The following is a 142,734-nucleotide window of genomic DNA, read 5'->3' as shown; positions in this document are numbered from 1 at the left end:
TAAGTAACAAAGAGCAGGGATGAAGTCAGAGGGCTTGAATGGGCAGGATGACTTTGAGCAAGTCAGCCTCTCTAGGCCTCAGTTTCCTCATCTGTCAAATAAAAGGGTTGGACCAGATGTTCTTGAAGGTCCCTTCTAATTCTATATTGTATTATTCCAATAGCCTGTTAGACTTGGGCCAGTTTCTGAAAAAAGCGATCCTTCGGGGAAATGTCACTTCTGGGGGTGGAATAATCAATAGAAATAAAGATAGGTTTACAAAATTCAAAGCTGGCCAAACCTCAGTTGACCAATTCGCGAGAGTGTCTCAAAAAGATGAAAAGCAAATAAGAATTCCAAAAAGAATAAGAAACTGGGCCAAGTCCCCATGGCAGAGCACAAAATACTAGCATGGGGCTGAAGAAACCCAACCAGAAAGCCAGTGGAAGAACGCAGTTGCTCCACTTTTGCATGAGATCAATGACTGGAAAAATCATTTGTAGCCTCATCTCCTGAGAAAGCATCTCCTGTGATAGGAAGAGAGGAATTTAAGGAGAGGCAGCATGAGCTTGTCTGAGGATTGCTTTCTTCTACCTGATAACTGAGGTTTTAACTGAGCCATCTCCAACCCGGGCATGACAGAACAGAACAAGGTGCCAGTAACCAGATAGAGGTTTACTAATTACTCCATTAACTATGTCTAGGAGCAGCTAGGTGGTGCAGTGAACAGAGCACCAATCTTGGAGTCAGGAAGACCGGAGTTCAAATCCAGCCTTGGACACTGAATAATTAACTAGCTGTGTGACCTTGGGCAAACCACTTAGCCCCATTTGCCTTGCAAAAAAAAAAAAACCCTAAAAAAGAAAGAGAAAAATCACCCCACTGCCTTGCAAAAAAAAAAAAATTAACTCCATCTAGTTCAGCCCTTTTAGTTTTCAGATGAGGAAACTAAGGCCTTGAGAGGTTGACTTGCTCAAGGTCATATTGCTAAGTCACCGAACCCATTTGCTCATCATGAGATCAGTCCATTCCTTGAAGCTCCTACTAGCTAAAGGAGAATATATACATGCATTTGGGGGGCTTGAGTGATCTCCCCAAAACAAGCCTACTGTGCAGGATAAAACAACAATGACATCCCTTGTGACCATCCAAGGCAGGATCTTATGAGAATGACAAGCTGAACATATAGTTTTAGGAAGAACAGTACGGTACAGTTTATATTGCGTCACTTCACTTATCCCAAGCAAGCACAGTTTAAGGCAGGACCTGTCATGAATAAAATAATTACTACTTTGTTTTCAAAAACAAAGAAAAGGATCTCTGGAAATTAAATTATTACTGTCAAATTCATTATACATGTCATACTAGTTAATATAAAAATTATAGCTCTTGGCATTCCCTCCTTTTCGTCAATAAGGGAATGATGATTTTGATTTTAATTTATCTAAGTATCTAATTAGATTTGATTTATTTATATAATTATCTAAGAGATTTGATATTGATTTAGAAAACTTCTTGATTATAGAAAGGAAAAAGAGATCGTTATCCTGCGATGGATGAAAAACTCTCTTAATTCTGTTTGATTCTTATCTGACAGTCAGTTATGTCTGTTACAGGGTGACAACGCAAGGCTCAAGAACCACCAGGGAGGGGATTTTTCTTTTCCAGAAAGGAAATAGCATTCAGGGGAAATAGAGTCAAGAAGATCCTGCCTAGGACATGTCCCAGGTCATTCTCATAAGCTTTCCTAGGCACAGAATCCACCTTAGATGTCCTCAGACTATTGCACATGCCATTCTCTTTTACTGGTTTTATGACAATTCAGACAACCATTCTAGTAATTAAAACAAAACACATTACAATCCCAAGAATTTTATCCTTAGATTTAATCTTTAAAAAACTTACAATTAAAACTGTAAAACTCAAATAATATCTTTAATAAAAATTTAAAAAAACAACAAAAAAACTTACAATTAATTACAATTCAAAACTTGAGTATATTTAGGGGAAACTGCTACTTTCATGAATCATTAAAACTTGGTGAACAGCAGCAAGGAGAAAGAAAAGCCCTAGTTCATTGATGGGGGAAGTGCCAGCTTCAGCCTATGTCCGGTTACTTGGGTCCATGGTCTACATCAGATGCTGGCTTCTTCTTGGCCTGGGAGTCTTGGGAACAGCAGTCCTCCTCAGATATCGGCTGCTTTGGACCCCATTTGATTTTCAAGGTCAGGTCACCTGTGAGTTCCACAATCCAAGTGGGTGGGTGGTACTGCCCTTTTAGGGGGTGCCCAGTGGATTCAGAGTTCTATGCCCCAGAGCTTGGCAACAATGGGGTGGTGAGCAGGACTTCAATGGGATCTACTCCTACATCCAAGGAGTGTTTTTGTAGACCCAATTCCTGGATTGGATCAGGGGCTGGGACTCAGTTGGGCTTTCAAAAGAATGGGACTGTGATGCCACTTGAAAAGTCTCTCATATTTCCTATGCCAACCCAATTCTCCTGAGAGAGTCTAGCAAGGGAGGTCTTAAGTATCCTCTTTCAACCATTCCTGAGGATTGGGGGTGACGGGCACAATAGAAGTTCTGTGTGATTGGCCAAGATGGAAGCAGCTCCTGTGAAATGGGTACCACTATCACTGTAGTTCTTTAGGAACCCCCCCCCCCATAATGTCCTTTCTTCTTTCTTTCATTTTAAAAATTCTGAACCTCAACACCAAAAAAAAGAATTCATTTCCATTACACAGCTGCATGCAAAAAGAATGCTTCTCCACAAAACTCTGCACCTCCATTTTCTATCAAAGGTCTTGTTCTGGGGCTTCCTAGGGGAACTCTCCGCTTTCCAGATACATGCCTTGCAAGCTCCCTATGTCCTGTCTCTAGTCCTGCTGGGGTAGGCTGATTATTTGCCCACGTCCCTGCTTCTTAGTGGGACTCACTATAGGATGGGGCTCAGGGGGTCTCCTAAAATTCTCTTGTAGAGACTGGGGTTGAAAGGGGCCTTAGGGACTCCACCCAACCCCTTATCTTACACATGAGGCCACAGAACTGAAATGACTTGCCCCACTAGGGTATCAGAGTGCACAAAGAGCCAGACCCAGAGGCAGGAAGCTCAAAAGCAACTTCGGACTCTTACTAGCAAGTTTGACCCTAGATAAGACTTTCAACAGTTTCCCCACCTATATAATGGGAACAATAAGAACACTTCCCCCCCCCAGTGAGAATCAGCTGAGCTAATGATTGTAAAGGGCTATAAAAAGAGATAATAATCCCTATTTTGTGAGATTTAAATGAGACACGAGACGTAAGGCCCTTTGTAACCCTAAAAACCATGTAAATGTCAGCTGTAGTTCTATTAAGCAGAGTCTAAAACAGAAGCCAGATCATGGCAAAGCCCACCACAAGGTCCTCAATCTGAGGGTTCTTTACCAAGGGTCCACTATGTATAGATTTCCCATCAATTTGAATGAGGAAAAAACTCCAAACCTCACATCTTAATTTTTACTAACTTCTGGATGACTTTGTAATCTTCCGCATTTTATCATTTAAAGCCATTCATCTAAGGTCAGATCCAAGGCCTTTACCAAGTCACTCAACCTTGTCTACTTTAGTTTCCTCATCTGAAAAATGAGCTGGAGAAGGAAATGACAAATCAGTCAGTATCTTTGCCAAGAAAACCTCAAATGGGGTCTTGACTAAACAAAGAGAGAGAATAAATATGAGGGAGGGAGGACACTAGCCAATGGGAGGAACAAGAAAGGTTTGGATGGAAGGTTGCACAATTAGAAGGGCAACTAAGAACAGATTGGCCTAAGCAGAGGCATCCAGACCTGAAGGAGCTAAGATTTAGCTCCTAGGCTGAATGCCACCTGCTCATTGGTACCTGAAATTCCCTATTTAGATATAGTTTGTGCTTTGCCACATCCTTACACCTGAAGCTCCACACACGATGAATAGGCCAAGCTGAAGGAGTATTGTTAGTGCTGATCTAGCATAGAGAGGGGGACGAGGGAGGATCACAGCAAACACAGCTGAGGGGGTGGCAAGAGGAATCTTAAACCCCCTGGGAATGTCAGAGAAGACAAGGATAAAGACTAGGGGCAGCTAGGTGGTGCAGTGGATAGAGCACCGGCCCTGGAGTCAGGAGGACCTGAGTTCAAATCCAGCCTCCGACACTTAATCATTACCTGTGTGGCTTTGGGCAAGTCACTTAACCCCATTGCCTAACCAAAAGAAAAGTTGTAGAAAAGGAAAGACTGTGTTGTCATACCAAGCACATGTCAATAATCCCTATCACATGTATTACTGGATACTTTTAAAACATTGTTAGAATTACTCCAGGACCTTAATTTACAAGAATTCATGGAGTGGTATAAGTAGTGGCATGTGATGAGGAATATCTAAGGTCCATAAAAGGAAAAATGAAGGTTCTTTGCCAAATTAGCAGAACAATTAACAGAATGATCAAAATAACTTAGAGAAGGGAGACAATTTGAAAAGACATAAGAATCCTAATCCATGGGCTTGTCTCTATTATAATAATGATGCCATCATCAGAGAAGGGATGCCTTCTTAGCAGAGGTGGTGGCCCTGGTGCATCTACTAAGGCATATATCATCAGATGCCAATATGTGGATTTGTTTTACTTGAATGTGTTCATTTGTTATAAGGGAAAATTCTTGAAGGTCATTATCATTGGAAAATGATGATACAAGTAAAGAACAGGGGCAGCTAGGTGATGTAGTGGATGGAGCACTGTTACTGAAGTCAGGAGGACCTGAGTTCAAATCTGTCTTCATATACTTACTAGCTGTGTGATTCTGGTCAAATCACTTATCCCTGAATACCTCCAAAACAAAGAGCATCAATAAACATTTTAAGAGAAAAAATGCAATATTTACAATTAAGAGATGGGAATTAAGAGGAGGGAAGGAAGGAAGGAAGGAAGGAAGGAAGGAAGGAAGGAAGGAAGGAAGGAAGGAAGGAAGAAGGAAGGAAAGAAGGAAGGAAGGAATGGAGGAAGGAGGAAAGGAAGGGAGGAAGGGAGGAAGGAGGGAAGGAAGGGAGGAAGGAAGGAAAGAAGGAAGGAAGGAAAGAAGGAAGGAAGGAAGAAGGAAGGAAAGAAGGAAGGAATGGAGGAAGGAGGGAAGGAAGGGAGGAAGGAAGGGAGGAAGGAAGGGAGGGAGGGAGGGAGGGAGGGAGGGAGGGAGGGAGGGAGGGAGGGAGGGAGGAGCCCTGGCAGCATAGTGTCACTCCTATGGGAACTTTCTCTGGGAGTTTCCCAGGCAGGGAAATTATCTTCTACATTTCAATAGCTCCTTCTGCAGGAGCATTCCAGCTCAGCTATATTTGGTTAAATTTTTAATGTTAACATTTATGCTTCAGAAATCAGTAAATGTTACAAATCAAGGCTTGATTGATTGACTTAGGAAAGTAATGAAGAAAATGGTCATGATGCAGGTTTCACTTAAAAGTGTATCTTGGAGATCTGCTTGTTAAATATTACAAGCACACCCCTGCCTTCAAATCTTGACTAAGATCTCTGAGAGGATATTTGTGCAAAGTTATACAGTTAGTTTGTGTCAGGGGCAGAACTTGAACCCAAGTCTTCCTGGGTCTCAGGCTGACACCCACCCACTATACCAGACTACCTCTGGTGTCCAGAATGGAGAAGTGATAGTGTCCTGCTCTGGTCATGGCTGCTGCCCAGGAATCACATTCTGGAAATATCCACCTGAGTACCTGGTGCCAGCTCCATCACTGACTTCCTGGGTGACCATAAATGAACGTGACCTCAATTTCCCCTTCTATAAAATGAGGGTGTTGGACTCAACAGCCTCTCCCCACTTGAGGTCCGTGATCTGATCATGAGAGGGCTGCTGAGAGGCCTCTTTGCTGTTGGATTCTCTGTTTCTGTGCTTTCTCATTACTTTTTTGGTAAAGAATTCCAACCCAGTCATCCAACCACCAACTTACAGGGGTTTGAAAGAATGTAAAGTGCTAAGCAGTGATCAGCCTGGGTTTGTAAAGAGCAGATTCTGTCAGGCAATTTTATGACAGACAGACTGACAGACAGACAGCGAGCCTGTGCAGTAAGAAAACTTGGTGACTATGAACATAGCTTATGTGTGTGATGTACAAAGCGCTTTCATCCATATTACCTATTTCTTCTTCCTCAAAGGCCGGTGGATCAGATGAAGCAGCTCTACTAGAAAAGGCAGCATGGGATACCAGAGAAAGAACTGACCTGAAGGCCAGGAAGATTTGGCGTCAAGTCCTTCTCACTAGCTGAGTGACCCTGGGCAAGTCACTTCCCTTCTCCCTGCTCTGGGCAGCTCTCTAAGATTGAGGTGCTGACCTGTATTGGTAAAGGGGTTTTCCTCACACAGAAGCCTAGAGAAGTTACATGACTGGTTAAAGATCACAGATTTCACAGGTGACCCTGGGTAGGATTTGAACCCAATTTCACTGTTTTCAAGTTCAAAGTTCTTTTCCTAGAATTTGTAAAAAATCTGACTTTGTTAGGTTCTAAATTCCATATTGACCATAGACTTGGCTTCCTAATTATGCTTTCATTAAATAATATTTGGATTCATTTGCATTCTCTGTGCATGCAATGGATGTAAGGGGAAAGGAAAGGAGGTTGAGGAAGAGGGAGAGAATTGACTTTGTGGTGAGGACCCAGTCAGGAGTGAGAGTCAGCTTGGGTTTCACCAAGCCGATGGATGCCTGACTCTACCTCTCTGCCTCTCATTTCCTCTACCATTTTCCATCTGTCTTCTGTCTTGCCTTTGGTCATCAGTTTCTCAGGTGCTTCTAATTATACACCACATCTTGCGTCAAATTATTCTTTTGATTTATCTATCTCATATGCACTTTCTTTCATTTCAGGCTTTCCATATTTCCCTGGGCATCCTGCCCTGAATCCTTCCTTCCGAAGGTGTAGTCATTTCTCAGAGGTCTTCAGATTTGTGGGCTTCCCTGTAATGGACTTGACTCTAGCCTCGCTGCTCATCTAAATCTCCTAGGATGATTTATCCGACACATAGCCCCGTTGCCACATGCTTTGCAGAGGCCTCCTTTGTGAGGAGAAAGGGAGGGAGGGAGGGAAGGAAGGTGTTGCCTCATAATCATGTGAAGACAGTTGAGGAAAGAAGAAAGAACCTTAATCTAAAGGCAGAGGTTGGGTCCAAATCCTGGTTCTGCCATCCGAATGACCTTGACCAAATTGATTTCTCTCTTCATGACCCCATTTGGGGCTTTCTTGGCAGAGATACTTAAAGGGTTTGCCATTTCCTTCTCCTGCTCATTTTACAAATAAGGAGCTCTCAGGGTGAAGTGACTTGCCCAGGGTCACCCAGCTAGTAAGAGTTTGAGGTCAGATTTGAATTCATGAACATGAGTTTTCTTGACTTCAGGCCCAACCCAGCTGCCCCCCCAATGAAACTTGTCTTTCTGGGCCTCCTGGTAAGTGTCCCTAACTCTGTCCTCTAGGACCAAACAAAACCAATCCACTCTTTCTACCACCCACTTGAAGGCAACTACAGCAAACCTCCTAAGTCTTCTCTAGGTCTTCAGTAACCAGGCTGAGACATTTTGTAAAATGCTCCAGAAGGAAAAGGAACAATATTCCTTATCAGAGGAAAGGATACTCATCCAGCTCCTGGGGGGGGGGGGGGAGTTAGTGCCTGAGCCCCTACATGAGGTCTGACACGCTCTTGGGGAGGGAGAAACTTTAAAAGACTATAGATTCTGCTGAAATGCAGAGGAAGTCAGCTCCTCCACTCATCCCTGATCTCTGACTTGGCTCCCTGGAGATGCTTCATCTATTCCTCTTGGGTGAGACTAGGGCCTCTCTCTTGACTAGGGTTGAGATCTCAACCCATTCTTGGGAGCTTTCTGGCATATGATGATCTATCAAATTTTTTTCTGTTTGTTTTTTATGCTGTTGGTGGGGAAAAAAAGATAATCAGAGGATGGTGGGAGGACCACATGTGAGCTAAGGGCCCCCTTCTTAACAGTGACCAGGAAAGTGGTTTTTGATTCAAACACCTAAAAATCACATCCTATGACCAGAGATAATTGAGGAGGCAGAGAAATAAAATTCTAGCCTTTGGTTATCCATCATTTCTCAAGTGTTTCTAATCATACACCACCTCTTGGGTCCATGAAGGAAAGAGTGACGGGCTGGGACCTTCTCCTGCTTCTCTCCAGGCGGACATTTCAGTCTCAAGGGAGAGGGGACCTGACCTCCCCTTCCCTGGCTTTTGTCTTCTCCTGCCCTGGTCCCTGCCTGGCTCCATTTAGGCCTGAATTCTTCCCTTGTGCTGGTTCCAAGCCGCCTGAACGGAAGCCTCTTGTTCCACGTATCAGCTGTCTGAGTCTTTGGTAAACATCTCCTTTGAGTCCTGTAATGGTCAGAACAGACCGTGCCCCATGGGGAGGGCTTTACATTTCTCCCTTTTAAATGTCATCTTATTAGATTCAGCTCATTAGTTGAGAATTTGAAAAGATCTTGGATCCCAATTCTTCTCTAGGACAGCATGTGAGCTCTCTTCTGGAGCTCTGTGCTATTTGCAAATGTGAGGAGCATGCCAAATGGGAGCAACTGGCCTGCCCACACCCAAGGATCCAATGAAATAGCTTTCATGAAAGGTCATTGTAAACCATCCTGTGCTATAGGAACACAAAGCAGATGATCTCTGTATGGCAATCGGGGACTTGGTCGGTGCCTGCCATGAAGCCACTCTACATAGGCCAGGGGTTCTTAATTAACCCTTTTAGTACCACGGACCTCTTTGGGGCCTCCTCATCAGAATCACGGATTTTTAAATAACTGAAAGAAATGCTACATTTCAGTGAGAAGCTATTAAAATGAGGATTTCATTTTTGCTTTTATCCTCTGAAATGACCAGTCCCTGCTACCAATGAATGAGGATTTGGTCATTGGGGTCCTGGGATGTTCTTACTTTCTAGTTCTACTGAAGGGAGTGGCAGCTGCTTCTTTACCCCGATAATTGGAAAAACCAGATGAGAGGATCAGAACGGGTACCTAGGGAATCCTGAGAACATTTGGGTGAGAGCAAATGCATCCAGTTGGGCAAAGGTGGAGCTGTCCCAGAGCCCTGGCAGAGTGGGGAGGAAGAAAGGAAGGAGAGATGATGAAAACTGGGGTCCAGTCCATCTGAGTGAGGCCCGCGTGAATGCGAGCCCTGCCCAGGTCTAGATGGGCACATCCACCATTAGCACTACAAGTGATTTTAAACCAAGGGAAACAGAGACAAGTTCATTTTCATCCAGAAATGCAGAAACTATCCTTGTCCCAATGCAACAGAACATTAAGACATCAGTGTGTGACCCTAGGGCTGGAAGACTTGGGTTCAAGTCCTACCTTAGACTCACAAGACTGATCAACCATAGGGAAGGTATTTCCCTTCTTGAGACCCCAGGAAAAGCTATAGGATTATGAGTTGTTGCATTAATGAAGAAAGTTTCCAGTCAGTCAATAAATACTTAATGTTTGTGAGACCCTGGTTTAAGCACTGAGAAAACAAAGAAAGGCAAAAGCCCTCAAGAAGCTCCCCCTCCAATGGGCAAGATGGCATGTGCATAGATGGGTCTACTCTGTAAGATTTGGCTATCTGGCTAGCAGGTTAAAGTCTACAGTGGGCTTTGCGGAAATCAGATTGTTTGGCATCTTCTGCCCTTGTTTCCAGAGAGGGAGGGACCTAGGATGCAGACTATTGTATGGACTAGATATGCTGCTGTTTTATAGATTTATTTTATTCTTTTTTAGAAGATCTGTTTTGCTGAGTAGGAGAAGAGGAGAAGGAGCTTTGGAAATGAAGGGGATATAAAAGGAATCAATACATTTTTAAAAATTCTAAATTCCAAAAAGAAAATAAATTATATTGGATCCATCTGACAGGTATGATTATCCTGATCATGAGAGTGAGAAAATTATCTTAAGGAAGTGACTTGACTTGTCCATAGCCATAGGTAGTGTAAGGCAGGATTAGAATTCACATCTTTGCAGATGCCAAGTCCAGAGTCTTCCCTGTGACTCTTGCCTCTCTTCAGCTACATTAACAACCAACCCATAAGCATAATGAAGCACTTGATGTGCCAGTCCCCATGCTAAGTCCTGGGAATGCCAAAAATAAAGCAAAACTGGGGCAGCTACATGGCGCAGTGGATAAAGCACCAGCCTTGGATTCAGAAGGACTTGAGTTCAAATCCAGTCTAAGACACTTAATAATTATCTAGTTGTGTGGCCTTGGGCAAGCCACTTAACCCCATTTGCCTTGCAAAGACCTAAAAAAAATAATAATAAAGCAAAACCCATCTCTGTTCTCTGGGAGTTTTCACCATGCTATAGTGGACAGGGCTATGGACTGGAGTCAGCAGAATCTGGGTTCAAATCCCACCTGGGATGCTTTCTGACTGTGTGATCCTGGACAAATCATTTAACATGTCTGGGCCTTGGCTCCTACATCTGTAAAATGAAGAGGTTGGCCTCTGGGACTTCTGTTACGATCTCTCTGGGCCTCAGTTTCCTCATCTGTGAAATGAGAAGGTTGGCTCCCACAGCTAAAGAGAGATGTAAGAGGTATAGCTGCTAGTAGCAACCAAAGACTTCCACTGGCAATGGTATCTGAGGCTCAATGTTTCCAAACCCCATCTTAAAGTTTCCTCTCATTATGAAAATGCCCCAGCATGAAAGCCTGGGGGTCATCCAGTGGGAGCCCAGTCCAAGAGGAACTGAGAAGGCATCATTCTCTCATCCACCTCGGGCTCCTGCTCAGGTCTCCCTGGGAATCCTGGAGCCCTGACTTCCACAGAACCAGAAGGTACATCCTTGGGTCATCCCTATGGACCTAGGGCTGCTACCGCTGGACCCAGGAGAATGGGATGCTCTGGCTCCATCATCCAAGATACCTGTTCAGATGGCACCTGATTCATGAGGCTCCTTCCAGGCCCAAGCAGCTCCCAGCCTTGGGTTTGAGAGTCACTAACATGAAGGGGGAGTTCTCAAGATTTCAGCTGCAAGGTCAGAATTTCTCTGGAGGAAAAAAATGCTTACTTGAAGAAGAGGAAACTTGCATTCTCATCTTTGGGTCTGAGACCTCCAATATGTCTCATACTCCACGTTCTAGAGGGCAGACAAGTGTCTGACAGAGTCAGCAAGGCTTGGGCTGGGATCCCACCTGAGCCACTCACAAGCTATGAGACTTGGGGCCCAGCAGAGGCCCTCCCTGGACCTTGGTTTCCACATCTGTCAAATGGTCCCTTTCAGCTCTGCAACTAGGTTGCACTTCCCAGACCTATAAAATGAAAAGGTTGGACTCAAGGGCCTCCGAGGTCTCCCCCAGCCAGAGATCTCAGAGCCAGGAGCCACATAACATCTATGGCTCCATCACAGGTTCACTCTATGGATCAGTCAGGCGAGTCACTTCATTTCCCAGGCTCATCCTTTGTAAGCAAGCTCCCTCATCCTCCCTCCACTCTTTGTCAGCAGGAGAGAGAGAGAGAGAGAGAGAGAGAGAGAGAGAGAGAGAGAGAGAGAGGAGGGAGATAGAGAGGGAGAGGAGAAGAGAGAGAGAAGAGAGAGAGAAGGAGGGAGGAAAGAAGGGAGAGACAGACAGACAGACAGAAGTCAGAGACAGTGAGTTCTTGAAAGATCTATCACAATGGATAGAGCACTGGCCCTGGAGTCAGGAGGACCTGAATTCAAATCTGGCTTCAGACAATAATTACCTAGCTATGTGACCTTGGGCAAGTCACTTAACCCCATTGCCTTGCAAAAAACAAAACAAAACAAAACAAAGCAAACAGAAAGAAAACTGTCATTGATCATACAGATATTCCCTCCAAACAACCCTATTATAACAAGAGAGCCAACAAGAACCTATATAAGTAGGCATATTTGATGTATTTGCTAGCTGGTTAGCTAAATGGATGGATAGATGGATGAAAATAGATAGATAGATAAAGCAAATAGAAAACAATTATTACTAATTATAATATCACTAAATACAAGCTAGCAGGAGAAACAAAGCTCAAACTGTTGAAGAAATCAGGATGGGCCCAGGGGTGTGTGTGATTCTTTGAGCCATTCCCAAGATATTTCCTGCCTAGTGTCATCTGCTTTCATCCAATGACCCAGAGTCCCTATGGCTCTTTTAAACTGACTGAAAATTTATTCAAAAAAGTTTATTTTGTTCCTAATTGATGCAATTAAGACTCCTGGACTCTCTATGCTTATACTGGTGGCACACCCCCACCCTTAAGCAGCTATCTGCTCTCCCTATTGCCATCAAAAGCAGAGTAGCTGAGAGATTCTTACCTCACCTTAATGATAATCTCATCCTTCAAAAAGCTGGAGGAAGAAAAGAGGTTATTCTGAACTTGATTTTCACCAACCAGGATGATTGCAGGGTTACAAAAAAAACAGGAGCAAATGGAGTACTTGGAATCTGTGATAAAGGAGACCATTTGGAGTAAATGACTACTTGGAATCTGTGATAAAAGAGAGGAAAGTCCAACAGTGTCTGAAAACCACATTCAATTTTTAGGTAGATTTCAAAAAGTTTAGAGAAAAATTAGGTAGGATCCCATGGTCCCAGACTTTACAAGGAAAGTTAGCCCAGGAGGGATGGAAAGAACTCAAGATTTAAGTTAGGAAGAACCATGAGGATGAAAAGGTGGATTGTCTAAAGAAAATGATGTGAATTCACAAGAATCTCACTGACTTCAGTTTATTAACAGATATGTGTAGGGCACCCTTTAGGGCTCCTTTTGATTCCAACCTAAACCTTCCTTGACAGGTTGAATGCCCAGAGAGAACTGATTATTTCTCCCCTTAGGGTTCTAGGGGCAACCCTGAGTGGTTGGGGCTGTATGATTACTCATAAGCTCACTCCTGGAATGCTTCCCATTAATTATCAAATCACCAAAATTAAGTAGCTTTTAGAAGGAGGTATTTATTATTAACTCAAGCCAGAAAACTTGGTCCAGAAGCATCACCCTCTCCTACAAGTAACAGAACATGAGATATCAGTGAGTGACTTTAGAGTTGGAAGACCTGGGCTCAAGTCCTACCTTAGACAAGACTGATCAACCATAAGGAAGGTATCTCCCTTCTTGGGACCCCAGGAAAATCTGCAGGATGATAAATTGTTGTATTAATGATTGCATTAATCACCTTGGAGAGAAATTTACCATGAAAGATCCCATTTGATCATCAACATTGAGAAATAGGTGCTATTACTATTCTGATTTTACAGTTAGGGAAACTGAGGCAGGCAGCAGTTAAGGTGACTTGCCCAGGATCACACAAGTAAATACAGAGTAGTTCAAGGGAAACTGGACAGACACACTCTTCTGCCATCCTAGAGTCTTCATGGAGTTCCCCTGAGGTCTCTGGGGAGCTGAAGATAAAAACGTGGCCTTCAGCACCAAGGACACTGCTCTGGATGGTGCTAAGTCCACATCTTCTGACCTTTCCCAGCGAACCTGGTCAGCCTCTGTTGGGTGAGTGGGGAAGGGGGTGGAGAAAGAATTTCTCATCTGCTCCCCCAAGCTATTCCCTCAAAGGAGTTTGGCTCGAATTGCTCCTACTAGGCTGGTCAGCTCTTGGAACGTAGCACCCTGAACAGACATACTGCTTTATCCAGGTCCCACGGAGCATAATTGATTTTCTTCAACCAATCACATTTCCTGTGAGATCTTTTCTCTTAAATCAAATTCATACCTAGTTTACACCTTTGATTGATTTGTTATTATACCTAATAAAGATATCAGAGCAAACTGCCTCTTGTCAGTTAAATTCATTAAAGGCTGAGGGGTGTGAAAATTAATGAAGATGGAAGCAAAGACTGATAATAGAGGGTGAATGCAAAATTATGAGACTGCAGTAATGATATCAGGATCACTAAAGCTCAAAATGAGTTAAAGCAAAAACCAGAGTGGGGGAAGTGTTTTGTGACACTTTGGTGAGAGAAGTATTAAAAAAAAGAAATAGGAAGACTGCTCAGGATGGATGGGCCAATGATCCTGGGTGACAGAGAGAAAGCAGAACTATCTCAGCTCCTATTTGAGCGTGGTTTTATCTGCCAAAGAGAATGATTTTTTGGACTGGATAGGCCATAACAAAAATGGTTAATGGGGAATTGAAACCCAAGATAAGTAAGGAAATAGCAAGAGAGCATCTGATGCCTCGATAAGTCCCCATTATCAGTCCAGGGGGAACATTCTAGGGGAATGAATAGACTGGTGGATGTGAGTGATGAGCTACTACTGTTCAATGACTATCAAAAGACTAAAGAGAAAAAAGGTGCCATAAGACCAGAAAAGGACAAATGTTGTCCCAATTTTCAAAAAAGGGAAGAAAATGCCATCTGAAAGCTGAGGCTGGGCTTTTTAACTTGACTTCAATTTTTGGTACATTTCTAGAAGGTATTATTAAAGAGATAGTTGGAAAACAGCTATAAAAGGAATCAGTAATCACAGAGACAGGATGACTTTATCCAGGACAGATTATTATGCCAAACTATCTTCACTCCTTTTTTTGACAAGGTTATCAGACATATGGGGAGGGAAGTAGATTCTATGGAGTGTTTTTAAAAACACTTATTCTGAACTTGAATACTCAAAAAAAGAGAATTTATAGCTCTATTTCTTACTATTTTAAAATTAATATTAATAATGATAATATTAAATATTATTTATAATAAACAAATGTATGATTTATTGTTATAATTATACATTTGTTATAAATAAATACTAAAATAGTGATAAATAAAATCTTACATGTCACTTTCAAAACTAACCTGCTTTTCTGTACTTCCTCTGGAAGTTTCTTCTGTTTTCTCTGGTTCTCTTTTTTCAGATTCTCTATTGCTATCCTGAACTCTTCTTCCCTCCACTTCTTTCTTTCAAAGATAGTGAAAGAAAGAAAAGACCGTGGAAACAAAAGTCTGGTCAAACAAAACATGTGACTAACTTAGATTTTACCAAGCATAGGAGAAAATCTCTCATGTTCTCTTTGGAAACCTTAGGGAAAGATAATGCCTTTTTAAGGAGAATTCAGAAGTATTTGAACTAAAAAATAAAGATCAATTGTCCAATGTCACCTTGGAGAGAAATTTACCATAAAAGAAAGATATCATTTGATCATCACAACAACATTGAGAAATAGGTGCTATTATTATTCTGATTTTACAGTTGAGGAAACAGGCAGACAGCAGTTAAGGTGACTTGCCCAGGGTCACACAGCACCTGGATTTGAGCCCAGGTCTATTCTGACTTCAAACCCAGTATTCTCTCCACAACACCAACACTTGCCTCTAATAATAGCACCTACAGGGAGCTATCTCTTCTGTAATGAGATGTTGAACATTTTTATCAATGGCTTAGATTAAGGCTTAGATCCTTACTTATCAAGTTTCCGAGTTTCCCAGATCTAGGAGGAGTTAATGACAAGCTATGTGACAGAAGAATGTTTGCAGGGGATATGGTTTTGGGTCAAGTTGAACCAGCTGGTGTCAGAGACTCCTTCCAGGCTCAAGCTCCGATGACTCTATGCCCCACCTAAAAAAACCAGACATCAGTCCATACACCAAGCCCTCCACATTATAGCTTTGGAGAAGAGAGAGTCCCCACCTTACCACCATGATCCACTTAAGGGGAGGATTTAATGAAAGCTGCCTTTGGTTGGCACTTTAAAAGGAATAAATCTGAACTTACTTGTGAAAAGAGGTTATTTCTGGAGGCCTCTGAACTAAAAAAAAAAATGCTACTTTAAGTAATTTTGCATCCAGACCAGGACTTGGTATATGGTAGGTGTTTAATAAATGCTTATTGGTTGAATTAATAATAGCTCCCATTTAGATAACCCTTCTGTACCTTAGGGAGTCTGAGTCTCACAACCCTTTGAGATAAGTAGGGTAAATACTTTTTTCTCATTTAGGGAAACTGTGTGGCCCTGGGCAAGTCACACTAAGACTGACTTTAGGTCATTAGCTCATAAATAGTGAAGCCTAAATTCTAGCAATGTCTCTCTGCTTTGGGGTAGTTGGGGACAGGGTCTAGACCTGTGATGTTATCCAAGTAACTCTCAGTGACCAAATTCCACCTCCCTATGGCCAAGAATTAAGAACTGACCCATTCCAATTTAGCCTGACGGATTCTTGGAATGTGGAGAAGAATAGCTGTCCTTCAGTATTAAAGAGGACCACACCATCCACGTGATGGGTAGTGTGACTTGCACAGTTACGTTTATTATATTGAGGTGCACTGTGCAAGGCAGCCTTCTCACTTGTCTTTTCCAAGCCATCCACCCAACAGTCTGGTCTGATAGGAAACAGGACTATGGTGATGGTCTGGATGCTATGGGAGAGACTCTCAACCTTTGAAACGGTTTCTCTTCCTCGCATATCAGTAAGGAACCTCAGTGCACCCTCAACACTACACAACCAGGAGGCAATTCAGTACATCCAAACCTGTCTCTCCATGGACTAATGGTTAGGACAGCTTTGGGACACCCACTTTCAACCATGCTGCCCCTGGAACCCAAAGAGGTTGGTTTCCTGGAGCCACTTAATCAGATAGGCATCGATTACAGTCAGAACCACAGTGGGATCTGATTGTCTTTGAACTTCTGTGTTTCATTCTTGATTAATGAAAACAATGACTGATCTGGAGCCAAATCACAAGGACAATATGTGGGCCCTGAAGTCAGGGCTGTGTCACTTTAACCTCTACTGTATCTTAAAACCTATTGCAATCGTATTTCTCTGAGATAGATCTGAGCCTCAGCTCCCTCATCTGTAAAATGGGAATAATTATTGCTTTCCTATAATCATCAAAAGGTATAATAATCATATATGGTATGACATATTTATAATTATATAAAAATAATTATTTATATAGAAAGTATAATAACCTTATAACTTATAAAGTGCTTCCATCCAAACGATGCAAGTATTATCATCATTGTGCTAAAGACACAGTCCTGTTGAGGTCACTGGGACTTGCCCAAGCTCAAACCCCAGTCTTCTGATTGCAAGTCTCATTCTCTGGATCACCTGGATCACATTTGAAGGGATGACTCACACTAATTCATTCAGGGATTTGGGAGGTATTGAAATTTGAAATGGGGGAGGGAGACAGTCCTAAGCTGTGCTTTTCTAATCACTCATTTTAATTTCTATTTCTAATTACTATGTAGTCTATGGCATTAGTGTTTCTAATAGCCACTGGGAAAAAATAATACTAGAAGGGCATTGGTAGAGGGAATTTTGTTACTGGAAGTTCCCTACACTAATGAGATCACAGATCCAGACTCCTCTCCCCCATCTCTCAAGAAGAAAATAAATGCACTACCAGAGTTTACTCTGCTAATTTGCTAAGTAGCACACACTACACACAATGAATTCTTATTCATATATTCATCCATTCTTTTCCACCACCACCCCCTCCAGCAACTTGTTGGGGTGGGCAGGGAAATGTTTAATAACAGGTTCTCTGACAAACAATGTATGTAGGTCACATTTTTATGTTAAATCTGCATTATTAACATTTTTCTCCATCACTTCCTTAAGTCTAGACAATAAACAAAATAATAAATCAAGCCCTGATCTGCAGCCCAAATCTGCAGATTTTGGAAGTATAAATGCCCACATCAAAAATTTAACAATTGGCCCTCAAGGGTGGACTCCAGCTGTCTCCAAGACACCCTTGGCTCTTTGCCAGCCATCAGACCTCATTTCATCCTTCTTCCTCCTTTCAAAATGCTCCTTAGCCATGTAGCTCTGGGCAAGTCACTAGATCTCTCTGTAAAATGGTAACCCCACAGGGGTCTGTAAAATACTCTACAAACACCTTAAAGCATGATATATATAAACGTAGATACGTTGGGGTTCACACCCCCAAAATATTGGGGTTTGGCATAGAATATCTGAGAAAGAATTCATGAGATGCAGGTTCCCTTCCAAGTGAGAAGGCATTTTACTGGGCACTGGGATGGCCCAGTGGACTGAGAGTTGGGAGATACTCAAGCAGAGAGATATGACATGTTCTCATTTATATAGGGAGAGAAGAGGGAAGAAGAGAGAAAAAATTATCTCAGATAAATAATTACATCTGTTTGTCTGGATGTCAGAAGTTGACTCCACCAAGGGACAGTTAGACCTTATAATTAAGTTAAGGGTTTGAGGGTGCGAAAGAAGACCCCAGGTGCTGATAATAAGTGATTACGTCTCTAGGCTCAGACTCAGACCCTCAAGTAAAATGTAAAAGGGCAAAGATGACCGTAAGCAGTGGGCATAGATAATGGGTAACCCAAAGACAAAAAAAGGACTAGGGCAAAAGACTTCAGAGCCAATAATTAAATCATAGCTAGAATCTAGCAAGGACCCAGGAAGGGCACTCAGAGTAGATCTGAATGTTGGGGAGGGGGCTTATTAATTGGGACCCTCTTCAAACATTATTACCATCAAAATCTATGCTGATTTGTTAAAAAATCATTTTCCCTGCAGTTCAAATAAGTTGTTCCTTGTGTTACCTTAGCCATAACTGGGACCCTCAAATGGGATTCTGCCTCAAAGCACCAAAATTTAGTGGGAAGTGAAGGATAATTATTTGCAATTTACTATTTTGTTGAATTTCAGGCAACACCTTCACTCCTTCAGTAGCATAAAAACAATTGAGCTTAGCACCTACTTAGAAGGAACCATTAGTTAAACGACCAGATGGTGCACTCTCTCACCCTTGTAGCCACTAACCAGATTGGCCCCAACTCATCCCCTTTTCTTCCCCCACCCCATTCCATGGCAGCCTCCCCAACGGTGTCTTGGGTTTTCCGAATGATTCTGTCTTCTCCATATTGGACTCACCATCTCTCACCCTCAAAGTGCTACAAGGTCTATTCTCTCATTCAGCTGAATTTGTCTTAATCATTTCTTGTGTTGTTTTATGTCATAAATTACAAAGTTTATTTCTGCCATTCTCTGGGGAACATCACAATTCTTAGTATGTTTCTGGTGTTACTTCTTTCCAGGATAATTTTCTTGTTTAGCTTCTCTATCCCTGGGAATAAAATCTCCGTCCTTGGTCAAAGGGCTTTTGGTCACCGGCAACATGGAGGAGACAAAGGCTCATCGAGTCATGGGATCATTGATTTAGGACCAGAAGGGACTTGAGAGATTGTCTAGGCTGGGAATTCTTAGCATATTTTTGTGTTGTGGATACCTTTGACAATATGACAAAAACCTACAGGCTCCTTCTCAGAATCATGTTTTTAAAAACACAAAAATTTACATGATCCCAAAGCAAACCAATTATTTTGAAACAGTCTATTAAAAAGGGAGACTTTAATCATGTGCAATCTAGTGGCGGGTCTAATAGCTAGAGTCATTTCAAAGTATTTGGTATTTCAAAGCAAATGGGATTGCCAGATAGCTGCAACAATTATAATGTGATAGGAAAATGTGTTCTTTCTGTTGGTGACAAAGAGTACAAGGACTCCTAATAGTCCTGAGGTGGTTGCCTAAATTCATAATTGTAGGAAATGCTGAATTTCAATTAGAGATTGGACTTTTTTCCCCAAGTTCATGGACCCCCATGCTAACAACTCCTGATCTTGTCCAAGTGATTGATTTTATTGATGAGGAAAAAGAGGTCCAAAAAGGATGAATGACTTGCCAAGGCCAAGGTCGCCTTTGAAACGGACATTCATCTGGAGTCACTTGGGTTTTATTTTATTGGGGGGGTGGGGCAGGGTTGGCCTACATCCTTTTTAGACCCAGTGTCTGGTTTCTTTCAGAGTCTGGCTTATGAAAGGTAATTGTGCACTTAAAAACCAGTGGCTGTTAGCCAGATTTTTTTCTGATGTGTTTTTTCAAACTCACGTATGAATAAAGGGTGACACGAAATAGTGTACTATTATCATTTTTCCCTCTATGCAGTTATCAGTCAAATTTCTCTGTATTCCCGATTCTCAGCATCTACTTTGACAGTATGACAAAAACCAGTTCAAAGGACAACCAGTTGGCAGAAGGCCAGTCTGATCTTTTCCATGGCTTCTTCCTCACCCCCCCACATACGATCTCGTTTCTTCTGTGGTTGCTGTTGGCCCTCCCTTTTCAAAGAGGATTGATGATATTGTGGGTTGATGTGTTGGCCTGATCATGAACTGGATTTGTAGTTGTTGTTTGCGCTTTGTTTTCAAAGAAGACCATGACATCAGGGAAGTGAAGGCATGGCTGGGATTGGAGTAAGGGAGGGCTGTGTCAAGTCCCCAGCCTCACTTTCTCCTTTTGAGCCATCTGGGTCCAGTGGCCAGATGGGAATTGGATTTAAGTGAGGCTGAGTTGCACAAAAGTCATCAACCTCACTCTCTTCTGGTCATCAAAATCCAGTAGCAAGAATAATCCAGGGTGCAGCGATGCCCATGTCATCTTTGATATCTTTCCAAGCTCTAGGCTCTCCCACCCTTCATAGCCATTGGAACAAATTGCTCTCTTCCACCCATGCCACTGGGGAAAGTCTTCACATGTTTGGAGTATCCCCAGTGGTTCCTCTTCTGCCACTTAACTGAAACACTTGGCATCAGCAAGAACCTTCTAAATGCTAAATCCCAACCCTGTTTTTCTTACTCCTCACCTTTGTTTTATCTAAAACACTAGAAACGTGCCAATCCTTTTCTTGAAATGCTTTCCTTGCCTTGATGTCCATGGTGCCAGGCTCTTATGGAGTAAGAATAAACTGATTGTTTTATTCTTTGTATTTCTAATCCCAGGAACCAATCTGGTGCTTCTCATAGATAGGCATTTCATTAATGTTTTTTTGATTTTCCTCTTACTTCTCTGACCACTTCTCTGTTTCCTCCCTGCCCTTGCCCTTCCTCACATCTCTCATAGTCCTCTGTATTGCCTGTCACTTTATGACCTTCTGGTAGCAGGATTATAAATAAATGATAGAAAGAAAAAAGAAAAATGGATGATAAGTGAATGGATGATTGATATGTAAATAGAAATAGATAATTGATAGAACAGATAGATGATTGATAGAAAGATAGAGAATCCATAAAATAGAAAGATAATTTTGCTAGAAAGAGGATAGAATGTTAGTATGTACTAAGAATTGTGCTAAGTATCGATATAAGGAAACCAAGGCAGTCCCTAACCTCGATGACTTAGCGATATTCTAAAGGGAGAAGCAACATATCCAGAAGATCTAGAAAGGAGGAAGACTTGAGATTTTATGTGGGAGCTATTTTGGAGATGCCCCTAAAAGTGAGATAGAAGCTGGATCCTAATAAGATTCAGAGAAAAGGGGTTCAGCTGGGTGGATAGAGCACCAGCCCTGGAGTCAGGAGGAACTGAGTTCAAATTCGACCTCAGACACTTAACAATTGCCTAGCTGTGTGACCTTGGACAAGTCATTTGCCTTAAATAAAATTTTAAAAAAAGATTCCGTGAACGTTCACTTTTCAGAGGCCAGTGTGGTTGGAGGGGTAGAGACCAAGTTTCTGGTAGGGAGGATGTGAATTATAATATTCACTTGCATCATAGTTATTTGATTATCTCTTAAATCTCCCTCTAGGAAAAGGACTATGGCTTAATTTAACTTTTGTCACATGGAACAGGTCATTGCATTTAGTGCAGACTTAAAGAATGTGTTATGAAAGAACGAATGAATGAATAAATGAAAGAAGGAAGGAAGGAAGAATGGCAAGTAGCTGGGAAGCAATCCATTTTCAGTGCTTGGGAGATATGTTCACCCGATTCTGCCCTGTTTTTAAATATGATCTAGTGTTACAGCTCTTATGGTCCATTGAAATCCTAATTCTCAGTGATGAATTCAAGGCCGGTCTGTCTCCACAGGGACTCATTTGGATGCGGAATGCGGACGATTTTCAAAGCTAAGAAAAAGCCTGAAAGATGTTTTCTCTGCAGTGCCTCCCACAAGGTGGGCATCCTGAGATTAGCCCTTCAGAATGGTGGAGCTTAGGAAGGGGCAAACAAGCGGAACAAATGCTTGCTCAACATTTTTCCCAGGCCCCTAATTTATTCCGCAGGCCGTGATATTAATAACTCTGTAGAGCAGAGTGGGATAGGGTTATCTGTCAAAAGAAATTTGGGCTTGGAAGTTGTTGTTCAGTCATTTTTCAGTCCTGTCCACCTCTTCTGACTCCCACTTGGGGTTTTCTTGGGCTGGGATACCAGAGTGGGTTGCCATTGTCTTCTCTGGCTCGTTTTATAAATGAGGAAACTGAGGCAAACAGGGTATAATGACTTGCCCAAGGTCACACAGTCAGGTCTTCCTGACTCCAGGCCAGGAACTCTATCCACTGAACCACCTAGCTGCTTTGACAGGTATAAGATCAAGACCAAGAAGCATTTATTAAGCCCCTACTATGTCCCATGCCCTGAGTTAAAATCTGGGGATGGGAATAGAAGCAGAATGAAAGACAGACCCTGCCTTGGAGGGAGCTATTGGGGGAGCTGAAAGGGAGAGGGGGAGAGGCTCAGAAAGATAAAGGGACCCAGGATAGGAGAAGCCCAGGAATGCTCAGAAGAGCTGTCCAGAGAAGAATGAAAAGTGGGTGATTACAACAGAAAAACGCAATTCAGGAAAGATTGTGAAAGCTCTCCATCCTGCCCACTTCTGTTCTACATACCTACAGATAGCATAGGGACTGTGATTTCCTTGGTGTAGGAACTCCCACTGGGGAGGAAACTCCCTCATCTGATGCAGATGTCAGGACCAGGACCACTGAGAGACAGTATCAGAGGCAGCACTTGAACCCAAGTGCAAGGCGTCACTTCTCTGTTGCTGGTGTTTGCACATAGGATAAATCCAATGGGTAAACAAAGTCAGTGAGTGGATGCCATCACTTGGGGATAGTAGAAATGGGTTTGGTGGAGGTGAGACTCAGCTCTCACCTGGAAGGTAGGCAGGACTCTTAATCCTGGAGGAAGGAGGGTGAAGCAAAGCAAACATACTAATTGGAAAAGAGCCTTGAGTGAGCAGACCCAGTTCTAGTGTGGTCCCAATAATTAACTAATTAACAGTCCACTAATTAATGACCTCAGCATCCAGTTTCTTGGATCTTCAGTTTCCTCCTCTGTGGAATAGAGGAAGGGTACAGCTAGATGACTCCCAAAATCCCTTCCCACAATGTCCTGGGCAGGGGTGTGCTGGTAAATGTTTAATAATCAACTCTCCAATAATGTATTCTCTGTCTCAACACATTAGAAAGTTTCATCTGCAAGAACATTTTTTCCATTATTTTCTTAAGTTCAGACAATAAGCAAAACAATAAATCATGCCCTGCTTTGTAGCATTTGGCCATTTCCAAGGGATAAATAATGAAAATTTAACAATTAGCTCTCAGAAGCTGCCTACTGGTCCTGTGTCTAAAGAAAATTAACCAGCTAATTAGGCACACAAGATAATGGCTAAAATTAGGAGAGGTCAAAATTCATGATTAATGTCAATTCAGAATCTTTGCTACTGCGAATGAACCATGAAGAAAGGCACCAAGGGCCAAAATGTTTGAGCAGGAATCCGGAGCCAAGGGCTGAAACCCTTGTCTGGTATCTATCTGATCGACTTGGCTCAGCTGGTGGTTCACTCCCTTTACAGGCAAACAGTGGGGCATCTCTCCTTCCAGGTACCTCCACTCCCCCATGGACACCCAAGACAAAGCTAACGCATCATGCATGGGCCAAGCCAAAAAGAGAAGTGAAATTTGACCCCCCCCCCCCACCATGGACAAATAGGTCCTCTTGGATCTTCAACCCTGACTCAGTTTGGTATCCATAAAGGAAACTTCAGTGAGGCTAGGCTCTTGTACCCAAGCAGATGCATTGGAATTGGGGTTAGGAGAAGGTGGGAGGTGGAAGAGAAATATGCATGTATCCATATTATTAATAGTCAGCATTGACATAGCACCTTACTGCTGGCAAAGAGTTTTACCAATATTTCATATTTCATGCTTTACAAATATGATTTTGAATTCTGAGATAATTATCATGATTAGTCCTCACTTTATAGTTGAAGCATGCAAAAGCGAAATGATTTGCCCAAGGTCACAAAGCTTTTAAATGTCTGAGGCTGGATTTGGCTAGGACCATCTATTAATGTGGAATACTACACAGAAAAATGGATGAAGGATTTCAACATTTCAAGGCATATGTGTTCCTGCTATGGACATTCTCTCCGTTGTTGTAAAGCAAATCTAATCTTTGACCTCTTGTACTGGGTGAGTCTTGTTTTTATTCCTTTGCTGAGACTCCACAGAAGATTCACTCAATGAACTAGAGGCCTTTCTATGGTGGTTTTGAGGGTATCAGCAGTGTTTTGCCCCCACCCCAGGTATTCATTCTTTCCTTTTGTCCCATGTCCTGTCGACCTTTTTGGCTGGCTGCATTATTTTCTCAAAGATCTTTCTGACACCAATTCTTTTGCAGATCATCTTTGCAAATGTGCTGCAGTCTATTAGCACATATTCTTACTTTGTGTGTCTGTGTGTGTGTCTGTGTGTGTGTGTGCAATTTAAATAGGAAACTACAGTAGGTCACTAGAAAAGAGATTTATTATAACCAGCAACCCTAAAGTGCAGTGATTTTTATTAATTGTTTTGAGGTGCTTTGTGAGTTGTTTTTAAAAAATCTAATTTAATTTTAATTTTTAATTTAATAACTAAATATCTAATTCTCTGCCTTCTTGGGGCAAAATGAAAATTGCAGAATTCCTTAAAAAAATGAAAAAACAGCTTGAGGTGGAGGGAAGAGAAGGAGGGTAGAAAAGAAATATACAGTATAAACATCACAAAGGGGGAAAAAAAAGAAGCAACTCTTTAATGGACATGGTCCAGCTCCATATTAGACTGGTTTTTAAAGGTCTCTAGTGGATGTGCAGTTCTACCAAAAGCAAAATTATTACTAGATCTCAAATTGAATGGGTTTGTAAAGATCAGGAAATCCAAACTTTGTTCCACAGTTGAGGGGACTTCCTTGGGATCACCCCAAGCTCTCACAACTGAAGAATATTTAAATCCAGTCATGGATCTGAGTTCAAAGCTCTGCTCAGTCGTTTACTCCCTGTAACCTTGGGCCAGTCCTTTCCCCTCCATGGTCCTCAGTTTCCCACTGGGTGGGACCTGGGGGCTGCTGGGGTCCCTTCTGGTCGGATCCCCTGGTCTCCACTTATCCTGGCTCCTGGTTTTGTCTAGGCCTCACCCCTGGCTGCCCGACCTGATCCTCCCCCCCATCGGTGGCTCTTCCAACAGCCCCCTTCCCAATTACTCCATCCTGGTGTTCTCCTTGGACCTTGTCCCTTTCCGGTATGACTGACCAGCCGCTTGGACAACCCGCCTTAGCTCCCCTCGGATCACCTGACAGTGGCTGGAGATGGAATGTCATCCTGCCACCTAATCACAGGCTCTGACTAGGCACCTGAACCTGGGCCTGGTGGCAGAACCAGGACAGAAACCAGGTCTCCGGAGCGCCTGGGCTGGGGCTGTTTCTGTCCCTGGATCAGCTGATAAGCAAATTCTTCTCATTAGCGCTGTCTTGGGCTTTTGGGGGCTTCCAGAATGCTGACACTTGCACCTTGTGGAGTGAAGAACAAAGAACAAAGTATAGATTGTGAGTTATTTATTGCCCAAAAAGGGGAGGGGGGAGAGAAGTTTCTAGGAACTCTAACGAAACTCAGAAGAGAAAAATTGGAAGCAGAAAAGGGTCTGTGTGTGTGTGTGTGTGTGTGTGTGTGTGTGTGTGTGTGTGTCTGTAAACAGAGATCAATGTTTCTATATGGTATTAACTAACTTAACAAAGATATTTTGGCCATTTAGCTTAATCAACTGGACCAACACTCTGCCCACCCATCTAGGGTGTTTTATATGAGTAATAGGCTATCTCCTCTGGCTCTGGAACCATTTACTACTTCCAGGATTTGGAGTACTATTTGTGGGTAATCATTTTTCCAAATGTGCAACTTATGAGCCCCTACCCAATGGCCAACATGTTTCTAAACACATAAATAATAATGGTTCACATTTATATAATGTCTTGTGGTTTGGAGAGAGCCCTTTACATATTTTATTTCATTTCATCCTCACACAACTCAGCATTTTAGTTGATAGCATTGCCCCCAATATATAGATGAGGGAGCTGAGGGTGAGGGGGTGAGGGAGTTTAACTAACTTGAGAATCACAAAGACAATAAGGACCGAGGCAGGATCCAAACTCAGTCTTCCTGACTCCAAGTCTAGTGTTTTATTCAGCTGCCAATGAAATGTTTAATCACATCATGAAGTGAGATTAATCAAAAGGAAAGGAGTTGATAATGACCTAAAGATAAGACAACCAGGGAGTTGCAGTGCCATGAAACAGCCAGATGTCCAACCATTCAAGAGAAGGACACTTGACCTAAACTCTCAGGAAGGTTGGAAGGCATTGTAGAGGGAGCAGTAGTCTCGGCTCATTCACGTCCCTTGGAGTTTCAGGTAGCTAGGTGGTCGAGGGGACAGAGCATTGGCCTTGGAGTCAGGAGGAACTGAGTTCAAATCTGACCTCAGACACTAAGTAGCCGTGTGGCTTTGAGCAAGTCACTTAACCCTGACCGCCTCACCTCCAGGGCCATCTCCAGTCGTCCTGCACCATATCTGGCCACTGGACCCAGGTGACTCTGGAGGAGAAAGTGAGGCTGGTGACTTAGCATGGCCTCCCTCCCTCCAATTCAATTCACTTGCTTGTCAAGGCATCATCTCCTAATGTCATGGTCTTCTTTGAAAAGGAAAGACAAACACGAGTCTCAGGCAGCTATTAGTATATGTCATCTTTTAACACTAGGGCTCTGACCCACAGGACCAGTCAGCTCCACCTTCCCCATTTCTTATGTTCTCTCCACACTGCGAGAGGTAAAATTCTTAGACCAGCACCAGAACTAATGTTATCAATAATCAAGAACAAAAATCAGAGGTTTGAAGATGATCAGATACTGCCATCGTTCAGGCCATAAATGATGCCCACCAGGGATCTGGTGGTAATATTCCCATGACCCTCTGAGGCAGCTTCTGGGAACAAAGTCTTTGGACTCAGGGGGAGTATGGTTGCAAGGCTGAATAGAATAAACCCTCATGAGACAAGGTAGAGTTGTATCCAACTGATGAAGATTTGTCGCCTAGTAGGAGTCTACCCATAGTTCCACATATTGGTTGAACATACTGATTAAGACTTGTCTCTTAGTATGAAGGATGCGTCTTCTTGGGTGAGGATCCAAAGGGGTGCAGCTATAGCTGTGGAATGCTGACTGAATGTCACATAGTCAAAACCCTAAGCCTGACAATACCACAGCACCGAGAAGCCTACACCTAGAAGGTCAAGGTCTCCCCTTGCATCCAGGCCAATACGTCCCATTCCCACCATATCAGTCATAGTTCCTATGGTTCTGGAAGAGTTCCTGAGAATAGTGTCTTTGCACAACAGCTTCACATGTTAATACAAACTGCTTCCATGACGATCATCTATTTCTTCAAGAACAAAGGACCACAGCAAACACAGCCCCTTTCAAACTACCAGTTTCCCTCCTCAGTCTTTCATCTCCTTTTTTCTGATAGCCTCTCTGAGTTGTGATTCTCCCATATCTTACTTTCTCACTTGAAATATTCATCACCCTTTAAAAAATGGGAATAAAACACTAGACTTGGAGTCAGGAACATTGAGTTTGGATTCTTGTTTTTATTGTCTTTGTGAGTCTCAACAAGTTAGTTAAACTCCCTCACCCCCTCACCCTCAGCTCCCTCATCTATAAATTGGGGGCAATGCTATCAACTAAAATGCTGAGTTGTGTGAGGATGAAATGAAATAAAATATGTAAAGGGCTCTCCAAACCACAAGACATTATATAATGTCTTGCTGGAAACTGCTAAACCCAAACATAGGCTTCCAAAATTCATCAGGGAATCTGTCCCTGGACCTACACACACATAATAAATAATGACATCTGCTTGTGTAAAAGGACCCAGTGAACAGTATCATACAGATTTTAAAGAGGAAAATGTGCCTCATTTCCTCTAAAATCTACATAAATTAAATAAATGCCCATCGATTGTTAACTCAAGGCCACCATCTTGACACTGCATAGTGGTGTGATATCCTGCCCTGCTTCCACTTCCCAACTCTCCGGAGTATTGACTTTGTAGCTGTAAATGCTATATCCAAGTCACTCTGCCACATTTATAGTCTATATATGCTGGACCTGGAGTCAGGAAGATCATAGTGAATCCTTCCTCAGGCACTTACTGCTCCTGGGATCCTGTCAGCCTCAGTTTCTTCATCTGTAAAAGGGGATAATAATAGGATATACTTCACAGGATTGTTGTGGGGATCAAATGAGATAATTTATGCAAAGTGCTTTGCATATTTTAAAACACTATGTAAATGCAATTATTAAAACACAAATAAAATATTTTACCAGTGAGATATAAGGAGGAAAAAGCTTCTTCTTCAAATTTCTAATTTTCTTTCCTCTCTAGTTTAAAAAAAAAAGGTAAAATTTCACACAGTTACAAAATCAATGAGAAAATAAATTAGGTGGATGCCGTAGAAGGTTGGGAAGTGGCGGTCCAATGGGAAAGTATCCAAAGCAACAATTCTGCAGTGTCAGGATGGTGGCCTTGGACATTTATTGAGCACCTCCTCTGATCCAGACACTGCACTGTGCACTGGTTTTATTCTCAAGGGGGGAGCATCAGCCTAAACGACCCCCTATGGGATACTGATAATAAATTGACTGACATTTATACAACAATGCATGGTATATGCACCAGGTGTTTTCATCCCAACAGCCCTGGAAGATAGGTTGTGATGGAGGTAGGATTATTATTTCATAGATAAAGAAACTGAGGCCTAGGAATATTAGAAGTCATAGCACCTGGGTTTCTTAGGACCTTGGCTCTGCCAGTCTCTTAAAATGATGAGGAGGATGTGTTGAGGTGTTAGGAGGCACCTCCTTTTCCAAAGCTCTGCAGAACTTGGTGCTCCCCTCTGGATGATCTCCCTCCTCATTGCCTTGCTCTGACCAGCACCAGGTGCCCTCTGAGCTCAGACAGGTTCTGGTCATGGAACTGCTACGAGTCCTCATCATCAGGGCCATGGCTCCCTGTGCAGCCTCTGGTGTAAGCCTTGAGATCTGGCCACCCTAAAGCAGCCCCCCTACCACAGGCAGGACCCCAGTTCCCCTCCTTGCTTGAAAGCCAATTCCCTCACCTACAATTAAACTTCTGTTGATCCCTAACTCCCCCGTCTCTGATCCTCTCGGTTTGGCTCTGGCTGTCCACGGTTAGAGGTCAGTTTGGTTGGGTGGACTCGAAGGTCCTGCCATCTCTAAACCGCTCATCCTCTATGACACTATTTGAAGGTCATTTGAATGGTAGAGATGAGAGGGAGAGCCAGTACAGCCTGGGGTTTAAAGCCCTTCGTGGCCAGATTCCAGTCTTTTCCAGGTGCCCAACAGATCAAATCCTGGACCTGCAGTCAGTTAGTTGTGGTTCAGTCATTTTTAAGTCCCATCCAGTCTTCATGACCCCATTGGGGGCTCCCTTGGTCAAGGTGTTGGAGTGGTTTGTCATTTCCTTTTCTAGCTTATTTTTCAAATGAGAAACCCAGGACAAACAGGGTGACACGACTGGCCCAGGCTCACCCAGCTAAGAAGTGGAAGATGAGCTTTCCTGACTTCGGGCTTGGTGTTCTAACCACTGACCCACCGAGTCACAAGACCCGAGTTCAAATCCAGCCTTAGACACTTACTAGCTTTATGTCACTTAGCTTTTCTCCAAGAGTGGCACCCACGGCCTAGGGTAGTGGTGAAAAAAAAATGAGATATCATTAGTAAAGGGTGTAGCAGTAAAAGGCACAAACAGGCTCTTGAGTTTTAAAAATGATTTAACTTACTCTGCCAAAAAGACTTATTTTCTTCTTCTTCTCCCTTCCTGCTTTCTCTTACTTCCCTGCTCTCTATGTCCGAGCCCCTTTGTCTATTTTAGGTTCTCCCTATTGCATTTTCCATCTTGTGCCTTTGTTTCCCTCTTCTCTTCTGCCTCTTCAGAGCCTTCCAAGGCTCAGCTCCAATGTCAGCTCCTGGAGAAGCTTCCTCCATTCCCGATTATTACTGGTCCCTCGTCTTCAAATGATCTTGTCCTGATTTTGATTTACCAAGTCGCCCTCCCTCCATAACCTAGCTCTGGGGGGCCAGGGAAAACTCATCCCTTGGATTTGATCCCCCCCCCACTCCCTCTGCACAGAGGTGATAAGTCTTGGTGTCGTTGTTGGTCTTTGGAGACCCATGTGAATCCTCATTCATATTTTAAATCAATCCTTTTTTGGGGTACCCTGGCCCAGAGAGGAGGGTGATGGAAGGAGGCCCAGAGGAGGCTGGGCAGGGGTCGGGAGAGATCTGCTTAAGACTGAATTCCCCATTCAGGTGTGCTTGGTTGCAAAACCCAGACAGGAAAAGTTGAATTAAAATTGATTTTTCAAATTGAATCCTATTTTGAATGAGCTCGGGGAGTTTGCTGGGAATCCTTTCGTTAAATAAAAAAAAACCTTTTTATATCTGATCTAGTATAATCATTGCTAGATTTATCTGTTGCCTCCATTCAGGCTATCCGTTAATGGGTTTTCTTATTATATTGACTGTTCCTAGGTCATTTTTTCCTCCTGTTCTCCCAGGCTGGTAGAGCGTCCCATAGGCGCCTCAATAAATATTTCTAGTAGTAGCATCTTGACATCTCATTTCCATTTCCAAAAGCTGCATTTTACACGTTTCCTTTCCTAGAGGCATCGACTGCCTCTTTTTACGGTAAGGAAGATAGAAGTGTCTATCATCTTAGCCTTTCAGGTTTTTCTGAAGAACACAGGGCAATATTTATTTTGTCTAGATACAATATGAGAAAGACAAAGCCGGGAAGAGAGAGACTGAGAGATCGCAGCAGAGAGACTGGAAGGAGAGAGACATGGAGGGAATCAAAGAGAGTGGGAAGAAGACTGCAAGGCTCTTTCAATTATTCAGCAAGCACTTATTAAACCTCGGTTCTATATGACAAGTGTTCTGCTAACCACTGGAACTACAAAGCCAAACCATCAACAAAACCAGCCTCGTGCTACAAAAGGCTTCTCTTCTGTTGGGGAGATAGCGTGCTCCCCAAGGGAAGAGAAACCTTTTGAAGAATGAGGCTGTTTTCATAAATGTATATCAGGATTAAATGCAAAATAAAGAGCAGGTGGCTTGGAGAGGGGGCAGAGTGGAGGCCGTCTGGGGGTCTCCAGCGGGCCCATCCACAGGTGCCTATGGAGCCACAGAGCAAGGACAATGATAAAATGGCCTTGGGGTCTTGGGGCCATGATGGGGGGGTCCATTTTTGGATTTCAAGGGGTCTATGATCTTGGATGGGAAAATAAAAGTTACATTTTTCATTTCAATAGAATTGGCTTCCTTTGCACTTTCTGCATTCGGATTCTCCTTTCTTCCTCCCTCCCTTTCTTCTCTTTATTTCTCCTTCTTTCCCATTCTGGGAATGCGTCTTGAGGCCTCTCTCAATGACCACAAGGTCCAAGACACACACCAAGGAGGAGAACCCTGATCTGAGGCAGTCCTGCTTTTACAAAGGTCACCCGGACCGGACGAGAACCAGGGCTCCCGATGGCCAGTCCAGGCTCTCCATCTCCAGGACCAAAAGCCTCCAGACATTATCCGAGGCCTGCCTTCTGACCCCCAACCCCACCACTGAGGAGCCAGCTGGGTTGGCATGGCACAGTACTTGCCACAGGAGCTGCTGGGGAGGGGGCTTCCTCTCTCCGGGCCCCTGACGCCTTCCAGCCCCATGGCTCAGAAGCTGCTGGTGGTCTGCCAGTGGGCCAGGGTCACCCGCATGACCCTGGCCCCGAGGCCGCCCCTCTGCTCTACAGTTGGTGGACAAAGCCCCCCGCTTCTAGCTTCCAACGTATGAGTTTACTGAGGGCTTGTCCAGCCTTTCTGGGCCTCAGCTCCCTCCTCAACTACATAAGGGGGCTGGTCTAAAGGGACCTCCAAACTCCTCTTTTTCAACGATGAAAAACCAGAAGTCCCTGAATCTGAACCTAGTTCTTGGAGCCCCATCTAGCGGTTGTGTGTTAGAGCTGCATGGGCTCTTGTGGGGGGCGGAACTTCATTAATCCTGCCTGGAGGGGGTGGCTAGGTGGCACCGTGGATAGAGCACCGGCCCTGGGGTCAGGAGGACCCAAGTTCAAATCCGACCTCAGACAATAATGACCTAGCTGTGCGGCCTTGGGCAAGCCACTTAATACCATTTGCATTGCAAAAAAAAAACTAAAAAAAAAAATCCTTCCTGGAAAAGAAATGGGGCTTTGGAATGGAGGGTGGGGAATGGGGAGCCGAGGGGGGCAAGAAGGGGAGGAAGAAAGAGAGGAAGAGAAAAAGAAGGGGATGAAGGGAAGGAAGGAAGGAGAAATAAAGAGAAGAAGAGAGGGAGGGAGGAGGAAGGAGGAAGAAAGAGAAGGAAAGGAGGAAAAGAGGGAGGGGAAGTAGCTTGAAGGGATCTTTTTTTGTTTTAGAATTAAAAGAAGACATGCCTCTCCATGAATTCATATGTGCGTCATTGAGGATCACCTGGGGGAGAAAAGAAAAAGGCCCCCCCATATACACAGCAGCCCCTTGCCCAGACTGACCTCCTAGGACACTTTGAAAGAAAAGCCAAGCTGTATGTGAGCACCCCTGGGTAACGGGCCGACATAACCCTGCTAACCCAACTGGAAGAGTTCTCAAAGGTGGGGTGCCAATCACAATTCTGAGTCGCAAACATATTGAAACTCTAGTAGGGCCTCATCCCTAAAGGAAGTCATTTGTAAATCGATCAGCAAGGATTTATGAAATGTTTACTGTGAGTCAGACAAGGAGGAGACTCAAAGACAAGCACCCCAGTCTCTGTTCTCCAGGCCTGCACACATTAAGTAGAAACAAAAGAAGCATAAATCTGTAGTTTGGGGGAAGAGGTCCCTTGGGCTGGGCTCTGAGAGGGAGCCCGGCCTGGGCATGGGGACCTTCCCCTGGGCAGAGGCAGCAGATGAAAGATGGGGTGTTTCGTGTGAGGTTGACCAGCCAGGCCCCCAAAGTCTGAGAAGGGGAGGAAGGCTCAATACCCTTCACTTTGTAAATCCGGTTTTGGGGATCTACTGCTTTCAAACTGGAACCCACCCGGTCTCCCTTACAATGAGGGAGTTGTGGGCTCTGAGAGGTCTAAGATGACGGCATGTCACTCACACCGGCTCCAATGAATGTTTGCAGACAGACCTACAGACTCCAAATATCCTGAGCCGGAGATGGGCAGCTCAGAGGGAGGCATGGGGCCTTATTTACGAGGTGATGGGTGAGCTGCCTGGGTCATTCGAGCTCCCCTGGCGTGCTGCAGCCAATCTAGATGGGGTCCTCCGACTGACCCAGACTGGGCTTGGCATGTGGCCAATCTGGCAGACCACCCCCCCCATGGGTAGTTCAGTCCAATCAACCAATCAATCACCTTGCAATTCAGCAGAAACAGTAGAAGGCCCCAACTGGGGGATGGGGGGGAGGGAATAGGCTCCTTAACAAGGAGGCCAAAGAAAAGCCACAATAGGTAGCATTGATGCAGATGGCAAAGGGTATCTCATGTGGCACAATCACACAATGAGGCATTATCCCCTTTTACAGATAACCAAGTAATTAATTAAGTTAGAGTCAGGATTTGAACCCAGATCCATGGATTCCAGATAAAACTTTTTCTACTGTCCTACCGGACCTCTGACTTCATAACACCACACAACACAAGACAACAAATGTGTATTAAATGTCTACTCTCATGAGAGTGGAGTGTGCTGCAGAATCGATGCTTTTGAATTGCTTGACTAGAGAAGGCTCTGGAGTGTCCCCTGGACTTAAAGAAATTCATTTAAACTATTCATGGGAAGGTCAAATACTGAAGCTGAAGCTTAAATCCTTGGTCACATAATGAGAAGATGGGACTCATTACAAAAGATCCTGGTGCTGGAAATGGTGGGGGGACCAAAAGAGAAGGGTCTGAGAGCTGGGGGGGGGGCATCCTGGATACAGTGAAGATAAGCCTGAACAGACTGGGTGCAGGATTAAAGGGCCTGGTGGGCTGGGGTCTCTGAGGTCACCAAGAGTCGAGCATGACTGGACACCAGCTGGCTGGGAAATGGAAGGCAGAGAGGATGAGGACAGTCCCCTTCTGGCTTCTGGGACTCTATGGGGAGCCCTCACAAGACATGTGAGGAGAGCGTGAATGGCATCCTGGAAGAGGGGGTCTCCTCATTATAAAATGAGGGTTTGGGACGGAGTGAGTTCTAAGGATTTCTTGACTCACTTAATGACATTTGATTTAACAAAAGACTGAGATGACAAATTTATAGATGACACACAGCTAGGAAGATAGGAATGATAATCACATTTCTATATGACTAAGATTTGCAAAGTATTTTACAAATCTCTCGTTTTCTTCTGCAGGGACAGGCTAGAATACTAGACTAGATAATTATGATTAGATATAATAGGGGTAAATGTAAAGTCTGATCCTTGGGTTCAAAAAATCAGTTTTACAAATGTAAGGGTGACTCTGGGCCAGTCATTTAGCTTCCCAACACATCCCCTCCCACCCGGCTCCAAGATCTGAAGACCTCCAAGATCATCCAGAATAGAGCCAATATGCATTGGTAGAGAAAGTTACCTGACTGAGGAGCTCCCCACACCAAAAACCAGAGGGATGGGCTCTTCCCTCCCCAAAGAAAAATCTCAGAAAAAGATTGAGGGTGGGGGCCATGCTAGTGTACTACTGGCTGCTCTATGCAGGGGTGTACTAGAACCCACTCATACTGGGAAGCCAGTTGTTAAATTTTCAACATAAGCATTGCACCTTGTTAACTAGCAATAAGGACTTGCTAGATGACTTTGTTTCTTGTCAAGACTTAAGAAAATGATGGGGGGAAATACTAACAACATAGAATAAACTGAAAATTATGTCCTGCAAACATTCGGAGGAGGGAGTCAGTTATTGAATATTTACTAGGCGTTGGAAAGCTTAGCAGAGGGTTTGAGTTTAGGCTGCATTAGGAAATTCGGGGCTTTGGGAAATAAAAAGGTGACTGTCCCCCTGGCCTCTGGCCACAGTCGGGGTCACCTCTGGTGCCTCGCTTTTAGGAAGCTGAAGGAGGGCTTCAAGCTTATGTGAGGGCTGGCTGAAGGCAATGAGGTCATGCGACCTGAGAAGAGAAAGTGGGGAAGGCGAAAGAGGATGGGACAGGAGAGAAGAGCCGTCGTTAATGGAGGGCCCAGACATTCAGAGCTGAAGGACCAGATTCATCCTAAGGACCCCAGAGGTCATAATCGGACAGTGGACGTGGGAAAGAGGCCTCAATTTAGACTTGAAGGTGGACAAGCTTGCTGTGGAGGGGGCTGCCCCAGAGGAGTGGCCGCCTCAACATGTTCTTTTCACCCTCCACCAATTAAGAAAAGACCATTAAAAAATGTGTTCTTTTCAGTTGCAAAAGTAAGTTCTGTGAGATATTTTAATTTAGAAATATGTTAATAACTTCAGGCTGTTTTTGTTTAAATTTTCCCTTTATGCCCCCCCCCCTTATAATGTGTTATTCCTTCTTTGAGACAGCATGGTGCAGGAGTTACACAGCCAGAATTGCTGAGAGAAGAGACGGAAGGCAACAGAGCAAGACCCAGAGACAGATGGATTAAGAGACTGGGAGACAAAAATAGAGATGATGAGACAGTCAGAGAACAGAGAGAGATTGTGACAGAACTGGAGACACATAGATAGACCTACAGACGGACAAAAAGACAGACAGAGAGAGAGACAGAGACAGACAGAGACAGAGACAGAGTGAGTTGTGTTCTGTTCAGATCCTCTCTAGGACGCATTAGCCCCCTCGCGAGTCTCTAAGACCGTAAGGTCCCTAATTGGATTGGAGGACCGAGTTCCTCTCTTAGGTCCCAGGGGTGCACACATACGTGTGTTGTCCGAGTGAATGGCCTCCCTCTTGTTGCGGGTTACAATGCAAGTTGATTCTCAAGCACCAAGACTTTCTCTTCACTTGATTCCTTTCATGGCTCAGCCTGAAAGAAGGGAACAGACCCCAGTGACTAAGGGGGGCTTGAGGAGGGGGGCTGCCTTGGCCAGAGTCTCTCCCAACTGAAGGGGGGTCCCTCCTTCTAGTCAGCTCTGACATGCCCTTGAGGGACATCTGCCAATGTATTGAGTTATGTCCAAGTGAGTGGCTACTGGTCAAATGAGCCGATAATCCTCCAGGAATCTGATCCTACCCGAAGGCTGTGCCTTTGGTACCAGTGGCAACATGTGGAAACATGACCTTGTAATCAAGTCGAGTGAGAACAGAGTTCCGGGTGGAATCAAGGTACAATCAGCCAAGGAATTCAAGACCTGGTGGATGCCTTTGTTTTTGTTGACTTGGGGGAAGTAGGAGGGATGGGCAGGCCCCAAGTCAGACTAAAGCAGGAAGTTTGCAGAGGAGGGGAATTATTTTCCCCAGGAAACTAGCCTCAACTTTGACAATGGATCAGCCAGAGGGTGACTTTTTTTTTCCCTTTAATAGGCCTTCAACCGAAGGATCATTTCGGAGTGAATCGAAAGAGGAAAGACCTCCAAAAACTAAAACTAAAAATACCAGGCTTTGGGAGCTGTTCAGCATAATGGAGTTCTTTTTTACAGGGTATCTTGGGCTTATTTTGTAGAGGCAGAGGGGAAAAATCTCAGAAATGATTTCAAAATTAAAAAAAAGATAAAAAATACATCTTTGAGTTAATGAGCAATAATAAGCAAAATGAAAAAGAAGAAAGTTCACTGGTTTCTCATTCTCTTGATAGAGTTTTGGCACTAAATCAGCTGGTGAAAAGCCTATAGCATTCAATATTCCATATCTACAGTATTCAATATAGGAGACAGAGACAAAAACAGAGAACAGAGATGGAGGCAGAGAAAGAGAGTTGGCCTCTGAACCAGGAAAGACCTCCATTCAAGTCCTCCTTCTCTGGAATCCAATTCACCTGCATGCCATGGCAACCCCTCCTCTTTGAGAAGAGGACGAACACCAAATGGAATAAAGAGCTATGAGGAATAATAATGAGGTCAGGTCGACTCCTGAGAAGTTATTTCATGGTCCATGGCTGGTATAGTAGAGAGAGCGGCAGTGATTTTCTGTTGGTGCTAGTCCAAGTTTTTATTTTGGGTTGATTTGGCTTAGTGTGAATATCATCATTCTTTTACACTGATGTGCTTCTCATTCAAGAACCAGAGAACTGGAAGACAAGTCATATTTAATGGGAATTATCAAGTTCACAGGCTCTTAGGCAAGTTCTCAGCTTAATACAAACATCAAAAATAACTCCTCCACAATGAGAAACTTTTAAGAACAGCCCTGAAAATGTGAGACACAAAAGAATTCCTGAAAGTAGTGTAGTAACAAGAGATCTCTCCTAGAGCCAATGTGGCACAAGATCACAGAGATATCTCAACTTTGAGAAGAAAGAGGAAAGGAGAGACAAAGGCAAAAGGAGAGTGAAAGGTAGGAGGAGGTGGAGAAGGGAAAGGAAGAGGAAGGGAGGAAGGAAAATGGAGAGAAAATGCAGAGGAAGATGGAGATGGAGTCAGGAAGATCAAGAGGAACAGAGGAAGAAAATTGGAGAAAAGATATGACTGGCTCCCCAAGCTATTAGAAAAAGAAAGCCATGCTTCTCTATTTTCCACCAAGAAGGAGAGAAGTCTGCATCCTCCTTTTCATCAGGAAACCAAAAGGGATCATGGAACCATAGGTTTAGAGCTGTAAGAGACTAGGTTTTCAGATGAGAAAATGGAGAGTTAAGCTAGGGTCCTCAACACAAGAAGAGAGAGAACCGGGTCTCCTTCATAATCCTCAAAGATTTCAGAATCAGAGGGGACCTCGGAGATCATGACCAAGAATCCCCTCTACAAAATGTCAAACAGGTGGAGACCTCCACCAAAGGAGACTCCCTCCTTCCCTCGGCTGCCCATTCCTGAATGCCACCACCAGGGCTCCTATTTCTGCCCTTAACAAAGCCAACCCCCTCCCTGGTCCAATTGATGGGTTTTCAAATACCTGAAAATATCAAAAATGCTCCTTTTGTTGCCAAGAGGGACAATTAGGGAGGGAATCTCCAAACTCTGACTCAGGGTGGTAAGAAAGGCATAAACTTTAATTCACGGGCTGCACAAACCATTTACAAGCTACTACCAAAAGTTCACAAATTAGGTTCTTCAAGAAGCAACAAGATACAAAAACCTAATAAAAAAAATAAAGTAAAACAAGAAGCAACAAGATAGTAAGATTCAGTATTGCTGTGAAATAAAGGGAAAGAGAGACTCAAAGTGCAAGCCGATAGCAGAAGTGGAGGGAAAGAAGGGCTAAAGGGAAGGCAGGACACCAGTGATCCCTAAGGAGGGAGAGGACACTAACTGGGTGAAGAAGGAGAGTTTCTAAGAAGAGAATAAAGTGAAAAGAGAAGGTGGAGCAATGACAAAGAAGAAAGCAATGTCAAAGAAGAAAGCCAGGTTAAAAAAAGGAAAGGAAAGGAAATGGCCACAAGGCAGTGACTGGGCTTTGAACAACAGAGATCGAGAGCATGGAGCTAAGACCACCCTGGTCCAGAAACATGCAGCTGAGATCCCGTGGATCCAGACCAGAGGAAGGAAGGGGAGGGGGGGAAGAAACCAGAACCATTCTGCCAGGAGGAGAGAGAGAGAGAGAGAGAGAGAGAGAGAGAGAGAGAGAGAGAGAGGAAGGGATGACTCCCTAAGAACGCCCTCTTGGCAGGTGGAGCGAGTGGCATTTAGGGCCTTGCCTAACACCTGGCAGACGTGTGGCTTCCCACTGCAGAAGTCACAGGGGTAGTCCCCCTAGGAGCAGCTAAAGTCTGATGTAGGGCACCATGCATGCTCCTGCCCCAAGGGTGTGTCCAAGGAAAGACTTCCTTTAGAAGTCCAAAATGGCTTAAGAAATGGGGTTCACGGGGCGGCTAGGTGGTGCAGTGGATAAAGCACCAGCCCTGGAGTCAGGAGCACCTGAGTTCAAATGTGGCCTCAGACACTTAATAATTACCTAGCTGCATGGCCTTGGGCAAGCCACTTAACCCCATTTGCCTTGCAAAAACTAAAAAAAAAAATAGGGTTCACAAAGAGCCAGAATGGAGGACCCCCACAGTGTGCTTCCAATACAGAAAGATGACAAGGTTTCTCTGGGCAGGGAGATCCCCTGCTTGCTTTGCTCTAGATTCTTCTTCCTAGACTAACATTCCCAGCACCTTCACTGCCTGGCTCTTTCCAGGCTCTTTCCCATTCTGGCTACGAGTCTCTGGTCACTCCCTCGCTAGTGAATGTTCTTCCCAAAGTGTGGCATCCAGAAGTGACCACCATACACTGTTCCTGCTGCCGGTTGTCCAATGCAATGTGCTCTACATAGCCGGGGTCCCAGAAATCCTCCTGAGGATGAGGATGTGTGCAAATAGTCTGGACATTGGAAAGGACTTCTCATTTACATGCATTTGCCTCCATTTTTAGATGTGCTCTAAGTTTTTTACTCATTCTTCACACCAGTCAGATGGGTGGTCTGTGGATCCATATGGTGTCACAAGAAAAGAGCCCTTCCTTCCAGGGTTGGTGTGAGGATCAATTCAGAGAATATTTGTCAAAAGAGTGTGGTTATTGTCATTGAGAATGACTCTATTTGGAGTTTTCTTGGCAGAGATACTGGGGTGGTTCGCCCCACTTTATAGATGAGGAAACTGAGGCAAACAGGGTGAAGTGACTTGCCCAGGGTCACACAACTGGAAAGTGTCTGAGGCCGGATGAGTCTTCCTGAAGATGAGTCTTCCTGACTCCAGGGGCCCAGCACCAGACACCCGGCTGCCCAAAGTGCCTAGTGTTTATTAAAGATTAAAATCCTTCCTCCCGTGTGATATTGTCAGAATTGTCCTTCAGAACAGGTGAGGCAGGGACAAGTTTTTCATGGGCAGCCTACTCCTTCTAGAGCTGTTCATAATTATTGGTGTAACCAGAAAACCTTTTTCTAGGGGACACAGAGACACTGGTTTGGTTTTTGCCAGCATGGACCCATTGATAAAAACCTATTTCTTTCTTGAAAGCAAAATTGCTCCAAACACAGCTGCTTGCCTGGAAAAGGCTTATTTCCCCTCATTCCCACACATGCACACACACAGCTCCTCCTACACTAGTGGTGACACCCTCTGTTACATATCCCCTGGAAAGGAGGCTTTTGACAATGATGAAATAATTTTTCCACTTTACACAAAATGTGTTTAAAGGAGTCAGATGGCTAGTCTGTGGACCCATATGTTTAAAACTCTATGGAAAGCAGGAGCTTCAAGTTGATGAGTTGGTCCAAACATTCTGGGGGAAAAATTGGAATTATGGGAGAAAAATTACTAAACTTTACACCCTTTGAACCAGAAATCTCTCTGCTAGGCAGAATGTTTTTTCTTATTTTAATGACACTTTTAATTTCACCAGTGTAGGAGGTCCTCAGTGACGAATTCCCTCCACCAGGGCAGTTCAGAACCTTCTACAAGTTAGTCTTACAAAGTTTCCTTAGTGCACTGGGAGGCTAAATGACTTACTTGCCTGGGGTCACACAGCTGATGTTTTTCAGAAATTGGACTTGAACTGATATCTTCTGACTACAAGGCCAGTTCTATATTTTAAAGGTTAGGCTATCTCTTTCCCACTACCCTACAGAAATAAAGCCCCTCCATGTCAAAATGTTCTCCTGTACTTTTTGTGATAATAAAATGTGAAAAAGTGTAACATATACATCTAATGAATATTGTCGTGCCAAAAAAGCCAATGAAGATAAAGAATTTAACAAATGAGATGATTTGTATGAATGGACAGATAGAAAGAAGCAGGACAAGGGAAACAATATATAATGACTAATATTGTACATTTTTAAAGTTACAGTATGTGTATCGATTGCTATTTTTATTTTTGCATTTTATCTGTCTTTATCAAAAAAATTAATAGATCCCAAGGACAACCAAAGATAAATACAATGACTAGTGTGGAGTCCAAAGGTTGGATTGTAATGGACACTAATGATATGGACAGTGGCAGATATAGTAGCTGTCTTGATCAGTTTTACTTGGATGTTTTTCATTATTCTGAAAGAAGAAGTCTTTGAATGGCAAGTAAGAGGAGGAGAGGGAAGAGAATAAAGAAAAATTTTAGTGATGTAAAACACATGAAGACATTACCAAAAATTAGAGAAGAGAGTGAAGAGGGAAAAGGAAAAGAAAAAAGAAAGAAAGGGAGAGAAGGGAAAGGGGAAATGAGAAGAGGAAAAAGGGGGAGAGAAAGCAAAAGGGAGAAGAAAAGAGGGTAAGAGAAGGGAAATGGGAAAAGAGGAGAGAAGAGAGAAAGAAAGGAAAGGGGAGGGGTGGCTAGGTGGCGCAGTGGATAAAGCACCGGCCCTGGAGTCAGGAGGACCTGAGTTCAAATGTGATCTCAGACACAATAATTACCTAGCTGTGTGGTCTTGGGCAAGCCACTTAAGCCCATTTGCCTTGCAAAAACCTAAAAAAAAAAAAAAAAAGGAAAGAGGAGAAGAGAAAAGAAAAAAGAGAAGGGAAGAGGAGAAAAGAGAACAGGAGAGAGAGGGAGAAGAGGGAGAGAAGAAAGAGGGAAAAGCAAATTCAGCCTCCAATTGTGAGTCCAAGACCTGCCTTTGACAGTACTGGGTGTGTGGCTACACAAGATCCTTAACATGTATGTCACTGCTCTTGGCAACTTTCTAAGGTTGAAGTTTTCACATTTTTTTGTGTGTAATGGACACCTTTAATAATCTGGTGAAGCCTATGAGCCCTTTCTCAGAATATTGCATTTAGTAAAGGGAGTTTCCTCACATGAACATTCCCTACAGCAATGAAATAGTCCCTAAGCCTTTCCCCCCATAGATTTAGGAAGCAAACAGATCCTTGACATGGGGTTTTCTGATGGTTTTCTGGGTCTCAGTAGTTCATGTTCATTTCTGAAACAAGGGCGATACTTCATGGATGAAATAAGAGACAGAAAATTCATTATATCCTCCAGTAAGCTAGAAGGGATGGGCATGCACACCTAGAAACACTTTCCTCTTCCAAATATGTGCTTTTCCTCTAGAAGTCATCCCCGTTACTCTGCCCCTTAGAAAACTTGGCTAAAGGCATTTAAAGAGTCATAAATTTTGTTGAAAAGAGATAATACTCAAAATCTTCAGGAAGATCCAATAAAGACCCCTAGCAAATGTGTTAGAGAGATGGCTTAAGCCCCCAGGGATGGGAGGCTTCAAACAGACTTCACCCCAAGTTGGTATGTCACACAAAGTTAACTTCCAGTGGGAAGTGAGACATAGCTGCTTTCATATCCAGAAATGAGTCTGAACAGGGAGATGGCACATCCAAGTAAACATCCAAGTGCTGCTGAGGTTGGGTGGGGGGAGCCTGTTTCATACTCAAATAGAGAGAGGAAATGTGTCGCTGCTTCATCTGTAGCCCATTTCATGTGCTAGCAAAAAGAGCTCTCCCCAACACCACCACTCTTCCCCTTGGGTAATTTTCTCCCTCCTGTTCCCAATGCCTTTATTTGTGAACTGAGAGGTTTTTTATGTTTGGATATAAATGAATGTAGTATGTAGTGTATTACACACATCTGTTCAAGAAATCTTGCAGAATGTGGATGTTACAGTAAAAATCATGCACAAGATTAAAAACAAGACCTAAATATGGAACTCTTAAAAGAGAAATAGATGTATTGACTGGGATCACTGAGAGGTTCAAAACATGCACCAATGCCCCTGGCTTGGACACCAAAGTAATATTTGCTGCCAGATACAAAGTGAGTGAGAGCACATGCCTTAGGCAAAGGAAGTACTCTTACCTCCCCAAGTTTATTCCACTGTGATGATATTGTGGCACCAGGATCTTCATGATAAGCAACCAGGGTCATTTCCAGTCTTCAGTTGGGTGGTCAGTCTAATACCTCTTCTCTCCCACACTTTCTTTGGGAGCCTCCCAAATACTGAGCTAACTCTGGCAATACGAGTGTCAACCTCATTGTCAATGTGGACCTCCTTAGAAAGGGCACTGCCAAGGGAAGCAAACTTGTCCTCAGTACTCAAAACTTCTCCATATCTAGCAACTGGACCCAGATGTCTCCAGAGGAGAAAGTGAGGCTGGTGACTTAGCACAACACACCCCATCACTCAAGTCCAAGTCACTTACTTGTCATGGCATAACCTTCCTGATGTCTGAGAACAAAGGGCAAACACCATCATATCATCATCATCATCACCCTCACTTGTGCTGGCACAGCTGTGGTTCACTTCCAGGATACTCATAACAGAATGATGCCATTCTGGCTTTGGACTTGAGCTAACTACAAGTGTGGCTTCTGAGGAATGGAGGTACCAGTGGCTCCTTGGGGCAAACACTGTGGTTGCAGGGTTTCAGGTACACAGGATAAGATGGCTCAGGATGCACCTGCAGGGGTTGGTGATGCGCTATTGTTCCAAGGGTTAGTCCATTATTCATAATGTATGTAGTTGCAGATCGCCCTGTCCTATAGGTAGAGTTTTGCAAAAGGGCTCCTCTTTCTGGAGCCTGGGTTGGTGGTGCAGGAAGAGTAGTGTAAACCACTTGTCTTGTAGTCACTGGCTGGTGTGGTTGGAGCTGTAGGAACTAAGTATACAGTTGTTTGGGATGGTCCACTTGTGGGCACCCCCCACCCGCTGCAAAGGGGCATGCTGCTAGGGTTGTAATGGACCAGACTCACTGCTGATACAGGCATATGATTTAGCTGGTTTTTTCTTTTGATCTTGTGAAGTCCCAACTTCATTATACAATATGAGATCCATGATGTGTCTTGAGTCACTGCCATGACTTTTCCACTTGATGGTGGATTCTCGGTTGCTCTTTTATTCATAGAAGCATCTGTGGTTTTGTCAGTCTGGTTCCCAACTCTAGATGGAACTGTAGTATCGCTAGGCTTAGCGGCAGAAGCTAGACCAAATGCAGAAGAATTTCCATCTGGATGGAACTTTGCTGGGCTAAATTAGACAGTCCTGAAGGACCTGCTGCAGGTCAAGAAGGAGATAGGCTGTGAATTGGTTTTACTGGGGTTTGTGAGGGGGCTGGATTTTTGGTAAGACCACTGACTGCAGACTGACTTTGCAAAGAAATAAATTTAGTATTGTCAGACTGTTGATTAGTGACTGGTGCCCCCGAGTAACCCAGTGGGAACTGAGGGTGGGAAGATACAGCAACAGATTAGTTGATTGATTGGTTGGTTGATTGGGTCTTGTCCTTCATCATCAAAGAGGACCAAAACAACATTATAATGTTTGAGACAAATGACAGTATGTCTGACTGTGAATGATCAGCCCAGTGTGAGCCCAGAACACTCTACCACAGGTCGGGCACAAACAGCCCATGTGAACATCTGGGGTGGGAACTCTAAACTTACATATGCCACATTTCCTTTGAGCTGCTTCCATTCTGCCTTCCACATGGAGCACAGCCCCCTCACTGATGAGGGACCACCATGCTAGGTGGTCCTGTGCCAGGACATGCTGTACAATCAATTCTAAAGTTCTTCAATGAGACCTTCAGAGTGTCTCAGTACCGCTTCTTCTGACCCCCTTGGGAGCATTTGCCCCGTATGAATTCTCCATAGAATAGTCTTCTTGGCAAGTCTACCTCTGGCATTCTAACAACATGTCCAGTCCATCATAGTTGCACTCTCTGCAATAATGTTGGAATGACAGGCAGTGTAGCTCAAAAAAGGACCTCAGTGAATGCTTCTTCTTCTGCCAGGTGATATTCAGAATCTTCCTAAGACAATTTAAATGGAAGTGCTTCAGTTTCCTGACTGTCCGAGTTTCACAGGCATATAGCAATGAGGTCAGCACTATGGCTCTGTAGACCTTCTGTTTGGTGGTCAGTCTAATACCCCTTCTCTCCCATACCTTCTTCTAAGAGCCTTCCAAATAAGTTAGTTCTGACAATGCAGTTGTCAGCCTTGTTGTCAATGTGAACCTCCCTGGAAAGGACACTGCCAAGGGAAGTAGACATGTCCAGAGTACTCAAAACTTCTCCATTTGCAGTCATCAATGGATCCACATATGGATGTTGGGGCTCTGACTGATGGAGCACCTGGGATTTCTTGGTGTTCATTGTTAGACCAAAATGAGCACAAGTAGCAAAGAAGTGATCCATGCTTTGTTGTATCTCAGTTTCAGAGGCCTCACTGATGTACAGTCATCTGCAAACAGAAGATCCTACACCAACCCTCCCTCCACTTTGGTCTTGGCTACTGAGGCAGCTAGGTGGTACAGTGTGGGGCAGCTAGCTGGTGCAGTGGATAGAGTGCTGGCCCTGGAGTCAGGAGTACCTGAGTTCAAATCCAGCCTCAGACACTTAATAATTACCTAGCTGTGTGGCCTTGGGCAAGCTACTTAACCCCAATGCCTTGCAAAAATCAAAAACAAAAACTCAAGTTGAATTTACCATCCCTGTGGTAGCTGACCTTGAGGCTGTGTTTATCCTCAGTGAAAGTGTTTGATAACATGGCTGAGAACATCATGTTCAGAATCATGGGAGCAAGGACACATCCTTCTTTTACTCCACTGAAAATCTCAAGAACATCATCTACTATCCAGAATTCAGGCATACAGCTGTCATGAAGTTGATGGACAATACTGATGAACTTCTCTGGGTAACCAAATTTTGACATAATTTTCCATAAACCCTCACGACTGATGGTATCAAAGGCCTTGATCAGATCTAAAAAATGTATACAGACCTCTGTTCTGTTCCTGGCATTTTTCCTGGAATTATCAGGCAACAAACACTATTTCGACTGCTCCTCTAACCTTTTGGAAGCCACACTGGCTCTCAGGGAGGTAACCAACTTCCAGATGAATGTCAGGTTGGTGCAGGAAGAACTAATGCCATCAGAGGCTATTGGAGTTTGAGATTTAGGTTGACCACTGACCACTATCTGGAGGCTGGCTGGAGACACATTGGCAGGGTTTTGAAAAAGGGAGTTTAAGAGAAACCTAAACTAGACTCCAACATCTGTCTCAGTGTGATAGCATTTCAATAAGTGCAATCATTAATGCCGACAACTTCATTTGCAGATGACTTCCCTGGTGATTCAGGTGGATTTGATGTATTTTCTTGTCTTTCCCTAAGGTCGTCTCTGGGTCAACCTGGTTATTTTAAACCTGCAATTTGGTAAGAATAGTTTAAGCTTCTAATCATATTCAATCTTTTCTTTTTCATGAACATTTTCAAGTCTGCTAGCGTCTTATCAAACACTGAGTTTTTCTTCTAAAAGCTGTTGTACAACCTTTTGGAGTTTCTGGTTAATGACTCTTGCTACTATAGTCTTTACTTGGAGTTATGCTCCATACTCCTCTTCCAAATTCTCATGTTTAGATAGCACATTTTGCATATCTTCTTATTTGTACCATTTTCTGGACAATAATTAATTTTTTCCATACTTTTCTTCTTTATGAGCTTGCTTTTCTTCTAATTCTGAATCCTTCATTTGTTTGTTTGTTTGTTTGTTTCTCTTTCTACTGGGGAACTCGATTCACTTGTCAGGACAACATCAACATCCTTTTTATCAGAAGCTTTCTCTTCACCAGAGAGTACCAAGAAAGCTAGCTACTCTCTCGTTTGGATGGAACTTAAGAGAATTTTCCAATTTTTCTCTGAAATCTGGGTTTTTCTCTTCAAGTGAATGAAAGAAGTTTTAGAAAAGCTAAGTTCATCTTCAGCAGAAACCAGTTTTTCCAAATTGGGAATAATTTCATCTTCTCTATAGTCTATGTTGTCTAAACTTTTCTTATTTTTAGCATCTTGAACATTTCTACCACTGTTTTCTGGAAGATCTGGAGATTGGTCATCTTCACTCTTTGCATCTTTGCTTATTTCCATACTGCTAGATATTAGTTTCTTTAAAACTGCCTCTGGGGGCGGCTAGGTGGCGTAGTGGATAAAGCACCAGCCTTGGAGTCAGGAGGACAGGAGTTCAAAATCAGCCTCAGACACTTGTCACTTACTAGCCGTGTGACCCTGGGCAAGTCACTTAAACATGGTCATCTCCAATTGTCCTGATTCCTATCTGGTCCCTGAGCCCAGGTTGCTCTGGAAGAGAAAGTAAGATTGTCACAGCTTCCCCTCACTCATATTCAATTCATGGGCTTGTCAAGGCATTATCACCCTGATATCATAGTCTTCTTTGAGAATGAAAAATTAAAAAAAAAACTATAGTTTTGTCCTCAAGTGGGTTTTCTCTCTCTCTCTTTGCCCGATTTTCATCATCTGTTCTATGTGTTTCAAGGCTGTCGTCTTTATTTCAATTAGGAACTGTTACCAATTTCAGGGACAGAGTCTTTTTCTGATTCATCAATTATAATTTTAGGAGATCCTGAATCATCATCATCATCTTCTCTTGCATCAATAGTTAAGAAATTAAGGGGGGATTCCTTCAATTCAGATTTCTTTTCTTCAAGATCCAAAGAAACATTTTCTATGTCATTCACCTCTTTGCCATCAATACAGTTGCTATTGGCTAATGGTGAATTTAAGCCAGAATCACCATTTCCATGTTTGCCATCTAAACAGTTTGTAGCATCTCTTTGACCTTGTATACTACTTCAAGTTGTAATGGCTCACTCACTTTGTTTGGGGGCTTACAAACGTTTTTCTGAGGTTCTTCTGTACTTTCCATTTTGAATCGCCATCAGGGGACTGACAACTAATGTTGTTCTTCAAGAATTCTCTGTTCTAATGCCTTGTCTGGATCTGCCTGGTGTTCTCTGACCCAGGGACCTTCGGAGATATTCTCTGCTTTGCCTTTCTTTCTTCAAAGAGCTCACAGAAATATTTATAACCTTGTTGGCTCTTTCTGTCCTGCTGTTCCAAGTTGTCTACTGGATAGGCTGTCTTTGATTCAAAGAGTCCCATGTAGGAAGTTGATGTCTACACATTGGCTCATCAGCTTCTGCCTCCATTTCTCAATGGCACAGGATTTTGCTCATTTATTTTAAAAAATAGTTGAGATGGTCCATTCTTTTGTCCAAATTGATGTAGCAGTAGCATTGAACAAGGGCCTCTCTATTTTTTATTTAAAAGGGAGGTCTTCCATTCAGTTCCAACCGTACTTATTAATCTCCTACAACATGCAAGTTACTAAATTTGGCTCCTGGGAAATTACACATGCCCTCTGAGAGCTTACATCACCATAATTAACATTTTTAATTGTGACTAATGAGAGACTGAATGTGGAAATGAGGAAAGGAAAAAAGGTTTATACTTACAATTTATAAAGACCTAGGGCTTATGAGACACTATCCTAAGCACTTTACAATTATTCTCTCATTTAATCCTCACCATCACCTTGGGAAGGGGGTGCTGTTATTCTCCTCATTTTACAGTTGAAGAAACTGAGACTGACAGAGGAGCTTGCCCAGGGTCACACAGCTAGTAAGGAGGTGAAATCTGGACTTGGGTCTTCCTGACTCCAGACCCCCCAACACTTTATCTGATGTACTACTGCTTAAAAAAAAAAGTTCCTATGGTTTTATATGGTTCACATTTATAGCAAAGATTTGCAAAATACACTGCATACATTGTCTCTCATTTGATCTTCACAGAAAGACTGTGAAACAATACAGATCTATGTGCAGCACATGTAGAGCCCGTGTTAGATTTCTTTCTGTTGGGGAAGGGGGAGAGAAGGGAGGGAGGGAGGAAGGGAGAAAAATGTAAAACTCAAAACTGCAAAAAAAAAAAGATTAGTGAATACTTCTATTGCATGCTGCTAGAGAAACAAATAAATAAAATATTAATTAAAAAAAGAAACTCTGTGAAGTAGATACCATTTTTTATTCCCATTTTACAGTTGCAGAAACTATGGGGTTAAAGGAAAGTTCACACAAACAGTACATGTCTTGGAGAGGATTTGAAAACTGGCCTGATTTCAATTTCACTGCTTTATTTGTATCTGTGTGTATGTGTGAGAGTGTGTATATATGTGTGTGTGCTGTATCTGTGCCTGTGTGTGTCTGTGATGTATGTGTGTATATACATATATATGTGTGTGTCTGTGTATGGCATGCCTGTCTGTGTGTGTGTGGGGGGTGTCTGTGGTATGTGTCTGTGTATGTGATGTGTGTGGCATGTCTGTGTGTGGCATGTTTCTGTGTGGTATTTGTGTGTGGTGTGTCTTTGTGTGTAGTATGTGTCTGTGTATGTGGTATGTGTCTTGTGTGGTATGTGAGTATATGTGTGGTATGTGTCTCTGTGTGATGTATATGACATGTCTCTGTGTGTGGTATTTGTCTATGTGTGTAGTATGTGTCTGTGTGTGGTATGTGAGTGTGTGTGACACTACTCGCTGTGTGACCCTGAACAAGTCACTTCACCCTGCTTACCTCTATTTCCTCAAGTAGAAAAGGAGCGAGAGAAGGAAATGGCAAATCCCTGTGGTACCTTTTGTCTTAGGGTCATGAAGAGTCAGACACGATTGAACCCCAAATAAACATATATTTTGGGGGTGTAGTTTGCATCCATCCCAGGATCCAGGTCGGACGGTGCCCCTCAAACCTGGGGTCCTGCTTCCCACCAGCCCTGCGGTGGCCATCCAGAGCCTCGGCCCAGAAGGGCTGCTCCCTGGCTCGGGATCCTCCAGGGTCTGCACCCCTGCACCCCCCAGGACTACTGAAGATGACAGACAGGCCTGGCCTTGCCCCCCAGAGGCCTGGGGGCCATGCAGAGCAGGACCCTCAGAGGCGAGGGTCTGAGGCCAGTGCCATAGTGATAAACCCTAATTCCAGAGGCCCAGAGGGGAAGCCGCACCCACCTCTGCCCAGACGAGGGGTCCTCTGGGCCCCAGGATGAAGCCCCGGGGCAGCTGCCCGACTCTGCTTGCTTCCCTTTTGCAGTGAGGATGGCAGGGAGAGGCCGGCCAGAGTGCCAAGGAGAGTTGGGACTTGGGGACCCCCACCCTGGCCCACCAGGCCCGCAGAGAAGCTTCTCCATTCCAAAGGCCAGAAGACCCCCCTCTCCCTGCAGGCTGGAGCCCAGGGAACAGCGGAAGCAAGAGGGAAGTGGGGGTGGGGGTCACCTTCCTAGGGATGAGGCCTACCAGGGAGGGAGAAAGGAGGCGCTCCCAGGGAAGGGGGGAGCCGAACCCCACTCCTCGGCCCTCAGAAGGCCCGGAGCAGCCCGAGGCAAGGGCTGCCCCAGGAACCCCCTTCCCTGCTCCTCCCTCTCTCCTCCCTCCCTTTTCCTCCTCCCTTCCCTCCTTCCTTCCCCTTTTCTCCTCTCCTTCCCTCATCCTTTCCCCTCCCTCCCCTCCCCCCGGCCGGGCCCCTTGGCTGCCAGGGATGGCCGGGCACAGTTGGCTCGGGCTCCTTGGCATGCCCTCTCCCATCCCCAAGCAAAGGAATTACAGGCTTCGGCTGGGTAAAAGGCCAAGCGGCCTCTGCCCTGGGAGAGCTTCTGGTCTAGCCAGAGAGACAGCAAGTAAATAGTGATCTGGGGCCCCCCCAAGAAAGAAGGGGGCCTTGGGGGCAATCCGGGGATGCCAGTGTGGCCCGCCCTAAGGGCCTGGGGGGCGAAAGGGGCCCCAGTCTGCCAAGGGAGGAAGGGGCGGCCCAGGCCACACAGAGCCCTCGGCCCATGGGTGGCTCCTCAGGCTCCCGGTAGATGGCGCCAGGGTCCCTTGCGGTCAGCCCTGGGCTCATCCTCTATCAGCCCTCCCTTGGGTTTGTCCTCTTGCCAACCCCCCAATCCTTAGGAACTGCCACCCCCATTTCTCCCTTCCTGTCGCTGCCCCTGGGGATCTCTGCAGGGCTCCCTGTCTCAAGTACTGAGCCCAGATTTCCTGGAGCTCCCTGGCCAGGGAAGTGGAGGGAGGAGCCCCAGGAAACCCATCCGTCTTCCCCTGCACCGAGAAGGCCCCCGCTCCAGCTGGGTTCCTTCTCCTGCTACGTGGACAACGAGGAGCTCCAACGTTCCCCTCCCGGGGTTCTGCCTGGATCCCCGAGGAATCCTTCTAAAAACCCCCTTGGTTCCCCTCCTTTTCAGGGGTTCTTCAGGGGCTCCAGTCAGGACTATGGACACCTCAGAATAATCAGCTATCCTGAAAAACAAGTCCTTGGACCCCAGGTTAAGGAGCCCTAGAAGCTGCCCATGCTTTCTCCCTATCTCAGCCTTTCTTATCTGAGGAAAGGGTGCATCTGTCCCCTGTCCCCACGCTCCATATAAGCTCCTTTAAAAGGAAGGGACCTTTTGTCCATACCCCCAATAATTAGCCAAGAACCTTACATATGAGGGGTGTTTAATAAATACAACCTGAATCGAGCTTTCAGAGTTAGACTAGTGATATAGTCCTGGGCAAATCTGCCTGGAAAATGTTACCTAGAAAACGGGGGTGACAAGAGCTCCGGGGTGGTTGTGAAGCTAAAACGAGATCATTTTTGTGAAGCTTCAGCCTCTGCATACTGTCCATGACCGTTGTTGTCACCGTTGTTCTATCTAGCCATCTAGAGGATGCCAGGGAGTGGGCAGGGCCTTAACTTGTGCCATTCAGCCAGTGGGTTCCATGCTCTACTGGGGGGGAGCAGAGTCTAGAATGGCTCAAGTCTGGAACTGAGTGAATAAGAAGGAGATGGCGCTATGGAGGGGGCATACAGCTAGTGGGGAGGAAGGCGGCGTAAACGGTTCTTGAGGTTCCAACAACCATTTGGACAGAGGCGTTCCGGAGGTGAAGCAAGACGAAGGCTAGGCCAGGGTTCTGCACAAGTCTGTAGAAGTCATCATCGAACCTTTAGGTTAGACACTATGATCAAGGAGCCTATGAAGGGAAGAGACCACGCAGGCTCGATGAAGCTGGCCCCCTCAGCCAAGTCCAGAACTTGTCTGGAAGCGACGGATGGATCCGTCAGAGCCGCTAGAACTGGAAAAGCTGCCCCAGTGTTCCCAACGCTGGGCACCCAGTGGACTTTGCCAACCAGGAAATACTCCAAGACTTTCCTGCCCTGTTTAAGGCAAGGGACGGATTGGAAATTTCTCCCAAGTGAGTTGCTGGGAACACTTCTATAGTGGTCAGTCTCCACATAACAGTTTTATGGGAAATAATAGGAAGGGGGAACATGTGACACAGGCCTGACCATGATGTCTGTGGAGTCAGTACCCAGTCTACCCCTTGGTGACCTGGAACCATGAATAAAAGGGAGGGAGTGGGTATTTGGGAGGGGAAGGAGAGAGAGAGAAATCCTCAGCTCCCAGACACTCCAGTTCTCTGGATTCCCAGGATCCAAGAACCAATTAACCTGGGTAAAGTGTTACTAAAAGTGCAATGGGGTTGGAAGCAAGGTTACCTGGTTATGTCTGGGTGTGTCGATCTCTTGGCAGAAGGAAGTTTAGAAGTGAAAAGAAGTGGTTTGAAGATTAATGCATGAAAATGGTGGTAGGAACTAGTTCCTGGAAGATATGAGGAGGTATAAAGGCAAAGTTATTAGAAAGGGAATTTACTTGGGACAGTAGGACTTCCTTAGATCTAGGAGTAAAGGAGGGAATGACCTATAAAAGTTAACAGGTGTTGAGGTACAGATTTGGGGAGTAATGGGAACTGATGAGGGTCAAGATTTTCTGAGTGACTTGGAACTATGCCCAAAGGGCAACAAAAATGTGCATCCCCTATGATCCAGCAATTCCACTACTGGGTCTACACCCTGAAGAATGATGAAAAAGGGTAAAAACATCACTTGTACAAAAAGATTCCTAGCAGCCCTGTTTGCGGCGGCAAAAAACTGGAAATTGAGTGAAATGTCCTTCCACTGGGGAATGGCTTAGCAACCTGCGGTCTATGTATGTCATGGAACACTACAGTTCTATTAGAAACCAGGAGGGACGGGAATTCAGGGAAGCCTGGAGGGATTTGCATGAACTGATGCTGAGCAAGATGAGCAGAACCAGAAGAACACTGTCCACCCTAACAGCAACATGGGGGTGAGGATCAACTTTGATGGACTCGCTCAGTCCATCAGTGCAAGAATCAGGGACAATTTGGGGCTGTCTGCACTGGAGAATACCATCTGTATCCAGAGAAAGAACTGTGGAGTTTGAACAAAGACCAAGGACTATTCCCTTTAATTTAGAAAAAAAAAATCTGCTATCTCCTTGTCTGATCTTGCTCTCTCTTATACTTTACGTTTCTTCCTTAAGGATATGATTTCTCTCTCATCACACTCAATTTGGATCCATGTAGACCAGGGAAACAGTGTAGAGACGGACAAATTGCCTTGTTGTGGGGGGGGGGGAGTAAGATTAAGAGAGAAATTGTAAAACTCAAAATCTTCATTTTTACTGAGGAAAAAAAGAGATTTTCTGAGTAAATTAAGAGGCAGCTAAAAGAGGAAGTTGGGGTGAAGAATCTGAAGGTGTGGAGAGGAGTGAGCTTTGAAACAACTAGTGAGGATCCCATGATGAGTGGAAGCTCTGCCAGGGTGAGGATCCAACTGGGGGAAGGGAACAGGAATTGGGGTGGCATTCTGAGACTGGAGAGGAGGAAGCCAACGGGAGGGCCTGACAGCCCCCAGCGTCTCAACCAAACAGGACAGCTGGGGAGCCGAGGACCCCCCAGGGCCTTGTTGAACAGGCTAAGTGGGGGCCGAGGAAGTGGGGAGAGCAGGGGAGAGGACGGGGTGAGGACCTGGGAGGTTGCTTGGGAGGACGGTCAAGTTTGGGAGGGAAAGACCGGAGACTAGGTGAAGGAGGTCCCTGGGATGGGGGAGACGTCCCTCATGGCAGTGCAGAGGAGAGGGCCCATGTGGGAGGCGGTACCCCAAGGGGAGCAAAGGGCACGGGCACCTGGCTCCAGTCTGGAGCCTGACAAAGAAGGGGGCTTGGCAGGAAGCCAACCCGTGCCAGGGCCAAGAGGCTCTGGGGGGACTTGCAGGGTGGGGGTGAAGAAAAGGCCCTGCTTGGGGACGGGCCCCAGGGGGCCCCCCAGACTCGGACCCTGGGGTCCTGGGGGGACCTCAGAAAGGGGGTTGAGAGACCCAAGGGTGCCAGGAGTGGGGGTGCGGGGGCACGCCCCAGAAGAGAAGGGTCCCCCTGGGGATAGAGGGGGCTGGGGTGCCTCGAAGCAGAAGGGGGGTCACTATTGACTTGGTTTAAAGCTCAGCGCGCTCCCCTGCGGGAGGGGGGACGCTCTTGCCCCCCATTTTCCCCCCGAACCCCAGAGTGGCCCAGGGCGGAGACTGAGGCAGAGGTTCCGGGGCCCTGGAGAGACTCGCAGCTTTTGGGGCGCCCTCAGGAGGGGAGGAGGGCGAGGGGCCCAGCTTTACGTCCCCCCCGGGACGGCGCCCTTCCCCCAGCCTCCTCCTCCTCCCCCCGCCCGCGGGGCCGGGGCCGGTGCGCAGGCGCGGCACGGGGGCGCGCACGGCGGCCGGGCGCGCGCACGCGGCGGCCTCCGAGCTCCTCGCAGCCCCGTGCTCATCCGGGGCCCCGCCGGCCCCCGGCCCGTCCGCGGCCAATCGCGGCCCTCGGGGGCGGGGCTCGGGCGTCGGCTCACGCGGTGGGAGGACGGGGGCCACCGCCCCGGCGCCCCCCTAGCGAAAGCCGGGGGGCGCGGGCCGGGGGCGCGGGCCGGGGGGCGCGGGCCGGGGGGCGCGGGCCGGGGGGCGCGGGCCGTGGGGCGCGGGGGGCCCGGGCCGGCCCCCCCAGGCCAGGCGCCGCCCCGGCTCCGCGGCCCCGCCCTGACGCCGGTTGCCGGGTGTAGTAAACACACTTCAGAAACGTGACGGGCCGGGGGTCACGTGGCCGCGCCGGCGCCCAATGAGCGCCCGGGGGCGGGGCGCGGGCCGCTGACGCGTCCGCCCCAGCGCGAGCCGCCGGAGTCCGAGCCGGAGCCGCCGCCGCCGCAGGGAGCCCCGGAGCCGGCCTCGGGCACAGCCGGGCGCGAGCCGAGGCGCCCCCCGCCCCCCGCCGCCGCCCCCCGCCGGGCCGGCCGGACACGTGACCCCCGGCCGCGCCGCCTCCCCTCCCCCCCCGGCCCGGGGAGCGATGCGGCCCCGCCGGGCGGCCGCGGGCCTCGCGGGGTCCTAGAGCCCGCCGGAGCAGGGCCGCGCGGGCCGGGATGGGCGTCAACGCCGTGCACTGGTTCCGCAAGGGGCTGCGGCTCCACGACAACCCCGCGCTGCGGGAGTGCATCCAGGGCGCCGACACCGTGCGCTGCGTCTACATCCTGGACCCCTGGTTCGCAGGCTCCTCCAACGTGGGCATCAACAGGTGGAGGTGAGGGCGCCCGACCCCCGAGCCCGGCCCCCGAGCCCCGGACAGTCTGGGGCCCGGCCCCGCATGTCCGCGTGTGGCCCGGCCCCCCGAGCCCCGGACAGCCTGGGGCCCGGCCCCGCGGGTCCGCGTGTGGCCCGGCCCCCCGGGCCCCGGACAGTCTGGGGCCCGGCCCCGCGGGTCCGCGTGTGGCCCGGCCCCGCATGTCCGTGTGTGTCCCGGCCCCCCGGGCCCCGGACAGTCTGGGGCCCGGCCCCGCGGGTCCGCGTGTGGCCCGGCCCCGCATGTCCCTGTGTGGCCCGGCCCCCCGGGCCCCTACAGTCTGGGGCCCGGCCCCGCGGGTCCGCGTGTGGCCCGGCCCCCCGAGCCCCGGACAGTCTGGGGCCCGGCCCCGCGTGTCCCTGTGTGGCCCGGCCCCCCGAGCCCCGGACAGTCTGGGGCCCGGCCCCGCGGGTCCGCGTGTAGCCCGGCCCCGCATGTCCCTGTGTGGCCCGGCCCCGCATGTCCCTGTGTGGCCCGGCCCCCCGGGCCCCGGACAGTCTGGGGCCCGGCCCCGCGGGTCCCTGTGTGGCCCGGCCCCGCATGTCCCTGTGTGGCCCGGCCCCCCGATCCCAGGCCTCTGCTCCCCTCCCAGGACAGTCTGGGGCCCGGCCCCCCAGGCCCATATATGGTATGGGCCCCCCAGCCGGCTTCTCTCCTTGGACAGTCTGGGGTTCAGCCCCCCCAGATCCATATATGGTATGGACCCCCGAGCCTCGGTTCCTGTCCTTGGACAGTCTGGGGTTCGGCCCCCCTAGATCCCCATGCAGTAGGTCCCCCCAGCCGGCTTCTCTCCTGGACTAAGTGCTCTGCAGACTGTGAGCCTCAGCCCTGTCCCTGGAGGGGTGGCTGTCCCGGGGGCCCTAAGGGCCCCCATCCTCTGTAAAGCGAGCAGTGGCAGGTGGCTTCCGGCTCTGAGTGTGGGGTTTCTGAGGGGGTGATGCAGGTGCAACATTTTGCAAACTTTACACCCCCCCATGATGGTGGTGGTCCTTAGGGCTTACGGGGAGGGGGGAGAGTTTGGAGGGATTGGGGGTTCCTGCCCAGGCCAGCCTCTGATACCTCTGATTACCAGGAAGGTGAGCCCCTCCTTCCCCCCAAAGGATTTGACAGGGGCTCCCTGGTGGGGAGGGCAAAGAGGCTCTCCTTAAGGGGTGGGGGTTGTGGCCCCATTTTGGAGGAGGGGTTTCCTGTGATGACACCCAGTGTCTGGAGTGAGAAGACCTGAGTTCAGATCTCACTTGTGGCTGGCTGACTGCTTAGCCTCCCTTCTCTCTGGTACAGCCGGCAGACTTGGACCTCTTAGGTCTTGATGGCAGGGAGGTTTGTAGCTCTGATTTGGGGGGAGAACCTCTAGGCCACAGAGGGAGAGGGGGCCCCAGTGACCACTCCCCATCATTTGACAGATGAGGATCACCAGGGGGTGATCAGGCTGGGCGGACCCTCTGTCGGCTTCCTTAAACAGGTGGCTCAGAGGTTTGCAGAGGAACCCCCGATTCCAGCCCTCTTTAGCCCCTTTTTGATCACTGAGGAACTTGAAGCCAAGGGCTGTCGGGTGATCTGCTCAGGGTCCCCCAGCTTGGAAGGGCCAGGCCTGGGGTTCTAGCCTGGACAGCCCAATGCCTGGTTCCCAAGGAAGTTTGCCCATTTATAAGGCTCCAGGAAGGAGGACTGCTCCTTAGAAAGTCAAGGGAAGCAGTCCTTCCCTCCTGTCTTCTCTCACCCCTCACATCTTGGCTGCTTTCTGGGGATTGGAGCAAGACAAGGTTCCCCCCCATCCAGCTCCTGGGACTCTGCCCTGGGCACACCCTGGCCCACAGCTGCGCAAGGGGACCGCTGACACTTGGGATCTCTCCCCCATTGAGGCAGCTGGGGGGGGGTGCCACTCAGCTCGCCTTGCTCCGCCTTGTGGCTGAGGAGATGAGAACACGAGGACTTTCTAGGGAGAAACCTGAGCGGGTCCAGCCTCCCCGTCTGCCCCCTGAAATACCGCCTCTAGCTCAGCCCCTCTCTCCACCTCCTTCCCTGGGTGATGATGAAGAGGAGGTGCAGAGGGGATGCTCACCTCAAAACAGTTCCGTGGGGGCTTATTCCTCTAGTCAAAAGAAAACCCCTTTCAAATGGCCAGGCAGAAGAGTCTTAACATCTTCATTGTGCAGGGGGAGGCAGCTGCCACAGAGTAGGAGGAATGCCAGATTTAGTGTCCCAAAACGTGAGTTCAAGTTCTGCCTGTCTCTTCCCAGTGTACCTCCTTAGGTACAGGAGTGGGTTTTGAATACAGTAGGTGCTATAACAGTGTCGAGTGTGATTTGTGATTTGACTTTAGGCTTACCTAATATCCTTAGTTTCCCCATCTGTAAACTGAGGATTCCAAGAGGTGAAATTTGCTCCCCAGAGTGCTGAGGCCGGTGCTTTATAACCCTTTGCCTGCTAGATTTATTGATAAAGGTTCCTCTGATGGCCCATTGTGACGTGGGGGTAGCCCTGAGCTCTGGGAGGCTGTGCCAGCAGAACATTATCTCTTGCGGGCCCTTTGAGCTCCAGGTGTCCAAAGACCAGAGACTTTAGAGACGTTAGGTGGGCCGACGATGTTGCAGGAGAGACACAGGGAAGGAGCTGCTGACCCTAGTCCCTGAGGTGTTGGAGAGATGAGCAGTGACCCCTGGGGGGAAGGGAGGCCCCTCCACTCACACACAGATCCTGTTGAGGTGGTAGTGGGTTTTTGTTGTGTTTTTTTGTTTTTAGGTTTTTGCAAGACAAATGGGGTTAAGTGGCTTGCTCAAGGCCACACAGCTAGGTCTTTATGAAGTGTCTGAGGCCACATTTGAACTCAGGTCCTCCTGACTCCAGGGCCAGTGCTTTATCCACTGCACCACTTAGCCACCCCGAGGTGGTAGTGTTTTAATTGTCATCACCTTCAAGGACAGTGTTATTAGCTACATAAAGATTGTGGGAGGATGGAGCCTTCTGAGACAAGAGGGAAGAAGGTTTTCCTGGGGTTAATGATTCACGCAGCAGTTTCCCAAGCCTGCAGACTAAGGTCCATGCAGCCGTTCACGTTCTTTCCATGATCCTGCTTCCCTGGTCACTTCTCTGGCCTCTCCCTCTGAGCCCTGCCCTCCGGCCAGGCTGGCCGGCTGCTTCAGTGACCCTCACTCAGCCTCTTCTCTCCCCCCCCAGCACTTCTTGGACCAAGCTCGTCCACCTGCTGGCTCAATGAATTCTCTTGGTGACTTCACCATTCAGTCTACCTTGAGGGTCCTGTGGTTCACATAGATTTCGTTCTCAGATCCTGTAGATTCTTCCATTGGGGTTTTTGACTCTCTCCTTTTCTCTCTCTCTCTCTCTCTCTCTCTCTCTCTCTCTCTCTCTCTCTCTCTCTCTCTCAAGCTACCAGCCTGGACTAGACAAAAGCTTCCTAAGAGACCCCTGCCCAGTCTCCTCATCCCCCTCGACCCTGGCATCAGGCCCATCTTCTCTGTCTCTGGGTTGCTCTAGGTGCTGTCATGCTGTGAAACACCCCAGTAACAGACTGAGGAAACTTCAGACCCCCTACCAACTGGCATCACCCACCTCACCAGGCTCAACCTGTACCTGAAGCTCTGGAGCACCCCCAAGGGGTCCTTGTCCACATTGATCCTTAGACCAAGGATTCCACAAACTCCATCCTTGAAAACTCAGCTCACATAGCAACTCCCCCAGCCCATCCAAGGTCATGAACTTGAGGGGTTATTTGGGGTCTCACCTGAGCCCCAGTGTCTTGTCTTATTGGGTTAGCTCTTTGTTGATATGGCCTAGCCCCCCACCAGACTGGAAGCTCTGGAGGACACAAACTAGCTCTGGTCAAAACTTTGGATTCCAAGGCAGCTAGGTAGCAAAGTGGATAGAGCACTGGCCCTGGAGTCAGGAGTACCTGAGTTCAAATCCAGCCTCAGACACTTAATGATTACCTAGCTGGGAGGTCTTGGGCAAGTCACTTAACCTCGTTTGCCTTGCAAAAAAAATTTTAACAACCTAAAAAAAAAAAGCTTTGGGTTTCCCCAGCACAGTGCATTTATGGTGCTGCTCACAGTCAGTCCTTCACACAGCTCCAATCCAAGTCATGTTTCTGCCTGCACCTACATGTCTGGTCTCCAGGGCCTGCTGTGCAGTCTGCGGTTTCACTTTAAAGATCCTTTATTACACTGACTGATGCAGGAGGTGTGCATGGGGTTTTATTTTTTTGCCAGAGTGGGGAGGATATTTCAACACAGGCCAAAAGTTAACTCAGCCTCTTGATTATTCAGAGATTGGAGAGTTGCCTGGGGAGGATTTTCCTTCTAAGATCTAATAAATTAAAAGGTGTGTCTTCTGGACCAAACTGGCCTTGAACCTGTGGATGGCCGGACTCACATAGAGTAGGCTAGAAATAGGAGAGGCACTAATCAAAGAGAAGTTTAATTTCAAAGTGAGGGATGAGGCAGGTGGGCCAGGGACCCAGCAAGCCCGACCCCAGGGGGTGCTTATCCAAGCTTGTCCGGTGCTCAAGAGCTCAGAAAACACCTGGTGCTGGTCAAATGATGGGTTTACCAGAGGGTGAGCGCAGAGGCCGGTGGTTCTGCCAGGCTTGGGGCCCAGCTTTCTGGGCCTTGGCTCTGGAGAACAGGGCACCTCCTGTAGTTTACCAACAAAGGCACCATTAGAAGATGGGCAGCAATAGTCAGGGTGGGAGCTGCTGAATATTTTAAAAGTTTAAGATTTATATAACAGAGATTTAAGGTAAAGGTTGTCTCCCTTTATTTAGGGATCTTGATATGTTCAGTGACTAGATCAAGACACAAACATTAGTTCAGAATTTTCAGACTGGAAACTGTCTTTAGTAGTCTTCAAAATCGGGTTCTTGGGCGGCTAGGTGGCGTAGTGGATAAAGCACCGGCCCTGGAGTCAGGAGTACCTGGGTTCAAATCCAGCCTCAGACACTTCATAATTACCTAGCTGTGTGGCCTTGGGCAAGCCACTTAACCCCATTTGCCTTGCAAAAACCTAAAAAAAAAATCAGGTTCTTTCTGGAGTCAAGCGATGGCATTGAAAAATGTAGTCTGAAGAAGTCGTCTATGAGTGGCTTTCTCATTTTACAGCATTTGTCTATAGCAAATTATTCTGGGTTTTGTTTTGTTTTGGTTTGTTTTTTTGCTTTTTGAGAGGAGAGAGAACAAACAATTTGACAAGCTAATTTTTTGGACTGGATTTATTGCTTCAACATGTTCTAAAGTCATCTTTGAAATAACAACATGATGAGACAGGAACAGCTGAGATGAACACAGACAGACTACTGATTGAAGAACTGGTCAGGATGTATTTTTGTTCCATTTTCCACCTTTTGGATCCTGAGTCTCTTTACAAACAAAGGTGGCTGTGTCATGGGTAGGGCTGGAGAAGCCTTCCCTCCCTCTCTGGCCCATAAGGCATCCATCCTGCCTCTCTCTTAGGAGCTGACCACCTGATGATGCTCAACATGTTGCAAAGGTAGATTCGAGTTTGAGAAAAAAAAAGTTAAGGGGAAAATGTCTTTTTCCTAAAGGACTAACATAATGTCAAGTTGATGGCTCATGGAAGATGTGCCTGATACCTGCCTGAGCAAAAACGGCTCCGGTCGGCACAATGAGGTTGAAAAGTAGGAAGGAAAATTTCCTAGTAGCCCATCATGGCAATTTGCTTTGGATTTGACTTTGACGGGATACCCTGTGCTGCTTGCTTGCTTGCTCTATTTTTCTTAAACTATTTGTGATCATGAAAATACTTTTCAACACCAAATGGATGACCATTGGAATGCTACTTGCAAGACAACTTTGGTACGGCTTTAAACATGCTTCATATTTCAAAAATATAGCTTAGGCAATTTGGAAAGTTTTGTTAGAATGTTGATTATAATAAATGAGCAAATTATTGAGTGTAGTAAATGAGATTATAACAAATAGGAGCAATCATCCTTTTGTACAGAAAAAAGAAAAAATTTTAAAGTTGAGTATTGGTTATCTTTAATCTGTATTTCTACCCAACTTTTTATCATATGCTCTTCCCTTGTCCTTACAAAATAAATAACATTTCCTTTAAAAATACTTGTTCACTAAGACCACATGTATAGTTTTGCATCTTTAATGCTATGACCTAAAGGTTTACAAAAACTTTTTAAAAGTGGGCTATCTAGGTGGCTTAGTGGATAGAGCACTGGCCCTGGAGTGAGGAGGACTGGAGTTCAAGACTGGCCCCAGACACATAATACTTACCTAGCTGTGTGACCTTGGGCAAGTCAGTTAACCCCATTGCCTTGCAAAAACAAAAAAAAGTATTATACCCATAAACTTCAATCCAAGGGGCTAGAAGACACGGCACACTGGACTGGGGCTGGTAATAACTGGGACTCAGAAGCCAGTCAAGCTCGATGTCCAGCCAAGGGGAGCCGCTTTAATGGAAGGGAACTGCCCAGTGGCAAAAGCTGAAGTTGATACTCAAATCAACTGAGTAAGAACTTAAAAATCCAAAGAGAGATTGTAGTAAGTGATTCTCCCCTGGAACATCATAAAAAGTCAACCAGGAGATTACCAGGTAGAGTGGATAGACAAGCCAGGGAAACCGGTAAACTTCTGCGCTTTGTTTTTGAAGGCAGCAAGAGTGAGGGGTTCCCCCTGAGAAAGCCCCACTTAGGGGCTTTGTGGGTTGAAAATCCACAGGAGAGGGGCAGCAAGGTGGCACAGTGGATAGAGAGCAGACCCTGGAATCAGGAGGACCTGAGTTCAAATCCAGCCTCAGACATTTAGTAACTACCTACCTGTGTGACCTTGGGCAAGTCACTTAACCCCACTGCTTTGCAACAAAACAAAAATGAAAACAAAAAAAAGAAAACCCACAGGAGGAAGCAAAGACAAACAGTTTAGTCAGGTAGCTCAACCTCAGAGATAATGAGGGTTCAATCCCAGACCACCACAGTAATGCAAATATTTCAATAAGGCCAGTGCATATAAAAATCATGTTTATGCTTTACTGTGGTCTTTTAAGTGTGTTATATCTTAAAGATATCTTTAATATCTTAAAAAAATGTATTTGCTTTAATTAAAAAATACCTAAAAAATGCTAACCATCATCTGAGCCTTCAGTAAATCATAATCTTTTTGCTGGTGGAGGGTCTTGCCTTGATGTTGATGACTGCTGGTTGATAAAGGAATTGGATGTTGAAGATAGGAATGGCTGTAGCAATTTCTTAAAATAAGGCAACAATGAAGTTTGTCACATCAGTCGACTCTTTCACGAAACACTTTTCTATAGCATGTGTCTGATAGAATTTTATCTACAATAGAACTTTCAGAGTTAGAGTCAGTCCCCCTCAAACCCTTTCTTACTTTTATCAACTAAGTTTATATAGTATTCATCAATATTGTTGGGTCTCAAGGAATAGAAAGACAGGAACAGAGAGAAAGAACTAGGAGAATGACGGTCAGCGGAGCAGTCAGAATACACAAACCTTTCATCCGTTAAGTTCGTCATCTTACATGGGTGTGGTTTGGGACACCCCAAAACAATTTTAATAGTAACATCAAAGATCACCATGATAGATATGAGGATAATGGTGAGCACATGCTTTTGGGAAAATGGCACTGATAGACTATCTGCAAAGCCCAACACACCAGGAGAGCCCATGTGCCCAGAGCCTCAGCCCATGCTATTCTTAGATGCTGTATAGGGCTCTAAGGACCCAGCTCTTGGGATCTCAGAGATCCAAGAAGTTAGAGGTCAGTGCAACAAGTCTAGAGAACCAAGGGCAAAACCAGGCAGGACCAATGGCTTCCACTCAAAAGCACAGCTCAGGCCAGTTCCTCGGGAACTAAAACTGGAAAGATGAGTAAATCATGGAAAACTGTAGATCCAGAAGGCCCAAAAAACCAGGCTAGAAGAAATAATAATTTCCTAAGTGAAAGAAATGCATTTTCTGCAAGAATGCTATATGAGGACCCTAAGAAGAAAATGAAGAGATAAAAAGTGAAACTAAAACTATGGAGGAAAGAATTAGAACAAGATTAAATAGCTTAGAAGAGAAAATAGTATATCCTACCCAAGAAATGACCTCCCAAAACCAGAACAGATCTTACAGAAACCAGTGCCTCCAGGGATAAAGCAAAAAAATGTTGAACAAAATAAAAAAAAATCAGAACCAGAAGACAATAGAATATAGCTGATACCAAAAATAACTGCCTGGGAAACAGATTCAGAAAAAAAAAAGATAATTTAAGGATCATCAAACTCCCTGAAAATGATGATAAAACAAAACAAAAAGACTGAACATTACATTTCAAGAAATCCTAAGTGAAAAATTTTCCAGATCTTTTAGATTCAAAGTTTTAAGTAAAGATAGACTCTACCAATAACTGGCCACCCACCTCTCCCCAAAAAGGGAAAGTCCCAGGAATGTCACTGTCAAAACCAGAACTCCCACAGCAGAGGAGAAATCACTGCAGATATTCAGAAAGGATTTAGAATACACTGGATGAACCTCAAGATTCAGTCAAGACTTTGCAGCTTCTACAATAAAGAGAGTAGGTCTTGGAATACATAATGCCAAAAAGCAAACGTTAGGGGCTTACAAACAAGAATACTTTACCCTACCCATATCTATATACAGAGAAGGAAATTTTGTTACTTTTGTGACTTATTCCACTATTTAATAGCCTGGAGTAGTTGTGTGTATTGACTTATGCTTAACTTTAGAGCATCAGGCAATTCTTAAAAATCCTATACAAAGTAACATCTTGGTTATAAACTATGTCTCGGTTAGTCTTTCATGGAAAACAACGCTTTTTTTGACAGATCAACAGCTTTAACCCTCTATACAGAAATATTGAGTCTAAAATAATGATCTTAATAAAAAACAGATTTCAGAGAAAATGGGTTTAATAGGTTTTATGTTTTAAATCTTCATTACATCATGAAGATAGTGTTAGTGTTCTAAATCACTTAAAATGCCTTTTGAATATTCTTTTATGTTCTAGTCTTTATGAAGCTTAGTAATACCTCCCAAAGTCTGGCTTTTTTCCCTGAATTCACCCTGCCAGATTGCATTAAATGATGTCACAGCTAAAAAATGCTAATGTAGCCAATGATGAGAACAGAAATGCTCAGTCCAGTCACCCACAACTATTTACAAATTGAAATGTTGGGAAGGAGCTGAAGCTTGTGGTCCCTTGAAGACTAGAGGGACGGAGCCGTGAGCAGACCCTTCCTGAGAATGAAGGAGAAGAGTAGGGATGATGGAGATGATTTACAGAGGCCATCCATCAGTCCAGCCCCAGCCAGGTTACAGAATGAGGAGCAGGAGCGGGCTTGGACAGAGGACCATGGGTAGCCCCTTAGGCCACTGGGATATGCAAGCCAGTGAAAGAGCTGCTGCAACAAGTGGAAACGACAAGAACAAGACCATCAGTTCTGGTTTTCAGCAGATTGTGCTAAATGCCGAGGGGCACAATGTACAAATAAAGTGGAAATCTCATTTTGGCAGTTTGCTTCTCCTGGAAGAAAACCATCTTCTTGAGAGCCTTCTCTAGTGTTGCTAAGAATTACAAAATAGTTGAGAATTCAGACAGAAGAGAAGCATGAATACTTTCTAAACTGAGTCACTCTCTCCACCAAGTTGTTTGGAACAGTGGAGGAGGAAGGGAATGGGGATGCACAAAAAGGAGCAGACTGCACTTTACTCACTAGACAGATTGTGTGTCACTCAGCATATTTTCCCCAGTCTCTTCTGTTATACAAGTTTTTTTTTGTTTCAACTTTATTAAACTCATATTTAAGAATGCAGCCAACTTTCTTTAAGTAAAGCTGTCTAGGTCATATGACTAACAAGATGATGGGAATTTTGCTTCATGTATGGTACAATTACAACTGAATCAGAGAGAGAGAGAGAGAGAGAGATAATATGAATCCAAATTAACCCTGGAAAAGCCTACTCCTTAGAGTCTTCCCTTAGCACCTCCTCTGTTCCAGATGCACAGATGGGCACAAGCGCAGCCTAGGATGCACCGGGCACCATCCTCTTCCAGCAGCACATGAGTCTGAGTCCCTTTTCCATCTTCAGTGATTCGACTCTGCTTCTGACAAGCAGGAAGGGGGAGATGCAGAAAGACAGAGGGCCACTGTGCCGCCTGCTAGGGGCAGCCTGAAAATGAGAGACTCTATCTGATACATCTTCCTGGTCCTATAAATAATGGCAGATGCTAATTCATTTTAGCCGGAGAAAGGAAGGATGGGATCCAAGGAAGGATCTAGAGCAGAGGGGCAAGGTAAGTAAGCAGCTTCACTTCCTGATCCTGAAACTCAGCTGAGGCCAGTCGTGTCATCCCACCTCTTACACATCCCAAAAACTACTTAGGGAAGTGAATCTCCCACCACAGGAATTTGCTGAAGCCAGAAGCTAACCACCCTCCCCACCATCAAAAGGGAGGTTCAGAAAGTGATTGGTGGGGAAGTTAAGGAAAGACTGGAAAGTTTCAGTGAGGGGAAAAATATAATAAAAACAGGACAAACAGATGAATCAACAGAGAAGACCCTAAAACTAGGAAGACAAGTATTAATACCTGAAAGAGAAATACATTATCCTCTTAACTATTTCAAGGCAAAGGAGAGTGAGCTAAAACCAAGTAAAACAAATCCCAAGAGAGCAGCATGTAAGGGCGGAAGATCCTATAATAGCCCAAAAGAGAAATGAAATCCATAAAAGAAGAAATTAGGAATTTAGCAGATTAGGGGAAAAAAAATTGGGTCCTTGGTGGAAAGTTCCTCCAAAGAATCAAAAGAGAAAACAGCAGAGATGGAATGCAAGGAAGTGAAGTGGAAGAAATCCTGGCAGAAGAGAGATAAAAGGTAACACCGTCAAGGGGAACACCGAGCAGATATGTGTGCAGAGACAACGTAGGAGCCCTGGGTATCCCAGGAGAAACCTGACAGAGCAAAATCCTTAACTTAGAAAAGAATTCCAGAAAATGACCCAGAGCCTCAGAATAGCAAAAGCAAAGCCTAGTCGAAAGAATACACACACACACACATTGTCTATGAAAAAAACCTCTATGTTCCAAATCCCAAGATCCATAGTGGTGACATCAAATAATTCCAATGATCAACAACTAAGTCTGCAGCTGACCAGGGGAGTGACCCTCGAATACAGAAGAATGAAAATTAGAATAACACCGGACTATTTTGCAGGCACTAGAAACTACAGAAGGGAACACGATAATTTATTCCAAAAAACAAAGGAGTACAAGTTGCAACCCAAAATATTAGTCTTCCTATCCCCTGTCCTCCTGCCCCCATCAAGAAGGGAGGGGAGGGGGACAGCACAAGTAAGATATTTAATTGGCCAAGGCCTCAAGTAACATAATAACAAAATAGATGAATAAGCAGAATTAACAAGGAGATAATGAGAAACTAAATTACCTAATATTTAGTGGGTGCTTTGTGTGTGTGTGTGTGTGTGTGTGTGTGTGTGTGTGTGTGTGTGTGTGTGAGAGAGAGAGAGAGAGAGAGAGAGAGAGAGAGAGAGAGAGAGAGAAACAGACACTCTACTCTTAAGATTCAGTCAATGGAGTGGAAAAAAAGACAACAAAAAAAGAAAATTAAATGCAGTAAAGATTTCATTGTTTCCTATAAATTATTTTCTCTCTTAAAAGTATTTTATCATATCTGATCATCAGCTATTGTATCTAGATTATACTGAAGTACATTTTGGGGACATCATGTCATCATCATCATCATCATGAAGATGTAAATACCATCATTAAACAGGGAAGGGAATAAGCATTTATGTAGCACCTTTGATAGGCCAGGCACTGTGCCAAGCACTTTACAAATGTTATTTCATTTAATCCTGTAGGTGCTCTTATTTATTCCCATTTTATAGTTAAAGAAACTGAGGCAGATGGGGGTAAGTGACTCCTCCAGAATCACACAACTAGTCAGGATCTGGGCCAGTATTTGAACTTGGGTCTTCCTGGCTCTGGGCTCTTCCTGCTGGGCCACCTCTGTCTCATATCACCAGAAGTAGTCACCAGCAACTAATCAGGGAAAGTGAAGCATGTCACTCCCTTTTGAACTTGGTCATGCTTTGAAGAGCTCATTGATGGAGTAGCCTACATTTTACTAGCTGATTTTATAGGGTTTTAGGTGCTGACACCTAGAACTAATCTCTTGAGTCTCTTATTACGGCCAGGCCTCCTCTATCCCTTGGCATTCCAGAGCTATTCTTGTGCACTAGGGACACTAAGCCTTTCAGTTTAGAATACTTCCAGTAATAGGAAACTCACCACCTTTTAAAAAATTCACTTTGCATTTAATTTTTTCTTAATTACATGTAAACAAAAATTTTTAACAAATTTTTAAATTTTTTGACTTACAAACTCTCTCCCTCTTTTTTCTCTCTCCTTAAGAAGGCAAACAATTTGATATAGATATAATGTGTAGTCATGCAAAACATCTCTATATTACACATTTTGCAAAAGAAAGCTCAAACCAAAAACCAAAAATAATAAAGTTTAACAAGGGTGCTTCAATCAGTATTGAGCCTCTCTCAATTATTTCTCTGGAGGTGGGCAGTGTTTTTCATCTCCAGTTCTTTGGAATTGTTTTGACTTGTTTTACAGTATTGCTGTCACCGGGCACAGCATTCTCCTGGTTCTGCTTATTTCATTTTGCATCAGTTCCTATAAGTTTTTGCAGGTTTTTCTGAAATCCACTTGTCATTTTTTTTATAGTACAATAGTATTCCATTGCAATCATATTTCACAACTTATTCAGCCATTCCCCAGTTGATGAGAGGGCATCCTTTCAATTTCCAGTTTGTTACCCCCACAAAAAGCCGTACATTGGTCCTTTTCCTTCTCTGATCTCTTTGGGGTACACCCTAGTGGATTTATGCCTTTTAAGGTGGCCCACTGCATGGCGTGGCATAGTGGGAAGAACACGAAGTTTGGGTTTGAGTCTAGTCTCTGATCTGATTGGGTCTGGGACCCTGGGCAAGCCTCTTCACCTTGCGGAGCCTAGTTTTCCATTTATAAAATGAGACAATAGTGCTGCTTGTTTTCCCAGATCCCTGAACAAAGCATGCAGTGCCCTCCTATATGAAGGAGTTGGCGCCTCTGGGGCCTCATGCCTGGAGTTGGAAGGGACCCTAGAGGCTCCAAGCCCTGGGGGAGCCAGGACTCACATCCAGGAACTCTGCCTCCTGAGCCTACTCTGTCCCCACTTGTTGTGAAGCCTCTGGATCTCTCCAGGCCCCAGAGCTGGCCCCAGAGGTTGGGAGCACACAGCCCTTTGGGGAGCAGCCAACACCACCAGACCTAGTGGGGGTCATGCAAGGCCAGAATGCTCCTCAATACTGTCCTGTGACCTGTCTCGCTCTTGTTCAGGAGGCCTTGACCACTTGGCATGGTTAGTGATGCCCATTTACCCCTGGTTGCTGGCCAGGCACCCACTCTCTGGGTGCAGGTATGCACAATGCCTAGCTGCTGACCTGGATGCGGTTTCCTTTTTTTCTTGTAACCCCATAGCAACATGAAGAAACCCGAGAGATTATCAGGTGACTTTCCTTCTTAATGGGCCTGAAAGCAATTGCCCCTTCTACCCTCTAAAACAGGGTTTGAGCTGAGACTTATTTTAATATTTTATATTTGTTCTGATACATTTGTTGACATAATTTAATTTTGAGAGAATGATATAGGCTCTGTCTTTTTTCTATTTACACCGGTAAAGAGCTCTAGGGATCCTTGACTTCAGCATTCCTCCTGACTTAGGGCTTTCTTTTGGAGATGCCCAGACATAGTCTTTCAGTCTCTGTTTGACAGGAAGCTCACCTCCTGTTGAGTTTGTGAATTGGTGGACAGCTTGCCTCCCTTGGTCTACCATTGCTCCCTCCTGAACTGCTCAGAACTACTCTTTCTCACACTCCTAAGAAAGGAGGACTCCAGGAGTAAGGAGGTGAGCCCAGCCCACCTTCTGCCACCTTGCTCAGTCTTTCCAGGGACCCTGAAGTTGGCCCAATGGCAGCCTCTCCTCAAGTCGCCAGTCCTCACTCAACCTTTGCTTGGATGTTGCCTTTTGTTCCCTTCAGTGTTGTGGAAACAGGCTTTTTTTAAAAGGAACTTCCCTAACAACCAAGGAAATTAAGGTAAAAGGAAACACTGAATATGAGAGTTGGACCTAGTTTCCACGTCTAGACTTTTTCCATTTACCTCACATTTGGACCTGAGGAAGGCAGCCACTGATGGTCCATCTTATTCAAGCCACTCTCCTAGCCAGTTCTGTTTTCTTTGAACTTCCAAGTCAGTGCCCTTTCTGGCCACTTCCCCATTAGCAGGGCCAGAAGGGCACCAGTGGAGTCCAGTTAATATTTCACACTTAACCCGGGGGTGCTTTTAACTCTGCCCACTTGGCTAGCCTCAGACTCCTTCACCACTCACGTTCTCCCAACAGGAAAGTCTTTGGCAGAAGCTCTTGTAGGTCGTAGCCCCATTCTTCTTATGTACCCAGTCTTCTCTTCTCTGGGACAGTCTTCTGGAATTCCTTCCACCATTCTTCATATGATGCAGTTTCTAGATTCTTATAACTCCTCTAACTCTCAGTCTTGTGCTGCTTTTCTTGCTCCTTTTCCAGAATTAAGCTCAAAATGAGACTCTCTCCTCACCCCTGCCATCTTTATTAGGAAAATGTATTCTCTGCCCTCATTCTGGCAAGTTGGTCTGTGATATTCTCATAGAGCAATATCATTTTTCTTTCTACTGTTTATTTATCTCATTCAGATGCTCTCCATTCTTCTCTCTTCTGTGGGTTTCCTGCATCCCTGCTATTAATAGAGAACTATTTGTTCTCATGCTTATTAAGGAATTTAAAAAACACATATTATCATTACTTGGAAATTTTCTTGCCCTAGTATTCCAGAAAATATTTTCATGGTGACTGATCTGCAGTTTTATCTTGTAGTAGTTACTGTTCATTCACACCTGCAAAACAGATATTGTGATTGTTAACTATTAATTATTCAGGGTTGATACTGTAGGATTTCAGAGTTCCCCATGTCTCCAGTCTAGGACCAGGGAGCCCTGAGACTGAATGATTGCGTGAGTGGACAGAATGGTGTCCTTGGGCTCAGGAGCAGGCTTCCCTTGAACCCCTCCACCTAGATTGCCTTCCGTGGTACATCTCTGTGTGTGGCTGAGAGCTTTCCTAGCCTTGCCAAACCAGCTGCCCTGATCCACTTGTAGACATTCAGGTGCTGACAAATGGCCTGGTCATTCCCATCCATCAGTGCATGAAGTCAGAGGCTTCAGAAGAGAGGCAGGCACCAAGGAAGGAGGAGAGCTCTGAGAAAGGGATTGGAAATTCAGGAGCGGGACTTCAAATATAAGAATGAGGATCTCCTGGCCAGGGATGACTGAGACATACATAAGGAAGGCTAGTGAAAATTTATTTGCCTGAAGACTTGCAAATCAACTCAGAAGGAATTTAAAATGAAAATGGGCTTAAAAGGGAAGTTATTTGCCCAAATGCATTGCACTAGAAACCGTAAGGCTGGTGCAGCATCAGAGGGAAGTTAAAGCTACCCTAATTTATAGATGGTAGAATCCAAGAAAAAAAGTGAAAATCCCTAAAGCCACATGTCTTTATATATATCAATGCTTATAGTAGAGGTAAAAAGAAAGATGGAGGTAAATATCTCTGGAAGGATCCAAGGGGATAGGGCAGCACTTGTTAGGAAGAGAGATTCTTGAGAAGACTTCCAGGCAGCAGGAGGGTGGAGAGCTTGTGTCAAGTTCAGTCAAGGAAGAAGCAAAGGTGATATTGGGAGATGGACAAGGAACTGCCCTGGAGAAGAGCATGACATGAGTTTGGTAATCTGATCCCAAGATTGGAACCATACTGGGGGACTGAAGTTATTTAGATAGCTGTTGAATGAGGGAAATTCTGGATCTGATTCTCACCAACAGGACTACACTCTTTGAGACCCAAACAAGAAGATTCTTAGGGGGGACATTGGCAGCTCAGTCTGAGCATTGGTGTCAGGGGAGAGGAAAGCCAGGAAGACTCTCACATGCTCCAAGATATTCCTCTTTAAATCTGGTAGACAAAGTATCTGGGCCTTCACATAAATATCACCAATTAAAAATGTCACCTATCAGGGGACCAGGCAAACACTGATAGATTCCAGGTTCAGTCCCATAACCAAAAATGGGACAAAGACAGTTGTGGGAAAGTGGATTGGCAGTGAAGTCCACTAATGGGCTGTTGAAAGAGGTGGCCCAGAGGGGCTTAAGTAGCCACAGAGGACCCTGGGGTTGAGAGTCTTGTCCAGTGACACCCAGGGAAGGAGCCAGTGAATACACATGTATAATGGGCATCTTGGGAAGTTGGCTAAGCCAAAGAAAACCAGTGACTGTCTTTAGCAGTCGGATACATTTTGTCCTGGCTGCAGAAGTGAGACCACCTAGGAATTGTCTTCAGATTGCTTTGGGAGCTTATGAGAGAAAGACCATTGTGAGGGGCCTCTCTCCAGGCCCACCATGCGACTCTCTGAAGACTGGCTCAAAGGGGCCAACACGTTGTTGTCCATGTGTCAGCCTGGCCAGGTTGGGTTCCCTGTCAATCCCCAGACCCAGAAGTAGATGTTTTATTTGATTTTGGCCTAGTGGTGTCATAATACAGGATGCTTCAAAAATAGGAACGGGAGAGATTATAAATATCTTTGTGTACTATTGGGATCCGGGAGGCCCAAGATACACAGAATTCTCCTCTAAGGCGGCTCCGGCGGTTATCTGATATACCAGGAAAGGTCAGACGTGGAGAGCTGTGTCCACACCATTAATGGATCTGTGACTTACACAAGGGCTGATGACAATGTCACTTTTAAAATATTTCACATGATCTTCCAGAAGAGAACAATTACCATAAATTCTGAAGTGATTTAAACTTGTCCTTTTAGAGCAGAAATAGCCATTTTGGTACTGCTTTTTTCACAGGGATCCAATAGAGGGGCATCCACGACTGAGGAAAAGATGGGAAAATGTGAGGGATTCTTTCATAGCATCACTAGAACATTTCTCACCCCTTTGATTTTACTGGTAGTAACAGGTGCTGCTTGACCCTGAGAGTTGTGCTATGCTGGGAAAAGAGGATGGTACAGGTGACAGCCATAAAAGCAGCCCAGGTGAGCCAGGCCCTTGGGAAAGGGCATGAGTGTGTTGGCACCTAGGGTCCCTATGAGGTTGGAATCACTTTGTGGGGGAGTTCATTTTTGACCCGAGGAACTACACACCTGTCAAGTCCTGGGAGGGGATCCATCTCAGTGGAGAAAGCAATGACGCAGACTCTCTCTGCTGCACCCCTCCCTGCAGGATTCCTCTGGGGCCCCCTCCTCTGCTGAGCAGCCCTTGTTCACCGTTAGAAAGAGGAATCCTGAATTGGGCTTAGCCAACCTAGAGCTTAATTATCACTCCTCCTATTTTTACAGTGCCTTCTTATTGGCAGAGTCCTTTCTCCCTCCAACTTTGGAGGCACCCCAGGGCAGAGGCCTAGATGAGTTAGCCAGCTGCACCCGACCAGCTTCTGAACTGAGATAGCTTCTCCCGGGTCAGTGGTCGAGCCTCTCCCGAACTGTGGCCGCAGATCTGTGTCCTCGAGGGAGGGATCTGTGATGGAAAGCCTGGCTAGATGGTGGGCTGTCTTGAAAAAAAAAAGGGACTGTGCTTGAGCTCCCTCCAAGGAAGCCAAGAAGTAGAAGACCACCCCCATCCATCCAGGATCCTCTGTCCTGTGCCCCCATCTGGAATCCTGCCTTCGGGTTTAGCTGCCACATGGTAGGATGGACATGGAAAAGCCTGGGCTGGGAGCACTAGAAAGGGGCAGTGGCTGTGTCTCATGTGGAAGAAGGATGGGGCGGGGTCCGTTTAACCCCAGAGCACAACCTGGAGCAAGGAGTTAAAATTGTGGGGAGGCAAATTTAAACTTATCAGGAAAAACTTTTCAAGAATGTTAGATATTTCCAAAAAAAAAAGGAATTGGTTCCCTTGGAAGTGATGAACCTCCCACTCCAGAGAATCAGTCTGGTGACTGTTTGGGGGGGGGGGGGCAGCTAGTCTTGTTGAGACCCAGGGGCAGCTGGCTCAGGGCTTCACCTTCTTTTAGGACCCAGCCCCCTTGGCAGGCAGCCAGCCAACCCATGCTATTTCTACTTGCATAAAATAAAATACATAAAGTTACAAAGGAAAACATTTATATTGAAATAAATTGTAGTTACTAAGATTTATTTTTTTAAAAAAGCACATTTGCAGACTTTAGGTCTAGTCCCTGGACTAGATGACCTCTAAGGTCCTTAACAATTTTGAGATTCTATAAAGAGTGATAGTATAACAGATGGAAACGTTGTGTGTCTCTTGAGAATGGATTAGTATTTGTGAGAGAAGGAAAATGATATTCCTTCCTGATAAAATTAACAGCAATAAAGAGGAGAGGCTAAGTTAAAACAAATACTGATTGTGAATGATATTCATTTCTCTATTTAAAAAAGTGTTTAATGAATGGTTTGAAAAATACAGTCCATTAGGATGTTGGAAATGATGTACCTAGACCTAAGATGATAAGGTGGACTTAAATATCTACATAGCTTATGATCCAGAAACTCCGTTTTTTTAATATAATTTTTTCTCAACTGTATATAAAAATAATTTTAACATTTGATTTGTAAAGTTTTGAGTTCTAAATCCTCTCCCTCCTTTCCTTTCCTCTCTCTTCCTTAAGAAGGCAAGAAGTTTGCTATGGATTATATGTATGAAATTATGCAAAACATATTTTCATATTAGCCATGTTGCAAAAGAAAAGAAACCCCTCCCCAAAACAAGAAAACAAAGGGGGGGAAATGTCAGACTCCATCGGTTCTTTTTCTGGAGGTGGGTAGCATTTTTCATCATAAGTCCTTTGAAATTGTCTTAAATGGTTATATTGCTGAGAGCACTTAAATCATTCAGCTGGTCATTGTGGAATATTGTGTACTATAGGTGGCTAAGAAGAACGGATAGGAAAGCAGTTATAGAAGTATATTAGGAATGCTAAGGTTCCCCCCATCAAATACACATGGATCATAGAAACTGATTAAATTCTTAGACATAAAGAAATTATAAGTTAATGAAGACAAAAAATTTAAAACTACATTTTCAAATCACAATGTGATAAGTAATAATCTATGAAGAAAATATTGTTATATTCACATTTTTATGGAGTCTAAATAAAAAGTTTCTGAATAATGCCCATATTAAATAGGAGCAACAATAGATGCCATGCTTAGCCTGAGACATTTTCGAGTTCTATCTGCTCCATTTAGAACATTAGGTTCCTCACAATCAGAAGGTGGCTTTGCTTCCTCATTTTTTCCACCTATTTGCAGTCATTTTCCTTCTTAATCCATCTTCCAAATGAAGTTCATGAAGGACTCTTGCTAAGGCGAGGTCAGCCCAGGTCTCCACCCCTCCAGAAGCCTCAGATGCTCCCTATTGCCCCAGAGGGAAAGTGCAAAGAGCCTGGACTTTGACCTCTCTGCAGGCTGGCTCCCACCTGCCTCGCCCTGCGTGCCAGGCAGACTCCCTAGGTCCATAGAGGCCTGCCCCCCTTCCAGGCTTGGCTCAAGTGCCCACCCCCCATTTAGGGAAGCCTTTCCTAACAACTTCTCCCTCCTCAAATTAGCTCATGTTTACTTATTCTTGGACATGTTAGCTCTCTGCCCACCCAGAGAAGAGGAACTTCTTGGGGGCAAGAACCTTTATTTTCAGCCCAGAAAATGGCTTAGCACCTTGCCACATAATGAAAGCTTGATAAATAGTATTAGAATTGGAAAACACAAAAGAGAAAATAATTAAAATAAGAGGAAAACAAAAATAGAAAATAAAAATAATTAAATGGCTACATTTCATGTTATTGGGTTAAGTCCAGCATGTCCAAACCAAACTCAGTTTCCCCAACCTTTCGCCCCCTCTGGATTCTTATTTCTGTTAATGGCCCCAAGGACCTCACTCAGGAACCTTGAAAGTCTCCCTTCCCTTCGTCCAGGCCTGTCACCTCTCTCTTCAAATATGTAGGTTTTTTTCTGACCCCTCCCCACCCATTCTGTGATTGCCAGCCTCCTGGCCGGCGCTCCCTATCCAAGTCCTTCAGAAAGACCCCCATATTGGAGTCATCTTTAAAGCCTTAACTCCCCTGCCCCTCAGTTTCCTTGGGCAACCCATCATTCCCTAAGAGTGGCCCACACCCCTCTTGAAGGCCCCCTCCTTTCAGCCAGCCTTTCCTGCCTCATTTCCCCTCGGCCCTTCATGGGAGCCGGTCGGCTTCCCGTGCCCACGGATCTGACCTAAACCCAGACAGGCAGCCTAGAGCCCGGGTGGTGCCAGGACGTTCCGAGCCTCCAGACCCCTGGCAGGGCTCCTCTGGACTGACACTGTCATGGAAGATTTCAAGCAATGATCCTCCATGGGAGGAAATGCTGATTGGTGGTCTTCAGAGAGGGTGATTGCTGCAGTCATTGGATCTTTTCAGGTTTTACCCTTTCTGTTCCAACCCTTAGGTGGGGATTGGAGACTTTTCTCCAAGATCCCCTCCTCACTTCACAAAGATTCCCCACCTAGAGAGTAATCTCAGTCGTCATCCTTCCCTAAAGAACAGACAAGGGAAGAAACATTCCGGGGGGACCTTTTCCATACAGCTCTCTCGGGGTCACCAAGAATTGTTTTGGTTTAGTTAGCCTAAGTATAGTTTTCGTTCCTAAATTAATTATAGCTACCGCATGGTGCCATCTGGTTTTATTCTGGTCCAGTTCATGCTCCTTGTTAATGCCTTGTTTTCTACAGTGATAGGATTATGTTGTAACTTGCTATTATCTTTTCATGACTTTTATAGACAGAACTGAAAATCCCCATTACATAAAGCTGCTTTAGCACAAGAGAAAGTAGGTCATTGTGACGGGGAATAAACCTAGCCGCCCACTGGTTGCTAGAGCAACGACCTACTTTAAGAAACTATTTCTGTTGATTCATATTGAAATGTTCTTTTGGAGATTGTATAAGGAAGCCAGCCTGGTGTAGTTTTTTCCTATTAGCAATATTGATGTTGAGATTGGGAGAGTGGGGGCAGAGGGAAGGCTTCAGGGACAGTTGAGGTATTTGAAGTAGATAGATCAATTTTCTCATCCAAACTTCACCAAATTGCTTTAAAATTGGTACAATCACACACAATATCATTCAATAAGGTGAGAATTGTGCTTCCACAGAAAGAGGGCTCTTATGTCAGATGATTCATTGTAGTGTGTCCCTACCGAGGGGCCTGTGGCAAAGCCCGCCCCATCTCCCATGAAGACAACAACCCATCAAACTTGCAGGAAGCCAAGTTGGAGAATGTCCAAGTGTGGGTACCTTTTTTGAAGGATGTATTTGAGCAAAGGTTATATTTGGCACACACTGAATTATCCCAAAATCATAATTTCTGAGAGGTTAACAAACGAGCCCTTCTCGGTTGAGAAAATATTAAAGCTTGACTTTTTGCTGATGTGTCATAATTAACCAACAATAGAAAGACCTCGCTTCTATCTGTGTTTGATTGGTACTCTGGTTGACTTTGGGGGTGGTGCAATCTTTGAGAATTTAAAGTTGAGATTTTATGAAAATACATTTGTGATGACCCTTGGGAGAAAAAATTATCTATATGATTTATTTTAGTTCAGAGATCCTGAGAAAGTTAGGAAAGAATCTAAGGATGGTACCAGACTGTCAAATTTATTTTTTCTATAATGTTACTATATCAGCTAAACTTGAATATCAAGAGATTTAAATTTTAAATTATGAGGACCTGATTTACTTAAAAAGTTAAAATAGAACATTAATGAAAATCTTCATTCTGGTCAAACTCCTACCCACACTCTTCAACATTCATATATGATGTGTGGATTGCTTTGAACTGAGAGGTTGCCTCTCCTCTGTCTCTGATCCAGGTCTTGCCTAGGTATCTCCGGGTCAGAAAGAACTGTCTCACCTGCCCCCCCCTTCATGTCCCTCCTCCACCTCATCCCTCTATTTCTGTTGAGGCCCTCACCAGACTGCCAGGCATCCATCCCTCTTCTTTGAGTGTCCGTACTTTCTCACACACCCTCCTCCCGCATCCATATCCAGTCCTAAAATTTGAAAGTATCCGCCCTACCCTGGGCTGTCCCCACTGTAACATCCCCATCCAGTGTTCATCCACCTCTGCTAGAAGGCCTCCAAGGAGGAACTTAGGATATCGCATTGTCTCTTGATGCAGAAGATCTGAGTTCAAATCCCAATCCGATGCTTCCTAGCTCTGGGATTGGTTGCCTCAGTTTCCTCATTTGTAACATGAGCATAATAACAGAGCCTGCCTTGCAGTGTTGGAGGATAAAATGAGATCTTTGTAAAGGCTAATTTCTTCTTTACTCCTCAAAACCAAATTGGTTTCTCGGGTCTGTCCTGAGGAACCAAAGAGATTATGTCTAATCCTTCCTCTCAGCCCTTCCACTACAAAGACAGCCACCCTCCCCACTGTGTCCCTGATCCCCCATAACAGAACCTAAGAAACTCCTAGAAGGGAGAGACTGTTTTCTTAGCATCTGGCCTGGTGTAGGTAGTTAATAAATCTTGTTGAGCTACATTTGCCTGTGGCTCTCCCCTTTGTCTCAGCCCACCCTTTCCCCTCCTGGTTCTCTTTACCTTTCTGACCCCTGTCTCTGTTTCAGCCTTGAATTCCTTCTCCCTCACGGTGGGCATCTCCCCAAACCTGCCCTGCCCACTTCAGCCCACCCTGGTATTTTCCTTCTCCGTGCTCTCTCCTCTCGGTGGGGATCTCAGCTGCTGAACCTTTGGACAGTTGGCTGCCAAGCCTCCACACTCCGACCTCCCCTCTCCTGATGTCCAGCCGTACATCTCCAGCGGCAAGATGGAATCATTTTTGTCATAAGGAACCAGGATGATAATTCTGGTTCTTATTTCTGTGTTGAAGGTCAAAGAAAAGGTTGAGGACAAGGAGAATGTTGTATGACTGGCTTTGAGGCATCCCCACTTGGTGTCATGAAATTTAAGGTGCATGATTGAATGTGTTTTTGTTTGCTGATGTGTTTAAAGTATAGTGACACTAGACAGGGAGAATCCTTTTAGTTTCAACTCTAAGACTCCTGCCCTAAAATACACAAACACACTCTCAGATCTCCTTCATGGGCAGCCCTCTGTGTGGCTTCCACCTGTGGCCTTTTCTTCCTAGAGGACCCCATGGTCTGGCCACTCTCCCTCCGGTGTGTGCTGAGTGGGACTAAACACCAAATACTAATGCTGTGAACCCCACCACCACCCCGCATTGTAACTTTCCTTTCCACCAGTCCATTGTGCTGCAGTCCCGAGGGTTAACATGTCTGTAAAGGGAGCGAGGATGCTCGCGTGGCCAGTACCAGCATGACCGGCCAGTCGTCCAGTAACCCTGCGGGGTCTTTGTCCCCTTTTGGCCTCTCAGTCTTTGCCTTTTTCATGAGTGTTTGCCTCTCCACTGTTACCTCTCCCTGAGGATCCCGGAGGCACACCTGTCTGTGGGACAGCTTGGGTAAGGGAAGAAATGTCCATAATGGTCACAAAGAGCTGGGAGATGGGCCTGCCCTTGCTACTTAGCATTTTGGGGGATCATCCAGCAAGCTGCTTTACTGATCATTCCACTTTTTAACTCTTGGTGTATTTGCTTCAGGGTCATTAAAAATATGGCTGCCAAACATCAAAAGCTTCTCTTGATTCTATTCATTTATTTATTACCATGTTTTTCTGCTAGCAGTTAAATTTGGATGTGGATAATTCTATGAAATGCAGATGCTTTGATGTTGAGGTAAAGCATCACTTTCCCCCAGAAACGATGTGAGGTTCAGAGAATCCCCTCTGATGCATCCCACGGGAGAAGAGATGAGTGAGATGTGATGCCACAGGTGAAATTCTAATGTGCTCTTCCTCTGCTCCCCTCTAAGACAGCTGCCAAATCTGGAAAAGGAAGGAAGCTCTTGTCCCTGGCCCATGTCATGAAGAACCAGAGGCTGGTTTAGAGAACTGTTTTCAGAGGGGGGCTGGAGAGAAGAGGCTCAAGGACACAGACTAGAGAAAGGAAATAAAATCAGAGAAATTGGGGGGCTGGGACCCAAGATTTCCTAATAGAAGGGGGAGTTAGAAGGCTTGCTTTAGGAATTCTCTGTAGCCATGAATTCACAAATATAATCGGCATGTCTGGTTATATGAGAAATAATAGTGATGGCTTTGATCCAGGCTTGGGGGGGGGGGGCAGCACCCAGAGCCAGTCTGTATCCTAGCTAATGCCCACTCTTGGTGTCAAGAGAGAGCGCCCCATCGATGGGAGGGCGGCTTCTTTCAGACCTTTTTCATCTTTGTCATTAGTGCCTGTTCACTTTAACAATCGCAGAGGCCACTGGTCTCTTCTCGTCCCAGCGGTGGAGGATGGGGGCTGTCTTCATGACGGCTCAAAGGGGGCACTCTGGGATGTTGGGACCACCTTAACCTCCTGGTTATTTCCCTCTGCACTCTCTTTGGGAGGAATACTTCCTGGTTCTTCTTTGATTTCACATGTGTTAGGGTTGTTTGTCCAATTTAGGGGGCAGTTCTCTCAGTAGAGATTGCCAGGTTTCGGGTCAGGAAGACCTGAGTTCAAATCCAACCTCAGACACTTATTAGCAGTCCCTTCACCCTGTTTACCCCAGTTTCCTCATCTGTTAAATGGGGAATGACAGCCTCTATTTGTAGGGTTGTTGTGAGGATCTAAGGAGATCGTTTTTGTCCAGTGCTTAGCCCAGGGCCCAGGACCAAGTAGGCAAAAAATATGGGTGCATTAGATTCTAAAACGTTCCCAGGAGGAGGGACTGGGGAGCACCTGGGACACACGCCATCAAGGGCTTCCAGCAGGTGATAGAGTTTATAATTAGTCATTTTACGAGACAACTTTATGGGATCCTTTGCCACAAGTCTTTCCCAGTAGAAGAAATGCTAGCCTTTGGTGCCAGGCGATCCATATGCATCTCCACTGGTTATTCTCTAAAAATCTAAGTTTCATTCTGCTGTTCAGGGTTTTGTTTTGCTGAAATTATTGAGAACTTTGATCTGCACCTTCCCACTTACATAAAATTTTGGAAATCTATTCTGATTCTGAGTGTTTTATTGTAGTTTTTATCATAATAGCTTGATTGTATGTAAGGCTTCAAGGTTTGCAAAACACTTTACAGACATCTCATTTGAGTCTCATTTGACCTGTCCAGAGTCACATAGCCATCAAGTGCCTGAAGGCAGATTTGAACTCAGATCTTCCCAACTCCAAGTCCAGCACACGATTCACTGTAGCATTATTTTCCTCTTGATATTCAGATTTTTTTAAATGAATATGATTTTGGAGGAAATGTTAGCTCCTTGTATAATTTGCCTTTCTAGATCTTTTGTAATGCAGCCTGACTTTTTAAAAATCAAGCATCTCCTTTTTTGTAGATTTCTGCTACAATGTCTTGAGGATCTCGATGCCAATCTAAGAAAATTAAATTCTCGTTTGTTTGTAATTCGTGGCCAACCGGCAGATGTGTTTCCTCGACTTTTCAAGGTATGTTTTGAAACCTTAGATAAATTAATATTTTTTAATCTGAAATATGAAAATGTTATACTTGGTATGTAAAGTTCAGGCAGTAGAAACTGTGTTGATTAATCTTAATTCCTAACATTTTAGGTTATCTGATCTAGTTGCTTATACTCATAAGAAAAGTAATTCCCAGAGAGGTAGTGAGTTTGGTTCAAATTGACACAGTTTGAATTAAGATTAGAACCTAGTGTCCAAGCTCTCTCTGCTTGACCTTCCCTTCTGTATTACCCCAGTAAGTCCCATTTGTTATCCTCATTTTACAAATGATGAAAATGAAGTTCTGGTCCTGTTAAAATCTGACCAGGATTGCCTGTGTTCATGAGCTTTGCTTTCTCTCAGTTTCTCCTTCTCCCTCTCTTTCTCTTACACACATTCTCTCTCTCTCTGTCTCTCTCTCTCCTCTCTCTGTCTCTGTCTCTCCCCCCATCTCTATGCATTCTCATTCTCATTCTCTCTCTCTCTCTCTCTCTCTCTCTCTCTCTCTCTCTCTCCCTCCATACATGTCATTGTATTAAATTCCCTAATAAGAAATTTGAAGAAGCACAGTGTTTGTTGAGTCAAGAACATCAGTCAGGAGCCCATCATCTTAAGTGTAGACCTCTTAGCCATTACACAAGAAAATGGCCAGAACCTCCCCCCACATAAAAAGAGCCCCAGTTGAGGGGCCACAAGTCTGCAGACAGCAGTGCTTGGCCCAGGGAAGCCTGTTATCCAGAAAGCATTTTCAGTCACAATCTGGAGAGAGAAGCCCAGTGGGTGTGATGAGGACAGACTTGCTCCCAGGATCTCTTCCTGTTGCCCTAGACTCTGGACCGACCCCAGTTGGCCTTGATGGCCTCAGGACTGGCAGTATGGAGCCCATGAGAGGGAGGAGGAAGGGTGGGCTCAGGGGCCATGTTGATGTGGAAGTTCTGATTGGGACACCCTGTGGAAACGTCCTGTGAGCGCTTGGTGACAGGGGTTGTAGTCTGAAAAAGAGACTGGCTTTCAACTATGTGGGAGTGATAATTGAGTAATAATTACTTTAAATCTGTTGTTTCATTTAAACCCTTGGCAATGATGAAATTGAGAAGAAGTGTAGAGGGAAATAAAACGAAGAGGCTTAAGGGATGGAGAACAGTTTTATAGCTAGTTGTAGTTAAAAGAAAAGATGGCAGCTAGGTGGCGCAGTGGATAGAGCACCGGCCCTGGAGTCAGGAGGACCTGGGTTCAAATCCTGTCTCAGACACTTAATAATGACCTAGCTGTGTGGCCTTGGGCAAGCCACTTAACCCCATTGCCTTGCAAAAACCTAAAAAAAAAAAGTCAGCATAAGAGTTAAAAGAAAAGACACCCCATCTTCTGCTAGAAGACCTCCAGGGCATCTCTAGCTGTTGGGACCCTCATTTGGCTTCAGCAGGGTCCACCCTGATCTAGGCCTCTAGGCCTCGGCAAAATCAGCCTCTCCTTGCTTGAAATGGAATCCATCCCTTTGCCTCCTCCAGGGTAGGGCTTGTGCCCCCTCCTCCATATTCAATCTGAAGGGAGCAAGGAGCAGGAGAGCATTTATTCTTTGACAAGCATTGGGATGAACCCTGGGGATACCAAATGGCAAAGTCAGGGAGCCCTCCAGGGGCTCCCATTCTCAAATGGAGAGACATCTGCCCATCTGCTGGGAGGCCCTGGGACCCTGAGGGGCAGTCCCCCCTTCCCTGAACTGTTGGACAGGACCATGCTGGCAGAGCATCTCTCAGAGCACTTTCCAGGCTCTGTCTCCCCAAGGCTTGCTTCCCAGGCCTTTGACTGCGGCTCCCTCGCTGGTTCTTGGGTTCAGGATCCCATCCATTGACTCCAAGAGGAGATGATGCTTTGGCTTTCCTGCCAAACATTGCCGCCTCCATCTCTCTCTCAGGGCTCCCCTTGGAGTCAGGAGAAAGCAGGCAGCTGGCAGTCATGGGGTGCCTGGACCCCAGAATTTCCTCCCCAGATGATGGCAGTACCCTCCTCCCTCCTGCCCTCAGGTGGTACTGGGTCAGCAGTTGCTTGTGACTGTCATAATGAAAAACTCTGATAACAGGAATCTGAGGCACAGAAGCAGGAACGTCATCTGTTTGTTCCCAAAGCTGGCAGTGCCAGTAGAGGGGGGTGACCAGAAACACACGTTTCAGACAGAGCCGCTTTTCCTACAGTTTGGTGATGATAGGAGGTACAGGGATACAGACTGAAGTACCACCATGACTGCTTTATAAGAAAGGCAAAGAGTGGCGCCCACCAGGATCCCTAGCAATGGGGAGACCACTTGAGGAACACCCTCTGGAGAGTCCCCTGCCAGAGAAGCCCAGGGCTGGGCAGACTAGCTCCTGCCAAGGGGAGACAGGACCGGCTGGCAAAGCCCTAAGCTCCTGCCCATTCTGTCTTGGGGTCTACCCAGTGAAATCCAAGTCTGAGCCTTAGACGGGAGTTGAGTGGTGGACAGGAGCTCTGAGCAGACGTCCCAGCCAGGCAGCAGTCCTCTGAAGCTGCTCTCCCCCCTCAGAAGAACGGGGACCCAGGGCTAACGCTAGCTGGGCCCCGAGGTTCCCATGGCACCTGGGCTCCGGACCCTGGGCTGTCTCCCTGGGGTCTAGGGAGATGGTGGGGCTTTGCTGGCCCAGGCCGCCTGCTGCCCCCCCCAGGGGCCTTGTTTCACCTCCACCCGTTCCCTGGGCACATGGGAGATACTGAACAGCTACTTCTCCCCCTTCCCAGAATCTCCATTGAATGAGGAAACCCCGGCCAGCCTTGGCTTACCTCCACCTGGCTGCGCCTCTGGATGTCTCCCTCAGCCCCACCCCCTTCTAGCTCCTGAGGGCAGGAACCGGCAGTTTGCTTGTGTTTGTATTGCCAGCACTTAACACAGTGGGTGACGGCACCAACACTGGGGGCTTGGGGGGCCTCGTGTCAGCCTCCGCAGTTAGTTCCTTCAGACCCTGGAGCCAGGACCTCTTACCACGGACATTTGTACCCCTAGCACTTAGGGACTGAGACAGAGACGGTCCCAAGCGCCCAGGCTAGGATCCACCATGGTGGGCATGGAGGGCACCCAGAAGATACTTTGTGTGTTAAAGAAATGCTTGAGTCCCAGGGTTTGAGCAAACAGGAGTCCTGGGACATCGGATCTCCCGAAGGAGGGGAAATCTCCTTTAGTCCGACTCCTCACTGAAAGAAAGCTTGCCATGATTTTATCTGTCCAGAAATTAAATGATCTCTTGAGGGTGAGAGGTAGTGAGTTCCCCATCACTGGAAATGTTCAGGTGGACCCTGTGCAGTGGCTTCTCAGGGGGCTTATGAACAATGTCCCTTCAGCTCTCACATTTCTTGGATTCCAGACTCAGGCCCATCAAATCCTCATTTCATTCTTGAGAACAGAGTCTGAGATTGTCCAAAATAGAAGTATTTGCATTCAAGTATTAAATAAATACATCTCTTCAATATACTAGACCACGCCCTTCCCAAGGGATCCTGGACCCCAGCTGTGGAGTGTTCTCCTGCCTCCTGGACATCTGGGGGCACCTCCTTTCTGCCAGCCCACCGCCCCTTCCCCTGGTCTCCTTAAGAGGAACGCTAACCACTTACCCTCCGTAACACCCACTGCTCAACCTTGTTACTGCTGTGTGGCCTGGGCAGGATCTCCTTCCGGCCCCAGGGAGTGGGGTTCAGGATGGTGCTTTGGGGGGGGCTGCCCTGACTGGGGGCTCTTATTGTGATGATGAGAAAAACCATTAAGCCTGTGGGCTCTGTCTTGACTCTTGTTTTAGGAATGGAACATTGCCAAGCTTTCCATCGAGTATGACTCTGAGCCCTTTGGGAAGGAGCGAGATGCGGCCATCCAGAAGTTGGCCAGCGAGGCCGGCGTGGAGGTCATTGTGCGCATTTCCCACACGCTGTATGACCTGGACAAGTGAGTCCTGAGGCAGGAGCCTCAAAATGGGCCTTCGTGAGGGGGCCAGCAATCATCTGCAAGCAGAGGGAGGTGGTCTTCAGTGAGCACCTGCTGCACACCGGGGTGTGTGTGTGTGTGTGTGTGTGTGTGTGTGTGTGTGTGTGATGTATATATGGTGTCGGGGGGGACTTGTATGCTGCACATGTCTGTGTGTGTGTATGGTGGGGGGTGCTCTGTCTGTATGGTGTTTGTGTATGGCTGATTATGCATATGGTGTGTCTGGGGGGGGGGGTAATGTGTGTAAGGATTCTTGTTAGCTCCCCATGATCGAGTCTTGTTCCCCAGCCTCTTGCTGGAGACACCCCAGAAGTTCCCAGGGGGTCGGGTTCACCCCACACCAGGCTTATTCTCTTTTCATTCTAACTCAGACTTCGTTTCCTCTTCCCCGACAGGATCATAGAGTTGAATGGTGGACAGCCGCCCCTGACGTATAAAAGGTTCCAGACTCTGATCAGCAAAATGGAGCCGCTGGCGACGCCGGTGGAGACGATCACGCCAGAAGTGATGCAGCAGTGCGTGACGCCCCTCTCAGAGGAGCATGACGAGAAGTACGGCGTGCCCTCGCTGGAAGAGCTAGGTATGTGGAAGTGCCTTCTAACTCAGAGAGGAAAGCCGGGGCCACCGGGTCATGTGGGCTTGGTGGGGAGCGCAGGCGAGGAGGCGCTTGGGAAACTCTGATTGAACCCACCAACTTGGGAGGAAAAGCCAGCCACGGAACAGTTAGTCAGCACACACTTGTTAAGCAGCAGTCGTGTGCCCACCCTGTGCCCAGAAGCCCTGCCCGGCCAAGAGGGTGGCTTTGTGCACGGTCCTCTCCTCTGCTTCATACGTGAAATGCCTGTTTGGTTGGGCAGTTGTTAAGTTTGGAATGAAGATGTCAGAAGGTAGACTAGGTCCCAGTCCCCAGCCGAAGTTCTGCCGTCTCACGCACAGCCCCCTTGACCAAGGAAGAGAAAAGGAGATGTGGTCGTTGGATGGGTGGACCTGCATGTGGTGCAGGGGGAGTTGGATCCATCCTCGCACTTCCAGGGCAAGCCTCCAGGCCAGACCCAGGCCCAGTCTCTGAGCCAGGCCTGGGGACACCCTCCATGGGAACAGCTGGGGTGTGTGGGGTCCCGGGGTCCTCTGCAAGGGAAAGCCCTCACCTTGAGGTCGGGGAAGCTGGGAGTGGAGACAGGGAGGGCGAGCGTTCCAGGCAGAGTCGGGGAAGGGAACATCTTGGGTGGGACAGAGAGGGAGGGGGTTCAGGTGATGGGATCACAGCTTAGGTGGGGGAAGGTACCAGAAGGCTGGGAAGGTGGGGGACCAGAGACTGAAGGATCTCAGAGCCAAACAGAGGTGGGTTTTCCTGGATTGGGGGTCAGAAGCAGATCAGTAGTGGGGGGCTGGAGGCAGACAGGTCGGCATCCAGAAGGTGGGGAAGGCATCAGTACCTGTTTCTAGACTGGAAAAGACAGGATGTGGCGCCTGATTGGACAGGCCTGCCAGGGGTAGATGGCAGTGGTGCGCTCAACAGTAAGGGGAAACTGGGGAAAAGGGGAGACCCCAGCCCAGTGCTGAACGTGGCGTTTGTGGTGGCTGTGGGACGTCCGGTTTGTAGTGCCCAGTAGTCTCAGCTAGAACCTAGGAGAGAGGTTAGGGCTGGATTGACTCCATGGGGGCACATGAGGTCACCAAGGCAAGTCAAGTAGAGGGAGAGAGGAGGAAAGGAAGTTTGGGCTCCGGTTGGCAGTTTATTCTCATGAACAGAGTAGAAGTGGGAAGATCTGAATTTGGACCACTTGGGCCGATCTCCTTGGGACCGCTGGCACTTTATCTAAGCCTCAGTTTCCCCAGATGTCATTAGAGACAATACTGCTGTTGCATTCATGTTCCACAGTGGTTGGGAGGCTTGGAGAGGTGTGTAAAGCATTCTCCCGACATCCAGGGCTCCACATAAGTCACTTCTTCCATGTTCCCAATTGTGGGGTGGTGTCAGTCCATCCCTGAATGTTTGCCGTGTACCTCCATCACTGTGCTGGGTGCTCCCCTTTTGTCTCCGTCCATCACCCGCACTTTTAACTGACTTTTCTGTCTCCATAGGCTTTGACACAGATGGTTTACCTTCTGCTGTGTGGCCTGGCGGGGAGACGGAAGCCCTCACACGCCTGGAGAGGCATCTGGAGAGAAAAGTATGTGACCAGTTTTCTTGGTAGACTGCATTTTAAACGTAATTTCTCACCCTTCATTGAAAAAAGTAGTCCAGGGATAGCTGGGTGTAGCAGCAGATAGAGCACCAGCCCTGGAGTCAGGAGTACCTGAGTTCAAAGCCAGCTTCAGACACTTAATAATGACCTAGCTGTGTGGCCTTGGGCAAGCCACTTAACTCCATTGCCTTGAAAAAAGACAAAAAAAAATGCCAAAAAAAAAGAAAAAAGTAGTCCAGGGCGTGGCAATTGGGCCTCAACCAAGTAGTGCAGCTCCTGGTTGGCAGAGGGTCCGTCCCCTTCCCAGAGCGATAGTATTCCATGGACTCCCATGGCAGTCCCCTCTCCTGGACCCTTCTATTTTGGACAGTTTGTCTGAAATGCCTTCTGCCCAGAGGGAGCCCATCTCCCTTCTTGCCTCCTAACCATGACCTCCCCGGACAGGACCCTCAAGGCAGGTGCAGCCCCTGGGGGCAGCTTTGCCTTCCCAGAGGCCGAGCCAGGTGGGCATGGCCAGGGCAGAACCCCCTCCCCCTCGCTTGCAGTCATTCTTTCGAACCCTTTGTCAGAGCACATCTTGTCCTCCTGTGAAGTTTTAGCTGCTGAGAACAACCCTGTGAAAAACTGGGTTTGAACCCTTCTGGCCCCGGGGGAAACAACTAACGGTGGGCTTCCTTGTGACTTTAGGCTTGGGTGGCGAACTTTGAAAGACCCAGGATGAACGCGAATTCCCTTCTCGCCAGCCCCACCGGCCTCAGCCCTTACCTGCGCTTCGGCTGCCTCTCGTGCCGGCTCTTCTACTTCAAGCTGACCGACCTTTACAAGAAGGTGGGACCCTTGAGCGCGCCCTCCTCCCGACTCGGCTGTCCCACCCAGACTCCCCTAACTCTGCTCTCTCCTCGTCAGGTGAAGAAGAACAGCTCACCCCCCCTTTCTCTCTACGGGCAGCTGCTGTGGCGTGAATTCTTCTACACGGCGGCCACAAACAACCCACGCTTTGATAAGATGGAAGGGAACCCCATCTGTGTGCAGATTCCCTGGGATAGAAACCCTGAGGCCCTGGCCAAGTGGGCCGAGGGCAGGACGGGCTTCCCGTGGATCGACGCCATCATGACCCAGCTACGGCAGGAGGGCTGGATCCACCATTTGGCCAGACATGCGGTCGCCTGCTTCCTGACCCGCGGGGACCTGTGGATCAGCTGGGAGGAAGGCATGAAGGTGGGTGATATCCTTAGCAACCTCCCCGTTCCCCAGCACCAGGCTGTGTCCTCGAGATCGCCGCATTGGCGGGCAAGAGAAAGTTCTGTTCCCAGCAGCCACTATGGCCGTGGAGCAGGGTTTCCCCTCCCCGAGCTCCTCTCTGAGCCTCTGCAGGGGTTCAGAACTTGGAGACCCAAGACTTGGGGGTCATGGCGGCATGCATCGATTCCCATAGCTTGGCCCGGGGAGCTCCCGGTCTGATGGCCACACCTTAGCCCTCACATGGAGAGACAGCAGGAGAGACTCCCTGTCAGAGGTGACCTGAAGGAGGCCAGAGGAGCTGGGAAGGGGAGATGGGGGGATATGTGCCAGTGGACACCCCCAGAGTCAGGAGACCCGGGCCCAGGACCCCAGCATGTGCACAGAGGCAGAGGGAGGGGCCGGTGATGGGGCCTGAACCCTGGCAGTAGTAGTAGGGAGCCACTGACATCTGTTAGAGAGGGGGATCCTAGACCTGAATTTCAGAGCTCACTTCTGCTCATTAGAGGAGGACAATTTGGAAGGGGGAGACTCAAGGCTGGTAGACCCCCAGCAGCTGCTCTGGGCATGAGGCGATGCAGATCTGCACGGGGTCACAGAAGGGTGGACTTTGGGACAGATGAAGGAGGGAGCAGAGAGAGGAAAGTGCAGAGTCGTCCCCTCTCCAGCCTCCCCAAGGAGGGGCTGGCCAAATCTGGAGGGAGGGGTTTCTGCCCCCTGCAGGAGGTCAGACAAGACCCCCCCGAAGCTGCTTCTCTGTACAGATCTGCTTCCATTACGCTGCAGGCTCTGAGTCCTGGCTGCGCCCCCAGAGCACAATGTGGGGGGTCAGACTGCTCAGTGTAAGAACCTCCGAGGTCATCTGGCCAGGGCTGCCCTCTTCCACCCCCTGTGGCCTCCAGGACCTCCCTGGCTCTGGAGGACCTCCACTCCCCCCTCTGCCCCCTCTTTTTTCTGATGGCTATCGGTGGGCTAGCCCCAGCGCTCCTTGTTATCTGACAAGGCCTGGAGGACCCCAAGTAGTTTTCCTACGGCCCCCATGAGCTGGGTCTCCCTCTGTCCCCGGGCACTGGTGTTCAGAATGTTTCCAGGCCAGGTACCAGACGTGGATGTGTGGTTGGGAGAACAAGGGCTGTTTGTTTCAGAGACATTGCACAATCCATCGGCTGCACTGTCGGGCAGGCGTTCCTCTCGGGGTGGCATCGTGGGAAAATCTGTTAAACACTGAAGCAGGGATGAAATGGGGAACTCAGTGGGGGGGGCATGCTGCCCGCATGGAGAAGGTGCCCTCAGAGTGCGCTGTTCTGAGCAGCGCTGTGGCCTCCTGAGGGGGCGGTGGGGTGCATGTGTCCTCATGACACAGATGAGGGGCTCCTAGCCTCCAAGGCCTAGGCCGCACCCCCAGCCCACATTCTCCACCAGCCATGCTAACACTCCCACCCCACAAGGGGAAGTAGTCGACACCACAATGACGTCAATAGAACTGGCCGAGGGCCATGCTCAGAGACAAACAGAGAGACGGGGTGGTGGGGGGGGAGAAAGAGAAACAGGGAGGAGGAGGGAAGGGGAGGAGAGAAGGGGGAGAGAGGTGGGGAAAAGGGGAATGGGCCTAAAGAAGGGAGGAGGGCAGAGGAGGGAGGATGAGGGAAGGTCCCTAGGAGGGTCCCAGCCTCTCCACAGTTCTGGGGATGGACTCCTTCCTGCCCCTTCTATAAGAGGAGAGCCAACTGGTATCCATCTCTGTCCCTTCCACAGTGGTGATGGCGCCCCCGTAGCTGCCTCTGCCAGCTGGCAGAGGCCAGGATACACAGCAGTGGGGGGGGGGGGTCGGAGGGTCCTGCCACTTCCATGCCCATCCTTATAAAGCACTCTCTAAACACTTTTCAAATCCTCTCCCTGGTGGTGATTTCTGTCCTGAAGTCCTGGAGCCAGCTGGCAGTCGGACCCCGATGCTCAGGCTGCGCTCCTCAGTGCCAGGGCTGATTTTGCTCCCTCTTTCTTCCCCAAGGACAGGAGGGTGCCTGCTGCATCCTGGGGGGGGGGGGCGTGGGGAGACCGCCACTCACCGCCCTGCTGCTGTCTCCCAAGGTCTTTGAAGAGCTGCTGCTTGACGCCGACTGGAGCATCAACGCGGGCAGCTGGATGTGGCTGTCCTGCAGCTCCTTCTTCCAGCAGTTTTTCCACTGCTACTGTCCAGTGGGCTTCGGGAGGAGAACCGACCCCAACGGGGACTACATCAGGTAACTGGCCAAGACAGCCTCTGACTCTGGGGCAGGGGCGTGGGGGGGGTGCCCAGCTGGGCTGGTTACCAGCAGCGCTGCTCTCCTTCATTCTCTTTTTGGCCACTTCCTAGTATTTTCTTGTTTTCTGACTACAAATGGAGGCCTCAGGATTCCCCTTTATAAGATATTTGAATTTTCAATTTCCCTTCCGTCCCTGCAAGACAGCAAGTAATCTGATGGAGGTTGACATATCCAGGAACGTTAACCATATTTCCACATTAGTCAGTGTGAGAGAAGAATCAGAACAAAAGGGAACAAAAAACCTTGAGAAAGAAAATGTGGCAGGCTTTGGGCTGCGTTCAGACAGCTGTGTCTGTCGTAGTGGGTCCTCACATGGTGCTCTGGTGCTGCTCCCTCCACTCAGCATCAGTTCATGCCAGTCTTTCCAGGCTTTTCTGAAGCCCCCTACTCAAGTTTTCTTACAGGAGTCTCCCATCCCATTTTAAAAAAATTTTATTTATTTAAGGCAACAGGATTAAGTGACTTCCTCGCCCAAGGTCATATAGCAAGGTACATATTACATATCTGAGGCTGGATTTGAACTTGGGGCCTCCCGACTGTGCTCTATCCACTGCGCCACCTAACAGCCCCTTCCCATCACCTTCTTATCGCACAGCTTTTACAACCATCCCCCAGTTGACAGGCATCGCCTCATTTTCCAATTTTTGCCACCACAAAAAGCCTGCTATAAATATTTTTGTACATTTCTCTCCTTTATTCTCACCAAAAGACGTTACTTGCCAGTCCTGAGAGGCTTCCCTGCCAAATATATCTATGATCCCTGGAATGCCCCAGAAGGGATCCAGAAGGTGGCCAAGTGCTTGATAGGCGTGAACTACCCTAAGCCCATGGTAAACCACGCCGAGGCTAGCCGGCTGAACATTGAAAGGATGAAGCAGATCTATCAGCAGCTGTCGCGGTACAGAGGCCTGGGTATGTCCCTAGTTTTCTGGAAACAGCTAGTGCTTGTCCCTGACTCAGGTCTCAACCCTGTTTTAACAGGAAATTCTTTTCCTTTTCCCACCCCCTCAGGCCTCCTGGCTTCTGTGCCCTCCAACCCGAATGGCAACGGTGGCCTCATGGGCTACACATCTGGAGAAAACGTTCCTGCCTGTGGCGGTGGCAGTGGAGGAGGTATGGAGGTCTCCAGAAACCCCACCTTTTCCAGGGGGGTCCAGGGGAAAGCCCAGAGGGGCTCCTGGTCACACGGCCCCATGCAGAGCCCCCACACACACACACACAAAGAGGCCCCTGGGGTTGGGGCTTGGTGGAGGTATTGTTCAGATCACAATTGGGCCTAATGTCGCTGGGCTTGGGTTGGATGAGTTGTTCTTGGGAATGGAAGCTGGAGAGCATTTCCTCCATGTCAGATCTCATCAGCTTAGATTTACTACACCAGATGACCCTTAAGTAAAGGTTATTCCTGTCCCTAGAATGTCCACCACACCAGCCAAGCCACAGCAGCCCGAGACTAACTCAGGGAGACCAGTCGACACAGAAGGGACGCTGCTTGCTCGGCATCAGAATGTTAAATCTATTGTCTGTAGTTAACAGAAACAATGTCATCGGGTTAAGCCAAGCACCAAAATAGAGAGAGGACATAGGTTTTTCTCTTGTTGTCCAACCAACTTTCCCATGCTAAGACAGTAGAATGGTAGATTCTCCTTTAAAACTTCAATAATCTGAGAAGCATCTGGTGTTTTGGTCCCTAGGCGCTCCTGCAGGTGCCAGCGATGGTCAGATTCTTCAGGCCTGTGCACTCCCAGAGCCCCCTTCAGGAGCCAGTGGCATTCAGCAACCAGGTATTTCAGAGATCACCTTCTTGCTTTCAGAATTCCCTGCCCTGACAGCGCACGAGCTCTCTTAGAAGCCCCCCTGAGCAGGCAGGGGAGGACTGGATGCCCTGTGGGGAGACCACAGGCTTAGAGGCGGTCATCCTCGCAGGCAGGGTCTTCCTTAGGGGCTCCCATGGCGCCTTCTTTGGGAGCAGGACAGGGCAGAAGGGGTGGCAGTCCCAGAGTCCGGCAGTTCACCTTCCCTCCTTTCACCATTTGTCACCAACCACAGAGGACATGGTTCTAGTTTTGGGCTGCTACCCGCAAATAGCCTACTAGAAACTTTGGGTTTCTCTGTAGCCCGGCCCCCAGCACCTGCCTTCCCATTCTCCAATGTGACTTTTGTCTCCCGTCATCTCTGCCAGTCTGAAAGATTGTGTGCTAGAACCTCAGGCATCTTCACTTGCATTTCTCTTGTGCTTGATCCTACAACTCAGCAGACTGCATTTCTTTTGAAAATTGCTTACATACATCTATTATCTAATTCTCCATTAGCCAGTAACTCTAGGCTACAGATGGATGTGTATCTCGGATAGCAGACATCTGATGAAACGTTTTTCCCCCCGTTGAGATCTATATTTAATTTGTTCACACACAACCTTTTTAAATTGATGAGATCAAAATTATGTTCTTTGTTTGGTGTTCTCTCCTGTCTCTTGTTTGATGATGCATTTTCCTAGCTGGCTGATCTCTGGAAAGATTCCTTGCATTCTTTCTTCTTAGATTTTAATTGGGCATGGGTAATGTCCAGCCTCTGTACAGTTTGCTGATGTCTCATCACTGGTTAGAGGAGGAAAGTCCAATACATTGGGTGTTTTAAGGCCCCCTTGTGCCAAAACACCAGGGCCTAAGGAACCTTTTAGCTCAGAACCTTTTCAGAGGTGATGTATGTGGAGAAAACATTTATCATCGTATATACAAAACTAAGAGAACTGCTTTTTTCAGACTAATTAACCAAAACTTTTATGGAGACAGCAGCAGGGATAATTCTCATATATTGCAACACAACACAAAAACTTCCAAAATTTTGCTGAAATCGAAGGACTATTTTGTCAGACCACAAAAGGAAAGTAGGTTCAGTTGAAGAAGACTAACCCAAGGTGTGTTTCCCGGCCTCTCCTTCCTACCTGAGTGACAATCGTGGCTTCGCTTCTTCCCAAGCCTGTCCCTTTCTCCCTTCTTCTTCCTTTATGTCAGTAGCATTTAAAACTTCTTCAGATGAGAAGATCTGTCCATCATGTTTCTCGGGTTGAACCCTGCTCATGGGCTGAATTTGAATGTTTCTAAATAAATTAAATAGATTTTTGTTCATCCTAAGGACCCTGGTAGCTGTGGAGTAAAGTGAGTCCTTTAGTCCAGTAATGTCTCTTGTCTTTCAAATACAACTAGGTTACTCTCAGGGGAGTGGGATTTCTCATTATTCTCATGAAGACAGTCAGCAGGCTTACATGCTAAAACAAGGTAAGAAGCAAGCAGAATGAGCGTAATGTTCTCTTTGCCTTTTCTGTCCTAAATCTCCTTCTTTCAATGTCTAGGAAGAAGCTCCCTCGGTGGCGGGAAGCGGCCCCGGCAAGAAGAGGAGACTCAGAGCGTTGGACCCAAAATGCAGCGACAGAGTGTGAACTAGGTCTCTACGCCGTCTGTTGAGCCTCGTCCCTTCTCCTGGTGTGATAAAGAAAAAGGAAATAGAGCCACAGACTCACTATCAAGCCTCAAGAATGGGCAGAACCACAGATGAAGTCCTCAAATTGGAGTGTATACAAAATGGTCTATCAGTGGGTGAAGCGGTGAACCTGTGGGGCCTATTTTCTGGCAAAAATAAATGTGTTAGAAAGAGTGATCAAATTATCCCATTTCCCTGACTATGTGACTATGTAAAAACAGGATAGGGCTGCTAGCTTTAGGTGGCTCTCACAGGGTTCTTTCTAGAAGCTCTTTTCTAAATATTTTCTCAATTCCTTCATTTATTCCACCATTTTGGAAATGATTGGGGATGGGAAAGGAGGGAGGGGATGATGCCAGCTTTTGTCTGAAGCAGCTGGGATGGTCACCCCTGTCCCATCCAGAGGCTGGCTTCCCCCATGCCCCTGGGTAGACTTATTTTAGCCAATGTCTATTTAACTCTGATTGAAGTTAGCTTCAGAAGTACACGGAGACTCCTGTGCTAGGATTGGGGTTCTTAAGGCAAAAGGCCTTCTTTCCTTTCTCCTGTCCTCCCTCCCCCAGGGCAGTGACCCACCACTCCCTCATTCATTGATCTCTTCCCTTGTATTGGGTGTTGAGCTTCCCGTGTCTTCTTGACTTCTTTATCCAACTGGATTGATAAGCCCCTTGAGGGCAAGGGGGGATTGGCCAGGTGTTGATGTTGGAGGAGCTGCCGTGCCTCACCAGCAGAGTGCCCAGGTGACAATGTAGGTGAGCGGGAAATGGCAAGATCTCTGGAGGATTTCTTGGAATCAGAACCTTGGCTTTGTGATTTTTCCCCTCCATTCAGGAAGAAATGCCGTTGAAGTTGAAATTGGAGTCTAAAGTAATCTACTCTTTCAATAAATTATTGCAAACTGTTCTTTATTGATGGAAACTAGTTACATTTTGAGATGCATCATTTCTAATGGCATTTCTATGGTTTTTAACTTTTTATTGAATTTCACAAAGGAAAAATGGTCATTTGTATATAAAGTACTTGGTAATAATTGTTTAATGTACATAGAAATGTTCATGATTAGTCTAGACTTCTCAATATATTTTTGATAATCTTTCTTGTACGGAAAAAGTAAAAGCTGTACCTGAGTAAAATGGAGGGTTTCCAGCAGACAGGGGGAAGGGAACATGGGGGAAGTGTTCAGACTTGCAGAAAAGAGCTTGTCAACATTTGGAGGCAAACTTTTCTTGACCTCATTGGATGACCCAACTTTGCATTCTAAATATTGTAAAGTTTAGACAACGTGTGTAACCAGAGCTGTTGGGTAGGGCATTCCCAAATACGGCCGTATTGGTGTGAAAACTTCCTGGGCTCCAAAGTGTGTCCACACTTGGGCACGGCAGCATTTATATGCCCCATTGTCCTTATATCTCTATTTTTGGTTTACCACTCAAGTGGCCTTGTCAATAAAGTGTAAATACAAAAGACCCACCTTTGTCACTTGTTGTTTTGGAGGGTCTGGGAATGGTGCCACAGGTGGTTGGGAACCACTGAGGCCAAAGCCAGAGATGCCCCCAGACCCAGGCTCCACCCCCACACCTGGTAGGCACATCCAACATTTCACCCGAGACCATTAGGGTCCTTTTATGGTCAGTAATAGACCTCTCCGGTCTACCTGTGGTGGCCCCATTGCTTGCTTCAGGAACCGGGGAAGAAGGAGAGGGAAAGGATTGGGGGCTGGGTCTCAGGGCAGAGGGAGCAAAGGCTATTTCCAGTTTGGGGGCTCTGGGTTACCCCTCACGGGGCTGATGCCAAAGGCTTTCAGCAAATGATTTGAGACCCTCGTTCCTTAGAGGTCACTCACTTGGAGCTTCCCTAACTCTCCTGCCTAGCCTCTCCAGGCTCACCTGCCATCTCCATGCACCACCACATCTTCCCCTCCCTACGCCCTGGCGGCTTCTCTAGTTTACAAACACCTCTGGTTTCCCTTGGAGACCCATTTCACCCTTGCCCTTCCATGGTGTGCCTGCTATCTGGTGACGCAAAGGCAGAAGCCTGGAGGGAGGGGAATAGCACTTCCTTTGAAAAAGTCCAAAGACTGCCAAGTTCTAAAACGAGTCCTTAAAGGGATATTGTACAAGCACCATCCACAGCCCCATGCTCATTAATTAAGAATAAGTCATTATTCTTATTCCACCTAAAACTCATTCCGGTCAGACACTTGGTGAAGCAAATAGCTCGTTTGATCTTCACAACCACCCTGCCGAGAGGTCCATGCCATCAGTTCCCCACATTACAGATGAGGAAACGGAGGCAAACAGGTGAAGTGACCCGCCTAGGGTCGCACAGCTGGGAGGCGTCCAAGCCTGGACGCGTTTGTCTTCCTGACTCAAGTCCAGGGCATCCCAGTGGCAATGGGAAACCCTCTGAGGACAGTGTTCAGAGTTAACAAAAATTCTCTCAGAATGTCCTGGTCCACCAGATGGAGAGATGCAAAGGAAGAAAGGGCGAGATGGAGTCAGGATGAGGCTGGTGAAGAGAGAGGAGTTCTGTGATCCGTTCAGCGTTATGACCTATGGAGACATGGTGGGTACACGTGGGGCCTCAGCAAATAGGAAGCACCATCTGGTTGACTCGGCCACATGACCCCGCACAAGTTACTTGGGACCTCCGTCTGCTCATCTGCAAAATGGGCCCACGGGGTGGGAGTTGGCTGTGAAGGTCCTTTCTAACTGAACTGATACCCCATGATCTCTTCACAAGGGACACAGAAAAAGGAAAACAGTTGAGTGTCGGGGTCCGAGATAGAAAGGATCTTGGGATTTACAGTCATTCCAAATCAATCATTTCAGCTACAGGAGCCAGTAAAATGGTGTACAGGCTGTTAAAGGAGTCTTAGTTGTAGGGGGTGACCCTGAGCAGAAGGAGGTCCCACGAGGGAGGTGCCAATTTTCTAAAGAAGATGAATTTTCTAGCAAACTTCCAAGTGACCTTACCAACGTCCCCACTTCTGGGTAGGTTTCGTAATCCAGGGTGACACAGGATAGAAGGTGGGAATGGGGAAAGATAACAGAATAAAGCCTTCCCAACAAAGCTTTCAAAAATGGAGTGTTATTTACCGTGGGAGATTCTCCATCCAGTGGCACCTGGACGACTTCTTTGAAGGTCAGGGAACCACTGAGGTTCATGGGCAAGATGAACACCATCTCCCTTTGCCTCTGCCCTTGCCCTTGCGCCTCCTCCTCCTCCTCTGTTCTCAGTGGATGCATAGACAGACAGATACATAATCCCATGATTCCCTTACAACTCCTGAGTATGACGTGGATGTTAGCTACGTTCAAAGTCTGACCCAGGCCCCTCATTGAGCCTAGTTGAGCCTATTGAGAAGTCTCTTCACCAGCCTCATCCTGACTCCATCTCGCCCTTTCTTCCTCTGCATCTCTCCATCTGGTGGACCAGGACATTCTGAGAGAATCTTTGTTAACTCTGAACACTGTCCTCAGAGGGTTTCCCATTGCCACTGGGATGCCCTGGACTTGAGTCAGGAAGACAAACGCGTCCAGGCTCGGACACCTCCCAGCTGTGTGACCCTGGAAGGGTCACTTCACCTGTTTGCCTCCATTTCCTCATCTGTAATGTGGGGAACTGATGGCATGGACCTCTTGGCAGGGTGGTTGTGAAGATCAAACGAGCTATTTGCTTTACCAAGTGTCTTAGATGGGCCCTAGGAGAGTTTGGTCTGTTTAAACAGAAGCAAAAGAATCTTATGTGGACACCAAAATTCTACAAACCTGCCTTCCGTCGTATCACTTTTACTAAATGGGAGCTGCTGAGTTTTGTAGATGTTCTTTTTTGGTCCAGATTGTAGCTGCTGGGGGAATCCAAGGATGGCCCAACCAGTGTGCCATATGTGTGTACGTGTGGATGGAGATCGCCCTTCCACAGGATAATTTCCGGCGCCTTCACCGGTTACCTTGGAAGGCTAAATCACAGATACCGGTGGGCCACAGGATGCAGCTTTGCAGTCTGTAGAATTAGGAAAATGAACGTAAGTGCTGGAAAAGAAGCCAAATAGGCGGCAGGCACCAACTGAAGAGCAAAAGGTAGAGTACTGGTTAACACATGTGGCAGTGGTGCGCATCTGGTGAGCATTTCAAAGGCAGTGATCGAATTTGAGACAAAGTCCGGGAGAGCTGAGTTCAAATCCTGCCTCAGAGCACTGGCTTAGCCGGGTGATTTTGCCATTTCACCTCTTGGCCTTAGTTCCCCATTTCCAGTCCTCATTCAGAATATAACCGCATCTGCTCTCCAGAGTGGTGAAGATCAGACGTGATAACGCGTAACATCTCCAAGCGCTGGGTCAGTGCTAGCTGGATTGATTTTCTTTAGTTTGCATTTTGCTAGATTTGAGAAAATATGCTTGTATCTCAATTTAGCTAAAAGGTGAGGATTTTTTTTAGGTTTTTGCAAGGCAATGGGGTTCAGTGGCTTGCCCAAGGCCACACAGCTAGGTCATTATGAAGTGTCTGAGGCCGGATTTGAACCCAGGTACTCCTGACTCCAGGGCTGCTGCTCTACCCACTGCACCACCCCAGAAGGTGAGTTCTTTTTTAAGTTTTTTTTTCTTTTTTGTAAGGCAAAAGGGGTTAAGTGTCTTGCCCAAGGCCACACAGCTAGGTCATTATTAAGTGTCTGAGACTGGATTTGAACCCAGGTACTCCTGACTCCAGGGCCGGTGCTTCATCCACTGCGCCACCTAGCCGCCTCCAGAAGGTGAGTTCTTAAAAGAATTGTGAGAGATGAATTCAGAAAAACATACTTTTCTGCCTGGTCCTGACTGTCCCGTCTCTGGCCTCAAGGTCAGAGTATTAGTGATCCCTAAGCGGTAGCCGGGCCGGGAGCCTCGCCTGCCTGGGGGTCTGGGCCCTGGCGCATCCTGGCTCCCTCGGCCTCCCGGGCCCGGCCTGTGGCTGGGCGCCTCTCACAGACAGATCCCGGGTCATGGCAGCCCCTGGGGGCCTGGTGCGTCAGGGTGAGCTTCATGTTCCAGCGGGGTAAACGGAGGTGCAGGGAGGCTGAGAGACTGGCCGGGCACCAGGCTGGGCATGGCTGCGGCGGGACCTGAATGTGGGTCTTCCAGCCCGGCCTCCACAGGCCGGCCCCCACGGACCCGGCCCCCACGGACCCGGCCTCCACAGGCCCGGCCTCCACAGGCCAGCCTCTGTGGGCCTGGCCTCCACGGACCCGGCCTCCACGGGCCGGCCTCCACAGACCCGGCCTCCACAGACCCGGCCTCCACAGACCCAGCCTCCACAGACCCGGCCTCCACGGGCCGGCCTCCACAGACCCGGCCTCCGCGGGCCCGGCCTCCCCGAGGATGATGTGACTGAAGGTCCGGCCCGCACTCAGCCCCTCCTGCGCTGTCACGACTGTGGCAGGATCTCCGGGTAGCTTGGGAAGGGGCCAGCCCCCCCCCCACTGGGGTACCCCCCCCACTGGGGTACCCCCCCACTGCCCCCTCAGGACGGGGGCTGTGGACCGGCAGCTCCCAGATAAGGCCAACCCCGCACCCGCCTCTGAGGCTGCATTGAGGGGGGCCCCCAGGCCTAGAGAGAGCACCCCAGCCCTCGGGGCCTGACTGGGGGGGCCGGGCCGCCAACGAGAGCGACCTTCTGGGATGGCAAAGGGCCGGGGGCCGGGTGCCTCCAAATGTCCGAGGCGGGAATCGAACCCGCGACGCCCATACTGGTTGGCGGGGGTGCTCAGGTAGCATTGGTACGGCCCGGGTCCTCTTTTCCCCGAGGGACCCCCCGTGAGGAGTATTTGGGACAGTCCAGAAAGGACGCCTTCCGTGCCCCGCCCCGAAATGCTTAAGCGAGGTTAGGATAGGGTCCCGCCCGGCTGTGTGCAGCTATGGGATAGGGCAGAGGCCAGGGGAGACTGAGTGGTGATAGGTCCGTAGTGCTGGGCGGAAGGGCCGGTCTGAGCCGGGATAGGCTGAGGCGGGGTCAACCTCCCGGAAGAGAGGCGCCAAGGTCCGGCGACGGGGCTCGGAGAGCGCCTCCTCCTCCCGGCCAGGTGAGGGGCGACCCGAGCACCCCGGGCAGCCCTCCGGGGCGGGGCGCGTGGCCCCGCGGGCCTCGAAGGCTCGGGGGGCACAGGTTTGGGGGCCCGGCGCCTCCCCCTCCCGGAAGCCGCGGTCCTTCCCCGGGGTCACCCCGCTGCGCCGCGGCTCCCGCCTGCGCAAAGGCGGGCCGGGGGCGAGGCTTGTCCCGCGCCTGCGCGCTGGAGCCCTGCTGGGCGGGGCGTGCGTGCGTGCGTGCGCCGCGCAGTGCTTACGTATGCGTGCAGAGGTGCCTGCGCCGGGTGCGTCATCACGTGGGGGGGTGCCCTGCAGATGCGGCGGGCAGAGGGGGCACCCCCCCCCCCCCGCAGGGGCGGCACACAGGTGAGGATAGCCATTGCACCAGGGAAGGCTGTGTGCCCTGGGCGCGTCATGTAGGAGCGCGCGTACAGGCGTGTGCACTACATGGGCAGAGGTGTGCGCGCGTGAGTACACGCACTGTACATCGAGGTGTGTGTGCAGGTGTGCGCGCATCCACAGGTGCAGGCGCTAGGTATGTCATGTAGAGGTGCATGTGCAGGTGTGCGCGCATCCACAGGTGCAGGCGCTAGGTATGTCATGTAGAGGTGCATGTGTGAGTACACGTACTGTACATCGAGGTGTGTGTGCAGGTGTGCACGCACATCCATAGGTACAGGCGCTAGGTATGTCATACATGGGTAGAGATAGGTATTGTACGATATTATGGTATATACACTAGCTATGCCATCATATATAAGTGTGTATGTAGGTGTAGACACTATATATATATTATGTATGTATATAGAGGTGTCGACACTAGGTATGTCATATAGAGGTGTATGTAGGAGCACATGCACTGTATAGGTATATATAGGTGTGTGCACACATATAGAGGTATATACACTAGAAACATCCTCATACAGAGGTATATATACAAGTATATGCACTGTATGTCTAGTATACAGAGGTATATATACACATACATCTATAGGTACAGACACTAGATATGTCATACACGGGTATAGATAGGTATTGTATGATATAATGGTATATACACTAGGTATGCCATCATGTAAGTGTATATATAGGTATATACACTACATCTAAAAGTATAAATATATATATATATATAATGTGTGTATTTACTAGCTATGTCGTCATATAGAGGTATATATATATGTACATGCACTGCATGTCTAGGTATATAGAGGTATATACTACACACACATCTATAGGTATATACACTAGATATGTCATATAGAGGTATATATAGGTATTGCACTATATAAAGGTATATATACTAGGTCTTTCATCATATATAAGTGTGTATGTAGGTATAGACACTATATATATATTATATATATAATATCAAGGTATGTGTATAGAGGTGTCTACACTAGCTCTCTATCATCTAGAGTGGGGAAGGTCATCCCCCTCTTTGCAGTGTCCCTCCTCTGCCCCTACTTCTCAGAAGTTGGAGTTGGACACCCCAGGAGCACCCCTTCCCTTGCCCCAAGCTGTCTTTGCCACGGAGGAGCTGAGATAGTGCCTGCCCCACCTCCTTTGGAGGGTTTCCAATTCCAATTTTGATGTTTTCTTGTTCAGCTTGAGAACTTTTTTTTTCTCAGTTTCACCTTTGCGTGTCTTACATATTATTGAACTTATTATCCCGATACAAAGTTGTCTCCCTGGATTTGTAGTAAGATGGGCCAGATTTCAAGGACTTCCTAACTGGCAAGACATCTTATCATTCCCCAGGCCTGTTTCATCAGCTATAAAATACTTTCAACCAGTTTGCCTTTTAAAGACCCCCCCCCCCTTAGATTTCCCTGAATGCTGGGAACAAGTTTTGTATCCACCCAAGCTTGGCCCCATATGGGTTGCAAAGAACAAAATAAAAATGATGGATTGTAATTCTAAATCCTTTCCACCATGATTATTTTACACTCTAATTAGATTGTATACTTTAGTCTGCTACTGTCCTGTTTAAAGCAGACTTTCGGGCCAAATAGACTTGCTCCCTAAGTCCAATAACTACATTGATTGCGTTCATGCAAAAGTCTTTCAATTGCATATAATCCAAAGTATCCATTTTCTCTTTCATGCTTATCCTCATCCCTTGTTTGGACAAGACTGTCCCCTCTCCATGGTAGTGAAGAGTTACCTTCTCTCATTTGTTTATGCTCTTGTCTTTACCTTTAGGTCACTGTGGCATCCCTTGCAGCTTTCTGGGATCTTGAGATCTGTGTCTTTCTGCCATACTGCTTTTAGTGAATTTTTTAGGTTTTGGGTTTGGTTTTTTTTAGGTTTTTGCAAGGCAATGGGGTTAAGTGATTTGCCCAAGGCCACACAGCTAGGTAATTAAGTGTCTGAGGCCACATTTGAACTCAGGTCCTCCTGACTCCAGGGCTGGTGCTCTATCCACTGTGCCACCTAGCTGCCCCCTTTCCATGAATTTTTAAGGGAAAAACCAAGTCCAAACCAGGCTTTGGATGTTTTTGTCATCTTCTTTATCAGTCTTGATGTTACAGTGGGTAGAGCACCAGCCCTTAAGTCAGGAGAACTTGAGTTCAAATCCAGCTGTGTGACCTCAGACAAGTCATTTAAATTCAGGGCCATCTCCAGTCGTCCTGCTCCATATCTGGCCACTGAACTCAGATGGCTCTGGAGGAGAAAATGAGACTGGTGACTTATCTCAGCCCCCCTCACTCCAATCCAATTCATATGCTTGTCATGGCATCATCTCCCTGATATGTCTTCTTTGAGAATGAAGGACAAACATCTGTCTTACAGATGGAAAAAACAACAGATTATTCTGTTTCTTAGTGATTCAAATCCATTTCATGTCCTAAATTGTGATGATAGTATGAGTTAGTGGATAGAGGGTTGGACTCGGAATCAGAAAGACCTAAGTTCAGATCCTTGTGTCCATGCGTAGACAAACTCATTTAACTTCCTGAAGCTCCTGCCTTACTCAGCTAGAGATGAGAGAGGGAGTTTGAAAAAAAATTTTTAGGTTTTTTTTTTGTAAGGAAATGGGGTTAAGTGGCTTGCCCAAGGCCACACAGCTAGGTAATTATTAAGTGTCTGAGGCCAGATTGAACCCAGGTACTCCTGACTCCAGGGCCGGTGCTTTATCCACTGTGCCACCTAGCCACCCTGGGAGTTTGAAAATCTAACAAAATCTCTTGGCCTAATTTGGGGAACTGTGAAGCTGAAACTACACTTTCACTACTGAATTGAAATAAAAGGGAAACCTGTATTTTTCTCAGTGGAGGGAAAAAAATTGAAGGGACTTCCATTAGAGAGTAGTGAGCTCCTGTTACTGTGGGTCTTCAGGTAGAGACTGGCAGATGGTTTACCAAAGGCATTTATGGGATTCATGACCAGGATTTAGACTGATGCCCTCTGAGGTGCTGATCAGCTGAGCTATGTGTTTCGGCCCATGTCTTTACAATCCAGTTTCTACCTCGACCACTGCCTTGGTCTGCTTCCCCTGCCCATCAGTCCCCACTTCTTCAAATTGCCTCCCCTGGTTTTCACGGTGGTGGCCTCTTGGGTCTCATGCTATTTCATCTTTCCTCCCATCTCCCTTGCCCCCTCATGTGATGACTTTTTTCTCCTTGCCTCTCTTCCATCCCATCTTCTCCAGCAGATGACCGCCTTTCTCATCCCCACCCTCTCACTTCTCTTGCTTCCTCTCTCCCATCTGGTGTCTGTCTCCTCCCTCTTGAGAAGTGGCACCATCGCTACTTCCATTCTCTCTGCTTCCTCTCTCCTTAACTCTTGGCACGTCTGGCTTCGGACCCCACAATTCAACCAGAACAGCTCTAGCCAGTTGCCAGGGAGCTCATAATTGGCCAAATCTAATGGTCTTTTCTCAGTCTTCACCCTTCTTGGCCTCCCATCAGCCTTTGACATAGTCATTCCCCTCTCCTCTAATAGTCCCTGCTTCTCTTTCTGGTTCTTCCTTCAGTCCTGGCTGTCCCAAAGGGCTCACTCGTAGGTCCTCTTCCTTACTGTTTGGCTTGTTGACCTCATTAACTCCCATGGATTTAGTGGATAGAGCACAGGCCCAGAGTTAGGAAGACCAAGTTCAAATCCGATCTCAGATATTCACTGTGTGTTCCTGGGCAAGTCACTCCAGTCTGCCTCAAGTTTCCTCATCTGTAATGGAATGATAGCATCTACCTCCCAGGGATGACGTGAGGAACAAATAAATAATGCTATATAAATGTTAATCATTAGCCCTAATCTCTCTCTTCTGATCTCCAGTCTTGTATCTCTAACTGCCTTTTGAACATTTCAGACTGAATGTCCCATAAACTCATTATGTCCAAAGATAAACTCATTCTCTTCCCCTCCTCCCTGAAATCCTCCCTCTAAATTTCCTGTTGCTGTTGAGGGCCCCAGCCCACTCCCAGCCCCCCAGGTACACAGCCTCTCTCTGTTATGACAGTCCCAGCAAATCTACCTTTACAGCATTATTCCTCTGCTCTCCCTTTCTAGTCTGCTGAGCCCTCGCTGCCCACTGCGGTCTGAGAGCCAGTGTCCCCCCCGCAGATCTTCCGGCTCCAGCTTCCAACTCAGGGCAGCCTCAGTTTACAGCTGAGGAAACTGGGGATCAGGTTAAGCGACAGACAGACATAGAGACAAGAGACTGGGGCTGCTGCAGGAGGGTCGACAGAGGAAAGCAACCCCACGTGAAAAGGGACCCTGTTCCTCATGATGCTGAGGACACTTCTGGCAGGAGGAAGGTCGCTAGCAGGGCAAAGTAATTCTGGAGATGAGAGCTGGCCCAGGCAGCAGCTTGCCTTCTCTGTGGAACACCTCCCACAAATAGGACTTAAAGCTACTTGTAGATGTTTAACCCTCCCTCCCCCCAGTGAACGCAGTCACTCCAATTACAGCTGCTAATAGTGCGGCAATTGAGCTAATAGTGCGGCAATTGCGTTATAGGGAAGATAAGACTTTTTTTTTAAGGTCTTTACAAGGCAGATGGGGTTACGTGGCTTGCCCAAGGCCACACAGCTAGGTAATTATTAAGTGTCTGAGGCCGGATTTCAACTCGGGTCCTCCTGACTCCAGGGCCGGTGCTCTGTCCACTGCGCCACCTAGCAGCCCCAGACTGTTTTCGGAAAAGCTTCCTTTCCAACTCTCCATGTATACTTTGCTCGTAGTGGAGAGCTCAGGAAGCATTGCTGACTGGCTGGAAATACTTTCCATCATGCCAAATAGCTACACATCAGGAAGTGGAAAGGCTGTGGATCTTGACAGAAAATTCCAGACCAAAGATCCAAAATCCCAGAGGGAACATGAAGCATTCATCTTTCTACTGAGTTTTGGGGGAAATGAATCTCGTGGTAACATTTTAAATATTTTAGGTACAGATTCTGCCTCTTACACAAGTGACACATGTCTTTCATTCTGAACAACCAGTAGACCTTTATCCTTGTTCCTCATTGTCCTCTTTTTTTTTTTGCAAGGCAATGGGGTTAAGTGAATTGCTGAAGGTCACACAGCTAGGTAATTATTAAATGTCTGGGACTATATTTGAACTTGGTCCCTCTTGGTTCCAGGGCTGGTGCTCTATCCCCTGCCACCTCAATGCCCCTTCATCTTATTCTTTTTATGTTTTAATTTTGAATTTACATGAGTTTTTCCATATACAAAGCAAAACATGGGAGGACCACCCATGACACTGAATCTGTCATGCCCGGCCTGCTTTTCAAGTACACAATGAATCCAGCAGATCCCTTTCAAAACTCTCCTGCTTGTCTGTATTTCTTTCTGGCCTGCTTTCTTCTGTGCAATTTTTAAAATGCTTTATTAACCCTTTTTAATGGCCACTGTAACACTCCCTGAGCTGGGCCCAGGTCCATGGTACAAATATTCAGGGTCTGTACCTTGTCCCATTATTTCATGGCCCAGGAATATTCAGCCTGAATGTTTATTCTCTGCCTTGCAAGAGGCAACAGGCACTAATTCTGCTGAACCCTGAGAGAAAAAGAACAGAGGCTAGCCAGAGGGGAAGGAAGTGTAGAGCTTAGCAGACATCTTTCCAAAGCCATCCAGCTTCCTTAGGTCCCCCCTACAGTGGGGACTACTCTGAACAGACCCTGGGGCTGGCTCCGGCCCTCACCTGCTCCCCATTCCCCCAGTTTGGAGATGAAGGATAGGCATATGAGTGACCAGTAGCAGAAAAGATGAAAAACCAAAAGTTCAGAGAGAAAGCCAAGTTAAACTAAGTTTCTAGGTTGGTAAACAATAGATTCATAATCACAGAAGGAAAAATGAGAAAGAATGCAGAGAGGCGCCATGGTTCAATATACAAATATTCAGTTAAAGAGAATGAAACAAAAATAAAGAAGTAGAAGCAAATTTGGCAGAAAAAAAGATGCCTTTATAAGACCTGGGACAGTGATGCATCGCTGGTGGAGCTGTGAACTGATCCAACCATTCTGGAGAACAGTTTGTTCCAAGGGTTCTAAAACTCCATACACTTTGGCCCAGCAATTCCATCCAGTAGGTCTACTGTGTGCCCAAGAGAAGAAAGAAAAAGAACCCTTCATAAAAAAAAATAAAGCAGCTCTTTCTGTGGTGGCAAAGAAGCAGAAATTGAGGGCATGGGGAATGGCTAAATAAGTCAAGGTCAATGGATGTGATAGGCTATTGTGTTGTAAGAAAGGATGAGAGGGATGATTTCAGGGGAAAACCTGAGAAGACTTAGATGAGCTGATGCCAAGTGAAGTGAGCAGAATCAGGAGGCCACGGTCCACAGTGACACTGTAAGGATGAGGAATCGTGACTGACTTGGCTTTTCTCAGCAGTACAATGCCAAGGACTCCTGTCCAGAGACAGACAAATGATGAACTCAGATGAAGCGGAACATGAAGGATGATGCAGAAATGTTTTGCATGACTTCATTTGTATAAGAGATATTGTATTTCATGCTTTCTCAGTAAGTGGAGGAGTGAAGGGAGGGAGAGAATTTGAAATGGAAAAATAAAATTGAATTTAAAAACAAATGAGATTGCCAGCACATTTCCAACAGGAAGCTGTTAACAAAAATAGCAAAGGAAATCAAACCAACAAAGACCCTGGACTGGGCATAGTCTGCTATGGTCTAAGATGAATATGCACCAGAGAAGTCTAAAGATTGGGGACCAGGTGAGGTGGGGGAAGGAAGGGCTGGATTGAGCATTTGATCATCCCCTTAACCATGGTTTCGTTAGGTGGAAACCTACCCAGAGTCAACCATAAGTAGGAGAGCTTTAGACTTATTTTACAAGAGGAAACAGAGGCACAGAGTGGTGGATGACATGGTTTATAAGCAGTAACAAAGCAGGGGGAATTAAGTTAAAAAAAAAAAGCAGAAAAGCATCAATTGCTGACCATAAAGTTCTTTGTTTCTAAGACTGTCTTGCGGTGGCCTCTTGAGAAGTGACCAGTCACACAAAAGGTCTGGGACGAAGATCTAGGCTGCTTGCCTCTTGGTCCAGTGATCTATTTTAAACTTTTATTAAAAGGGTCCCTGCTTTTAACCTGATCTCTAAATCAACTGAATTCTGTGATTCAGCAATTATGATTAAACCCCACTTGCAGCCCTCCTTTCTGTTCACTTCTCCAAAAGGAAAGCCAGGCCTTCCAAACTAAATCAGGGTACCCCAAGAACTCGGGGGCAACTTTCCCTAATTTCAAGCCAAGTGCCTTGAAGAAACACAGGGCTTCTTAAAGATTGGCCCTTACTGGTCTAGCTTACAAAGTGACAGTTATATTTCTAAAATAAAAATTTACTTAATGAAATAAAAAGGAAATTAGGAACAAGGAAAACATCCCCTTCCTGTTTAATTCTGCTGATTCAACATTTTCATTTTAACTAGCCTTAAAATTAAAAAAAAATAGAAAGTCTCTGCTTTTGCATGACTTCATTTGAATTCATTTGAATTTCATGTCTATGCAAATAAGCTACCCCTTCACAAAGTCTTAACTTTTTTTTCTATTTTGTCACTATTGAACACACATTCACACTAGCAGAGCAGTGTCATTAAAATACTTTAACTCAATCAGAAACCTTTTATTTATAGGTTCCCCAAAGCTAGAACCATTAAAAAATACAACTGTAGTTTGCTTTGGGGAAAATGGCACCTTCCTGGAGCTGCACAAAGCCCACAGCTGCCCGCCTTCCCACCTGGCTCCTACACTTAGTAGCAAGATCACCTAATTTCCCTGGAGGGCTCTGGTTCTCACAAAATGATGATGTAATTCTCAAGGCTTGTTTTGAGGAAATAACTTTTTTATCCCGGAAACACTGCTGAAATGGTAATTATTACATAACTTTTGGCAGACAATTGGATTTACCTGGAGTCTTTCCAAAATTTTACCATAATTTCAGTTGGCTTGTTTTAAAGTCAGACTAATCCCATCTAGAAGCACTTCACATTGGAACATATGTGGCATCATTAACCTTATGGTTTTGCTTTCTTGCAGATATCATTACACTGCAAGCTCCAGAATGGTGAGGGCTATTGGCCAAGGAGTTACAGGCATGTTCAGGCTGTTACTGAGGTGGTCCCAGCCATGTCCACTATGTTCTTATAAAAAGACGGAAGCATCCAAGTATGAACCTTCCTTAAAGTACTTCACCTCTACAAGTGACAAACAACAGACCAAAGATGAGAATAACATGACTGTGGAAAACCTCTGCAGGTTATCAGTTGACATCAGGAAAATCCGAAGAGTAAAGGGATGGGTGCTTTTCAAGAAGGAAACTTATGTGGAAGAAATTGCCAATATTTTACAAGAAATAGGTAGTAATGAAACTTCAATAGCTAGCATCTTGGAACGCTGTCCAGAAGCAATTCTTTGTAGTCCAACCGCAGTGAATGCCAAGATAGACCTGTGGCAGTCTGTCTGCCGAAATAAGAAAGAGTTAGTGGCATTAATAGAACAGTTTCCAGAATCTTTCTTTATCGTTAAAGACCAGGAGAACCAGAAGCTTAATATTAGTTTTTTTCAAGAATTAGGACTCAAGAACGTGATCATTAGTAGGTTTTTGACAACCGCGCCCAATATTTTTTGTAATTCCATAGAGAAGAATAAACAAACAATCAGGATGCTACAGGAGAGTTACTTGAATTTAGGGGGCTCCCAAGCCAACCTGAAAGTTTGGCTACTAAAACTGTTGAGTCAAGATCCATTTATTTTGTTAAATTCTTCTACTCCTGTAAAGGAAACACTGGAATTCCTCCAGAAGCAAGGCTTCAGAGACCTGGAAGTTCTCCAACTTTTGTCCAAACTCAAGGGATTTCTTTTTCAGCTCTCCCCTACTAGTGTACAAGAAAGCATCTTTTTCACTAAAAACACTTTTAAATGCTCGGATCAAGACCTGAAGGACCTGATTTTAAAATGCCCTGCCCTTCTGTACTATGCTATCCCAGTTCTAGAAGAGCGAATTCAGGGTCTATTGAAAGAAGGGGTTTCTATATCTCAAATAAGAGAGACGCCAATGGTCCTTGAGTTAACACCACAAATTGTACAGTATAGAATTAGAAAACTAAGTGCTTTGGGATATAGCATAAGGAATGGAAATCTAGAAAACTTAAATGGAACCAAAAAAGAGTTTGAGTCCAACTTTGGTAAGATACAAGCGAGGAAAGAAAGACCATTATTTAATCCTGTGGCACCCTTAAATATTGAAGATTAATTAAGGTGGTTCTATACAAGTGAACTCTGTATCCTCCCAGCACACATTTTGTGGTCCTGGCTGAACATCCAAGTCATGAGCTAATTCTATGTTAACTAGGCTCTCAACCGAATCATTGGCTATATTCTTGACTTTGGGATAAAGCACACTTTTGTGATGAAATGATAATCGTGAAAACAAACAAACAAATAAATATACATATATACATATATATATATATATATATATATATATATATCTTTGTGAACCATATTTCAGTAAGAGTTCATATAATACTCATCAGGAGTTCATAACTCATATTCTCATCATTTACTACTCAACTGGCAGCATGTTAGTTTTTTAACTGTTTACTTTGGTTAGCAATTAATCTAATTAGGATATAAGAGAATCCTTTGAGAGAAACTTGGTGATGATCTCCCAGTGATTTCAAGTTTAAATATATCTTGCTATATTTGTGGCTCAGTGCTGTTATAATCTGTGAAGAAATTAATGTAAAATGTTGGTAATCTGATATGAATATTCAAAATTGCATTTAATTTGAAAATAGGATGCCCTATTTTCTTTGCTTAAAATACTGGATCAAATGAAACCAACTAATTCCACGATCCACATCTCTTTTTATAGCCTAGATGTCTTGCTTTTAAATTCAATGATGTTTTGATTGTACTTAATGTGAGAATCCCAACTAATACTTGTAAATTAGATTACATTGTAAGTATAACCCACTTTAAAGAAATCCAATACACCCCCAAATCCAACTTCATACAGCCATTTTTAGGTAGAACATTTCCTTCTTAAAGAGGTCATGTCACATGGGTCCCTAAAATAGAATCACTCAAGATTTAAATAGTCTACTTCCAAAACTGAAATTTGATAAGCCTATTATGCAAAGCAAGAAGCTACTTATATATGATATGCTATGCATACTAAGAGATGTAGATCCTGTGTCTATATTCAAAACCCTTATTTTTTCCTGTTTCTAGCCCTGCTTAAACTATATGGTAGAAACAGAAAATGATGAAAATTATTTACATTCAGTTCTAAAGTAGGTCATATGTCCCCCGTAAGTAATCTATCCAAAATCTTTCAAAGGATGTTTAGCCCAGTGTGTGAGTCTTCTTCCCCAACTTCAACATTATAATCACGCTGTTGGGGGAGAATGGCATGGCCTTGCCAACTCAAAAATCAACACAACAAACATGCCTGTGTCTGGACACATGACAAAGCATAGAAAAGACATGACCCTTCTCACCCTGAAGGAGCTTATGGTTTAAAAAGGAATAAAAATTCCTAGCTTAATATTTCTGACAAAAAGATTATGAGGAAAGATGTTTACCAATTTCTGTCCTTTGGAAGGAACTTGTATTGAGTCTCCTTTCTACTCTAATTATCTACACAGATAATTGTTTTAATATTGTTCTAAAAGACTGTTAGATCAGAAAAAAATAAGCACTGACACCTGGTCCTTCCAATCAGTAACAGAAAGTGTCCGTTCTATGTGATTTACCCAATGGGAGTGGGAGCTCTTTGAGAACAACAAAAAGGACCTTGACTTTCTGTGTGTACCCCAGTGCTAAGCATGGTTTGCTTGGCATGAATCAAGTCTTTAAATACTTTTCCATTCATTTTCCATTCCATATAGTGTCAGATAGGACCAGATGACAAAGAAATAGTGCCAACAGATTGACCTATTGGGGAATTATGTCTTTAAAAACAAAAACATGGAATAATTTCACCACATGCTTCTTTTATGTAACTGGACTTCATTTTTTTTTAATAAGATAATGGGGTTAAGTGGCTTGCCCAAGGCCACACGGCTAGCTAATTATTAAGTGTCTGAGGCCGGATTTGAACTCGGGGACTCCTGACTCCAGGGTTGGTGCTCTATGCACTGCGCCACCTAGCCACCCCCTGAACTTCATTTCTGTAGTCAAATATAATTAGCTACAAGGAGAACACTTCCAGTAGCTCAAGATATACCCTGCACAAGCCACTGTCTATACCAACATCTAATAGGTAAAAGAATGGTTATCTGAATGATATCCTACTCTATCAGTCTCATCTGTTGAAGGAGGGAGTTCGATGAGATGATCTCTTGGGCCCCTTTCCACTCCAAACCTATGATCGGATTCAACAGTCAGACCTTCCTAAAGAAACTAGGTTAGAGGGGGTGGCTAGGTGGCACAGTAGATAGAGCACCGGCCCTGGAGTCAGGAGTCCCCGAGTTCAAATCTGGCCTCAGACACTTAATAATTACCTAGCCGTGTGGCTTGGGCAAGCCACTTAACCCCACTGCCTTGAAAAATCTAAAAAAAAAAAAAAAAAAAAAACTAAATTAGAAGCTGATCAGTTATCAGATTCAGAGCAGGTATGGAAGAAAGTATCCCTCCTTGCACTGATTCCAGGCCTTCGTGGGCATAAAAGGGCCTACTCTTCTGGCAGTTTTAGGGACCAATATTGGGACCAAAACCCAGCAGTTTTATTGTGTTGGTTTTGTTTGTTTTCCCACAAATTTTTACTTTCAAATGCTATCAGGAAAACAAGAACACCACTGCCTTAAAACCCTCACTTACATTATGTGAAGCACCATCTCCCCAGAGAATGACCCAAAGATAACAGAAGACAATACTGGCTACTATAAGCTGGCAAAGGCCCAAATTAGAGGACAGAGTCTTCCTTAAAAAAGCTTTTTTTGAAATTCTCTTTATTTCCTTATGTCTTTATGAAACATTTCATCTTTTGCAGATCAGAGTGCTTTCCTCATCAATTCATTTCAGTTCTTTCCCATCACCTTTGGTAGAAAACCTTCATTCTGTGAGCAGTCACCAAGTCCCTCAATACCGTGAGGTCAAAAGGGACAGCAGACCACTTGTACATGATTGTCTCAGTCATTTGGGTGGGTCGCACAATTCCACCACTTCATCCTTTCCAATGCCCACTCACCCAGGTTCGGTCATTTGAGCCATCCAATCGCAAACAACAGATGCCTCCAGGGATAAGGTTCTTATTTTCTTGAAATGGGCTCCTCCTGTTTAATGGATCAAATTGCTAGTCTATGTAAATAAATTGGAATAAAACATCAGGTATGTAGTTGTACACATCATCAACTGGCAACGTTCATGCCACCACAGACGTCTGTACCAACCACCCTTGCATTGTTTGCTGGAAGCCCTTCCCCAAAATATATGTAAATGACTTCGCACACTTGAAGGTTAGAACAAGAACCAGGTTTCACAATATAATAATACACAAGATGCATGGGTGACATTTTCATGGAAGGAAATTTCAACACTTTACTGCAAGAAAATGTTAGAGACAAGCACAATTGAAAATAAATATGCAAACAAATCCTAAAATTCTACGCGTAAAAGAAATTTAGGTACAAAGCATTGAAGATTATGACTGCAGAAGATAAATTAGGAATAAAATAAACTAGTTAAGCAGAAAAGAATTACGCAAACAGCAGTAAATAAATTCTCCTATAATAGAAGTTTTTTCTTTAGCCAACCTAATAATGTTCATGTCTCATTTTCTAATTGCTTTTCAACTTATGGTGCTTGCAAAGAAAGTTGTAACCAGAGAATCCATCCTAATTCTCCCCATAGCAAAGTTCTCCTTTAACTCCTGATAGACTGGGCTGAATTCTTCTACTTCAGTCTTAACAGTGTCCAATAGAGTTTGCATCACACATTCTAGATTCACTTAAAACTGTGATGGTGCTGATGAAAGCTTAAAAAGACAAAAAAAGCTTAAGAATTAAGGAACACAATCCTCAAAGTATGTATAGACACACAAAGGTAAACTACTTCACTGTAAACAAACATTTAACTCCAGATCTTGAAGTGGTTTGGCTCAAGTCCCCTTGGACATCACTTTAAGCCCAAAGCAAGGCTGAGGAGTATCATTTGGACACATAGGACCAGCACAAAGATTAGAGACAGAACAGATTCAAGTGTAAAGATAATTGTTAAAACTCAGCTAGATGATCATCTCCTAGGAGAACATCTAACAGATGATTGGCTTAGTTTGATTGTTTTCATGAACAGAGAATGTTAAAAGTCATTCATTCTTGGGAGACAAAAGCACAAGGTACAGACTCTAGTATATGTGTGAAACTAGCTGAAAATTTAAAAGAAAAAAAAAAGGAAAAAAAATGGATGGAAATCCTCTCTGTAAGGCCTAGAATTTCTCTTCTGTACATACAAACCTTCTGAAAGGAAGTGTTTACCCCCATTTCATGCCTCCGGCTCACCTGGAGAGTCAAAAAGCAGTTCTCAAAAACCGTTCCTTTACATGTCCTTAAAAATCAGTTGGTAGTGCTACTGTGACTTTTTTTTGTAAATAGGAGTGAAGAATTTTGTATCTATCTTGGTTGCTGCAACTAATTCTTAAAGAATGATCAAAGTTATTCACCATATATATTACACTGCTTAATAAGAAACTCATCCAACAATGACTTTCTAAGTGAACAGCTAGGAAATAGATCTTTAGGCACTACAAAGTAGACTTTACTCCAGAGATTGTGGAACGTGGGCTTAAATGTTGGTTTGTCTACCCTTTTCTTTATTTTTTGGTAAGTGGCAGACAGTTAATAAAAGAATGGATTCTTCTTGGCAACAAGAAGTGCCTTTATTTAAATACTCCTGAGATTCTTTTCTTAAATGAAAAAGTCTTAATTTCACCTATAGACTGAAACAGTCAAAAGCTAGGAACTGCAATGATATTTAGGGCATCAGAAAACATGTCCTCTTGTAAGGCATCAATGATTAAATGAACATAATGCATATCTAACAAAGGAGAGTTAGTGCTCAGAGATTATCACATAAAAGTTTACTGTTTTAACATCTCCAATTCCTATTTTACCAGTTTATATGAGCAAAATTTGCCTCTAAGCCTAAATAAAATACAATTTTTAAAAACCAAGAGACATCCAAAACTATTAGGCACATCAAAGGTACAGTTTATAGAGTTTACAGCTCTCTTAAGGGCCATGAGTCTCCTGGCACATTATCAGATAGATGGAACGGCAAAGATTATCCACTAAATATAATTTTCACATTTTTAACTGAACTGAAAGACCTACAGTAAATATTGAAACATACTATACCTTCAGTTACTACCGAACGAGTGTAACATTTCACCAGTTAAAAAATCTGGAATCAAAAGTCTGATGAACCTTCACAAACTGTGATAGTCTTGGCATCTTCTCTCTTCAGATGAAAGTAAGTCATCGATACTTCCAACACAGCCTTTGAGAAGAGAAATATCCCAAAGAGGTGACTTTGTGGTAGTCCCCATGCTGGCAGTTCAAAGCCACCGGCATCATGATGCTGTGGAGAACAAGGGTCATCTTCTCCAACTTTCCTGCTCTCTCTCAGTCAGACTTATCTTTCTTTTTTCCTGTTAAGGGCACTTTGTTGACAACAGCAGACCCGACGGCTGTGACACCACCAGCCACAGCAGACACCCCTCCTTTGACCAAACCTATGCCCATGGAAGGCACTGTGGTAACAGCTGTTTTGGTCACCTCCAGACTCTTCCCTCCAATCCAAGCTACACCACCAATGGTGGCACCAACAGCTCCTTTTGTCACATTGAAGATGCCACCAGTTACCCGGGACAGCATGCCAGGCTGCTGCTGGGGATGGTCTTTCATTGAGCCTAATAGGAGAAAATGTGCATAGCACCCAAGTCAGTGTCTGTAAAATCATTGGGTAAATCAAAAATACCAGTCAACCAGAAGGCTGGCTGTCATTAAGAGCAGAAGTATTATAGCTGAGCCTACACCAACGCTTCTTTCAATGTACCACAATTAAAATTCTAAAGTACTCCAGTAATAAACCGTCTTTAAGATCTAGGCTAGATGAGGTGAGAGAGTTACTGCATTGTCCTTTCCCTGAATCCCAACATCTACAAAAGAGAGCTTTCTAACAAGCAGCCCCTCGAACTTCTTGGGACTGAAAAATGCATCTCAAAAAATATTTATGGTGGACCCAGTAAGGCCCAGGCTGTACATTTAGGTACTCAAGTTTAAACTGTTAAGTATTAAAAGCTTCAAGAGGATTGATAATACAGAATCACACAATCACATTTTCCATGACTGAGTTGTGGTTGTGTCCTAGAACTATCTCACTCAGGTCTTAGAGCTTGGGCTCTCTCCGGCTAATGCTCTGGGTCCTGTTGTACTTGTGAAATAAACAGGTAAGACTAACAAACTTGGCTGTAAAGATATTGGTAAACTAATTTGGAAGTCAAAGACCCTCCCCCCAAAAGCCACACTGATATAAAAAGGCCATTAATTAAACTCTATGACACTGAAGCAAAATTCACTAAGGACTCTCCTCCCCCTCAAACTTACCCTCCTCTGGGCCCAAGTTTCCTCACTTCAAAAAATAAAAAGTCACCTCCATCTCCTAAGACCCCTGCCCCTCTTAAAGGTGCGGAACTCACAGGCATCTCAATCCTGTTTCTTCTTCTAATATACTCAAATTAGCCTGTCAAGAAGGGCTTGAAATCTAACAAAAAGGCATAAATTAAGTATTGTTTGTATGTTCTATTTTCAGAAGCTTAGATAAACGCTCAGCCTATTTGTTTGAATACACACACATACACACACACACACACACACACACACACACACACACAGAGTACATTTAAAGAGTGTACAAATGTTTTTCACATGGTTTATCTAAGACAATGTGCTTTTGAGCACAGAGAAAGGTGAATTTTATAAAAATCCCTACTTTAAGAGAAAGGGACTAGTAGAAAAGAAAACAAAAAGGTGTAAGAATTTCTTGGGAAATTGATACTATTCAACAGAGAAAAAGAAAAACATTTTGAAAACAATTATTTTCTGGTGTACAATAAGAATAAATTCACCCTGAAGTACCTGCCCCATCTTTTATTAAATAGTCTTCCTCACTGCTATGGATAGAAAATTCATATATTTAAACAATTGTTTGTATCCTGCTTACTACTAAGTTTTCTTATTAAAACTGCTTGATCCATCCCAAGGAAAGAGAATACATATTTTACCAGGCACGGAGTGTGCACTGAATTACACAAGCCCCATAACTGAATATATTAGTGAGGAAGTGGGTGACTGGTATTAAGAGGAGAGAGTCACAGCTTCAATCTCAAGATGAAACAGATCTCATCACTGTGATTTCCTCTCCACGGAGAACTCCAGACACAGACTGTGAGGAGAATTCAAAGATGTGAGAAACTGAAATGGTTTTTCCTCATCAGAACAGGTCAACATTGAGGACACTGAGAAAGCAAACCATAAAAATCTCTCCACCATTTCCATGTGAATTAGCCACGCTGCACCCTAACCATGGTTGGATCCCTCCTTGCCCAGCATGGTCAAGGCCTTTACCATCCACTCCTTTCTTCCCTTGCTTTTCAAAAGGCTGCCAGTTTCTCAGCAGAAATCCCTCTGCAACTCCATGCTTCACTACCCACTGACCACATTGCCATTTGTCCAAATCTAATCTTTAAAAGGCCAAAGAAGGGAAGGCAGGGGCTGAGTCAAGGATTTCTCAGTCTACTCCAACAGCAGATGGAAGGCAGTGGCCGGGGTTCGAATCCTAACTCTGAGGTCTCCTGGCTGCAAAATAATTCTCTGCTGCTATCTAAACTTCAAGAGAAAGCACTAGTCTAGCATCGACCCCATGGGCTGGTAGAGAAACTTCATTGAGATATGAACCTAAAGCACTTTATTATAAGCCATGAAGTTCCAGGCTGATGTCAACTACTACTACTACTACTACTACTACTACTACTACTACTACTACTACTACTACTACTACTACTACTACTACTACTATTATTATTATTATGCAAAAGCAACCAAGTTGGTCAGACTAGGTTGTTTTTTTTTTTTAGGTTTTTCTTTTTTTGCAAGGCAAATGGGGTGAAGTGGCTTGCCCAAAGCCACACAGCTAGGTAATTATTGTCTGAGGTCAGATTTGAACTCAGGTACTCCTGACTCCAAGGCCAGTGCTTTATCCATTGCACCACCTAGCCACCCCCCAGACTAGGTTTTTTAAAAAAAAACTTTTTCAAAAAGAAATGCCATGTCACAATGGATACAAAGGCTTAGAAGCAGAAGATCCTATGTCAGCAGTCTCACCTCTGACATAAACTAACTGGGTGTACTACCCAAGGCAAATCACCAATGCCATAGTGCCCTATGTTTCTAAAAACCTAATACAAGAAAATTGCTCCTTGTCTCTCAAACAATCTCCTTCCTTTTTGCTCCTTCCTGCAATATGAAGAATTAAAAAGTTTAAGGAATGGATGCCAAGGAACCCTCTAAATGCATTCTTAGAGACCATGTGGCTCTTTTCTCTTTCCCTACCAGATTCCTTTTCCTGGAATGAAGACTCTTTGTCTAAGAGATCCCCATGTGGATCACCCAACATTTAGTATTCTCCACATTACTGCTTCCTTCCATTAGGGGGATATCTTTTCTGTGTATGAGGTGACTCATGCATACAATTTCCATTTTTAGAGATTATTCTGGGAAGTGAAGGTAAGAATTAGGCTGTGAGTTACTTTCTGATTACAAGAAAAGGCTCCATTATACAAATTTTTATGTGGCCAAAAGTGCTGGTGTTACACATGAAACCCTAAGCAGAGTCCAAAGAAGCAAACGATGCCAATGACACCGCTTACCAACTGTGGTCTCATGAATGAAAGAGCTCAAGAAAATCCAAAGGGCACTGCCATCAAACTCTTCAATCCTGCTTGCCAGCTGTACTTGGTGGACACTTCCAACCACCAAATTCTTCAGCAACTTTCCCTATTCATCTGTGACACCAAAGAAATCACAGACCCTGGAGAATGCACTGTGACTAACAAGGCCCTGAGGCTGCACAAGCCCCTATAACTAATCATATTTTCCTTCTTAAATTGGCTGTGCTTTCTTATCACAAGCAAAGCTCTGGTATCACACAGCTCTGGTTAGCCTGGGATAAAAGCCCTAGATCAGCTACTTTAAAATTTAAAAGACCAAACACCAATTAGGAAGTATTTCTACTCTTAAGGATGGCATGGAGATGGCCAAGGGTTCCAAATGTCTGTCCACAAGCAGGCCCAGGGACCACCTGTGTCCACTGTCATGGAACCAGCTTGACTCCATTCAAAGGGCTGGCCGGCTGGGGACATGTCACTGGAGATCCACCGATTCCCTAGGCTGATGACTAAGGCAGAAGCGAACTGACCAGGGTCAACAGAGAAAGCACGAGAACCACGGAAATCATCTTTCCTGACTGTTTTGAAGCAATAGTTACCTTCCGGTGGCTCATCAATAAGGTATGAGGGAATTTCTTGCTGGTTTTTGTCCGTCTGATTCATGATCTCCTAGAAAAGACATACAATAAGCATTATACTGTGAATCTGTAGTATGAAAAGTTGGTAAGAAAAATACATTTCAGAACCAATTACCTCTCAATTAAGAAACAACACTGTTAGCACCTAATAGACCCACCCTTCTCTAGTTCCCACTTTAAATTTTGGTGATTATGAAATTTTAAATTCTACCTAGTGGACCAGTCAATGCTGGAGGGCTTATGCAGAGACAGGAATACTAATGCATTGTTGGCAGAGCTGTGAAATCCTATGATCATTGTCTAAAACAATTTGAAACTTGCAAATAAAATGGTTAAAATGTCTGTACCCAGAGATCCTCCATGGCCTTCCACTATTAAGAGATTCTTTTTTTTTTTTGGCAAGGCAATGGGGTTCAGTGGCTTGCCCAAGGCCACACAGCTAGGTCATTATGAAGTGTCTGAGGCTGGATTTGAACCCAGGTACTCCTGACTCCAGGGCCGGTGCTCCATCCACTGCACCACCTTTGCCCCCCCCCCACTATGACAGGAGGAGATAAGTGACAAGTTTGCAAACTTTTTGTAGAAGCAAATAACTAGAAACAAAGCATGTCCCACTGGCCAAGGAACGGCCACAGAACCAGGGCAGATGAACGTAATGAAACATTGCTCTGCTGCAAAAATGATGGGCAAAGTCAAGTCAACTGAGCAGGGTTGGGAAACCATGCCTTGGTTACAGTCTCCTCCTGCTCTCTACCCAGCACCCCAAGGCCACAGACCCCAAAACAGAAATGCAAGACCACATCCCCCATCCTCCTTCTGTCAGGGTCCACAGAGGGGCTTGAGGGCAAACATGTAGACATGTCAAGGCTTTTTCAATTATCTCTCCATGAACAACAAAATGCTTTGATCTGAGGCCCAAGACCAGAAAGGATCGGCAACACCGGCCTTTCTCCGTTGCCCCTCCTGGCCTAGCAATCCCACCAGACTCTCGGCTGCCTCAGCCCCCAGGCCCCTGCCCTGACCCCAACCGAGCCATCCATCTGGTGGACAAAGGTCAGGCTCCAGCCCCTGGGCTCTCTCCCCTCCTCAGCTTCCTGGTATTCTTAAACAGCTTCAAACTACATTCAGCCCTCTGGGATATCCTGCACACGTGGAAGTCCGGCCCTAAGCTGGGACTTGGGTTTTTTGCCAGAAGCCAAGGACCATGCCTGGCCGCTGAGGCTTTCTCCCTGGGAGCGGGAGGGGGTGTGCCCATTAGAACGGGAGCTCCTGGCGGGCCCCGACAACCCCATTTTTCTCTCGGCATGCCCAGCTCTTCACACTACGCTTCACGTGGCACTTCCTGCTTCTGTCCAAAACATTGAGAACAGCATCTTGCACAAAGCAGGATAAATTAATAAATGGTGGGAAGCTTCTCTAAGGAGGTTAACAGTTCTCCTTTGATAAAATGGCTCCAGACAATCTAGCACAACAATGAAAACAATTCGACCATCTCATTTGATAAAGTCACTCTGCCCCGGCATCTATCTTGAGACCCCTGCAGCCTCGACACTGCCCCTCGCCCTCATCTCACTTCTCAGCTACCTACTGAACATCTCAAACTAAATGTCCCCCACACAGTGGAAACTCATTCTGTCCAAAGACGAACTCCCTCTCTTCCCTCCCCAGGCAGGCCCTCAGCACCTCCAATCTAGCTGGCTCTAGGCTGGTCTACGATGGCTCTAAAGGAGAGCTGTGACCATGTCACCTCCCTGGCCCACCCACGCCTCCCTCACCTCCACCATCAAATATAAAATCCTGTTTGGCTTTTCAAGCCCTCCGTAGCCAGGCCCGTCCTAGGCTTCCACTGCCAGTCTCAGAGCCGGTGTTCCTGCCCCAGATGATCCTGCTCCCATTCGGGGCAGCATCTTCCCCAGCTGGCTTCCACACTTGGGGTATTCTCCCTCGTCACCTCCCTCCTGGCTTCCATAGCCCCCTGTGAGTCTTGGTTCAAAGCCCACCTGTCCCAGCCCTTCTCAATCTTGATTCTACCCCAACTCATCCTGCCCGTCTCGTGGCTCATAGAGACCTTTCCATGTCTCTCCCTGTGCCCAGCTTAAGACAAAGTCAGTGTTTAACAAATGCTCTCTCATTCACACAGACATCCAGTGAAGCTGAGAAAGCTTCCTCCTCAGAGGATGAGACTGTGGAAGATGGAGGTGTCAAACCTGGGATCAACCCAATTCCCAAGTATGGACAAATCAGATTAAAATGTAATTGGGAAATATAGTAACACAACAGAGATGCTGTTAATTGTAGTCTTGTATCTGTTTCTGTTTGAGTTTGGCCCCACTGATCTCAGGCACAGAGAAACAAGGCCCTGGAAGCGGGGGTGCACCACAAGCCAGCATGAGGTCATTCAGGTAGAAGGCGAGGCGAGGCCGCCAGGTCACCCGGTCCCTTGACTGGAGATGGAGTGGAGTCATTTGGCCTTTGGAACCTCCCTAGAAGAACAAGGGACCAAGCCCATGCTCCCCACTGCCACCCTGGCCCCGGCCAGCATCCTTCCCTCCCTGGCTCACAGGCACTCTACTAAGCCCATTTTCACCTTTACTGCTTTCTTTTGTTCTACAGATCTAAAGAAGGGTCTTTTTTATCGATCCCCTCCCACCTTTCTGGTCACACAAAGCGCAACAAGCTCCAAGATAGGGAAGCCAGTCTCCTACGCTTCAATGAAGGCCTGGGGCACCAAGTGATACAAAGGACACAAGCCCCCTCTTCTATTTTCATTAAATGTCAATAAGCATTTCTGTGCAAGGGAGAACTGAGGACATTGGACAGAAGTGGACAAAAAGGGCAGCAGGCGGGGCTGGTGTTTACAGGGTTTGTGGAGGGCTAATTCTTCAGTTCCGGGGACTGGAATCCAGGAGGGATCTTGAGACCATCCCATCACTAATCCTCTATGTGTGTGCCTTTAAATTCTATGCAAGTCTGAGGGTAAAGAATATACCTGGGCATAATATATTATAAAAATAAAATTAATGGGCGGGGGGGAGAATGTCCTGGGAGAAAGGGAAAGGAGAGGTAGAATGGATAAGTTACTTCACATAAAAGAAACAAGAAAAATGCTTTTGCAGAGGAGTGACTCAGAGAGGGAATGGCACACACACTCAGGTGGGGACAGAAGTCTATCTTACCCTGGAGGACAGCAGGAGAGAATGGATGGGACAAAGGGGAGGGGGGAGGGAAGGGGAGGTGATAGAAGGGAGTCAGATACAACACACTTCTGAGGAGGGACACAGTGAAAGCAGAGAGGACAGAATTAATGGGGTGGGGGGGTTAGGAGGGAGGGAAATACAGCTAACACTAGCAATTGTGGGGAAAATAATGGAGCAGGGGCAGCCAGGTGGCGCTGTGGATAGAGCACGGGCCCTGGAGTCAGGAGGACCTGAGTTCAAATGTGACCTCTGACACTTAATAATTACCTGTGTGACCTTGGGCAAGCCACTTAACCCCATGGCCTTGCAAAGAAAAAAAACCTAAAAAAGAAGTTTAAAAAAGAGAGAACAATAATAATAATAAAAATAATGAAGCAACTCCTCTGATGAACTTATGATCAAGAATGCAATTCATATGGGGCAGCTAGGTGGCACAGTGGGTAGAGCCCTGGCCTTGGAGTCAGCAGGATGGGAGTCTGAATCCAGTCTCTGATACTTATCAGATGTGTGACCTTGGGCAAGTCACTTAACCCTAACCCCATCACATCCGGGCCATCTCCAGTCTTTCTGATTCATATTTGGCCACTGGACCCACATGGCTCTAGAGGAAAAGGTGAGGCACAGCACCCCCCCACTCCAATTCACATGCCTGTCATGGCATCACCTCCGGAACAAAGGACAAACATCTTCATCACCCACTGCTAGGACCTGGAACAAGCCCTCACATTACAGGTGAGTGAACAAGTGATTTGTCCAGGATCTCGTCTGTCAAAGAGGAGGAGTGCCTTCTGCCCCCAGGCCACCTCTTCTGCTCTACCAGACTAAGAAATGCCGCTGATGCAGACTAACAATGATGGAGGGAGACCTTATACTGCTGGTCCCATTTTACAGAGGAAACGGAGCTCACAGAGAGGTTCAGTGTCTGGTCTGAGGTCACCCCAAGCCTCACAGGTGGGACCCCAAACCGGGGCCATTCTTTGATTCCTTCTTGCTGCTGCCTGGCCTGCTCCACAGCGAAGGCTTCTGTGTCTGCAGCACCTGGTCATTCGTGACAAAGAACACAGAACCTAAAAGGGGAAGTGGAGGGAGGGGCTCGCAAGAATCCCCACCTTGGCCTCCAGGGCCCGGGACTCACAGCCCCCGTAGCCCCAGGCTTGCCTCCAGCCATCAGTCTGCCCTCCACCACAGCATCAAGGCTGAAGACCAGAAACAGCTCATTTAGTTGACGATCCTCAACCAATTGGCTTTAAATTGTTTATCTTAGTTTCCTAAAGCAGGGACTGGAGATGATGCTCTTCTCCAAAGCAAGAGCTGACTGGCAAACATCCATCTTTTCTTCTCATCTTTATAGCCACGTGCACAAGCACCAGGGGAGGACACGACTTTAAATCAGAGTTTAGGTTTTTTAATTAGGAAACTACCAAAAAGCTAATGTTAAATTCCCCCTAAGATGGAGGTTCTTAACTTGTGAATTTGCATTTTTGAAAAACATTTCTCAATGACTTAATTCAAAACTAATAGATTTCTTTTATAATCCTTTGACTTTCATTTCCTGCCTTTAAAAACACGATTCTTGGAAGTCCACAAGCTGCCGACTGACAAAGGGACCCAGGCTGCAACAAAAGCGGCCCAGAGCTCGGCACACGAGAAGTTCTCTTTGTATGAACTGAGATAAGCAACAGTCCCTTGGGATACTTTTTCTATTCTGAACCGAACTAGGAGAGGCTCACCTCCTTTAGTGATGGGCCAACGCTCACCTGGAATCGTCTTTTCAAAGAGCCTCAAGAGAAATTGGTGATTAAAGCCCTGTCTCTGCACCTTACTGCGATACACATGTGGGCTGTGGGTGGGGAGGAGAGTCACCTTTAGTCCTCTGCCCCCCAAGAGCCCCCTTCCCTGCTCAGGGCTCCTTCCTGGGGGTGAGCCTGCCACCTGCGTAGAGAGCCTCCCATGGGGGCCTCAGCTAGGGAAATGCAAAACCCCTTTAACTTACAAAGGGCACGAAGGAAGCTCTCAGAATTAATAGATAGAAATGTGTGTGAAATAGTAGTTGCAATCATAGACACTGATAGAGGGACAAACTATTACAATTTCATCTCAAAAACAAAAACAAGGTGGTGCAGTGGGTAGAGCAGCGGCCCTGGAGTCAGGAGTGATGAGTTCAAATCTGACCTCAGACACTTAGTAATGACCTAGCCTGTGGCCTTGGGTAAGTCACTTGGCCCCACTGCCTCGCAATGCCTAAAGAAGGAAAGAAACCAGCAGGACCCATGGAAGGTGAGGACAGGAAGCAAAGGGCAGCAGTGATGGAGGCCGTGCCCGGTGCCACCCCGAGCGCCCGCTTGTTTGATGGATGCGCTACCAGGCAGAACCATCTGGCGGGTCCGGCAGAGCCACGGTGTGCCCTGGGGCAGTGCCGCCCAGCAGCGGGAGGAGGTGAGCCCGGCCCTGGGCACGGCTCTGGGCAGCAGCTGTGGCTCCGTTTGCTGCTTCTTCCTGGGGACAAGGATGCTGCGGGCAGGGCCCGGCTGGGGGTCCCACGGCCCGCTCGGGGTGCCCTCTGACTCGCCCCCGGGGCGGCCTGTGTGTGGCAGAGCCGCCGGCCTGGGGTGCCTATGGGGGGGCCTGTGGGGGCGCCTGTGGGGGCCTGTGGGGGCGCCTGTGGGGGTGCCTGTGGGGGCCTGTGGGGGGTCCAGTGAGGACCAGTGTGGGGCGCCAGCGGGGGCCTGTGGGGGCCTGTGGGGGCCTGTGGGGGGTCCAGTGAGGACCAGTGTGGGGCGCCAGTGGGGGCCTGTGGGGGCCTGTGGGGGGTCCAGTGAGGACCAGTGTGGGGGGCCTGTGGGGGCCTGTGGGGGCCTGTGGGGGCCTGTGGGGGGTCCAGTGAGGACCAGTGTGGGGCGCCAGTGGGGGCCTGTGGGGGCCTGTGGGGGGTCCAGTGAGGACCAGTGTGGGGGGCCTGTGGGGGCCTGTGGGGGGTCCAGTGAGGACCAGTGTGGGGCGCCAGCGGGGGCCTGTGGGGGCCTGTGGGGGCCTGTGGGGGGTCCAGTGAGGACCAGTGTGGGGCGCCAGTGGGGGCCTGTGGGGGCCGGGCCGGGCCGGCCTCCCTGGCCCTGCTGGCCCCGCGGCCCCGGCCCCGGCCCGACCCCCGGTCCGGGAAGGGGGTGACGTGGCAGGAGGCGCGGGCCCCCCCCGCTGGGCCTGGGGCCCCCCGCCCCCTCCCCCCGCCCGGCCCGGGGGGCTCCTGGCGGGGGGGGGGCGGGGGGCGCTGCGGCCCCCTGCGGAGGGGGGGCGGGGGGCGCGGGCAGGAGGGCCGGGGCCCGGCGACACGGATGCGGGGCGCGGGGGGGCCCGGGGGGCTCGGGGCGCGGGGTCCCCGGGGGGCTCGGCGCGGGGTCCCCGGGGCGGGGGGCTCGGGGCGCACTCACCCTCGGGGCCCGGCCCGGCCCGGCTGCTCCGGCTGCGGCTGCTCCGGCCTGGGCCGCGGCTCCGCTCCGTGCGACGTGGCGCCCCGCCCCGCCCCGCCCGCCCCGCCCCCTCGGGCCCCGCGCGCGCCCGCCGCCCCGCCCCCGCCCGCGGCGCGCCGCCGGCCGGGCCCGTCGCAGAGCGCGTGCGCGGCGGGGCCCCGCGCGGGAGGGCGGGCGGCGTTGCCGGGCAACCGAGGCGCCGGACGAACGGTCCCGCCGCGCGGTCACGCGGCTCCGCCGGCCCGCGGGCGGCGACGGTTCGAGCCCCGCCCCGGCGCTTCCGGCGCCGCCGGCCTCGGGGCCGCCCTGGCGGGGCGGAAGCGGCGGGGCCGGGCCCGGGGCGGCGGGGGAGCCGGGCCCAGTCCGGGGCGGCGGGGGAGCCGGGCCCAGTCCGGGGCGGCGGGGGAGCCGGGCCCAGTCCGGGGCGGCGGGGGAGCCGGGCCCAGTCCGGGGCGGCGGGGCCGGGCCCAGTCCCGGGCCCAGTCCGGCCTCGTCGCCGCGTGGCCCCGGCCTGCAAAACCCTAAAGCATGAGGAAATGAGGCGCTTGTCGGAAGGCCGGGCGGGGAGGGTCGTGCCCGGTGGGAGGCGGCGGCGGGGCCGGGCCCGGTCCGCTCCTGGCCCCGGCCCGGGCTGCGCAGCCGCGGCCCTCCCGCCCGCCCTTTGGGGCGCAGCCTCCTCCGGACAGTGGAAAGGGGGCGCAGCCGGGGGCAGAGGGGCACCCGGGGAGGGGCCGGGCATGAGGGCGCCCAGTGCGGAACGTGGGGCGCGGCCGCGGCCGTGCCCAGGGGGCATCCGGGCCTGGGCGCCGGCGTAAGAAAGGGGGCCCCCGTGTAGGCGTCACAGACTCGGGGGCCCCCATGTAGGAGCCACAGACTCGGGGACCCCCGTGTAGGAGCTACAGACTCGGGGCCCCCCATGTAGGCGTCACAGACTCGGGGGCCCCCGTGTAGGAGCCACAGACTCGGGGACCCCGTGTAGGAGCTACAGACTCGAGGCCCCCCATGTAGGCGTCGCAGACTCGGGGCCCCCGTGTAGGCGTCACAGACTCGGGGACCCCCCCGTGTAGGAGTCACAGACTCGGGGACCCCCGTGTAGGCGTCGCAGACACAATAGCGAGCCGTCCTGGGCCAGGCCAGATAGCGTTGGCGCAGGCCTGGTGCCCCGGTGTGGCCCGGCCTCACACATCCGCCATCTCCCTCATCCCCGCCAGTGCATAAACCCTCTCTGCGTCTCTCTCTCTCCACGTGCTCATCTTGGACAGTCCTTTACCTCAGTAAACCTTAGAGACTAAAACTCATGTCTAACCTACATTTTTCTTAATTTTATTTTATTTTTTAGTTTTTGTAAGGCAATGGTTTCAGTGGCTTGCCCAAGGCCACAGGGCTAGGTCATTATGAAGTGTCTGAGACCGGATTTGAACCCAGGTCCTCCTGACTCCAGGGCCAGTGCTCTATCCACTGTGCCACCTAGCCACCCCCTAAAATCTTATTTTACCCCAAAATGTAGTCAGAAGGATCCTTGCAAATCCTCCAACTGAACCCTGAAACTTTTCAGATGAAGCAATAGAGATCAGTTTTCCATCCAATACCCCCTAAGAGGGCAGGGGCCCCCTTCACTAGGCCTTGGGATCCACCCTTTTCCCTAGAGCAGCTCCCCAACGCTTCTAAGCTGTTTGATCTCTGGCACCTCAGTTTCTCCACCTGATAAACAAGTGGGTTTCAGGAAAACATCACTAAACTTGATTTAAAGACAAACAAGAGAAAACAAAGGCTTTGGACCAGTCTGTGCCCATTCCAGCACCAAATCAAAGACCCCTTCACCCTAGGGGAGGACACAGACCAGGGCCTCCACCCTCCTTCACATCCCCCTATAAATTCTCATTCTTTGCATCATCCAAAAACCCTGACTGAGGAGCTCTTAAGGCACACGCCTGCACAGTGTGACCTCCCCAGCTTGACCGCCGTGCCCAGACGCCTATGTGAGATAATCAGAGAATTACTGCAACATATTTTTAAAATGAATCTTTTGGCTACTCTGGTAGGCAAGATCCAATGACTAAAATAGAAATGGCTTGCAATCTGCATCAGGGGAATGAGTGAGCCGTACCTTATAAAGGCACAGGTCCTTGAAATTCTGAAGAAATAGGCAAAAAAGAATAGGAATCAGCCAGACTTGGGATTTCCCTGAGAGAAAGAATTCCCAGATGAGGGAATTCCACTTACCGAGGCAGGTTGCCCCTTTTCTTCAAAGTTAGAATCCCTTCCATGTTTAGCATGTTTCTAGAAGGAGAGCCTATTATTACATTACTTTCTCTTGGGGGAGGGGAGAGGGAAGGGAGAGATGGAGAAAAATGTAAAAAAAATGGTTGAAAACTACTGTTACCAGAAAAAGAAATGAAGGAAAACAAAGTTAGAATGCTAGAGAGGTGGGCCTCACCTAGCTGGCACAACCAGAATCAGAGGTCAGACTTGAAGCCAAGTCTCAAGTCATTAATGAAGCATCTACTGTATGCCAGAAAGATGACCCCTGCTTTCAGAGCTCTCCCAGTTGAAAGGGGAAGACAAGGTGCAGACAGTTATGTACAAACACGATACAAATGGGATAGATCAGTGATGAGCACCCAAGGGAAGACTCTAGAAGCGCCGTCCCTACTCTTGGGTCCACTCCTTGTCCAAGACACCAAGCCTTCTCTCCGAGAGACAAAAATGAAAAAAGGGGAATCAAAAGAACCACACCCCCCATGTGGAATGTGATGAGAAAGGAGAGTCAAAGCAAGAAGGAGGACTGTTAACTAGCAATTTATAAATAACTTAGAGACCAATGTTTACAGACAAATGAAGGCTCCATTTTACAATCCTCGTGGGCGTTTTTTGCTTTATTTTATTCAGAAGGTATATATATATATTTAACTTCATTTCCTGTTTTTATACTTTTCTAAATATACTTGAATACTTACGATTGGGAAATTTACAATAAAAATTTCCAAAAGAAAAATATACCATAACATGGAAACAAAGGAAAGACTAGCAAATTGCCTTCTGTGGGGGCTGGGGGGAGAGAAGTGAGATTCGGGAAAAAACTGTAAAACTCAAAATAAATAAAATCTTTAATAAAGTAAAAAAAAAAAAAGAAAAATATACCAAAATATACATTGAACACACAGAGGATAAATTGAGGATGATTGGGGAAGGGTAATAATTAAATCACAGTCAGACTTCTGGGGGATATGAAAGTTGAGGCAGTCTTTAAAGGCTACAGGAACAATGGTTCCACAGAATCTGTAGTTTTGAGTAGGTTGGATCTTTAGGAGAGACAGTCGATTTCACAGTGAATTATGAAACCTCTTCTTTATGTACCCCTGGTGTGGAATAGGTGCTTAATAATTGTTTTTTGATTGACCAAGCACGCCCCTGGAAGAGTCAGAATAACATGGCTGTAGCTTTGGAAGGGTCCTTAGAGATGATCTGAGCCAGTCTCCTCATTTTACAGATGGGGAAACTGAGGCCAGAGAGAAGAAAGTATTTGCCAACATCATATAGCTATTCAGTAGTGGAACCCAGTCTACCATATAGGGCTTAACGGGGAAATAGGGATTTCCTCAGATATCTGGATTGTTTTAGTAAAGGGCATGGGGGGGGCAGGGTTTCAGCATGTGATAGCATGAGGATCTGAGAATTTCTGATTAGCAACAGAACCCTCTTGGAGTCCTTATTCTGTCTCTCCCTACTATATTAGAGAAAAGTATGAAGTTGGTTGATTAAGCCTCCCTGCTTTCTATCTCCCTCTGTGGTAGCCCTCCTCCCCGCCCAGTGCCCTCCTAGTCTTAGAAAAAAGGATCTGAAATCTTTCACGCTTCAGTGAATGAGTTTTTTTTTAACATTAGCTAACAGTCTGTTCTGCGAGTGGCATTGTGTTGGGGGCAGGTGTTGTTCCGTTCCATCTCAACAGCATGGATATTCTGCTGTGTTTGCAGGGCCCAGCCTACCCATGCCAGGAGGGCAGCCTGGTGTAGGGGAGAAGGCATCAGACACAGAACACAGAAAGCCACTTCTTTAAATCCTGTCTCAAATGTAGCTTCCACATTCTGGGCCTCAGTTTCCCCTTCTGTAAAACAGAAGGTCTCTTCGGTCTCTTCAGGCTCTAAACCTAAGGTCCTGAGTCTGCCTATCCTGGATACCTCTTAGCTATGTCTTCCTATAAAGTCCTCAGGGTGCTGGAGGAGTCTTTCTCACTTTCCCTTTAAATCAGAGGATACTAATGGTGTGCCTAAGTGGTGCCTCAGCCACAGATTTAGCAGGGACCTCAGGGCCATCTAGACCAGCCCATACCTTAAAGGGGTCTCCTATTATTCCATCAATGATCATCCAGCCCCTCTTTGAAGTCCTCAAAGACAAATCCACTACCTCATGGTGAGAAGGAATAGAAAGGAGCTGGGTCTACTTGAGGATGGCTCTAATGTTTAGGAAAGTTCTTTTGGTCTTGTTGCACTGGGGTGAGCCCTCTGGACCCATCTCTCTCCCATCCTGTTACTTCATCTCTCTCCCACCCTGTCACATCATCTCCTCTCCAGTCTATCGTCACTTCCTCCACTTGGCCCTCACAGGACGTAGAACTGAGGTCTTCCCCATCCTGCTTACCCTTCTAGAGGAACCAGTTCAGGCAACATGGTGCAATCCTGGGAGTAAATGAATACGCTTAGAAGCTGACTGATGCCTGTGGACCACTTCCAGGACACAGTTTTAAATATATGTTTTTAAATATATAAAGTATAACAATGGGATAACACGGAACTAATGATGTTGAAATAATGCTCAACCAAGTTCAGAGACTGTCTGGAATCTCTGAGGGTCCATGTTCTTAACCAAGTTAAGAACTCATGATAGAGTTTCTAAGATTTGGAGGAAGCACCTGAGTTCAAATCCAGCTTCAGATGCTTAACAAGGTATGTGTCCCTGGATAAGTCAGTTCCTCTCTCTCAACCTCAGTGTCATCATCTGTCAAATGAAGGGGTTAAACAGAAGGATCCTTTCCAGTCCTAAATCTTTGATCTCTCTATACTATGCAGATCAGCACCTTACCTGCAACTCTGTGGTCATGGAAAGTCAATGAGAACACTGAAAGGGCAATGATTTGGGCAGGATCAGAGACCAGGATGTGAACCCAGTTTTTCTTAGCTCCAAGGCCATCTCTTCCCTCTACACTACCTTACTTGGAAGATTAATATTTTTTCTGATTATATTTGTTTTCTAATTACATACAAGTAGTTTCTACCAATCATTTTTTTTGCAAGGTTTTGAATTTTACAATTTTCCTCCTCTTCCCCCAGCAGAAGGCAATCTGATATAATCTTTACATTTGTTTCCATGATATTCATAGATCAAAATTAAATGTGCTGAGAGAAAAAACATATCCTTAAGAAAGAAAGAAAATATTAGAGATAGCAAAATTATGTACTACATAAGACAACTTTTTAAAAATTGAAGAAGATAATCTTTGGTCTTTGTTTAAATTCCACAGTTCTCTGAATACAGATGGTATTTTCTATCATGGATCCCCTAAAATTGTCCCTGATTGTTGGAACGAGCAAGTCCATCAAGGTTGATCATCGCCCCCATGTTGCTGTTAGGGTGCACAGTATTTTTTTGGTTCTGCTCATCTCACTCAGCATCAGCTCAGGCAAATCCCTCCAGGCTTCCCTGAAATCCCGTCCCGCCTGGTTTCTAATAGAACAGTAGTGTTCCATGACATACATATACCACAGTTTGCTAAGCCATTCCCCAATGGAAGGACATTTACTTGATTTCCATCTCTTTGCCACCACAAACAGGGCTGCTATGAATATTTTTGTACATGTGGGATTTTTACCCTTATTCATGATCTCTTCAGGCTATAGACCCAGTAGTGGTGTTGCTGAATCAAAAGGACAGATGCTTGTAAGAACATGAAGACCAAGAACTGGGATGTGGTAGGACAGTAGGGCCACCATGGACCCTGAGACTTCCCTCACAGTGAGAGGATATCTTCGAGTATGAAGAGCAGGAAAATTTCTGATAGTCCCATTGACAGCCATTCTCGACTCTCTATAGAAGATTAAACTGAGGGGTGGGCTAGGTGGCGCAGTGGATAAAGCACCGGCCCTGGAGTCAGGAGTACCTGGGTTCAAATCCAGTCTCAGACACTTAATAATTACCTAGCTGTGTGGCCTTGGGCAAGCCACTTAACCCCATTTGCCTTGCAAAAAAAAAAAAAAGACTTAACTGAGGAGAAGAGCATCTGCCTCCCAAGATTGTTGTGAGATGCTGTTCATGAAGTGCTTAAGATAGCATCTGATATAGTAGGAGCTATTTAAAAATGCTTTGGGGGCAGCTAGGTGGCACAAAGGATACAGTTCCAGCCCTGGAGCCAGGAGGACCTGAGTTCAAATCCGGCCTCAGACACTTAATAATTGCCTAGCTGTGTGACCTTGGGCAAGCCACTTAATCCCATTGCCTTAAATAAATAAATAAATAAATATTTAAAAATAAATAAATAAAAATGCTTTGTTCCTTCCTTTCTCTCTTTCCTCTATTGTTCTCACTCTTGGAAAAGGAGGAGGAGGAAGAGGTGGAAGAGGAAGAGGAGGAGAAGGAGAAGTGAAGGAAGAGGAGGAGGAGAGGCTAGGTGGCACAATGGATAGAGCACCAGCCCTGGAGTCAGGAGGACCTGAGTTCAAATCTGGCCTTAATATTTACTTAATATTTACCTAGCTGTGTGGCCTTGAGCAAGTCACTTAACCCCATTGCGTAGCCAAAAAAAACTAAAAAAAAAGAGAAGTGGAAGAAGAGAAGATGAAAGAGGAAGGAAAGAAGTGGAGAGGAAGTGAAAAGATGGAGGAGGAAGAGAAAATGAAAGAAAGAAAAAGAGAGAAGTAAATGGCAGAAAGAGGAGGAAAAGGATAAATATCCTTTTTAGATAACATTTTAAAGTTCTCATAAAGACACAGCTAAAAGAACTTGCTTTGTCTAATGTCTATCCCTGAAAACCTATGTTTGAAATCTAATGCTATTTTCCCACTGACTTATACTGTAAGTGCTCTTTAAAAATCTTAATTTTGATTGATCCTCAGTTGACATTTGGTTCTAGAACCTGGGAGTTGTTTTTCAATTCCCAGCCACTATCCAGTAGTTTTATGAATCTGCAAAGGACGTGTGATCCTCAGGATCTGCCAACAGCAGCTCTCTTCTCTATAGGAAAATCAATCAGAGCAAAATGCTTCAGCCAAGATGGCAGGAGACTTGCCAACTTAGAGTGGAGAATCACAAAGCTAGTATTTGTCAGAGGCATAATTTGAAACCAGGTCTTCCAGACGCAAAGTCCGTCGTGCCAAGCTGCCCCTAATTTGGAGATGTTCTGTTTTTGGCTTTGTCCCTACCTGTGTTATTGTACACTAAAGGAGCTTCTGGTGTGTGAATTCTTTTAATTCGTGTAAACAGGCAACTTCCTGACAATTTATAATCTTAGGAGAGCTGTTTGAGTACCTGAGAAGTTAAATGATTTGCTCAGGGCCTCACAGATAGTTTATATCAGAGGCAGGATTTGAACTCAAGTGTTCCTGGCTCCCCAGCTCACTCGGCAACTCCAAGTCTTAGAGAGTTTCCTGGGACAGTGAGAGGTGCTGTGACTTGTTAGTTTATGTTAAGAGGAAGGTAAAACTTGAACTTCTCAACTCCAAACAGAGCAGACTCCACTTTGCTCATTTCTGTATTCATCTTTTCTTTTTAAAATTAAATTTATTTATTTTTCCATGCAAAGATAGTTTTCAACAATAATTTTTGTAAGGTTTTGAGTTCCACATTTTTCTCCCTCCCTTCCCTCCCCCTGATAGAGAACAATCTTATATAGGTTATACAAGTATAACTATGTTTTCTTTTCATTTATTCATTTGTTTGTTTGTTTATTTATTTGTTTATTAGGTTTTTGCAAGGTAAATGGGGTTAAGTGGCTTGCCCAAGGCCACACAGCTAGGTCATTATTAAGTGTCCGAGGTCAGATTTGAACTCAGGTCCTCCTGACTCCCTAACCAGTGCTCTATCCACTGTGCCACCTAGCTGCCCCCCAAGTAAAACTATGTTAAACATATTTCCATATTAAACATGTGAAAGAAGAATCAGAACAAAAAGGGGGAAAAAAACATGAGAGGGGGATAAAACATAAAACAAATTTTAAAAATTAAAACTAGTCTGCTTTGATCTTTATTCAGACCCCATGGTTCCTTCTCTGCATGTGGACAGTGTTTTCCATCCAAGTTTTTTAGAATTATCTTTGATTATTGTACTGCTGAGCTGAGAAAGTCCAGCATCATCATTGATCATCTTGCCATGTTGCTGTTAGGGTAGTTCGGCTCATTCTATTCAGCATCAGCTCATGCAAATCCTTCCAAGTGGTTCTGAAGTCCTGCCCCTCCTGATCTCTTACAGACAATAGTACTCTGCCACATTAACATGCCACAATGTAAATAGACATTTCTATATAACTTCTGCCTCAGTTTACTCATCTGTAAAATGAAGAAGTTTCTATTTGATGACCTTTAAGATGCTTTCTAGCTTTAAATCAATGATTTTATAATCCAGTGCCAGGTTTTCTTAAATAAAAGACACCTACCACTCTGAATCTAGGTCTACAAACCAGAAAAAGGAACTCAATTATCTTGTTTTCCCATTAGATTTAGTAGTCTTTGACCCTCTTCCCCCTTTCTTCCTCCCCATCCCAACTCTACTGGAGGCATGTGTGTGGATGGATTATGCTGACCTGTGTCTCCACACTTCAGATTAAACCTGATTAAAATATAATTGGAAAATGGTTATAAAAAATTAAAATTCAATAGAATATAATGTTAACATATGAATTTCTAAATCAATGTGGCCCTAGCAGGGGTCTTTTAGGTATGGTTTTTCTTTGAGTTTGACCCTACTGGTCCACCATGATAGCAAGGTGGCATGCCCCATTTGCCAGCATCTTCCTGAGGAAGGAAGTCGTCATTGAATTGCCAGAATCCTGGTGGTAAGAAACAGCAGTGGCAGCCTCTTTGGGCCCTGTTCCTGCAGCTGCTTAGGCCACAGCTGTAAAAAAGCATCCTTTCACTCCAAGAAGGCGGAGTTCCTTTCCTTTGGGCTTCCCAATCCCAGCAGAAACCATAGAAACCATGTGGCTACGTGGGCAGGAGGAGGGAAGACAAGAAGGCGGGTGGACCAGCCTGGAAGAAACCCCAAAGTTCTTTTTTTGGCTCATCTGGAGTCACCCCACCCTCGCAGGAGAGATGTTTTTGGAACAGACCCTCAATTTGAGAAAGACTCACTGGCTCTTGGAAGCCACACCTAGGCCTGGGGGTAGCATCTGTTTCAAAACCAACATGCAATGGGATAAACATCCAGTCTTAGGGAAGGGAGCCCTCTGCCCTGCTCCATACACAATGATCCCACTATTCAAACCAATTTCCAGGCCTTGGCTGGGTTGTTTCCCCCGGGGCCAGCTTCCCCACACAAATCCCAGTGTAGATTGTAAAGATAACAGAATCAAAGCTGGGCCTAACATACTTCTAATCCTCATAGTATATTCTCCCATATAATAGCATTGGGTATGAAATAAGATTAAGTTTTGTTTGAATGGGTTGATTTTGTACAAGAAAATGGTCTTCAGTTAAGGACTCACAATGAAGAATGCTGTCCACCTTCAGAGAAACTGATGGACTCACTTTCTACACTTTTCTATATTATATGTTTGTGTGTGTGTGTGTGTGTGTGTGTGTGTGTTTCAAGGCAATGGGGTCAAATGACTTGCCCCAGGTCACACAGCTAGGTAATTATTAAATGTCTGAGATGAATTTGAACTCAGGTCCTCCTGATTCCAGGGCTGATGCTCTATCCACTGTGCCACCTAGCTGCCCCCTAGTCTATATATTTATATATTCAGTTTCTATATTTTCACTTTCTATCTTTTTCTGCATCCTATATATTTCTATATTCTATATTTACTTTCTATATTTTTCATTTTCTATATATTTCTTGTTGAATATCATGGCTCATATGGAAATATGTTTTCACATGAAAATTGATATCCATTACTTGCCATCTCAATGGGAGGGGGAATGGGAGGGGAGAGAGAGAATTTGGAAATCAGAATGTTTTTGAAAAAAATATTTAAAATAAACAATTTTTTCAAATCAGTCTTCTAAATCAAGAATTCTTCACTTGGACTATGCCCTGGACACCTTTGGTAGTTAGACTACTGAAGCCAGTGTACTCCTTCTCGAGTAATGCTTTTAAATACATAAAATAAAAGATGCAAGATTACAAAGGAAATTATTTAGATTAAAGTAGAATTATCCAAATATGTTTAAAAGTAAACAAATTCATTAAGAGCCCCTGCTCTAAATGGAAAGAAAGAGGATTTTTCCATTTTTTAAAAACAATTTTCTTTCTTTTTATTCTGAACTTAACAAATCCAAACAAAAAATGTTATTTCTATATGCAAAGTGGAACAGAAAAAATGATGTATGAAACCAGAAATCTTTATTATGTATACTTTGTTGAATTCTTAAAAAATTTTTTAGGTTTTTGCTTTGTTTTAGGTTTTTGCAAGGCAAATAGGGTTAAGTGGCTTGCCCAAGGCCACACAGCTAGGTAATTATTAAGTGTCTGAGGCTGGATTTGAACCCAGATACTCCTGACTCCAGGGCTGGTTCTTTATTCACTGCGCCACCTAGCCACCCCTGTGTATACTTTGTTTTTATAAGTTTTTGATGTTCTGTCATTTTTTTAAGCCTGTCCAACTCTCTGTTATCCCATTCTGGAGTGATCTTGGCAGAGACACTCTAGTGGTTTGCCATTTCCTTCTCCAGCTCATTTTTCAGATGAGGAAACTGAGACAAACTGGGTGAAGTGACTTGCCTAGGTCACACAGCTGGGAAGTGTCTGAAGCCAGATTTGAACTCCCCAAGATGAGTCTTGTTGACTCTAGGCCTTACACTCCATCCATGTCTATTAATCTATTAAAACTGCAGTGAACATTTTAGAATATTCTGTATATATTAAATTTAGCATTCTGCTTTCAAAGCCATCCTTCTCTGAACTTTCCTTTCATACCTCCTCTTCAGGATTTTTTGGAAAGTGACTGAATTACAGGAAAGTCAGGGATTAGCGTTAAAGACAAGATCGGGAGAAAGAAGACCAGCTGGGCCTAGACCTGAGTTCAAATCTGATCTTAGAACTTCATCTCTCTGTGTCTCAGTTTCCTCAGCTGTAAAATGAGGATCACAATAGGACCCACCTCCCAGAATGTTGTGTGGATGAAATGAGATATTAGTAAGACACTCAGCTTAAAAGTACAGATTTTATAAAAGCTTGTTTCTTCATTTACCCTTCCTTCTTAGCAGCCGTAGCTACTCAAAATTCAGAAAAGTTCTGATCTCCCAAGTCCTTGCCCTCTCCAATATTTCACTCTCAGAAAGCTCTGTGATTCGCCAGTGAAAATATTAATAGAGAGACATGGGCATCTCCTTTGCTGCGAGACCCTAAAAAGGGGAGTTGTTCATCCTTCATTTTTGAAGAGGAACAAGGACTTCATGGTGTGACATTTGGATTTGGCTTTGAATGGGAAATGAATGAGATGGAGTTGGCTGGTCATCAGCCTTACAATCTCCTCCTAAAATCTATCAGCAGACTCCTTGGGTTTCATGGATTCAAAAATACGTACGTTAAACATTGTATATAGGACAGTTGTCATGCTAAACACTGACCATCCAAATAGAAAAGCAAAGATTGACCCCCAACCTCATGGAGCACATATATCATAGTGTGGCCAGGTGGGGGTGGGAGGTACTTTGGTCCCAGGAGTAAGAGAGAGAGAGAGATGGTTAATGGGACCATGGGAAGAAAATAGACACAGCCCTTTAGGACCAGGTATAAAGTTGGTTTGATCATGGTCCTAGAACCCAAAAGTTCCTGCCTTGGTCTGCCTGGTCACAGCCTCACTTGAGCTGAGGCCCCACTTGATGCTTTTGACTCTTAATGGTCTTAATTCCTATTTAAATAAAGTTCATGTTTTGCTTTTCTCTTTATCACATTCATCAAATATTCTCAAGTTACTTTACTTGCTGAACAAGTCACACAAAACAAATTGTTAGCTTGAGAACTTGCTATCAAGAGGAACAAAAGTTTTATGGGCCAATAGACTCACAAATGGCAGTACCAACCAACAAAAAAATTAGTGCAGTATGGACAAGGCTGTGCAGGAAATGTTCAACAAAAAAAAACCAAAAGACACATAAATGCAGCATATTTTTAAGATTCATCTGAGGGGCAGCTAGGTGGCACAGTGGATAGAGCACCAGCCCTAGAGTCAGGAGGACCTGAGTTCAAATCCAGCCCCAGACACTTAATAATTACTTAGCTGTGTGGCCTTGGAAAAGTCACTTAACCCCATTGCCTTACAAAAAAAATATTAATCTGCATTACTGTTAGCAAATTCTCCATCACTTTCTTAAATCTAGACAACCAACACAAAAATAAATCAGATCCTGACTGGTAGAATTTCACAATCTGTTCTCAAGCTAGCATGAATTGGCTTCATCACAATCCTGAGTCTGGTTCAAGAGTCATATATATGTTTTGGGAAAATTGAAATAATGTCAAAGTAGCTCAGAGCTGAACGGACCTTAGAATTTTCCCAGTTCTATTCCTATCAGAAGTGAGAAGTCTAGGTCCCTTTCAGCCCTAAATCTATGAGCTTGAAAAGATAGAATTTGTCTTTCTCTTTATTAATTGCATCCTCAGCACATCTTACAGTGTCTGATAAATAGTAAGTAACTTAATAAATATTTGTTGGATTAGATTAAGATTAATTGAAGGGGAACAGCTAGGTAGTGCAGTGGATAGAGCACCAGCCCTGGACAGGAGAACCTGAGTTCAAATCCGAGCTCAGACACTTCATAATTACCCAGCTGTGTGGCCTTGGGCAAGGAACTTAACCCCATTGCCTAGCAAAAAACTAAAAAACAAAGATTAGTTGAAGGAAGCTGGAAAAAAAGAGTAAGGGGGGGGAGTTTAGCTCATAAGAAAGAGGGATTGGTTTAATACTGTTTGGTCCCAAAAGGCAGAATTTAGAACCAAGGAGGGAAGTTACAGGATTCAGATTTCTTTTCAATAAGAAAAATAATTTTCTAATAATTAAAGCCACCCCCTCCCCTCCAAATAGAATGTGCTACTTGGATAGGTAATGAGCTCCCCATGTTTGAAGTTATTTAAGCTGAATGGCTATTTTTCTAGTATGGCAACTAGGAGACCCAGGGTGCCAGAACTGGGGTCAGGAGGATCCATTTGTATAACCTTGAGACACTTCCCAGCTATGTATGAAACCCTGGACAAGTCACTTAACCCTGTTTGCCTCAGTTTCCTCATCTGAAAAAAACTGGAGAAGCAAATGGCAAACCACTTCAGTATCTTTGCCAAGAAAATCCCAAATTGGATCATGGAGAATCAAACACAACGGAAATCTGAAGAGGACTAAGCATCCACAAACCCTTTCTGGTCGGCTGCAGACGTGGTTTGTCTTCAAAGTCGTACTGGAGTGGATACCTCCTAAGGCTCTTTTGAACCCTAAGAGTCTGTTTTGTGATGAATGAACAAGCCACAATTTGTTGTGGGTCTACCAAGGAAGGATTTGTACCAGGAAGTTCCTATAATCTGAGATTCCAAAGACTAGGAGCTAAGATGTGCACACAGAGGAAGCTAAATGGCAATTCAAGGCAGCCTTTGTTCAATGCCGAATGGTTTACAGACCACTAGAGTTCCAGGATCATTATCTGGCAATAGCCTGGTTCAGGGAACTTAAGAAACAGACAGAATTTGGTCTGGTTTTGAAAAGACCTTAGGATCTGGGAGACAAGGTAGCATGGTTAAAAGAGCCCTGGTTCCTACATCAAAGGATGTGGGTTCAAATCCTATCTCGAAGGCTTGCTAACCTGTGTGACCTTGGACAATTCTCTTAACTTCTTACATCTCAAAATGAGGGCATTGCAAAGGCAATTTACAGATGAGGAGATCAAAGCAATCCATAGTCATATGAAAAATTGTTCTAAATCATTACTGAGTAGAGAAATGCAAATTAAAGCTTCTCTGAGGTACCACCTCACACCTCTCAGACTGGCCAATATGACCAGAAAGGACAATGATCATTGTTGGAAGGGTTGTGGGAAATCTGGGACACTATTACACTGTTGATGGAGCTGTGAACTCATCCAGCCTTTCTGGAGAACAGTATGGAACTATGCCCAAAGGGCAACAAAACTGTGCACACCCTTTGATCCTGCAATACCACTACTGGGTCTATACCCTGAAGAGATGATGAAAAAAGGTAAAAACACCACTTGTACAAAAATATTCATAGCAGCCCTGTTTGTGGTGGGAAAGAATTGGACATCAAGTAAATGTCCTTCAATTGGGGAATGGCTTAGCAAACTGTGGTCTATGTATGTCATGAACACTGTTGTTCTATTAGAAACCAGGAGGGATGGGAATTCAGGGAAACCTGGAGGGATTTGCATGAATTGATGCTGAGTGAGATGAGCAGAACCAGAAAAACATTGTACACCTTAACACCAACAAGAGCCGTGGAATTTGAACAAAGACCAAGGATTATTCCCCTTAAGTTAGGAAAAAAAAAACCCTGCTATCTTATTGTCTGATCTTGCTCTCTCTTATACTTTATGTTTCTTCCTTAAGGATATGATTTCTCTCTCATCACATTCCATTTGGATCCATGTACAACATGGAAACAATGTAAAGACTAACAGATTGCCTTCTGTGGGGGTGGGGGGAGGGAAGTAAGATTAGGGGAAAAATTGTAAAACTCAAAATAAATAAAATCTTTAAAAGAATGAATTGGATAGGGGCGGCTAGGTGGCGCAGTGAATAGAGCACCGGCCCTGGAGTCAGGAGTACCTGGGTTCAAATCCCGTCTCAAGACACTTAATAATTACCTAGCTGTGTGGCCTTGGGCAAGCCACTTAACCCCATTTGCCTTGCAAAAAAAAAAAAAAAAAGAATGAATTGGATTAAATAGTGTCTATGGTTCCTTTCAGTTCTCTATCCTATGGTCCTGCCTGTGAAACTCTGGATAAATACTAACCGCCTTAGGACTCAGTTTCCCCCTTTGTTAAATGGGAGTAGATAGGGTAGATAAAATCTAACTTATTCCTGCTTGCCTCAATTTCTTCATCTGTAAAATGAGCTGGAGAATGCAATGGCAAACCACTCCAGTATCTTTGCCAAGAAAACCCCAAATGGGGTCAAAGAAAGTTACTCATGACTGCATAGCAAAAACTGACTCAAAGGCAAAGCCTGGGGCTGGGGGGTGGAAAGGTGGACAAGGTGTACCTGGAGCAACCAGTAGACTAGGTAGGTGGGAATATAGCCTGTGGAAAAGGCAGGAGTGTGCAATCAACTTGAAAGGAGAGACTGGACCCCCTAGGGGAGGAACATTAAACACCAAACTGAAGGAGGGGTTGAGGTAAACCCCAGAGGAAATTGCCTCACCTGATTTTCTAGAGGTCAAATTCTTGCTCCTTTGGATAGAAGGAGTAATAATGGAAAATGAGATAAGTCAGAATGACTAAGGGCAAATTTTACTTTTGTTTTCTTACTTCAAGGATAAGTCCTCTGATTAGAAAGGAACAAAAGTGATTTACTAGAAAGAGACCACCAAGAGAGTCTTTAAATGAATCAAAACCACAGACTTAAAGACTAAATAAAGGACTACGCCCCTTATTTTACAGATAAGGAAACTAAGACCTGGGAGGTAAAAGAAGCTGCCTAAATATCCCACAAAAAATCAATGTCAGAAATGGGATTTGAACCCAGTTCCTCAAATCCAGGATAATTTCCTTGTACCACACTGTCTCCTACCTAGCACTCATTCAAAAAACTCATTCAAAAAACAGTGAACTTTGGCACTGACCTCCCCTTCCATTAGTGCAGATTAAAATGAATCTGAGCCCCCTGATTCCAAGCATCTCACATCTAAGAGTAGAATCTAAGAGATTTAGAGACCAATAGTTTCTGGAGCCAGAGCTGGCATGGGCTCAGTGGCTCATAAAGAGCGGTTAGGGGAAATGAAGTCCAGGATCCTGGATCTCGAGCTGGGAAGGACCCAAGGAAGCAATAGACATTGATGTAAACATATAGACACATATATACACTCATACACATACCTTTTGTTGTTGTTCAGTCATGTCAGACTCTACAAGATTTGGGGGCAAAGACACTGGAGAGGATTACCATTTTCTTCTCCAGATGGAGCTAGATTTACTTATTTTACTGCTAAGGAATAGAGATAGAGAGGGGTTAAGTGACTTGCTCAGGGTCACACAGATAGTATCTGTTACCTATAAATGAAAGAAAAACCTGCTAGAGTGAGAGAAAATTGTAGATTTTAGTCACAAATCCTGCAGGATATGGGGTACCTCACCTAGTGTGAGGCACAATATAGCATTGGACATCAGGTCATTTATAGTCTTCAGAAACTCTTTCCCCTCCCTCTCGGGTGTTCATAGGCTCTCAGAGTTTGAGTT

General features: G+C 46.1%; 3 protein-coding genes and 2 pseudogenes across 6 annotated transcripts; 2 read left to right on the top strand and 3 right to left on the bottom strand.

Moving 5' to 3' along the window:
• Positions 1-31,657: 31,657 nt before the first annotated feature.
• On the bottom strand, positions 31,658-45,721 carry LOC141512262 (activating transcription factor 7-interacting protein 1-like; annotated as a pseudogene).
• Positions 45,722-46,173: 452 nt separating this feature from the next.
• Positions 46,174-47,869, bottom strand: LOC141512261 (activating transcription factor 7-interacting protein 1-like; annotated as a pseudogene).
• A 7,289-nt stretch (positions 47,870-55,158) lies between these two features.
• Positions 55,159-95,830, top strand: CRY1 (cryptochrome circadian regulator 1). Of its 2 annotated transcripts, XM_074226773.1 has the most exons (13): positions 55,160-55,443; positions 81,054-81,162; positions 84,975-85,117; positions 85,552-85,736; positions 87,242-87,330; positions 88,033-88,173; positions 88,252-88,563; positions 90,673-90,824; positions 91,597-91,799; positions 91,899-92,000; positions 92,579-92,668; positions 94,091-94,162; positions 94,237-95,830. In XM_074226773.1, exons 1-13 carry the CDS (start codon positions 55,286-55,288, stop codon positions 94,326-94,328), a joined length of 1,848 nt encoding a protein of 615 aa, XP_074082874.1. In that variant the 5' UTR covers positions 55,160-55,285; the 3' UTR covers positions 94,329-95,830. The 2 variants fall into 2 exon arrangements, with proteins under 2 accessions (XP_074082875.1, XP_074082874.1); XM_074226774.1 differs by lacking the exon at positions 94,091-94,162 and having other exon boundaries at positions 55,159-55,443.
• Positions 95,831-100,356: 4,526 nt separating this feature from the next.
• MTERF2 (mitochondrial transcription termination factor 2) lies at positions 100,357-112,001 on the top strand. Of its 2 annotated transcripts, none has more exons than XM_074226770.1 (2): positions 100,357-100,421; positions 108,919-111,975. In XM_074226770.1, the coding sequence occupies exon 2, from the start codon at positions 108,944-108,946 to the stop codon at positions 110,132-110,134; it is 1,191 nt and encodes a 396-aa protein (XP_074082871.1). In that variant the 5' UTR covers positions 100,357-100,421; positions 108,919-108,943; the 3' UTR covers positions 110,135-111,975. The 2 variants fall into 2 exon arrangements, with proteins under 2 accessions (XP_074082871.1, XP_074082870.1); XM_074226769.1 differs by lacking the exon at positions 100,357-100,421 and adding an exon at positions 100,581-100,791 and having other exon boundaries at positions 108,919-112,001.
• A 1,395-nt stretch (positions 112,002-113,396) lies between these two features.
• Positions 113,397-126,179, bottom strand: TMEM263 (transmembrane protein 263). Of its 2 annotated transcripts, none has more exons than XM_074226771.1 (3): positions 126,092-126,179; positions 119,431-119,500; positions 113,397-115,795 (listed from the first exon to the last, which is right to left on the bottom strand). In XM_074226771.1, the coding sequence occupies exons 2-3, from the start codon at positions 119,492-119,494 to the stop codon at positions 115,509-115,511; spliced, it is 351 nt and encodes a 116-aa protein (XP_074082872.1). In that variant the 5' UTR covers positions 119,495-119,500; positions 126,092-126,179; the 3' UTR covers positions 113,397-115,508. The 2 variants fall into 2 exon arrangements, with proteins under 2 accessions (XP_074082872.1, XP_074082873.1); XM_074226772.1 differs by lacking the exon at positions 126,092-126,179 and adding an exon at positions 123,574-123,733.
• Positions 126,180-142,734: the final 16,555 nt, after the last annotated feature.

The sequence above is a fragment of the Macrotis lagotis genome, chromosome 2 (assembly GCF_037893015.1).
Source record: "Macrotis lagotis isolate mMagLag1 chromosome 2, bilby.v1.9.chrom.fasta, whole genome shotgun sequence".
Classification (NCBI taxonomy): domain Eukaryota; kingdom Metazoa; phylum Chordata; class Mammalia; order Peramelemorphia; family Peramelidae; genus Macrotis; species Macrotis lagotis.
Note: the sequence above shows the minus strand (reverse complement) of the source record. Positions and strands in the feature narration are given on the sequence as shown.

Bases quoted from the DNA above. Each gene is read 5' to 3' on its own strand.
- MTERF2 (XM_074226769.1), top strand. From the start codon at position 100,685: ATGCGTGCAGAGGTGCCTGCGCCGGGTGCGTCATCACGTGGGGGGGTG. The intron at 100,792-108,918 runs GTGAGGATAGCC...GCTTTCTTGCAG, and splicing joins CCCGCAGGGGCGGCACACAG to ATATCATTACACTGCAAGCT.
- CRY1 (XM_074226773.1), top strand. From the start codon at position 55,286: ATGGGCGTCAACGCCGTGCACTGGTTCCGCAAGGGGCTGCGGCTCCAC. The intron at 85,118-85,551 runs GTGAGTCCTGAG...CTTCCCCGACAG, and splicing joins ACGCTGTATGACCTGGACAA to GATCATAGAGTTGAATGGTG. The intron at 88,174-88,251 runs GTGGGACCCTTG...TCTCCTCGTCAG, and splicing joins TGACCGACCTTTACAAGAAG to GTGAAGAAGAACAGCTCACC.
- TMEM263 (XM_074226771.1), bottom strand. From the start codon at position 119,494: ATGAATCAGACGGACAAAAACCAGCAAGAAATTCCCTCATACCTTATT. The intron at 115,796-119,430 runs GTAACTATTGCT...TTCTCCTATTAG, and splicing joins TATTGATGAGCCACCGGAAG to GCTCAATGAAAGACCATCCC.